This window comes from Piliocolobus tephrosceles, chromosome 7 (assembly GCF_002776525.5).
Source record: "Piliocolobus tephrosceles isolate RC106 chromosome 7, ASM277652v3, whole genome shotgun sequence".
Classification (NCBI taxonomy): Eukaryota; Metazoa; Chordata; class Mammalia; order Primates; family Cercopithecidae; genus Piliocolobus; species Piliocolobus tephrosceles.
The window spans coordinates 10,900,844-11,045,022 of record NC_045440.1 but is presented as its reverse complement, the minus strand read 5'-3'; the positions used below and the strand labels follow the sequence as shown (position 1 = coordinate 11,045,022).

At 44.9% G+C, this 144,179-nt stretch overlaps 2 protein-coding genes and 1 long non-coding RNA gene across 18 annotated transcripts in view; 1 reads left to right on the top strand and 2 right to left on the bottom strand.

Annotated features, from left to right (window-relative positions):
- The first annotated feature begins 50,740 nt into the window (after positions 1-50,740).
- FBXO25 (F-box protein 25) lies at positions 50,741-115,472 on the top strand. Of its 15 annotated transcripts, none has more exons than XM_023219122.2 (12): positions 50,773-50,909; positions 52,286-52,410; positions 55,490-55,582; positions 57,038-57,178; positions 77,303-77,406; positions 78,835-78,884; positions 81,826-81,918; positions 95,980-96,073; positions 97,543-97,727; positions 104,546-104,728; positions 109,062-109,205; positions 115,138-115,472. In XM_023219122.2, exons 4-12 carry the CDS (start codon positions 57,045-57,047, stop codon positions 115,225-115,227), a joined length of 1,077 nt encoding a protein of 358 aa, XP_023074890.1. In that variant the 5' UTR covers positions 50,773-50,909; positions 52,286-52,410; positions 55,490-55,582; positions 57,038-57,044; the 3' UTR covers positions 115,228-115,472. The 15 variants fall into 15 exon arrangements, with proteins under 15 accessions (XP_026309704.1, XP_023074890.1, XP_023074889.1 ...); XM_023219126.2 differs by lacking the exon at positions 50,773-50,909 and adding an exon at positions 51,708-51,764; XM_023219121.2 differs by lacking the exon at positions 55,490-55,582.
- LOC116418857 lies at positions 97,018-103,295 on the bottom strand. Its single transcript, XR_004229026.1, has 2 exons — positions 101,695-103,295; positions 97,018-98,725 (listed from the first exon to the last, which is right to left on the bottom strand). It is a non-coding gene; the product is annotated as an uncharacterized LOC116418857 (long non-coding RNA).
- Positions 115,473-135,656: 20,184 nt separating the features above from the next.
- Positions 135,657-144,179, bottom strand: part of TDRP (testis development related protein) — a 56,741-nt gene continuing 48,218 nt past the window's right edge. Inside the window, exons 3-4 of one of the 2 annotated variants that reach the window (XM_023219118.2) lie at positions 140,651-140,754; positions 135,657-138,604 (exon numbers count right to left, since the gene is read on the bottom strand). In XM_023219118.2, the coding sequence (XP_023074886.2) occupies positions 138,259-138,604; positions 140,651-140,754 (450 nt within the window). In that variant the 3' untranslated portion in view covers positions 135,657-138,258. The remainder of the gene's footprint in view (positions 138,605-140,650; positions 140,755-144,179) is intronic. The other variant, XM_023219117.2, reaches the window with a different exon arrangement.

Here is a 144,179-nt window from a genome sequence, read left to right as displayed (position 1 = left end):
GTAGGGGTAAGGGGGGTGTGGGATATGGGGCTGGGGACTGTAGGGTGGGGTGGGAGTAGAGGGTAGGGTTGGGGTGAAGATTGTGGGATGGGGTGGAGGTGGGGGTAGGAGATGTGGGGTGTGGGGTGCAAGATGGGAGGTATGGGTTGGGTCGGGGATGTCAGGTGGGAGGTCTGCCCTCCCCTTGGCTCCCACAGGACCAGCTGGAAAACACATTTCCAGTGCCCTCCCAGGAACCGATGTGATTCAAAGAAGTGAAACAGACTCTCAGAAAGGCTTAGCGGGTTTAGCATGCAGTCTCGGCGAGCGCTGGGATTAATCCAGCTGCTGTGAAGTGTGCATGCTTGGGTTTGGTTCCTTTTCAAAGTCAGGTGTTTCTTATCTATCAACTGGGGGGTCCCAAGAGGCAAGCTTACCTGGTTAAATAGGGATTAAATGCGCTTTCTATGCAGACTTGAGGCTTTTCCCAGCATGTAGTCTGTCAAGGGCCTGAGATAACAAGGGGGTGGAGCCCTGCAGGAAGGCGGCTCTGGGAAGATACTCTGGGCACCGGCAGCTGCCAGCAGAATGGCCGGTCTGCTGCTTGTTTACACAGCAAATTACATTTTCCAATAACATATCATAACAGATTAAGCCTGAAAAACACATTCTTTCCAGGCCAGCAAGTGCTTCAGAGGATTACTCAGCCCACAGGGCTCCTGACCTCCGTGATCTCAAGGTCAGGCGAGCGCAGGTTCCCATCTGCTGCCTCCAGAGCCCAGTCTGAACCTGGAACGCAGCTGACGTCAGCATGGAGCTGCCCTGCCGTCACTACACCTGAGAGCTGGAACTCACAGAGGCCACTGAGAGTTACTTTCTCCTAGGAGATGGAGCCAGCTCTTATTTTAAAGCACATAGCATCCACTTAAATGAATGAGCACTTTAAAAAAATTAGTTTGGAATGACTACAGGGGCTAATTAAAGGCCACTTCTTGGGGCTCGGTTTTTCCGTGGAAGGAATACTTGATCGCTTCAGCGGCTGATCCTGGGGAACTACTATATTCCTGCTGAAAAAAAATAAATCCATTCCCCAGGGAGGTACCCCTGGGGTCCAGTTGCCCCAGGATCCAGGAGAGCTGGTCTTTCATGGAGAGGTCAGGAGAAGCAGGGATAACGTGCTATTCCATGGGTCATGAATCTTGGTGGCAGAGGCTGCCCATGAGTGGCCCATGAAAATGTGGGGTGTTTGTTCCTCAAAGTGATAGTGTGCCTCACTCTACAGCTCTGACTTAACACAACTACTGGACCCCGCAGCTCGAACCCAGTTCTGCCCCCTCACTACTGGGGCTCTTGTTCTGTCATTGACTGGGTGCCCCTGTGGGGCAGAGGCTTGCGGACAGGCCTGCCCGCTTCCCAGTGCCTGTTCTCGTGGCCTGCGCATGCGTAAAACCCACACCGCGGGAGTCATTCCTCTGTCCAGGAAGGCACTGCAGCCTCTTCCTCCCTTCACAAAGGCTGCCAAACTCTCATGTAAGAGACGAACTCACGAAGCCTGCTCCACTGAGACGCCGGTGGCAGAATCGGGCCATGTCAGATTTGGGATCATTCAGCAAACGCTTAGGGAACACTAACCCTGGCCACAGGGCCCAGGGCTCTAGGAGTGTGGCAAAACAGGGCAGGCGAGGGTCTGGCTTTCAGGAAATGTATATGAGTGGCAAGAAAGAGCACATGTGGTGACTTGGTGACTACATAGACCAGAAAAGCTCACGGAACGACGAGCCTGTGCCGCACGGTGCATCGTGCGGGGGCTTCCTCCTCCCAGCCCATTAGAGTCACCGGGAGCCTGGGAAAGTGGGAAGGTCGGGGTGAGGCAGAGCAAAAAGCAAGGAGACGCAACGGGGAGGGTGCTCGCCCCCGTCGAAGTTCAGAAACCCTGAGAGGCTGCCCTGAGAGCCAGGGGCCAGCGGGACCCAAAGCTGCAGGGAAGGGTTTGGCTTCTTTTCATCTTTCAGTGTGGATGTGACTGGCCTCGATCTCCCTCCTTAGGGCTCATTTCCTCTGTGCCGCGGAGAGGGAGAGGCCAGTCGGAAGCTGTTGGTTCCGCTGAGAGATGACTTTGGCAAAAGAATCAACAGGACTGCTTTGAGACTGGATACTGGGGATAGGGGAAGGACGAAGGGAAGTGGAGGAGGCAGACTCCACTGGCCTGGATTTCATGCCTGTTTTTAGTTTTATTTTTTTGGTTGAACTAGTCGTTTCATATTGCATGATTCAAATTCAGGAATACAGTGTTTTGAGTTAACCTCATCCGTTGCACAACGATTGCCTTTCAATCATATCACACATTTTGATTCTCAATGATGCGAAAGTAATACTCACTTAAATTACCCAGCATATAAATGCTCACCTTGCCTCCAGGGGTCTAACTTAATGTTTTTATTTTAACTTGTTTGCTTTCATCATTGTTGTTATAGTTGTTAACATAGTGATTTATGTTTAATATTCAGGAAAATCTGTATTTTCCTGACTTGCTTTTATGGTGGGTGGGATTTGACAACGCCTGTGTGGATTTTCCTGTGGTGGTTTTGTGCTATCCTGAGGGAGCGAGACAGGGCAGGAGACTGGGACAGCTTTCCGAGCGCCGCGGCTCCAGGATTTCTATTGTTTCCACAGCGACAACTTGGCCTTGAGCGTTCAGAAACCAGCCTTCCCCTGCTCCCCAGTCTGGTGTGAAGTTTCCTCCCTTTGCTGTGTTGCACTTGTCCTGCTCCTGCTCGACTTGGATCTGAGTCTGCTTCTGGCAGCTTTCCTGCAGGGCAGGGATGTGCTCCATACAGGAGTTTGTAGCAAGCAGATGGCTCCATGACTGTGGGATCCTGTTCCATTCATGCTCCCTGTGGCTCAGCTGCAAATTGAAGAGCTCCTGGGCCAGGCTCCCTGCTCATACCTCACTTCCCCATGAATTCCTTTTGGCACCCTGAGGTGCTTCTGCTTGTGGGGCCTTCGGAAGCATACTTCCCTTCCCAACTTTCTTCAACACAGAGATTTGAGCCGTGGTGTTTGTCTCTGCCCTGCCATACGTGGGGTCCTTTGTTTCGCTGTAAAATCTAGTACGTGTATGTTTCTGGGAGAATTTGGGGACGTACAAAAGCGACAGAACATTGCTGCCACCTTCGCAGAATTCCTCTTGAATGTGCTTTTAATTCTCTGAGGAAACTTAGGACAGGGTTAATTGTAGAAAAGATCAGGTGCATGTAATGTTTAGCTCTACAAAACTCTACGATGTACAGATTCCCATGCATTCAATGGAAATGAATACATCATTGTAAATCGTGTCCAATATAGGCATTCCTCCGACTCAAATTCAGTGTGACTTTCTGGTACCCAGAATTCTCTAGAAATCTCATCTTCTCCAAAAGTTCTTGACTGTACAGTACTTTTGATATTATTTTGCCACTAAAATTATGAAATAACTCTTCTAACCACAAAGCAAATACGTTCACTATATGCCTCCTCCCTCACAGGAGTACTGTGCATGGTATCGGCCATGGAGCCCTGAGAGCAGAGATGCTGGAGAGCAGCTCGGAAGAGGAAAGACAGGGGTTCTGGGTTAGTTCCTGCAGCTGCTGTAAAAAGTTGCCACACACTTAGTGGCTTAAACAATTTAATTTTCTTACAGTTCTGGAGGCCCAAAGTCCTGAAATCAAGGTGTGAGCAGGGCTGTGTTCCTCTGGAGCCTCTGGGGGAAAATCTGTTCCCAGCCTTTTCCAGCTTTCAGAGGGGCCCGTCTTTCTGGGCTTGTGCCCATCCTCCATCCTCAAGGCCAGCAGGGCAGCACCTTCAGTTGCCAACGGTGACCTCTGCTTGCATCCTCACACCTTTCTCCTGCCTCCCCCTGTATGGACCTGTGACAAACCCAGATAACCAGATCATCTCCATCTGAAGATCCTTAACCTAGTCACATCTGCAAAGCCCCTGTTCCAGGTGAGATAGAGTATCCACAGACTCTGGGGACTAGGATGTAGGGGCATTTGGGACCTTCGGGGCCGTTATTCTGTGCACTGGCATTCTAGGAAAAACGACCAAGATTCGGGCACTATTCTGACAGGTGAAGCCAAGACGAAACGTTTCGGAACATCATGATGAACAGCATAAGAAGGAGGCACAAGGCTGCTCCTGAGGCCCCTTCACCAGTGCACTCACCCCCATTCCCCAGCCTTGCATCTTCAGGGTGCACCCAGGCTCCTCAGTGAACTGCAGGGTGAGAAGAGTGGCCCTGGCCAGAGGATTCCTCAGCCGAGGAAAACAGATGAATAAGTGACTCATTGTAATTTTAGATTGAAAATCGATCATAGGTACACACAATGTGGCCAGGGAGTGCCAGAGAGGAAAAGGCAAACCCTGCCTGGGGAAGTGGGGAATGCTGAAATAAGTTCTGATGCCTGCTCAGTGTAGAAAAGAAAATAAGAATTCTAGGCTAAAAAATCCCGGTAAACGCACAAGGACAAATGAGAGAACATGATTTTTGAGAGATCTATGAGTGGTGGGTGTGGCTAAAACCTAAAGGGTCCTGACTGTAGGTGAGGAGAAAACAGAGGACGGAGAAGGAAAATGGATTCTGATGGCGAATGTCTCTGTAGGAAGTTGTACGGGGTTAGGTCTTCTCCTGCAGACAATGCGGAGACCTTGGACATTCACAATCAGAGCTACTTTGGAAAGACCCCCCCTCAGAATACCCTGACAAACATTGTCCGCATCATGGACTTCTGTGCACAAGTATTTCTTCCTCTACTAATTTGTAAACTCGTTGCAAGTCAAGGCTGCATTTGTCTTAGTTTTCCTTCCCTGTAACTTAAGTTTTCAAAACAATTTTTATAGTTAAATTAAGTTGGACTGAATTGAGACCACCAAATACTATGAAATGATGGAACTTTTATATCATAGGTATATTTATATTAAAGACATATTTAAGACAAATACAATAAAATGTTACTTTACATATTCTATTATGGAATTTAAATAAGCATGTATTCATTCTAATACCTCATATGCACATGTTTTTTAGAACACCATACGCAGGCACTCAAAAACAACCTGAATTTGAAGGTGTGTTCTCATGTGATGGTTAATTTTATGTGTCAACTTAACTGGGCCATGAGATGCCCAGACAGCTGTTAAAACATGGTTTCTGGGTGTGTCTGCGAGGATGGTTCTGGAAGAGATGAGCATTTGAATCAGTGGACTGAGTGAAGATCATGGGCTGGGCTCTTCCAATCCTCTGCAGGCCTGAATAGAGCAAAAGGCGGAGGAAGGTTGAATTTCCTCTCTGCCTGATGGTGGGGCTGGAACACCAGTCTTCTCTTGCCCTTGACTTTCTGGCTCTCAGGCCTTTGCACAAAGCCACCGGCTTTCCCTGATCTCTGCCTTGCAGATGACGGACTGTGGACTTTGCAGCTTCCATGATCACGTGAACCAGTACCTCACAGGAAAGCGCACTGTAGCTCTTTCTCGTCTTCAGACAGAAGGTTCTCTGTTAGGCACAAGAACAAGCTGTCCCAGCCGTGCTGTCTGTGCTGGAAAGGGCCTCATTGGAGACGCTCTGTGTTGGAGTCTACACTCCACGTTCAAGCGCAGGCCATGTGTCCTCTTCCCTGTTGCCCCAACACCTCCCCTCAACCCCCAGTCCAACTCTGAGGCTATGGGGGTCTGGGTGAGGTCACACTGGTGTTGAGTGGGGTGTGAGGCCACTAGCCAGGGCCCCTGCAGCTGTGGGGGAAGCACCTTGCCTGAGGAGCCGTGCTTTTCAGTTTCCGGTTTCTAGGGATCTCCAAATTCTGTACCTTCCAAACAGGCTGCGCATCAGGCATTTTCCAATTTTCTTTGTCCTGTAATCTTCCTTTCATCTCAGACTTCACAGTGGAAAGTGGTCTGCAGAGATTGCCCTGGGAATCTCAATTCCTGGGTCAAACTGAACGTAAGACCAAATTTCTAATCAGTTTGGCAACTGACCACTGTCTCCCAGGACTAACCTGCCTCCTGCATCCCTCTGTTCTCAACTCTCTACCACCAGGGACCTTGGTCATGTCTCCTGCAGAACCACAGAGCAAGAAAGTGCTGAAAGCTGGATCTGCAGCAGCAATTGAAAGGCAGTGCGGTCACAGCTTTCTTTATACAGGTGGCATGGGGTCGGGGCATGCATTTATACAGTGAGGCAGTGGATTTTGTGAAACTTTTCCATCTGAGAAGACAGTGGCCTTGAGAAGTAGCAACGGGACTAACCAGTACAACTTTTTATATGTCAATCATGTCTCAATAAAGTGGTCTTATTAAAGACTGAGGCTTATGACAAAAATAAAGCAAGAAAGCAAAAAAGAAAGAAAAGAAAAAAAGAACGCAGGCCTGAGGTGGATTCCAGGCAGCAGCAACCGTGGTGGATGGGCTCAGACCAACCCTCGGCACGGGGGACTGGGGAAGGCCCCGCAGCTGCCCCGCTAGGGAATGACTGTGGGAAGCTGGCCTCATCCCAGAGTTCCCACGATTGTTAACACAGGACATCCCTAACACACCAGTCTCATAAAAAGAGGCGGGTCCCTGAAGAGCACCCAGATCCCTCCAGGCCACCCAGGCCCGGGGTCAGTCTGGACCTCCCGTCTCCTGCTTGTCCCCCTCAGGACCTGCCTCTGACACCAGCTGAGTGTGGCCTTTGACATTCAGGGCCTCCATGTCATCAGCTGTGAGGTCATCTCTTGTCTTTCTTTCCCTCAGTGTTGGACACTTTCAAATAACGTCGCACACAGAACTCAACTTGCAACACTCCCATAGGGACACCTTCGGTGACGCCGGCCGGCAGCTGTACCCCTCATCCTGTCTGGGCTGCTTCTAGTCCTTTCTTGGGATCTGAATTTTACCCCTAACCTCTGTGCCAGGGCCCGAGGCCATGGTGCATGCTGGACGACGTCCCAAAGCTGCACTCAAGAACAGCTCAAGATGGCGAGGCACAGACCAAGTGCTGCCTCAGGCGGAAGGAGCCACTCAGACTTTAGACAAACCCGGAGAGAACCCCAGAGGTGAGGATGCCTGGTGCTGGCTGGGACCTGTGCCCTTCCCCACCCCGACACAGCAGGGCCTCAGATACAGGGCAGACACGCCCGGCCCTGCAGGGAGCAGCCAACAGGCTTCTGGGGGGAGGTGGAACCCGCTGCAGAGTTGTCTGTGTCCCGGGGCATTGTGCTCACTAAATGGTTCCCTGAAGCGCTGTCCTGGAGAGATTTTTCAGCTTCAGCATATTTCTCAGTTGCCTTTTAGGAGAAATATCTGGTAGTGATCAAGAAAGCACAGTTGTCATAAATCAATAACTTTTTTAATGGATTTTTTTCTTTTAAATAGACTTCAGTTTTTAGAATAGTAACATTAAGTGGAAAGTACAGAAAGTTCCCATCACTGCTCCCCTCACGTGGCCTCCGCACCCTCAATGTCCCCCACAGAGAGCTGCATTTGTGACAGTCAATGGGGCCGAGTGGATCCTTGTCACCCAGAGTCCATGGTTTACATCAGGGTTCACTCTGGGTGTTGTTATTCTATGGGTTCAAACAAGTACAGTGATGTATATCCCCCATTACAATGTATATCCCCCATCACAGCATCATGCAGGGTGGTTTCACTGCCCTGAAAATCCTCTGCGTTCCCACTGTTCATCCCCCCTCCCCTCTAACCCCTGACAACCGCAGGTGCTTTACTCCCCTCTAACCCCTGACCACCGCGGGTGCTTTACCGTTTCCATAATTTTGCCTGTTCCAGAACGTCGTATAGTTGGAATCATACAGGTATGTACCCTTTCCAGGTTGACTTCTTTCACTTGAGACCATGCATTTAAGCTTCTTTCATGTCTTTTCATGACCTGACAGCTCACTTCTGCTTAGCCGTGAGTCATACTCCGTTGTCTGATGTAGCACAGTTTATCCATTCCACTAGAGGGCATCTTGGTTGCTTGCAAGTGTTGGCAGTTATGAATAAAGCTGCTGTAAACCTCTGTGTGCAGGTTTTTGCGTGGACATATGTTTTCAGTTTATTTGGGTAAATACCAGGGAGCATGATTGCTGGATTTCGTGGTAAAATGTTTCATTTTATAAGAAACTGCCAAACAGTCTTCCAAAGTGGGCTGCGCTGTTTTGCATTTGCACTTTGGAATGGATGAGAGTTCCTGTTGCCCCACCTCCTCGTCAGCATTTGGTGCTGTCAGGGTCTGGATTTTGGCCCCTCTCACAGGGGTGTGGCGGTATCTTGCTGACATTTTAATTGCATTTCCCTGGTAACATACCATGTGGAGCATCTTTTTCATATGCTCCTTTGTCATCTTTATGAATTTTACTTCAGTTTCCAACATTCTTAGAGGAAAAAAGAAGATTTTCAGGTAAAGTTTTCTGGTAAATTGAAGATGTAACACGTGTCTATTCATACAGAAAGTGATGTCACCTCTGAAACATTGATAATTCTCAAGGAGAAGTTTCCACAGAGGACACAGCACAGCAAGCTCTAAGTATTCTAGCTTTGGCCAATTGTGAGAGGCTCTTTAGGTTAAAGACAGAATAAGGTTATTAAAACCACAGGGAAAAGGGGGCATTCTCCAGTCTCTTTATAAAGAAATTGGAGTCTGGAATAAAATGTGCCCCTTTGTTAACAAAATATTATTGCTCAAGAAGTAGAAATATATAAAATGCATATATCATATATATAAGACACACACACACAGAGAGAGCAAAGAAAAGATGGTTCCAAATTCACTCAAACTGGTTCCGTACTGTGCGCGCTTACATCCTCACGTCAGATGCCGGGTTGGAAGGATTTTGGGTGTCGCGTAATCTGAAGCCTAATGATCCAAACAGATTGAATGTGAAGTCAGTAAGAATTTCTTATTGCTTTTTATAGGATGTTTACTGATTTGAAAACAGAATGTTTTTTAAGAGAAAGACGTTAAGTGCCACACATTTCAATTTAAAATGTGAGATGAAGTACATTTCCTTGCCAATAGACACAAAAACATGTAGCTTTTTTCTTTTTCCACAGACTTTATAGAGCAGATCCATTATTTCTGTGGAAACCCCGGTGTGCCTGTTGATGGAATAAACAGTGAGCTTGGGGCACCTCGCGGCTCCCCGGCCACAGGCCTTCCACAGCTTCCCCTGGCTCTGGGGTGTGTCTGGGTCCCGTAGACCCTGACGGACGCCTTCCACTCCTCAGGCCCCACGCTCGGCACACTGTGTTCCAACGCTGGAACACATGAAAAGCTCGTCTCCTCTTAATTCCACTGACCATGTTTGTCTCTTTCCTCTTCACATTTGTTGCTGGTTCCCTGCACATGAATGCCAGCCCCTTTTTCTCCAACAGTTAACAGATGCCCAGGCTTCCCAGCCACCGCAAAGGAGCCCTGCATGAGGCGGGCAGTGTGTCTATGCTGCCTTGGAATCAGATGACCTGGGCTCAAATTCAGCCACTCAGGAGAACGGTGGAAGCACTTACATTACTTCAGCTCTTCAAGCTTCAATCTACCCTGACAGTGGAGTGGACATAATTTAAGAGACGACACGTGCCTGGTGCCTGCTCCATGCTGGACACGGTCTCAGCTGCGAGGGATGGCAGAGAGGAAGGTGGAGCTCACCCAGGAGGCCAGGCCATGCAGGGCTGTGAGCCACGGTGAGGGGTAGGGGCTTTATTCTGAGGGTGACAGGACTTCACTGCTGGGTTTTGAGCAAGGGAATGCTGGGATGGTATTTACCTTTCACAAAGGGCTCCGGCTGCAGTGTGGAGAGTGGAGGAAGGAGGCAGCGGGAGGCCAGGTCGCACGGGGCTGCCAAGCGCCCGTGGAAGGGACAGTGGTGCTTGGACCCAGTGTAGAATGAAGCGGCCGACAACCTGTCCAGTTTGGAATGTGTGTTGAGTGTAGAGGCATCAAGGCTCACTGGATGGCAGGAAGTGTGGGTTTAAAGACAGTTCCTAAGTCTGGGCCGCAAGCAGCCCGGGAAATGGGGTGTCACTTTCTACAGCGAGGGACAGAGCAGGGAGAGAAGTCAAAAGTTCTGTTTTGAACCAGACTTCCAGGTGGAGATGTCCCACAAGAAGCTGGATATGTGAGCCTAGAGAACAGGGCTGAGGATATAAATCTGTGAATCCACCAGCATCATGACTCCTGGGACGGTGGGACATGGCCTGGGGAGGAGCAGAGGAAAGGCAGGACCGTAAACTGGAGCTTTACAAAATGGACGGGCTGGGAGAGAAGGGTCCAACTGTGTAGCAAGGAGACAGAAGGAAAGTCAGAAAGGTGGTGCCTTGGAAGCCAAGTAAAAAAACTGTTCACAGAAAAATATTTCAAATGTTGGTTTCTAAAAGGTTAGCGAAAGTGTCCAAGTGGTGAGACCTCATCTCTAAAAAAAAAAAAAAAAAAAGCTGGGCGTTGGGGCACATGCCTGTAGTCCCAACTGCTCAGAAAGCTGAGATGGGAGGATCGCTTGAGACTGGGAGGGAGAGGCTGCAGTGAGCTATGATCGCACCACTGCACTGCAGCCTGGGTGTTAGAGCAAGACTCTGTCTCAAAATGATAATAATAAAAAAGTGTCCAAACACTGTTGAGAGGACAAAGAAGGTGAAGAGTGAGGTTTTTTATTGGATTTTGCAAAATGGACATTAATGGAAACTTGGTTGAGAGCAGTTCCTTTTGAACCCTAGAGTTGGAGGCAACAGAGAGAGTGAGAAGTGGCTAAATGGAGAAAGGAGGACGGGCGGCTCTTTTGGGGGTTTACAGTGACAGAGGAGGACGGGCTGGTGTCTGGAGGTGGCGGCATGAGCACCAGAGAGGGAAGTCAGGGTTTCTGCTGCTTTTTGTTTGCTTTAGTTTTGGATGGAGAGTAGCGTATTTGCATACTGATGGGTTGATAACTCTGGGTTATGAAAAGATCTCATTAATGAATATGGAATACCTAGTCATGCAAGACATTTAGTAAATGCTGGCTGTTATTTTCATCACTGTCACCTTTTTCTAAGCCTCTCTTCACACGTTCTGGCTGATCCCGGTTTGAGTTAGAGCACTGAGTATGAGCCACACTTCTGGTTTTATCAAACACTACCTCATTCTACGTATTTCTCACATGGGCCTTTGCTTCTCGGGTTTGGTACAAACTCATGGATGGCAAATTCTGTGCCTTGTCCATGGCCCACCCTGCACTGTGCCGGCTCACAGAGCTGCAAAACTGCATCCAAGACTCATCTGGAGGAACATGTTTCTTCTCTTGGGGCGTGCACACCCAATCTGAGGGAGCAGATGCTCTGTCTTCACCTCCCTCTGTCCCGAGGCCGGGCAGGAGGAGGAGTGGCACAGGCAGCTGCTGTACCTCCCTGTGAACAGGAACCCCAGTGGTGGAGTTCAGATTTCTGTAGCTGGACACGTTCTTGGCCTCAAACTGCACACAAATCACAGTCGTTTGGCTCCAAGTTCTGAAAGGGTGGCTTGTGAAAAAAGAACTCTGGAGAGAAATTAAAGCTCATCTTCCAAGGAATTTCTAGTCTGTGTAGTTGTGTTTTGTCCCCAGTTGATGACACCTAGAAGCCCAAAAGGAAGGCAGCTTCACGTCTGAGAGTAAGCACCAACTTGGAATTCTAAAAGGCACCATGCATGAGCCCCGTCTCCCGTCCTCAAACGCTTGAGGCTGGTACCCGACGTGGTACCCGACAGCGTCCCCTTCTCAGGAGGAGAAACCATCACATGATGTGCAGACATGGAACACACTTCCCCAAGTGCGTGCAACGGAGGTCAGAGCACTAAAGCCCTAACATTAGAGCCAGGGGTGTTAACAAGACAGCGCAAGGCCAAAGCCTTCATGGTCTGCTTTTCCATGTAGTGCTAAATAAAGGAGAATAGAGTTCAGTGCAAGAGAAACTTTGAAGCCAATAAAATAGCAGGAAAAATGGAAAATAAGAGGGCAGCCAGGTGATTCAGAGTATATTTTAAGTTTTACATCAGAAACAGACACAAAAACCTGAGAAAGACAAGTACAAATTTAAATGACAAAATGAAAAGCACATTGTTTGTTTTCAGGATACCTAAGACAATGACACAAGCATGAAAATGAGTTCATTTCACAATGAGAACACCTGGACACAGGAAGGGGAACATCACACACCAGGGCCTGCTGTGGGGTAGGAGGCGGGGAGGGACAGCATTAGAGACACACCTAATGTAAATGACGAGTTGATGGGTGCAGCACACCAACATGGCACATGTATATATATGTAACAAACCTGTGTGTTGTGCACAGGTACCCTAGAACTTAAAGTATAATAAACAAAAAAAAAAAAAAGAAAAAGAGGAAAATGAGTTCATTTCTACAATTACATGAATCAACCAAACGGGCATTAATGTCTGCATATTACACATCTTGTCTCTTCTGCAGTTCTGTCCTCATTTCTCCACCCTCCTTCAGAGTCTCCATTATTTTCCTCTGGAGATTGGCCTTCAAGGCCCACGGCTCTGAATCAGACGTTGCCATCATCAGGGTGTATCCATGGAGTGTGTATCCACGGTAACGACGATGATGCTAATCCTAATCCCTCCTTCTTCCCTCTTCCTTTCCTTTTCTGACTCTTGTCCCCCAGGCCCCCATCCCACTCATGTGCGTGCGCACGCACACACACACACACACACAGGTGCACACAAGCACTCTTAGGACATCCACAAGAGGATGGGCACCCTGCAGAGTGGCCTTGCCACCCCCAGAGCAGATGACCAGCCACACGTCAATACCAGAAAGGCTCGTATCCTTCTGAAAGGGAGGACTCCCTGTTGTGAACCTAATAGAATATCGACATATGGACACCACAGTTCAGCTAGATTCTCTCAAAAGTGTCTCTGCTGATAGAGGTCCACAATGCCACATTCATCTTTAGAATCCTGAGATATTTGGACTGTGCAATCAGCTGAATTGTGTCTTGCCAAAGTCCTATGTTGAAGCCCTAACCCTTAATGTGGCTGTCTTTGGAAATGGGGTCTTCAAACAGGTGATGAAGGTTAGGTGAAACCACAAGGAAGGGTCCTGATCCAATGGGAGTGATGTCCCCAGGAGAAGGCGAAGGGACGTCAGGGATGCTTGTGCAGAGGGCGGACCACGTGAGGGCATGGGAGGACGTCAGGGATATGAGTGCAGAGGGAGGACCGCGTGAGGGCACGGGAGGACGTCAGGGGTGTGCATGTAGAGGGAGGACCGTGTGAGGGCACGGGAGGACGTCAGGGGTGTGCGTGTAGAGGGAGGACCGCGTGAGGGCACGGGAGGACATCAGGGGTGTGCGTGTAGAGGGAGGACTGCGTGAGGGCACGGGAGGATGTCTGGGATTCGAGTGCAGAGAGAGGACCATGTGAGGACAGGGGAGGATGTCAGATATGCAGGTGCAGAGGTAGGATCACATGAGAACACGGGAGAAGAGGTCATCTGCAAGCCAGGGAGAGGCCTCAGGAGGACCAGCCCTGCCACACCTTGCTCTGGGACTGCCACCCTCCAGACCCCAGGAGAACACATTCCTGTTGGTGAAGCTGCCAAGGCCGCGGTGCAGCATCAGGGGTCTCTGGCTGACAGACTGCGGAGCCGCGAGGCTAATGGCAGCTCCACGTCAACTCTCTGAAGGGAGTTTGTTTCCATCCTCATTTTTCCTGCCTTATCTTTCAAGAGGCTTCCTTTACCTTCCCTTCTGTGGTTTGTTTCTAAATACGGAGGAGGAATGCAGGCAAGGGAGTACCAAGCCGTCTTTTTAAAAGACAAAAAGGGCACATTCTTCTTCCTTCCTGAGCAACCCATATACCAAATATGTACAGAACACCTGTAAATGGTAGAGGATTCAGATATTTTTAAAGCACAAAACCTACTCTTGAAGAACATACAACTGCTGAGTGGTAAGAAAGTTTTGGCCGCTATAGCTGCTAAAAATAAAGTTGTTATATCCTAAAATTAAAAATAAAGAAATACATCAATGATCAAGCACACTCGATGGCCTTCATTTGCATACGCTCATGACAAGCCTGGTGGGAGGTGTGAGAATGCCTGGGTGTTAGCCCTGCCCCCGGGGAACTCACGATAACGGTGTTCACAGCATGCTGCGTGTTGCTCACGTTGTCGTTCATAACACGTTTTCTCTCATGCACCTAAACTCTTCTGCAGCGCAGCTGGGGAAGGCACCGCCTTTCTATTTCTCAGGTGTCAAAACTGAGGGTCTCAAAGAGGCAAGCACTTGCCAAACTCATGCAGCAAGCAAGGACAAATGAGAGGGAGGCGTCTCCAACCAGGTGCAGGGTGGCAGACGTGGGCCCGTGAGCACCACCTACCTTCAGATCGCCACAGGGGTCAGAGGAGTGAGAGCCACGTGAGAGGCCGTCCTCTTGGGGTTGAGGAGAGAGGCCACTGTCCTCTGGGGGGGTCTGGAAGGATGTCTCTGTACAGGGTGGGCAGAGAGGAGAGGGAGACGTTCTCAGAGCAGGGAGGTGCACGCCGTCACCAGGAGCCGGCCAGGAGGCCCACCAGAGCTGTGGTGGAGGCCGTGCAGACTGTGCGGCAGGGCTGGAACCTGCTTTCATACAAACAACAGGGAAAACACAGAGTTCTGAGCTGGAGAGGTGCATGGCCGGATGAGCCGCACAGGTGGGTGATGGAACAAAGGCCACAGTGGTCAGGAAACGCTGTGAGGGGACAGTGAGGAAAGGGGATGTCCCAGGGCCTTCATGCCTGTGACCACAAAGAGGAGATGGCTGGGCCAGGCTCCCCCTTAGCAGACCTCGTAGCAGTTACGCAGGTGTGATCATCAGTTAATTGAAGAGCTCTCAGGTGAAAAGACACAGAATACTTCCCATGTCAGTGCCAGGGTGGGTTTTTATCTCAAAGAAGGCCCATGCCCTGCAGCTGGGAAATGCCACTCCCTTCACCGCTGCTTCTGCATTTAAAAGTCCTATCAGTGCTAATGGAACTCACGAATGCCTCATGCAGGGGAAAACACACTGCATGAATAGGGATAGCAATTTACAGGACTGATTGAACTCAAAGGCACTGAGATTACATCCTGCAGAAAGAGGCTGGCATACAATCCAAACACTGGCCAAGTCAGGTGGCATTCAGAATGAACGTCAGAAATCGCCTCTATTTTTGCCTCAATCAGCCTCTGCATGTTCTTTTTCTTAAAAGCTTAAAGCAAACAGAAGGACACACTCAGTCCTAAAGGTTCTTTGTGGCCCAAGGTATTCTGGCATGAGACCTGCCCTATGCCAGGAGGGAAATGTTCCAGGAAAGGAGGTGTGGATGGTTTTCAGCCACAGGAACGAGATTCTTGTGACACCCAATCCTGGGGAATTAACTCTGTGACACCAGAGTAAGTATCCAAGGACCGAATGTCATTTGGGTAAGGCAAACCAGTTCTCCAACTTTCGAACACACCTTCCCTTTTCCAGCCTCAGCCAAAGGAGGCTGGAGCTCCAGTCAGGCTCTAGCATGTGCATGGCCTGTCGTGGATGCCCACATGTGCCTGGGCAACAGACAAGGAGGGTGTGCCTTGCTGGCTCCTTCTGTGGTGCCCTGAGTAGCCCAACACCCATTGCAGGAGGAGGGTGCTGAGGCCTGTGGAAGTTGCTGCAAGGTCACCAGCGCTTGCCTCTGGGGAAATCCATGTTGTCCCTGCTCTCAATCTGCACACGTCATATCTCCTCCTTCGGGGAGGCTTCCCATCCCCTCTGAACACAGTGCAAAGTGAGTGTGGTTGAAAGCACTGGCCTCAGTCCATGCTCCCTGATAGACACAGCCGAGTCTGTTCAATGTTTTTTTCCTGTCAATCTAATCTTTGGGCACAGCACCTGCAGGAAACCAAGGCCCAGGCTGCAAAGAAAGGATGCGACGGAGCCTGCACACCACGGCCTTCACGGGAGCCTGCGTGAGGAGGTGATACAGATGTGGCTCCTCACGTCCTGTGGGTGAAGCTGGAACTCTGAGGCTTCTCCATCACTGGTTCCCCACTTCCCCAGTTTCAACGCTCTCCTCTCTCCCCACCCCTGCAAACACATCCTATCATCTAATTTAGCATTTTTCAGTGTATTCACAAGAGTCATTTATTGCTCACGAAGGGATCAAGGTCCATTCTCACAAGCATTATTCCAGTTGACACAGCATCTTCTCGCTTCTGTGACAGACTCACTTAGGCTTGTGCACCTTCTCAGATCATGTTTCCTTCAGCACACAACGTCCAAACACCACTTCTCTATCTGGTGAGCTCCTAGTCATACGTCAAAGGCCAATCCAAATGCTACCAACTCTGAAACTTTCACTACCCACCCCTGCAAGCAGAGCTGCTGATTCTGCAGCCATTTGCTGTATAACTGATTATATTTGTATTTTTGTATTATATTTGTATCTTCCAGATGTCTGCTCACCTCTTTCTCCCACAGTAGGTAGTGTTGCCGCAGCACCAGCACCAAGTGTGGCTGGTAATGTGCTTGCTCTTTATCCAAGGAAAGAGACATGAGAGAGGCACAACACTAATGAGAGAAGCATTTTCGGTGGACTGTGTAGTAAAACCTAACTACAGCTGTCCTAGGGAACAAGTCAAGGGAATCTGCCCTCCCCTCCCTCAATTCCAAACAGAACTGGCAACGGTAGGTGCACCTCTTCCTCTTCTTCATAAGGGCCCTTGGTTTTTCTTTCGAAGTCATTCCTCCCTGACAGTCTGAGCATTAATTTGGATGGGGAGGCTCCGACCTTGTGTTCTCAGGGGAGGCACAGAATCTGGGTCTACCCTAGGAGAGTTCTCCATCCCCTGGCCTCTGAGATTGGTGAAAGATGGGCCCCTGACCCCAGCAAGACCAGCATATTACACCCAAATTTTGCCAGAAGTCTTGAGGGAAAGTCCTCTCTGGTGCACTGGCTGCAAAGCATCATGCAGGCCCTGAGCTTTGTTACAGCTGTGCAGAGAAAACCACGTTAGAAATGAAGCCCACACAGAGACAGCAGAGTCAGAGAGGGAGAGAGATTTCCAGATGGTGCTGAGCACCTGGATCCAGCCATACCTGACGCTCATACTGGGACTTTTTGTTACTTATAAGCCATTTTGAATGGGGCTTCAGCCCCCATTGCCACATAAAATGTCCTGGTCATTCCCCATGAATCTCCATATCAGAGGGGAGCCAGCACCACAGTCAGGCAGCATGGAAGATGGCGTTCAGGGAAGAGAGAGAGGAGTTTCTGCTGCAGGGTCCTTGTTATCCTGCAGACCCAGACACCCAGCACGGTCAGGGCATTCTGGGCGAGGAACCGATCATTAGCCCCTCAGCCACCACAGAGGGAACGAGTAACAGTCACCAAACAGGAGAAGCAAGAAAGCATCACGTGCCTTTGCCTTCACAAGGCCCAGCCTCCACCCACTGTGACAACGATAACACCGACCTAGAGGAGATGTGGAGAGGACTCCGGCTCCCCTTCTGCTGCTCTGTGCCCATGCTGAGAGGTGCAGCTTCTGGAAGAGCTGCTATTTCCATGCCCCCTTGTTTATCTTTTGTTGTCAGATTACAGTATTTCTGATCGCTGGCAGAAATTCGATGTTTCAGTCTGCTGACTTTTGAATCCAACTGGTAGCTTTCAGTGAAGTTATGATGCTCAGTCTATCATCCTTCTCTTTCTCTCCATCTCTCTGTCAATCATCCATCTATCATCTATCTATCATCTAGCTACTATCTACCATCTATCAACTATCTATCATCCATCCATCTATCATCCATCTATTTATCTACCCTCTCTACCTACTATCTACCTATCTACCATCTATCAATCATCTATCATCCATCCATCTATCATCCTCTCTATCTACTATCTACCTATCACATTATCTACTATCTACCTGTCAATCAATTATCCATCATCATCTATCATCCATCTATCATCTCTATCTACTATCTACCTATCTACCATCTATCAATCATCTATCATCCATCTATCTATTTATAATCTACTATCTACCTATCAATTATCCATCATCATCTATCATCCATCTATCATCATCTCTATCTACTATCTACCTATCTACCATCTATCAATCATTTATCATCCACCTATCTATTTATAATCTACTATCTACCTATCATCTATCAATCAAGTATCTATCATCCATCTATTTATCTATCTACTGTCTACCTATCATCTATCAATGATCTATCATCCATCTATGAATCATCTATATACTATCAACCTATCTATTAGCTATCAATTAATTACCAATATCTGTCATTTAACTATCCATAAATCACCTATGTATCTATCATCTATCCGTCTTCACATGCACATGTGTGCACATACACACACCTGTGTACATGATATATGTGTGTATATTCACACACACGTATATAAGGGCAATTCTTATTTCTTATTTTCAGTATCTCCTCCCCGATCAGTGCTCAAGCTGTCCAGGAGATGCATGGCTGCTCAATAGGTCTCAGAGCCAGTTTGACTGCCCCTACACCCCGTTCTCTCCACACTGTAATGTGACATGACAGGAGAAAATAGGCATTTACTTTAATGAATTCTCCTCAGCAAAATGAAAGATTACTTCAAAATCGAAGCAGCCAGGGCCAACACCCTGGGTGAAAATAATTACACCAATTGCTATGGGGATGTTAGAAACTCTTACAGAGGGCTGAGAAGAAAGTCAGCTTAGAATGTCCACATTCAAAAGTGAAGTTAGTGCTTACAAAGGTCAGAGAACGGTCTAAGGCCGTGAACCCAAGCCCAGGGGACCTCTGGGCATCAGCGCCAGGCGAGGGAGTAGAGAAGTCCAGCTCGGAGAGTACAAAACAGGCGAGATGTCTGAAGTGCATCGTGCCACTGAGGAGAGAGGCCATTTCTCTTACTGTCTCCTGTCTGAAGAGAAGGAGGAAGTGAAAGTTGAAAAACAGCAAGAATGAAGTCAGTGGTAAGACCAGCTGGTGCCACTGATGATCAGGCCTGAGGTTAAAAGATTAACCCCCACTCTAACCACATATGCTCTCCATCTATCACGACCCTTCCACATGGAACCCCTTAATCACGACCCTTCCACATGGAACCCCTTAGAGTTGTAAACCCTTAAAAAGGCCAGGAACTCTGTCTTCGGAGAGTGCTGTTCTTGAAATGTGAGTCTGCTGAAGCTCCCGGCCAAATAAAACCAAATCATTCCTTAACCCGGCGTCTGAGGGGTTTTGTCCGCGGCTCGTCCTGCTACACCACCAAGAAGTGCCAAGAGGGAAAAAGGCCTCTGGCCCATGGGTGTTGGGGGGAGTCAGAGAAGGTGGGCAGGAGAACCAAAGAGGGCCCGTGGCACTGACGTTAGCAGGCACAGGGATGGTGTCTCACTCCTGGAGCCTAGAATAGGAAGGATGATGGTGGGAGCTGGGAGGGATGGAGGGAGGGCATTTGATGTGGACAGGACTTCTGCCTTCAAAGAAGGGCATGTCTTTAGGTTCCCTGGTAAGTTCAACTTCTCCTGGGCTCAGCCTCCAGCAAAAAGAAGGTGGGGCCAGGTGCAGTGGCTCCTGCCTGGAATCCCAGCATTTTGGGAGGCCAAGGCAGGAGGATTGTCTGAGCCTAGGAGTCCAAGACCAGCCTGGGCAACATAGGGAGACCTTGTCTCTACAAAAACATTTAAAAATTAGCTGGGCACAGTGACGTGTGCCTGTGGTCCCAGTTACTCAGGAGGCTGAGGTGGGAGGATCGCTTAAGCCCCTGGAGGTGGAGGTTGTAGTGAGCCAAGGTTGTACCACTGCATTCCAGCCTGGGTGAAGAGCAAGACCCTGTCTTCAAAAAAAAAAAAAAAAAAAGATGGTACTGATGATTCTAGCACCTTCCTCAGGTTTCTTTAGATTCCTGGTTCTACCTGCATGAAGCATTTCGTATGGCAGGAATTTTTTCTTCTTGTAATAAACAGTACGCAGGAAATTGTGCAATGAAATGAAGCCCAAGTCATTCTATTGACAAAGGCAGCGTTTTAGTTAATTTTCAGATACGATTTCTCAGCACTCTGCTGTGAATTTGCCTTTCTGATTGTTGCAGATAATGAAAGAGGTCATAAAACCTTCTTTATGGGTATTATTTGTCTTCAATGTCATGCTATTCTAGAAATCAAAGCTGAAAAGAAACTAAGACAATTTGTAGGTAATTTCACGGGTGTAGTAGAGGTGTGTTTAAAAACTCAGGGCTGCAATTCTGAAGTGCAGCTAAGATGCCTCCAATAAGAGCCCACACTGCTGGAGGTGTGCGGCAAGGGGTACTTGCAAACACTATTTGTGGGTTAATTGACAAAAGCTTCATGGAAATCAGTATGTCAATCAAGAACTGTGATACACACTGACCTTTAGATGTAGGAATTTTAGTTTTTAGGAAACTAGACTAAGGAAATAATTAGAAATATAAATATTCTTGTACAAAGATATGCACGACAGTATTATTATAATGGAAATTATTGAAAATATGTGAATCCAAAATGATGAAGTAGTTAAATAACAAATGATATATAAATGCAATGAAATGCTATATCGTCATTGAAATCACTGTTTTGACAAATTTTTATCTGCTGGAAAAATGTTTATAAAGAAATATTAAGTGAAATGTTGAGAAATGTATAGAACTTTATGTAAAATATATTAGCCATGCAAATACATGAGTGTATGCTTTTTGTGGATAGATATAAATATTGCATAGAGGAAAAAATAGAAAAGAATCCATCAAGGCATTAACTACACATTTTTCTTTTTCTTTTTCTTTTTTCTTTTTTTTTTTTTAAGACGGAGTCTCGCTCTGTCGCCCAGGCTGGAGTGCAGTGGCCCGATCTCAGCTCACTGCAAGCTCCGCCTCCCGGGTTTACGCCATTCTCCAGCCTCAGCCTCCCGAGTAACTACACATTTTTCTAAGTTACATGTGTCTTAGTGTTATAGGTGCAGGTTATTAAAATTTCCTTCTCTGTACCTTCTAAAATTTTAATAAAAAGAATGTACTTTTATTTTATTTTATTTTATTTATTTTTTTTGAGATGGAGTCTCGCTCTGTCGCCCAGGCTGGAGTGTAGTGGCCGGTTCTCAGCTCACTGCAAGCTCCACCTCCCAGGTTTATGCCATTCTCCTGCCTCAGCCTCCCGAAAGAATGTGCTTTTTAAATAATTTTTTTTAACTTGAATAAAAAAATTATTCAAATTATTCACATGATCACCTGAAGTCTCCATTTTCTCAGCTTAATAGAGAACTTAACCGACCTCTTCTTATTCCTTTTTTTCTATCCTGGTTCACGCAGTGGATAGAAGATGGCACTGAAGGAGCTTTCAAATCCTCTCCAAGCCTCACTGTTTATGACGTGATCATGGCAGCGAAGGTACCCGTCTCGTGCTGGGCTCCATTTGCTCTGTAGTCAGCCACCAGTCTGGATAGGATTTGGAACGCTGCCTCGGGCCTGCCTTCTCTCCCACAGGAAGGACCTTTGGCCCCAAACCAGGAGCTGAAGGGTTTGGCAGAAGCACCCTACGTCTGGCCTACAGCACAGCACGGTGCCCTGGGCGGCTCCCCACTCACCTGGCTCACCACCACCCTCTTCCTTCCTTCCCGCTGGGCTGCCCTCTCGCCTGCATTTCTTGTTGTCTATGGAACTGAAACTACATAGCAGCATTTTAAGGCATCTCCCTTAAAACCCACTCCTCTGTTCTCATCCACATGGCTTGTTACTACTTTCCAATGTCATCTCCTGCGGTCCTCCACATGACCACCTTCCAGGCCAGCGGCCTTGTGTAGTGGCATCCCCAGCCCCACCATTCCCATCCCCAATCTGGAGCACCCTTCCCCTGGCCACACAGTGAAAGGCAGGGCTGTGAGAGCTTCGATGGAAACCAGGTCTTCACCACTTCGTCTCCCTTTACGCCACACACAGCTTTTGCAAGTTCTGGATACCTGTAATTTTTTAAAAAATAAATTGCTATTTGAGTCAATATCTGAACAATGTATGAAAACAATTAGTTTTTAGGCCCACTTATTTTTAAGCCCAAATGACATCACTCACCCTCGACCACTCTCCTTATTCAGGATACTCAGATTGGAACCGTTCAGCTCCTCAGAAAATAAAACACACTCTTCAACGATCAAGTTTTGCTACCAGAGAGTAGATCTTACACCATTGATTATGGAGGCTGTTTCAAAACAGAGTTCAAAGAAAGCTTGAACAGCGGTAAGATCACTGCCACCAGTAGGTGGCCTCCAAGAAGCTCCATTTTCAGTTCTCATTTAAAGGCAGATATTTCTATATTTAAAAAAACCAACCTGTGCTGTATAGTCATATCTTATGCACCTGTCTCCCAATTCTAAAACTGACCCCTTAAGAAAAAAAAAAAAAAAAAAGAAAGAAAGAAAAAGGAATTGAATCAGCACAAATCACCGGCAAGACAAAGCTCAACTAACATCGTATATGGACATTGTCTCTTTGATATTTAAGTTTCAGAAAACCACTAGGGTTTTAAAATTAAACTGACGTTAGTTTTTATATACTGCTTGTCACAAGCCATGTACTCAGGAATAGTCACAACTAAAATTTTGGGATGGTGAGGGGGAGAGAAAAAAATCAAACAGTGCTTCAAAAACCTTCACTGGGAAGCTGCTCAGGCCTCTCATTTCCCCCCATGTACCTTTCCTGATCCCCGTGAGTCCTGCCCACTCCGTCACTGCTCCTCATAATTCCTCCTCTTCTTTGGTGATTAGGCCTTTCCAAACGAGTGAACAGTCAGCTTGTTCTCTGTTCATCTTTGCTTCTTGGGCTTTCTCCTGGTAATTCTCCTCAGCCCATAAATAATTCTATTTGTTATCTCCCTATTCTTGACCATTTGTTCTGCATTTTCTCCATCGTCCTTATGATTAGAAACCTCACAAAGAATGTTTGTCATTGGACTCCTGGCATTTCCTTTGCCTCTAAAATAAGCAGAGCTCCACTCCTGTAGGTCCTAATTGTAATCAAATCAGTCATTTTTTTCCCAGCCTCATCAGCTTTGGGCTTCCACTAACGGAGTTTTAGGTTGCATGTCTCTCGTGGACTATTGTTGCTGCTGGACAGAGCTGATCGGGAAGGAAACTTATTTTATAAGAATGGGAAGAAATTATCAAGTTAACTGATGTGTAAGGGAGGTGTACCTGGAAGAGACTCTTTAACAGGCAATGCATGTGTGGGGATATTTTAAAGTTTTATTGGTAGAAATAAAATACATTGAACACAAATCGAGCAAATATGACTTGGTGGTTAACAACCTCCCTCTGATGAAGCAGGAGTGCTGCTGTGAGAAAGGGTTGTGAAATTCTGCAAGCACACGAGGGTCGCTGGGTTTTAGGGTAGTCTCTGTGGAGAATGGTGACTGGACCACGTGGGAGAGGGTCTTGAGGCAGGAAGGGGAGCAGACTCCAGAGTTCAAGAGGTGTTTGCACACAGTACCCTCTCGTTCCCCTTACGGTATGGCTGTGGCCAGCATTGAGAACCAAGTGTTCAGCAACCCACGCTGGCCTGCCGGTCCCACCTGACCTGAGAGTGGAGGGCACTCCGCGTTTCAGCAAGCTGCTTCCTTGACGGTGCCTTTGGTCTCTTATTGTTGCCGGGGAGGCTGGAGTCCACCCAAATCGAGTGGGAAGTGCTGTCAGCTGCTACCTCACTTACCTAGGAGCTTTAGAGGCTCAAGGGCATGACCGGAACAGACTGGAACCCAATGGAAGAGTTTGGATGCAGAGTCTGTCCTGCTCCACCGAGCCCCAGGGAGGAAGCCTCGGCCACTGGCTGCACTGAAGAAGGTCCAATCTGAGTGCGAGGCAGAGGAGCAGAGGCGTCCTCGAAGAGAAGGCCAGGGCCGCAAACCACAGGAGCAGGGCATCCTGAGAAGCAATGGGAGCAAAATCAAGATGCCCAGAGTCTTGGGGCTGTTTCAGAAACCCCAAAAGCAAGAACACGGGGTGTCCGGTAGGTGGAGTCAGCAGTCCCAGCGCCACTTGGAGTTCAGTCACAGGAAGAACTGGGCGCATCCTGCACTCACTCTGACTTCCTACCTTGCGCCGGGTCCTGTCATCACCCCAGACAGCCATGGTAAGATTCACCATTTCCTTGGAAAGTCTTGTGGGCTGTCTTCCTGTCCTCTCACCTCAGCCTCTGGCCTCCCAGATTCAGCCCGTGTGCCAGGACTTCTCAGCCCGCTCTGTGGGTAGCGGAGAAACACGTGCCCTTCTCCACCTCACTATCTCGGGAACACAGTCCTTTCTCCTGGCCTCCTTCACTCTGGGGCCAGAATCCAAATAGTCTGTGAATCTCTATCACTCCCTCAGTGTATTTCAAGGAGCACCAATCTTACAACATGTTCCCAGAAGAAACTGTTTCTGGGGCCAACTGGTTATGGGAAACATGACTCTCTGTATCATCCTCTTAGAGATTTAAAGTGTGTATTGACTATGAGAAATCTTGCAGTAAGGAAGCTTGTTGATATTTGCCTAACCCAGCATTTCCCAAACTCGCTTGTCCATGGAAGCCTCCTGCAAGTGACAGCCATGCACAATCAACAGGGCCAGGGCTCCACTGGGCATGTTCTGGGAAATGTGCCTGTATGTATCGTTGTTCCGTTTCCACTTTTGTTAGCTTTGATGGCAGCAAGATTGAAGGCGCCTTGAGAGAAGTGACCTTGTTTTGAATTGTTTAGTAACAATAATAGCTAATAGGAAATTTTAAGCAACAGACGGGCATATAGTAGGTTCTCAATAAGTGTCCCTCGACAGCTCGGCCTCCCTGGAGTGATCATTTTTCAGGACTCAGATTTACCTGACTCATACAAATATCACTGGCTTTGGCTCTATGCATGCCTGGCCTCATTGCTTTGGTGTATTTTTAAATAAACTATTTTTAGAGCAGTTTTTAGATTCAGAGCAAAACCGAGCAGCAAGTACGGAGATTTCCCACGTACCCACCTCCCCACACGCATAGCCTCCCCCATTATAAACATCCCGCACCTCCGCAGGGCCTCATCTCCTCCTCAGCTCTCCGCTGCTCTGATAAGAGAACCACCCCTTAGACCCGGCACTCCAGCTGCCAGGAGACTGAAACACGGGCATTCCCAGTGTTGGTTCCTACGGCCTCAGCATTTCTTCCTCAATGAGCAACGTATGCACATTGAGAGCTGTCTTCACCTCGAATTTCAGATTTGCCCATTTTACTTCCTCCTCACTCTGCCCCAGCTCTGCTCTCCTGCCTCAGTTTCCCAGAGAGTGTGGAATCCTCTGAGAACACAGTCGCCTCCCCGGCCTCTGGACACCATCACAGTCTCTTCTTCCTGACGCCCCATAGGGCTGCCTCTTCTGCCACCACTTTCTCAAAACATAGCAGGAGAAGGAGACAGGCAGCTTCAGACAGTGAGAAAGAGAGACAGACGTGAACCGCAAACACCTCTCCATGCCCAACGTGGGACGCTGTTCTTTCCTCTTTTAAGTGGGAGCAGCTCCCCACTATCTCTCCTGCAGGTCTTCTGGGGGCCCCTGGCCCTGCTCCCTGAGAAACCTGCAGTGGGGAGGGAGAGAGTCCCAGAGAGGTAGAGACAGAGACAGGGACAGAGAGAAACACAGAGACAGACAGGGACAGAGAGAGGGAGAGACAGGGACAGAGAGAGACAGAGGTGAGGACATAGAGAGAGACAGAGACAGGGTCAGAGACAAGAACAGAGAGAGGGGGGAGGCAGAGACAGGGACAGAGAGAGACAGAAAGAGAGACAGAGGGGACAGCGAGCTTTGAGCTCACACCACCCACTGGCACATATGGAAGGTCAGAAGGACACTGCCAGCCTGAGGGGTGGCTGCGTTTACCAACTAGAAGGCGAATCTACTAGTGAATATGGAGGAAAGCATGAATGTTCAGGCTTGCACACACATTATGACTCAGAAATTCCCATTCCTAGATATTTCCCCTAGAAAACCTCTTGTGAGTGTTCACTGAGAGGCAAGTGCAGACATGTCCCTGTCAGCACTGGTTGAATGAAACACAGCAACATGGTGGGATCTTAGAAAGGTAAAAAGAAGAACAAAGCAAGCCACAGAGAACACAAGAATAACGTCGTAATAGAGCTCAGAAATGCTAAAATATGTATTGTACAGATATTGACACTATATTTTAAATGAGGGAATACTTTGTTTAATGCCGGAGAGTGGCCACATCTCCCAGGGAAGCAGGAACGCGGGGCCAGGAAGGAGCCGCAGCAGCTTCAGAGGTCTGGGGGGTTTCCATAGATTGAGAGGGACGGCCTCTCCACAGCGGTTCATTTCATCAGTAAATTTCAAAGCTTCCACATACTATTATGTATGTTCTATATTTACCACATTTTCTTAATAAAAAATAAAGAGTATTTTCCCATCTTAATATCACCAATACCTTAAATTGAGGTAACATTCTCCCGAGCCCAGTGCAGCTTTCCAGTCACTGAGTGAGGACAGGAGGCAGCTTTCCGCAGCAGCCACGGAGGCCCCAGTGGGCGCGGGCAGGAGGGTACGTCCAGGTCCCTGAGAACCAAGTCAGTGCTCTTCTGATCAGAAGCCTGAGCGATCTCTGTGGTCTTCCAGCAGCTGCTACTGCACAGACGCTATCCAAGGGCCACCCCAGGTCTCACCAGCCTCCTGTGGGAGGCGTAGGTCTCCAGAAAATTTAGACTTGGAGTCTGATCTTCATCAGCAACCAGACCACCGATGCTGGGACCCCACATGGGACTGGGACTTTGCACCCAGAAAGTCACTAAGTTCCAAGGAAATTGACTGGTTTACTTTGCAAAATTGAACCTGGATCCATCCAAAGGTGGCTTATAGAGCACAGATTCCCTGGATTAATCCAGTTGGCCATGGCCACTTGAACCCCAATATCTCAGTGGCTGAGCAAAGCAAGGCCTTATCTGTTGCCCACACGGCACATGGATGACTACAGTCACCACACACCTTCTTGTGCCAGGGCCTGGGCTCCAGGAGCAGCTCCCATCTGGAAGGCACCATTCTTACGCAGAACAAGCAAGAGTCAGTCACAAAATGGATTTTAATTGGTTTGCTTAGCTTTGGCACATGCTTGTCTGTGCATGTCAGTGTCTGTGCATGTCATATGTGAGAGCAAGTCCGTGGCCCACTGACCATCACAGGTGCAGAACATGATGGTCCCCGCAAGGGACACACGGCGGGGCAGGCCCTTCCCCGATGGAAGCCAAGTAGTTGGATTTAATAACACAACTATCGCATCCTCACACCCTAACTCTCTTCTCTTAGTGTTTGGACTAACTTTAAATTTTTCAAAAAATGTTTAATTAAAAACAATTATTTGAGATAGGGTCTCACTGTGCTGTCCAGGCTGGTTTGGAACTCTTGAGTTGACACAGTTCTCCCACCTCCACTGGGACTGTGGGTGCATGCCCCTGTGCCCCCATGCCCCCGTGCCCAGCTGATTTTAACTTTGATCATGCATGAGACCAACTGGTGCTGGGAATCTTCCGTAGCATGGACACCTGTGGGATTGCATGGACTACACACCTGGCAGCAGGGCTCTAACCACCTGGGCTCCAATCCCAGCACCAGCACTGGCCAATTGAGACTGATTTTCACAACGAAGACCAACTGTACTCAGGAACTGGGCGAAACAGGCCGTTGTGATTGTACTAAGGGACCAGTGGGTTTCCTTACATGTGAACTTCAGCTTTTCCACTTCCAGCTTTTCCTGTCTTTGTCTGCAGAGCTCCTGGGGCTCTTGCTGGCACTGTCCTCCCTTTAGACCGTACCGTCTTCATTGCCTGCTCCCAAGGAGGTGTTAAGACACACAGAGGGCTTTCCTCTGAAAGACCTTTTAAAACAAACACCTTTCTCCCCTACACTGCAGCCCTGGGAGGTTTCGTCAGGCTGTTCAGCTAATTGGCAGGTTCTGCTTCCGCAGGGGGAGATGCACCATTTAAGAGGATTAAACGAGGTTTGTTTAAGTCTCTGGTATATACGGCTCAAATAAGCCATTGTGTTTGCTTTAGACTTCACAAGATCCTTCTTGCATGTTTAAACAGATAGTCCAACAGGTAGTTTCAGCTGCCAGCTGCTTCCTGCATTTAAATCCCAGCCTCACGGAGTTTATTTATAGAGGATGTTTTCTGAACCAATGAAGCACATCCCTGAACGCACAAGAGAAAAGTGATGCTTGCTGTTAGTCTGCAGCTTTGTGCAGCCAGTGTCCTCTCCATGAGCTGTGCCACAGGACACATTTCCCGGCCAACACCACACCCTGCGACATGGTGGGATTCGTGCTGACTAATGGAAAAAACACCAGATGCTGGAAAGAGATAAAGGAGAGCGTTACTGCAACACTGTGTAGAAGAAAGGCCACAGATGAGAAAATACAAACCAGCCTTGTCACCCACGAAGACACTGGAGCCCCGGACACAGAGCTCGAAAAGCCTCCTTGGGGTCCCCTGGACGATCCTCAACTCCGGTCGTGGCGTCCAGGAGAGAAAAGAGGTGAGAGAAAGGTCCTTGGAGACCAGCCCAGCAACGAGGGCACAAAGGAATGGCCCCACATCGATACGTGACACACGCACATCGCTGACACACAACACGTGCATGCGTATTACATGTATGACACATGTATGCGACATGCACACATCACACCTGGACGCCTGTGGTACATGCATTAGGTGACACACACAGGTATGGGACACGTGTAAAATGTAGCCTACATTAGATTGTAATATATAACAACCATAAACAAAGTTTCTGAAATAAACGAAATGTTTGATCTTTCCACACAGAGCGGACGCGGCGTCCCAATAAGCCTGCATTGAGCCCCTCTGGCCGCTAAGCGGCGCTGGAGCCGTCCGTGAGGCGGTGGGTCCCCGCCCCGGACTGTCCTTAGCGCAGAAGAGGCGGAGCGGCCATGCGGTCCCTCAGCGCCGGGATGCGGGTGTGACCCAAGGACTGTCTCCCTCAGCGCCCGGATGCGGGTGTGACCCGCAGGACTGTGTGCAGGGCAGGGTGAGCGGCTCCGAAGCACGTGCCACCTGGTTGTGAAGCAGCCTGAGCTGCCCCCAGGGGCAGGAGACCCTCTCTGGCCCCCAGGCTGCCTCCCTGGTGCTGGCCTCGGAGAGGACGTTCTCCCACCCGTCCGTGCCGCAGCCCTCACTTCAGACCTGGCCTTGAACCTCTGCCCGGGGTCCAGGTGCCTCAGACCCTTCGTTCATGGGCGCCCCCCAGGCTTGGTCCCCGCCAATTCTCTGGCCTGAGGACACTAACACGGGCGCCGTCTACGTGGAGGCCAGAAAGTGGAAGTCAAACACATGTGCCTGCTAATTATTTACATTTATTTCTTATTCTTCCTATTTATTTATTCAGAGAGAGGATCTCACTCTGTCACCCAGGGCAGAGTGCATTGGCGATCATGGCTCACTGCACACTTGACCTCCCAGGCTCAAGCAATTCTCCCACCTCAGCCTCCTAAGTAGCTGGGACCACAAACATGCACCACCACACCTGGCTATTTTTTAAATTTTGTAGCGATGGGGTCTCATCGTGTTGCCAAGGCTGGTCTCAAACCTCTGGGCTCAAGCAATCCTCCCACCTAGACCTCCCAAAGTTCTGGGCTTGCAGGAATGAGCAACTGTGCCTGACCACAGTTTTCTTTGTTAGCAGTCAAAATGAAAAAGAAGAGGCAGAAAGATGTTCAGCTGTAATTCCTAGGAAAAAAAATATGTTTGGGCCAGGCACAGTGGCTCACGCCTGTAGTCCCAGCACTTTGGGAGGCTGAGGCAAGCAGATCACGAGGTCAGGAGATTGAGACCATCCTGGCTAATATGGTGAAACCCCGTCTCTACTAAAAATACAAAAAATTAGCCAGGTGTGGTGGCGGGCACCTGTAGTCCTGGCTACTCGGGAGGCTGAGGCAGGGGAATCGCTTGAACCCAGGAGACGGAGGTTGCGGTGAGCCGAGATTGTACTACTGCGTTCCAGCCTGGGCGACAGAGTGAGACTTCATCTCAGAAAAAAAAAAAAAAAAAAAAAAAAAAGAGAGAGAGAAAAGAAAAAATACGTTTGCTTTCATTATGATCTTGAACAAAGATGAACTGAAAAAAAAGAAAAGGAAAAGTCACCCAAAGTAAACTAGAAGAACAAAACAACGACTCCGGAGGCTGGGAGAAAAAGCCGTGTTTGGAAAACACAGGAAACTGTGAGGCTTTTCTGCCGCATCTGTGTGATCCTACCCAAGCTCTGGTGTGGGAAGCCTCCACGCAGAGGCCCTTCTAAGTGGCTGAGTTTGGAGACATTGGAAGACCCAGATGTACAGAACATGCCTGAACATAAACACAGATTCTTGCACTTGAAACCAAACACTGAAAATGAAACAGCAGAAAACCAAACGTATCAACGTCCTTTGAGAACGAATAAGCATGGGGTGTGGAGGAGAGCCGGGCCAGCCTCAGACTCAGCCTCCCTGGAGCCTGAGACGTCCACTTCTGTGTGGTCCCAAGGGAAGGGGTGTGGTCCTCTTCTAGCCAGCCACGTTTTCCTTTAAGTAAAAAGGCAACTGACAATCTTTCTCAAGCCATCAAAAACCCAATGAAAATCCATCCAAACAACGACAAAAATCAACCAAAGAAATAGGCCAAGAACAAGGATGGCAAAGTTAAAATTCACTTCAACAGGCCGGGCACAGTGGCTCACGACTGTAATCCCAGCACTTTGGGAGGCCGAGGCAGGCAGATCACCTGAGGTCGGGAGTTTGAGACCAGCCTGACCAACATGGAGAAACCCTGTCTCTACTAAAAATACAAAATTAGCCAGGCATGGTGGCCCATGCCTGTAATCCCAGCTACTCCGGAGGCTGAGGCAGGAGAATCGCTTGAACCCGGAAGGCAGAGGTTGTAGAGAGCCGAGATCAGGCCACAGCACTGCAGCCTGGGCAACAAGAGCGAAACTCTGTCTCAAAAAAAAAAAATTCACTTTGACAGAGAAACTAAGACTCAACTAATGTGAGCATTATAAATAAAGAGAATGTAAATGTTATGAAGTTGAAACATTAAGTTGGAGTTTACTGAAGAGAAAGCTTTTTCAGGGCCCATACCTCTCCTGCCTTTACAGATTTTCTTTTCCTCGAGTTACCAAAAGATGCCTTTGTCCTTGAGGTCTGGTTACAAATCAAGGTACTTTACGACATTCATCTTTATCACTTGGAACAGACGATAAACAGGTACAAATATTTCATTTTTTTAAAGATTCTTTGTGTTCTCAGATCTTTGATTTTTTTCATTTCTTCGGTCTTCTTTAAGAGCACCAACTGCGCACATGCTATTTCCCGTCGTCTCCAAAGCTACTGTCTTCTCGGAGGTCACTGAAATCGCATTGCTGTTTTTCGTGTCACCCTGTGTGACTTCCTTAGATCTGTTCCACGCATCAAGGGCTGTTTCCTGTCAATTTATTCTACTTCTTCGGGCTTCTTTGTCAGCTTACATCTGTTTACATCTGGAAGGTTTTCCTCTCGTGTTTATTTCCTGATTCTTTCCTCACTCCACAACCTCCCCCGGCCCTTATACCCTTCAGTTCTTTTCCCCAGAAGGGTTTAACTGGACTCTTATTTTTGAGCTATTTTGTTGTTTCTTTGGATGATTTCTTCCTTCTTTGCCCTTTTCAGTTTTGCTTTTTTTTTTTTTTTTAAGATCCCAAAGTGCTAGGATTACAGCCTGTCACCAGGCTGGAGCGTAGTGGTGAGATCTTGGCTCACTGCAACCACTGCCTCCCGGGTTCAAGCAATTCTTCTGCCGCTGCCTCTTGAGTAGCTGGGGCTACAGGCGTGCGCCACCACGTCCGGCTAATTTTTTGCATTTTTAGTAGAGACAGGGTTTCACCATGTTAGCCAGGATGGTCTCAATCTCCTGACCTTGTGATCCGCCGGTCTCAGCCTCCCAGAGTGCTGGAATTACAGGCATGAGCCACTGCACCCAGCCTTGAAACATTTTAAAGACAAAAAAAGAACAAATAATTTTATAAAACAGTCATATTCCCACAACCAGAATTAACAAAATATTTTGTCACGTTGGTTTCTAGTCCTTTGGAAAGGGCTCCGGCGAGGTGGAGGGATCCTTAAAATAAAACAGGTGCAGACTCTCCCACCCCGGGCGGCCAGTTTGAGGTGTTTGGTTTGTATTTTTATATTATTGTCTTTTAAGTTTCACATATCTATATATTTGCATTTATCCATTACATAAGCCTGTCTTTTGAGCATGTTACTGACATAAAGGGCACTGCATGGCGTTGATGACTCCGCTTCTTCCTCTTCTCAGGTGCTAGTTATCACAAAACCCATTTGGTCTATTTCATTCACTAGGTTTTGGCTGTTCACACCTAGGCTTTAGGTTATTTATCTAAAGTAGCCTTTTGAGGGTAGAATGAGGCAGGGGCCCTGTTCCGCAGATGGAAGCCCAGTCCCCGGGCTGTGTGCTGGGTGCCTTGTTCCCCGACTTGGGAAGCTGCCTCTTGGAGTCACAGACTCCCCTGCTCTGCACTTTTCTGCTGACCTGTTAACGCCACACTGTTTTCATTACCATACCTTTGCATATATTTGCTTTCTCTTCCAATTTGGCTTTTTTTTTCCAAAAAAATGTTTTAACCGTTTTTTCTCCTCAAACCTTTTAAATGTTATATTATTTTTAAAAATGTTAAAAAACAAAAGTAGATGGGATAGGAGAGTCAGCTCCTATGTGTCTGTCCTCAGCATCAAAATATCACCGAATCAGGCCCAATTTCATTGCCTCTGCTCCCCCACCAGCCTCTCCTCCTCCAGACTCTTTTAAAGCCAATTACAGTACTACACCATGTCATCTGGGAGCATTTCTGAAGGTATTTATTCACGTATATTCTTCTATATGTGCTCTAGAATCAGTTTGTTAAAGTCCCCCTATATTTTCATGAATCTTGACGGAATGTTCACTGAATGCTAAGATGTTGGAGAATTTACTGTTATCCAAAGTCTAATATTCCTGTCCGAAACACTGGTGCTTCTCCTCCTCAAATTCTTCCTTTGTGCCTTTCAATAACATGTTTATAGTTCTCTCAAGGAAGGTCTTGCACATATTTTTGGATTTTGCTGCAACCCTGACTATCACAGATTTTACTGTAGCCATGAGTGGCCCACGTTTAGGGTTCTATTCCCCGTCTGGTGACTGCAGAGTAAATAAATGCTAAGAAATCCCGCTATGGCTCTTGTTCTCTGCAATCCTGCTGAACCCTTGTATTGATGTCAGTAATTTAATCATAGATTCACTTTAATTCTATCTGTATAGAATCATAGCATCTGCAAGAAAATCAATCTTTTGCTTTACTTTTTTAGTTATAGTTATTCTTTTCTTTTTGTGTGTGTGCTTTTAAATTGTATGGCGATGGCTTGGAATTTCAATGTGTTGCTGAATAAGAGCAGTGATAACTGGCAGCATTTTTGTGTTCCTGATATTTACGGGCAGTGTATGCTTTCCATCTGCCTAATGTCTTTTTCCTGCCTACGTGTTTGATTTTTCCTGGTGTCTCTGTGTAGCCCTGTGCCATTCCTGGCTGCTGCCGTTCTTCTGGGGAAGAAGGCAGCTCTGCTGAACCAGCTACATCCCCCGGCCCGGCAGGAGGCAGGACGAGGGAGCGAGCTGCTGAAAGAACACGTCCACCTGGGCTTGCTCCTCTGAACACCTTCGACACTCGCACCCTCTCTTCCACTCCGTTCTCCTCCTCTGAGCTTTCCCAAATCACCAGTGGGTGGAGGCGGCCTCTCGCTCCTGTCCACCGCATCACAGGCCGACACCCTAATCACGGACAATGGAAACGGCTCCTGGACTCAGGTGCATTCTCACCCCCCACATCTCCATTCCTCCTTCCCAGTGGCCCCTCAGCTGTGGTGCCCGTCTGCAGCCAACACTGGGGCAGAACCTGGCTTTGGGGCAACGAGTCCTCCACAGAGTGAGTGGGTCGATGGGGTGGGGCATTCAGGCAGAGTGACATGCGGGTTTGCCCAAACTTCACCTCTGGTAGGGGGTTCCTAGGTGTCCCACAAAGGCTGGGCCTGGTAGGGATCAGAGGGCAGGACTCTGCCCTGGCGGGGCCTGTTTCTGTCTGCCTGCTCTTTCCCTCCCCTGCCCTGCTCCTTGCCAAGTGTGTGGACATGAGATGCAGCAGGGGCAGAGAGCTTGGACGTGGTGGGGCCTGTAACCCTGGGGACTTAAGGAGCCTGCTTGGGTCACACCGTACCTCCTCTCTGCCCTGCGCCTGGCACTGAGCTGCCTTTCAAGGCTGATAATGGGGGCTCTATTTTCCATCTGTCTGCATCATTTTTGTTGAGAAGCTCGCAGTCGTCTGGTTTGCCATGTTATCACCTCAGGACAGTTAAACAATTAACGGTTTAGCAGCAGGAAGGTAACTGCCACCTACACAGTAAGTGTCCTGGTTAGAAAACAAGCAATCAGAGAAAATACACTCTGAAAAGAATGAGTGGGCGGCTGAGTTTCCTATCTTTCACCTGGTAGATTAATGGCTGTATGTCGACACAGCGACAGGCTAACATTTTCAAGTAGAAAGACATATGATTAAATCTCTCTCTTGATGTTTTCTGCAAATTGCTTCTCTAAGCTCTGCTTCCAAAGGGCAGCTCTCCAATTAGAGTCAGAGATTATTATTACGGGGTTAGCAATCACTCCGCTCCCGTAGCTGACTCATTCTTTAACGTGCTAATTAGCAAATATATCCAGTGCCTTGTATCATATTTGACCTTCAGGTTGTGTTCTTTTCGAACTGGAACCATTTCATGCCATTCCAATGAAATGGAGACATTGCTCTGAGGTTTCTGACCCTCCCTCCAAAGGGCCCCATGATCGGCCGCAAAGCCACGCACACACCCCTCTCTGGATCGTTCTTTTCCAGAGGGTGATGACTTAATAAGTTCACTTTCATTCTGCAAGTTTACCATCGCTCTTCTTAAAGCGATAGTTTGTGTGTTCGTGACAATTTGGAATTGTTACTGAAGTGGACCTCACACTGGGGTGTGGAATTCTAAATTGCTACCTAACGGTCACTGTGAAGAGAGGGTGCTGTACCGACCGCGTCTGCACCCCACGGGGTCCAGAGAGGACCAGAGGCCTGGGCCCCACCAGCTCACGGAGTTGGTCACGAATTCCCCTTCTCCTTTCTCTCCTTACTTCACATAGGCACATTCTTTCTAAAAAGATTAAATGGCGTCGTATAAAATTGATACACCCGCTTTTCGCTCTTTCAGCTTCCAGAGGCTCCAAGGCCCTCGGTCCTGGCCAGGCCCCTCCGTGGTCACAGCAGTGATGGCCTCGTCCTTCCCACATGAGGGCCCCGAAGGTGACCCGGATAACTCAGCGTGATCTCCCACCCACGGGCCCTGCCTGGAGCCCGAGTCCGCCTCAGCTGGGTGTCCTTTCCCCCAAGCCCAACACGCTCAGTCTCTGGGGATCAGGGTCTGTGCGTCTCTGGTGACGGCTCCACCTGCCCCAGCAGGGCGCCGCAGCTGCGTGGGTCCTGTGCCGGCATCTGCCTGGCTGTCACCATGGGCGTCTGCCTGAAGGCAGCAGTTCTCCACCTTCCCGCCTGCTGGGAACTTGGTTTCTGCTCCCTGGTTTCTGCCTGGCTCCCACGGAAAAGATCGCCACATTCTCTGCTTCTCTCCACTCTCTGCCCTGCTCCGACAAGCACGGCCGTTTCTGTCCAATGCCTCTCAACCTCAGAGTTCCTGCAACGCTTGAGGTGAACAGAAAGCCCAGGTCTCTCCATTCAGGCCGGGTTCGCAGACTCTCACAGCCCCCACACTTGTCGCTCTCAGCAGCAATCTCAGAACCTGTTATTTATTAACCAAGTGATGTGATTGGTCTCTCTTCTTATTAGACCATGACCTCTATGGGGACGCGAACCTGTTTGTTCCCACACTGAGGCTTCAACCTAGGGCCTACACTTAGGAAATACTTGACATTTGTTGAGTTTGTGAACAGAGGAGCATGTCCCCCATTAAATGAAGCTGAGGGAAGTGGAGGCTTAGAGGAGAGGGTGACAGCAGGAGATGCAGCCGTGGGGGCAGATTCTCCCTCTCAGTGATGTTATCACCAATGCAGCAGCTGACCGGCAGCTGACTGTGTGTTGGGGTCAGTTGGGCAGCTTCGGTCTGTCCCTCTGAAGAGATGGCTCATGGTGCAGATATGCAGCGAGCAGGCCTGGCTCTCCTGCAGGCCAGTCCTCACCCACCTGTGCCTCAGTTTCCTCTTTCATAAAACAGTGACAAGGCAGTCCTCCCCTTGTAGCAATGTGGGAGTGGCTGAGGGAGCTGTGAGCCCTTGTCCCTGGACTTAGGGCAGGGTCTGGTGCCCTTTGAGGCTGGGCCACCCTTTAAGCTCCAGCACTCCAGTGACTCCAGCAGCATCAGCTGTGCTCCGCTCCCACGAAGATGCTCTAGAATGTAGACACACCATTGCTTTCGTGGAACCAAGAGAGGAAAAACCCTTCCAATTAAATTATGACAAGCCATGTAACTAAGATACATTCTGATTCCTGAAATGTGAGGCTGTGATCACCATGTGTGCCCCAGCATCCCGAAGACACCAGGGTCCCGAGGGAAGAGACTGAGGACCATGCTGGGGCGGTGCCCAGTGGGGCACGATGGCTGAGCAGGCTGGTGGGGGCCAGCTGCCAAACCGGGTGGGCTAGAGCCCAGGTCCCATATCACCTCCCGGCCCAGGAGCTGGCAGAATGTGCCTTCACATGGTTTTTGCTGTGGCTCCTGACTCTGCCAGCATGAAACACATTTATCTCAAAATTTCTCGCGAACACAAACTTGATATTTTTGTTCTCGGAATATTTACTGGGAAAGGGCATAAGGACAAAAGGCACTTTGTTTAGTAACATTTTACTGAATTCGTATTTAATTCATCACAAAAGCATCTAAGCACCTTGGTGGACCCAAAACCACACCTGGAGACATGTCAGTCTCAGACCACAGTTGCTAGAAGGGCCCTTGTGACATCTCAACATGTTCCCAGGGGTCCCAAGACCTCAGCCTGGGACTCTGCACCCCAAAATGAGGTTTCAGCCCTTAGTCGGGTCTGCAAGTTCTTAGCTTCTACAGCAGCCTCCAAGATGGGCGCTCATTTAGCACGGCCCTGTACACCCTTGAGCACCCCAACTCTGAGCCTCCCCAGCAGCCAGGTGTTGTCCCGCTGTGCAGAAGCACCTGACTGTTTTTAAGCTGGTGTCGACACACTTCCCTGTCATTTACCCTCGTTGCACTTGTAAACTGTGCCTGCGCGATTCAGGTCTGTGATGCTGTGGGGCTTGTGAACACCCTGCTGCAAGGTGGGCTGTTACCCCTGAGGCATCTTCTTCAAAGCCTGGATTTCTATTAGTTCGTTTTCAGGGGTGGAATGGCTGCATGCATTTCCCACCCGTGCACCCTGCCCATGGTAGACCAGAAGGAAGATTAGGAGGAAGGAGTTTGCAGCAAAAGAAATGTTTTTCTTAATCTCTAAGCAGGCTATACAGACTGTCCTAGCCTTATCTCACAGCCAGTAGTGAATTAATCAAAACCCGGAAAGCTGCTTCTGCAGGAGGGATGAGCACTGCTAAGAAGCTGCTGCTAATGTCCTTCGGGTGATCCTCTTGTTTTTTTAAAACATAGACTTTTGTCTCCATTGGATTATTTCCCTTCTCTCAGGGCCCCTGCAGTGGCTCATGCTCAGATCAGCATGAGCCCAGATGCTCCAGGGTCCAGCACAATGACCACACCCAGCCCCTCTGTTACAGCACAATGACCACACCCAGCCCCTCCGTTACCTGAGGTGAGGACGGGTGAAGGGGAATGAGGAAGGCCCTGCTGCAGGGCGGGCAGCGCGGAGGGAGGGCTCGAAGAGGCTGGGGGTCTGCTTTCTCAGGGAGGGGCCATGGGTGCAGGCGACAGGCACACCTGAGCACTTGGGGAATCATCTTCCTGACTTCTCGGCTCTGGGCTCCAGGGTCCAGTCCGGCTCACACCCACACAGAAGGAAAAGGATGAACATACTGAAAATCAACAACTCTTCTTCACCCGTCAGAGAACTGAGTCACCGGGCAAAGCACGGCCCCCAAATCTGGAGGCACAGACAAGCGGGTTCCGAGGACCTCAGCTGACAGGAGCAGAACCTCTGCGGGGCCAGCGCCAGGGCCCTGAGCTGCCCCTGATCAATCTCTGGAGACGCCACCTGGACAAGTGAGAGAGAAAAAAATCCAAGGGGACCCAGTCATGGGGGACCTGCACTTGGTGAATTTTACCTCTGAGAGCTCGACCACGTTCCCACAGTAAAGAGAGGAAAAATCGGCCGGGTGCGATGGCTGCACCTGTAATCCCAGCACTTTGAGAGGCTGAGGCGGGCCAATTGCCTCAGCTCAGGAGTTCGAGTCCACCCTGGGCAACGTGATGAAACCTCGTCTCTACTAAAATAGAAAAAATTAGCCAGGCGTGGTGGCGGGCGCCTATAGTCCCAGCTACTCGGAAGGCTGAGGCAGGAGAATCGCTTGAACCCAAAGGCCGAGGTTGCAGTGAGCCAAGATCGTGCCACTGCACTCCAGCCCGGTGACAGAGGAGACCCTGTCTCAAAAAAAAAAAAAAAAAAAAAAAAAGGGAGAGGGGAAAAATCCTCTCTTACTTACAGCCAGGGGAAGGGGATTATTTTGAAATACACCCTGTTCTCGTGAGGGCTGCTTCAGGGGGAATTATTTCACCAGAGTCTAACAGACCCGAGTTCGTCATCAGTCTACCCTACCTGGGGAAAAGTAAACCCCAACTCCAGCCCCCTCTGGCCTTCCCGTCCCACCCAAGGGGGAAGGGGAGATACAAACTCAGCAGCACTTTGTGAGGTCATGGCACAGGGCACAGGCTCTGGAAACTCCGGTCCTGAATCCTAGGGCCGTGCACACACCTTCCAACCACCACAGTTCCCCGTCTACAGGCCCCTCTGCAATAACGGGTGTTTCCCAGGAAGAATGCTCGCATAACGGGTGTTCCCAGGAAGAATGCTCGTTTCAGGCCAGACTCTAGGAGAACTGCCTTTCTGATGTTAAGGTGTCAGAGGGCTCGCTTCCAAACCCTGGGTTAAATCATTTAGTGGCACATTTAGCCATCACCCTGTGAGAGTTCAGAGAGAACGAACGTTCACATGCAAAGAAACAGTAAACAGGCCGGCACCGTGGCTCATGCCTGTCATCCCAGCACTTTGGGAGGCCGAGGCAGGCCGATTGCTTGAGCCTAGGAGTTCGAGACCCGCCTAGGCAATGTGGCAAGACCCCTCCTACACAAAAACTACAAAAATTCGCTGGGCGCGATGCTGCATCCCTGTAGCCCTGACTACTTGGGAGGCTGAGGCAGAAGAATCACTGAGCCTGGGAGGTGAAGCTGAGATTGCCCCAATCCACTCCAATGTGCGCTGCGGGAGTGAAACCCTGTTTAAAAAAAAAAAAAAAAAGGTAAAAAGAAGAACAGTAAGCAAGTTTGCTTCTCTACTCCTCCTCGAGGAGAAGCAGCCATTGTCCCCTAATATTCATAAACCTGCTGTTGAGGGTTCTCAGGGAGTCTTCCCTTTCTCTCCTGTGTATGTGTAACGGCCTCTCCTGTGCCCTGCTGACATCTCCCTGGCATTGTTTCTGCTCCAAGTGCCAACTTGGGGTTCAGGTCTCACCGTTACCAGCCTGGTGTCTGCACCATCCCTTGTGGTTTTCTTAAACTCTCCTCACAATTTTGTCCACAGTCCTTTTATTAAACCCTCCTTAAATGATCCTAACTTGAATGTTTTTGTTTCTTCTCTAGTGGGACTCTGACTGACACCCCTGAGAAGGCAGAGGAGGATCAACAGTGTAACATAGACCTCTTTCCACCCCCTTTGGCAAATTACACACGTCACGTGGTTGCTGTTCTCTGTCTTATTTTGGATGGTGGAAGTACTTTGCCACTTCACTGATCTCTCCCTCACCTCCTCTTGGGAGAAGGGCAGAGAAATGTCAATGCCACAGCAAACCACAATGAGTACCCAAGCGCCTGCAGGACCACGGGCACCTGGTCTGGGCACCGCTCTGCCAAGAATCCTTCCTACCCGCTATTTTCTCAACCAAAATGCTGTCTACTTTCCTCACTTCCCTGTACCCACATGAAAAGTGCTCAGACACTGACATTGGGTCAAGCATACAGAAATAGTATTTAGTTTTACCTCAGAAGTTGTGGTCGTTCTGTTATTTATAGTGTGTCTGCGGAAAATGCTCATTTGCTCTTGGAATCCAACGTTCTTCATAGGATGTCAAGCCATGTTTTCCAGGCACCCAGGGTTTATATAGTAGAGCCAGGAGCGTTTCATTTGTCCTTCTTGCTGGCACCCACCTGGGCCGCTCAGCACAGGAGGAGCAAAGCGTGAACTGAATATTGGCATCCAGCTGGGCCACGTCCGGAGGTTGGCAGACAACCCAGTATGTCATGCTTTGCTCCTCCTGTGCTGCGTTTGTTCCACGAACGTTGATGGCACAATGACCACACCTAGACCCTCTGTTACATCCCCTGTGGGAGGTCAAAGAAATGAAAACGACTTGGTGCTGTCTTCAGAGAGGCTGCAGTTCAGCCCAGCTACGTGAGGTCACCATCAAGACCACCTTTTACCCAGAGCCCCTCAGGACTAGTGTGGAGATTTGGGGAGCCTGAGTCTGCCCAGATTCTCTGATTTGAATAGAGCAGTAACACTTTCATTTGCTTTACATGTTAAGTGAAAGCCCAGTCAGTCCTTGGAACAAAGAGTTTGAGGGTTTAAAAGTCAGGTAGGAACACACGGATCTGTAGCAGGGTTCCAAGCCTGTCTACCCAGGATCAGCTGGAAAGATGTTTGATAATGGAGGGTGCAGGTTTTACCACCATTAAAATGAACAACACCTGGTGGAGGTATGTTCCAGAGCTTTAGCAAGCTCTGCAGGCGAGCCTGGGTGCACAGCCTGGCAGACTTGGGCACCATGTGTTTAGACCCGGGGTGAAGGTAGTGCTGTGCATTAGGGCGACAAGCCGCTTGTTTATGCCCAGACCCCATCCCAGAAAATCTGTGTGGGCATGACAGGGCTTGAGCATCCATATTTGAAATAAACAGTGCAGTATTGCCGGTGACTCTAGTGCAAGCAGCCTGGGGACCACAGGCGGAGAAGCATGGTGCAGAGGACCCCGAAACACAGGAGCACAGCGCCAGCACATGTGCCGTGGCTGGGGTTCTGCACATGATGGCTTCAGTTCCACAGATGGCGATTTCCCTTAGAACCATTTGCGGCTTCACTTAAAAAGAACAGTGGCTATTTCTGAGCGGTGGAATGATGGGTGGTTTGTAAATGTGTCTTCCTATGTTCGTCTGAACTTTCTGGGGTTTTTTTTCTATCTTTATCCATTTATTGATGCAATAAATATTAAGCATATAGTATATGCCACCCACTATATTGTGTCAGCAAAGTGAGAGTGATTAAGAATGTAACAATATACTAATTAATATAGGAGCACAACTAAGAAATCTGTCTGCTTTCTAAGCAATAATTTTGGAGAGGCATTTTTATCCTCCATAGTTTGGTTCTTGGCCTCCTCATTCATAGGAATCATATTATATACACTACCCAGGGCCTTGTCAAAGCCTATTTAATCAATAGCAAGCTGACATATTTTATTTGCTCCCTTTGAGTTGACTCATCTACTTTATAAACGTACGGGGTGAGGCTTCCTCCTCTTCTTCGGGTTCCTTTCCCTTATCTTTTTATTTTCTGCAACCTCTTATTGTTCACAACCACACTTCTCTTATTTGTCATCTTCTCTGCTTTGAATCTCTAGTTAATATAGGAAAAGCGTCATACAAAGTACTGACAATGGTAGCAAATCAGTATCCTAATGTTCTACAGCTGTATTAAACAAGCAAGGAGACTGTCAAACTTTAGTAAGTAAAACAGCATCAGAATCTGCAAATATCTCCCTTTACCAACCTTCTTCATGCATTCTTTCAGCTACACTGTGTAATAAATAGACTCTTCTGGCCCAGAACAATAACATCCACAGATAAGACTGCTTATACGAGAAATGTGTTCTGTAATTTGTCCATTCATTCATTTATTAACCAAGTATTTGTTTAGTGTCTGCTATGTGCCTGGACCTCGGATGCAGTAGACAAAAGAGACAAAAATTTCCGCCCTGGTGAAGCTTATGTCTTGCGGGTAGAGACAGACAGAATAAATAGGTAGAAGACACAGTATGTTAAAAGTTGGAGAAATAAGCACGTGTGAGGCGTCCCTGAGTGTGTGGAGTGGCAGTTCTAACTGAAATAGTCAGGGGAGTGCTAATAAGTAGTGGCTTTTAAGCAAACCCTTGATGAGGTTAGGAACTACTCATGCCGTAAAAGACACCTGCAGGTTAGGGTGTCCTCAGGCTGAGAAGTGGCTCATCTCACGCCACCTTTTCAACTTGAAAGATACAGTTTTTGGATGATACTGCACAGATACTGTCTTACTGGGCAACTTTCCTCCCATCCTAGGATAATAAAAGGTAAAACCAGAGGGCACTTTACACATCACAGCAAGAATCACAATGAACCTGTGTTTCCTTCTTATAAGTGCTCTTTTAAAGTTTGATAGCTCAACAAGTATTGTAGGCTATACATCTGTCCTTCAGTGGAAGGAGAAACATCTACACAAAGTATGTCATTTATTTTTTTCTCAAGCTCTTTCTTTAAAATACCTGCCATTTGCCATGGACCTCTAAGGCTGTCTGGCTCATAATGTTAGCAGGATCTTTTCCACTTGTGTAATTTGCTCCCGGTAGGGCAAAAAAATTTCAAAATAATAATATTCTTGCATTTCTTTCCTCTGCTTCCTTCTACATGACTCTGCACTCACTAGTTGATTACAGCATCCACATTGCCTTGAAAAGAAGTAGGATTTTTTTTTTTTTTTTTGAGCTGAAATGAAAAGTGGAAGAAAGAGTAAATGTTCCTTTTTTTTTTTTTTTTTGCTTCCCAAACAGGAACAGTACAACATGAGGAAGTGGAATCAATGCACAGAAATTAAGCTAATATCTTCAGTCTTTGTAACATCACTTGAGCAGCTTAACAAAGTCACTCATGCCTAGTGGCCCTATTAGTTGCTCTTCTCCCATCAATGTGCTTTGGAATTTCCATCAGTAGCTGGCTATGCACTACTCATGGATCAGAGAGCAGAAAGACTCAGACCTTGCCAAGTCACCTAGGTAGCTACACAGGGAGCCCACTACTGACCATGGCCCAGAACATGTGCAAGCTACTTCCCATATGAGAGGGAGGGGCACTGGGTTAAGAACCTGGTGACTGAGAAGGAAATATCCCCACCAGTGCTTTGGTGGGACTAGAAAATGGAGCCCACTCCTGACACCAGGAAGTGCCCATCTGAAGTTTAATTGAAGACAAAAACCCCAATTTTGGTGCCCAAATGTCTCTGCCTTTTGAAATTACCATGTAAATTCACTGATAATTCTCTTAGATTCATGTGGAGACATTAGTATTTTAACTGTTATTCATGCCTTTTAAGGTGATCTTTAGAAGACCCTACATTGTGTTCTACTTGCTTGGCAGGGCTGCCTCCTGGAAGTTGAGAGAATAAACTTATGCACATGTGGACTGCAACATCAGAGCCCTGGTTATATTGAATAAAAGTATAGAGAATTTTTCAGAAAACAGGCAGAAGTGTGGGTATTTTTGCTATTCTTTGCTTCACTTATCTACAGAGATGGATCAAGACACCTGGGAAGTGGAAAATGTGGGTTAGCAAATAGAGAAGAGGCTGCTACTAGGCTAGGAAGTGCCTCCCTCATTTACAACTAGCCAGAGACACTGAACTTGGCTGTCCAGGCAAGCCTGGGTTCTGGGATATACGAAATAAACCTTGGCCTTTATACCGACTTATTCCTTAAGCCAAGTTGTTTCACCAACTTGGTTCTGAAGATCCAGACCCCAGTTGGCATGAATCCATCCCCCTTGCCATCTTCACCCCTCCCGGTGGAGCAGAGGTTCTCACCTAAATAGAGAAGCTAAATTTCTACGTCCCGATTTTACCTTTTCCATGTGTGCATCAGGCATTTTTCTCCAAAAGATAGGAATCATTTGTGTTGACATCTTCACTTATTCAATTCAACTTTCTCTTCTAACTTAGTAAGGATCTCTGCTAGTTGAATTGGCTTTAATTCCTTTTTCTCCCAGAAGTTATTGGAAGAATGCCCATTAACCATTTCATCATATTATTTCTATAAGCCAAATTAATTTTCCAGAACGTGCGGCATATCACCATAATGATTTGCTAAGACCAGTTGCATTAGAAAATATTGCCTTTCTATTTTTTCTGTATTTTTAAATTCAATCAAAAAGGAATAAACTTCTGCTGACAAAACTGCTTGGAAAAACCCATGCTGTTTAACACGCAGTTTTCCTATCTTCAGTTTACTAGCTTCTTTGCCGAAACCCTGGTGACGCGGCATCTGTGGCAAGTTGTCATTTGTACAACTAGTGGCCCTAACTGGAAACTTGGAAAATTCCCACTCCTGGACAGTCTGGCACATGGAAACATTCTTCTCAAGATGTGTTAGAATGAAGACTCATTAATGAACAGAAAACACCAACAGCCCTCATAGTTTACAACAGGCACAGGCCCAGTGCGGGGCTGGCGGTGGCTGGAATCGGCTTGGGGGAGTGGACCAAGTGCACCCCTTCCCGGCTTCTCATTCAGTGTTGTCTCATGGGCAGTGTGAAATTAGCCGTGGTTGGAATCTATACATAACAGAAATTAGCAAACGCTACAATAAGGGCTACCTCACACACCTGCCCCTCTTCAGAAGAGCTCACCCTGGACATAATGCAATTGGCTACCTGGGCCATGGCCAGGGTCTGAATGTTTGGTTCCCCTCTAAGATTCCTATGTTGAAATCCTAATCCCCATGTGACAGTGTTAGGAGGCAGGGTCTTGAGAGGTGATGAGGTCACGGAGAGGAGCTCTTGTAAATGGGATTCGTGCCCTTAGAAGGAGACCCCAGAGAGCTGCCTCTCCCCTCCAGTCACGGTGGGCAGGAGATCTGGGTGAGTGAAGTCAGAGGCTGTCTGAGGGCCAGCTGAGAGGTCCTGCTGCCAGGACACCCCGCCACCAGTGGCCTCATATTTGGTGGACATAGGGAGAGAGCTGTAGGAATTCCAGGCTCAAATGACAACAGAGACAGACACCATCTGTTGTATGAGCAAATTGCAGCCAGGAGTTTGGTCTGGGTCTGAGTTCTGTCATCCCTGCCTGGGCTGTGATCTCATTGCTCGGATCTCATGTAAGGCAACAGAGAAACAAAAAAGCCATGCCACCATGGAAATAAGCATTAACATGATGAGCAAACACTGATATCACATCTGACATGACTTTATGGCCTTGGCCCCTCCCGGCGTTTCAGCAAAAATTGTGCTCTTTGGATTGTGCATTTCCAGCTAGATCTGCAGACTATCTGTTGCACCTCTCTTTCCATTCCTTCTCCACCATTAGAGGTAGATATTCAAGTCTCCAAAAAGTATAAGACTTTCATCTCAGCCTTCAGAGGGCTTTCAGTCTCCATGGGGAAGTGAGTTTTTCTTTTTCTTTTTCTTTTTTTTTAGTAGAGAGCAGGGCTGGGCTAAGATTTAAATAACTGAAACAAATCATAAGATGCTGAGTTTCCTGGAAGACAACCTAGGCCATACCATCCTGGACACAGGAAAGGGCAAAGATTTCATGACGAACACACCGAAAGCAATAGCAACAAAAGCAAAAATTGACAAATGGGATCCAATTAAACTTAAGAGCTTCTGGACAGCAAAAGAAACTATCAGCTGAGAAAACAGATCATCTATGGAATGGGAGAAAATATTTGCAAACTATGTATCTGACAAAGGTCTAATATCCAGCATCTATAGGGAACTTAAATTTACAAGAAAAAAAAAAAAAAAAACCAAACCACCCCATTAAAAAGTGGGCAAAGGACATGAACATACACTTTTCAAAAGAAGACATACATGTGGCTAACAAGCACATTTTTGAAAGCTCAGTATCACTGATCATTAGAGAAATGCAAATTGAAACCATGATGAGACACCATCTCACACCAGTCAGAATAGCTATTACTAAAAAGTCAAATAATAACAGATGCTGGCAAGGTTGCAGAGAAAAGGGACACTTATACGCTGATGACAGGAGTGTAAATTACTTCAACCATTGTGGAAGGCAGTGTGGTGATTTCTCAAAGAGCTAAAGGCAGAATTGCCATTCGACTCAGCAATCCCATTACTGGGTACATACCCAGAGGAATATAAATTGTTCGACCATAAAGACGCATGCATGTGTATGTGCATTGCAATCTACAGCTCACTGCAAGCTCCGCCTCATGGGCTCAAGCAACCGCCCCACCTCAGCCTCCTGAGTAGCTGGGACCATAAGCCCACACCACCCTGTTCACAATGGCAAAGGGAAGAAATCAACCTATTGCCCATCAATGATAGACTAGATAAAAAAGAAAAGTGCTACATATACACTGTGGAATACTATGCAGCCATAAAAAAGAACAAGATCCTGTTTTCTGCAGGAACATAGAGGGAACTGGAGGCCATTATCCTCATATCCTAAATTATGAGAACACATGGATACATAGAGGGGAACAATACACACTGGGGCCTACTTGAGGTGGGAGGGTGGGAGAAGAGAGAGGATCAGAAAGAATATCTGTTGGGTACTAGGCCAGTACCTGGATGATGAAATAATCTGTACAACAAACCCCCAAGACATGAGTTTACCTATGTAACAAACCTGTACATGCAGCCCTGAACCTAAAATAGCAGATGTTTTTTGAAGATCCTGGGTTTCTGAAGTCCCCAGGAGGTCAGGAGGAAGAGAGAACATATGAGACAGGCGTGGTCAGTGAGGAACTTGCAGGGGTGGCAGAGGGGCAGGGAGCAGCAGAGTTTGAGGAGAGGAACCAGAAGCCCAGCTCTGGGCCCACCTCTGCCTTCCCGTGTGTGCGCCTAACTCAGCTGTCAGGTGAGAGCTGGAGCTCAGGAGGTTATGTGCTCACTTGGAGTTGCACGTCTAGGAATCCAGATGATGGTCCCACATCTGCTGTGCGCCTGCCCTAGTATATTGCTAGGACAGTCAACCTCCACTCAGGGGCTGCAGCCGGCCAGCTGGCATCTACCAGGCTCAGTGGAGAGGGGTTCAGAGCCTAAAGGAGCTGTGGCGCGCCAGGTCTAGGCTGCCTGCTGGCTGCTGTCAGGATGAATCCTGTTGTAGATTGATTTCTTTTTAGCAACCGGAGACTTTCAAACGTCAATGGCCATACAGTCTCCATGTTATCCTTCCCATCCTGGCACCACACACTCCTTGTGCTACAGCCACCATGGGTGCCTGAATGAACAGCCCCCAAATTCTATTCTAACTCTTTATTTAAAAGATAAGGAGACCTAAGACTGAGGAATTTGAAATAAATAAGCAAACCAGCTTGCCTGAGTTCACTATAGCTGCCTGCTGGCCTGTGACTCTCACAGCTAGTACAACCTTCCATGACTGGTTTCTGTAAGAGGGGATTGTTTTTCTCCCAGTCCCCCTAAACATTCTGTAGGTAATTACAGCACTCATGGCCCCATTTTCTCACTGTGTTATTTGCCACCCTGGGTCTGTTCAGATGGCAATCTCCTGAAAACCAGGCACCTCCTCCTTGTACCCATGGCACCGTTGTGGTGCCTGGCTGCTGCATTAGCTCTGAGAGTTGCCCTCCCAGTTCCACGTCAGGTGGTAGTGTTTTGTTTTGGTGGCTTGGTTCATTTTTTCTTATTACAGTATTATCACTGCATGGAAAGCAGACGTGGTCTTCCCAAGTTGTGTAAAGACCCCATTAAACAGACGCCACATGCTTCAGAGAGGCAGGAATAGGAAGAAGGAAGGGATTCCCTGTGCCAGAAGGAAACCAAGTCTACATTGTCCTGAGAGTCAGGGACTACACCTGTCTGTGCAGCATTTGGGAATGTCAGAGGAGACAACTGTGCGGTGTGCACTGGAGAAGCGTGGGGCCCCTGTGCTCACCACCACCCTAAGCCCCTGTGAGGCAGGGGGCACCTGGTACACTGTGACCAGCACTCTCCCAGCTTCCTGCCAGGAGGAGCTCTAACTCTGGACAGTGGCCGTAACGATGGGCTTACATTTCCCCAACTCCTTAGATACTGTAAGGTTTGACTTAAAGAAAATTTTAAAACATGATTTTTCAACAAATTGATTGCCAAAAAATCTCTGTGGTTAAGGAGGCACCTCCCTACTGGTCACTGCTTCCCCATGCCAAGCCTTCTGCCTGGGCAACTGCTCCACAATCTCCAGCTGCACCACGTGTTTACAAATGCGTTTCTCCCTGCCCCTCTGGGGTTCTCCTCCTCCTCCAGCGGTGAAATTCCAGAGGGCATTGAGTGGGTTACTCTTCACAAGCACAGAGTTAAGCCCAGGCCTGGTAGAAAGCACACAAAGAAGACCCAAGACCATGCATATGCTGACCCACGTTGGACGGAGCTGTGGCATGGCCTCCTGCTGTTACTCTGTGGGTTCCTGATCCTGTTCTGTAGGTTTCTGCTGTTACTCTTTGAGTTCCTGCTATTACTCTGTGGAATCCTGCTGTTACTCTGTGGGTTCCTGCTGTTACTCTGTTGGCTCTGCTATTACATTATGGGTTCTGATGTTACTCTGTGAATTCCTACTGTTACCCTGTGGATCTCTCTGAATTCCTGCTCTTATTCTGTGGACTTCTTTTGTTGCTTTGTGAGTTTCTGCAGTTACTTTACCTCTTTACCATTCAGACAGGAATTCTTTCACTAGGAATTGTGTGGATGCTGGCCGATTAGGCTAAGTTTAATATTACTATGTCCCCTATTGTGGTGGTGGGGTCTTGGCTTGGCAATTTCTACTAATACTCCATATGCAGTTAATCTTGACCCATTAGTGAAAGAAAAATGAAATCTCAGGCCTCCAAACTTACTACGCCAAAAGGAAAAGCACACACACACACAGCCTTTTGTTCCCTAAAGCTTACTTTATCTTATGTGAAATGTAGATCTACGGAGTATTAGATAGATCCATAACCCTCCCCCATACCTGTCTTTCCACCTGTGAAATTTAGATTTGCTGTACTCTAATCAGAGCCTCAGAAGAATGTGACCGCTTGCCTCATAGCCTACTCTCCCCTCTTTCTCCTCCTGCTGGCGCTTTTCCCTTTAAATATTTGGAAAAATGTACAGGCCATAAATCCTACTGTAACCTGTGTTTCTTTTTCCCCAGGCACGTCCACAATTTTGGCAAAATAAACCTCTAAATCAATTGAGATCTGCCTCAGACACTTTTTGGTTTACACAACAATCCAATCATAGATTTATTTATAAATACACCTTCACAAGTTAAATTACAGAGCTACTGAGCATTATTTATAATGGCAAACTATTGCAAACATTCTAAAGCCCATTGTAGACGTCATAGAGACTATTCGAATAAATTCATACATTTATATAATGGAATAATCTGCAACCTTGAAAGGAATGAAGGAAGGAATAAAGAGAGAGGGAAAGGAAGAAAAGAGAGAGCGAGGGAGGGACACACAGGTGTTTAAATTGGGGATGTGCAAGCAATATTGCCTACTTCATTGCCTTCACATTATTTAAAAACAGGTGGTCAAGAAACACTATTATAATAAGCACATCAGAAATAACTTCTAAAATTACTTTTCCAAAATATGAATCCATCCTATACACTTCCTGTAATGTGCACCAAATGTAGATGCACACATTTTTAACAAGGAAAAGACTAATACTCATATTTGCTTGCTACACACCAGATGTTGTTTTAAATGTTTTGCACACGCTAACTCATTTGTTCTTATAGAAATCCTGTAGACCTCACCGCCACCTCCATGTTTCTGGGAGGAAACTGAGGCACGGGGGCTGCGGCTCCCGGAATCACCTGGCCTTCTCAGCCCCGCCTGCCTCTCCCCCTCCAGCCGCCCCACATTCTTTTTTCCTAATTGGAAAAAACTATTCACGCTGCTCCTCCAGGGCATTTCAACCTTCTAGAAAGATCTGACAAGATTCGAAACTGTTCTTATAAAGAGAAGGTGCTTGTGCCTGAATGCTGAGTGTGAGCGCGCAGTGATGCCCGAGAGTGCAGGCACTCCAGGCTTGGCGCCCAGCCGGGTGAAAACACGGCCGCAGGATGGAAACGCGCCGCGGGGCCGCCCAGGCTCCTGTGGGACCCGCTCGGCGCGGGCACGCCCATGCTCTCACGGGCACGCACATCCTCGGGGACGCGCGTCTTCAAGACACGCGAACGCCTGAAGGCCCTGGCCGGCGTCCTCCCGTGAAAACCTGGACCGGCATCGTCCCCCGCCACGCAGGCCTAAATCTCAGGTCTTCACCGTCATCTCCCGGCGATCGCAGGGATCGCGGGCACCGACCCCGTCCGTCCCTGCCCACCCAAGCCCCACCCTGCGCCTCCACGCCTCTACGCCCTGCACTCGGGACACGCGCGGACAGAGGGGCGGTGCCTACTACGCAGGCTCACGCTGCTGGCGTCAGGACCCGGCAGCAACACTGCCACGCGCATCCGCGCCGGCCAATCAGCGCGGCCAGGGGCGGGGCTTCCCTGCGGCGCGCCGGGAGTCCGCGGCCCACTTCCGGCAATAATCGCCTCGACGTCGTCAGGTGCGGGCCCAGGTCGCCGGCGCGCCAGGTGGGCACGGGGGGCCGCGGGCGTGTCAGGTGAAGACTGGGGGCCGCAGGCGCGCTAGGTAGGTACAGGGGTGCCGCGGGCGCGTCAGGTGAAGACTGGGGACCAGCGGGCGCGTCAGGTGGGGACGGCTGGCCATGGGCGAGTCAGGTGAAGACCGGGGACGCCGGGCGCGTCAGGTGAAGACGTGGGGGTCGCGGGGGCGTCAGGTGGGGACGGGGCACGTGGGAGGGTTAGGTGGGGACCGGGGACCGCGGGCTTGTCTGGTGGGGACGGGGTTGCCGCGGGCGCGGCAGGTGGGGTCCGGGTTGCCGCGGGCGCTGCAGCTGCGGACGTTGGACCGCGGGCGCGGCAGGTGGGGTCGGGGTTGCCGCGGGCGCGTCAGGTGCGGACGTTGGACCGCGGGCGCGGCAGGTGCGGACGTTGGACCGCGGGCGCGGCAGGTGGGATCGGGGTTGCCGCGGGCGCGTCAGGTGGGGTCTCGGGGGCGGCCGGCGGGTGTGGAGGGTTCGAGGAGCCGCGGGCGAGTCAGGTGGGCACGAGGGCCTCCTACAGGTGCACCGCGTGTCTTCAGCCTCTTCCCCTGCCCACCTTCTGTCACCCCTTCCCGCCCCCACCCTCCTAGGCCCTTTTGCGGGCCCGAGCTTGTGTCCGCCTCGCTGGGCAAGGTGTTTCGGGGACTCCTCCTGCCGCGTTTGCCCTCCGGGCCCGGCCCTTGCCTCTTCGCCGGTGGACACCTGCCTGGGTGTGACCCTGCGTTTCTCCAGGCCACTCTGCCCCGTCTGCTGCTTACCTTAACTTACTCTTCTTTTTCCCTACTCCTGGTCTGTGGCTCTGGCTCTGTCCCCTCCCTTTAATTCTTTTCCATGCTTGTTTTTCTTGCAGCAGACACTAAGTTTGCATCCTTCCCCCCACAGTTAGCTCAATTTGACCTTTTTCTCAATTAGATTCCACCTCTATCCTTGGGGCTATTCAAACTCATTTTGAAAACTAAAGAATCTAGAGAACAATTTCTTCCCTTATGAAGCTGTCTCTTGCTGCCTCCAAATCCTTACCATCCGGCCCTAATCAGAAAAGACGTTTACTCTTTCGTATTGTATTTTCTCCTCGTCTTTACATGTTTTCCTTTCCCATGAGGAATCTGTGATTATCTCTGCGTCCTTCTTAGAGTAAATCTTATTTTTGACTCTCGGCCCTCAGTTTGCCATTTTTTTGATGTCCTTTCTGGATCAAATTTGTGCACACTTATAAGCAAAACAAATAGGGAAACACATGTGGTCTTTTGAAATGGACTGGAGTTTTCTTTCCTATCTTGTTTTCCTTGTTTTAGTGTCTTTATATTTAGATTCATCATTACTTGAGATCATATTAGTGATACGTAATAGACGATTAAAAAATGTTAGAAAGCTTATAATTTAATGGCATCTGTTTTTATAGGGTTTTCAGGAGCTGCTATTATAAACGTACAGTGGTTAGGAGCGTGGATCCTGGAGTGAGACTCCATCAGTTTGAATCCCAGCTCCACTAAACTCTTTGCCTCCGTGTCTTCGTCTATAAAAGAGGTAATTAAACTTGTAAAACAAGAATAATGTTTTCTACCTTGGAAGACAGTGTGAGGATTAAATGAGACAACATATGTAGATTGTTTAATGCCTAGCCTACAGTAGGCTCTAATAAATGTTTGCCATTATTATTATTCAGAAAAAATCTGCTTGTTGAAGGAAATACCTTTTTTTGTTCTGAGTCTCTCATGACAAGAGTTTCCACCAGCAAATGAACCTCATGAAGTCCTTTTCTACTGAAGTACCTCACCCACATGTCCTACCACATGAAATAGAAATTAAGGGAAGATTTAAAATAGTTCATCATTGCAGGCTCTCTGAAATAACTTGGCATAAAATGTGCTTAAAATTTGCAAATTATACAAGCTACACCCTTTGAGTGCTTGCTCTTAAAAATTTAATAATTTTCAGAAGTAATTTCTAGTTTTTTTGTATTTGCAGATTCCCAAAACAAAGGTAATTTTAATTAAGCGTATAAAACTTTAGCAATTCACATTTTTTTTAGCTGAACAAATACATTCCCATTAAAAGCAGTGGGTCATGATCATTCTATAAAACTCTAGTAACATAGTTTTCTGATTTATAAACTCAGATGCCTCAGATTGGGAGTATTTTTGAAAATTTGAGATCCAGACCCCAGACCTTTTAAATTGCAGCTTGTCTTTTTTTGTTGTTATTGTTTTTTTTTTTTTAAATCTGCATCCAGAGTTTGTGCTTTAGTTCATGAGCTGTATAGGTTATGCTTTAAGATAAAACTTCATTGTGATCCAAAGAGCATACCATGACAAATCTGTGAAGTACACGTATCTTCAGAGACACAAATCTTTTCCTCTGTGTTGAAAATAAAGAATTTGGGCATGGACTGTTTTTTTATTTCCATGGCTGCATTTCACTCCTTTCAACCCTTACAAAATCAAACTTAGCAGCTGAGAAATTCAGACCAAACTATTCATTTCTCACTGAGTTGCTAAAATGAATTACCTGTAGCGTTTAGGTAGTTGTAAAAGAATTAGTTATAGTAATGGAAACACTAGGCAGGCTCTTTATGTAAATATTATAGAGACTGTTTGTGAAACTAGAAGATAAGCGTATTAAATGATAAGTGGGCATAGTGTCCCAACAGATAAGTACGATGTTTGTCATCAAGTTTTAAAATATTTTGTTAGCTGAGGATACCAGGATGTACATAGGACAGTCATCTAGATAAGGTTCTCTTGGCAAGATGTGTGTTGCCTAGTTGTTTTTTCTGTCTTCGTGTTTTTCATCTGATCTATCCTACAAGCCCTAGAACATTTTTATTCTCAGAACAACACTGCTCACACTCATCTGTTGCTGAAAAACTTTTACTTACTTACAGAGTAAAGTCTAAACACCTGTGATATTCTCTGATATTCTTCTATGATCTGGCTTCTAGTCATTTTTGCAGCTTATGTACCAGTCCTCCCATAAACTTTCTCCATTTTATCCAATCTTTTCTGCTTATTTTTCTCAAATCGTGGCACACATTTTGACATTTATACTTATTCACCCACCATTCCCATGATTGATATTTTTTGCCTTGCCTCTCCATTCATTTAAGATCTAACCATACTTTAGGGCCAAGATCAAGTCCTAGTTTTTCGTCAGAGCTTTCCCAACTGATTTGCTTTCTGCTCAAATTTAGTTATTCTCTCTTTACCACAAGTTACAAGATTGTGGACATAATGTGTATGTATGTATACATGCACACGCACATATCTACACATAAACATACTTTATTATATTACATTTGTATGGAATTTGTGTGTGTTTTGCTATTGTTCTTTGTTAGTTCCTTAGCTAAATTGCACACTTTTGAGGGCAGGGATACCTAGCATAGTAACATTTAGTTGGTGCTCAAATGTTTGTCATTGAAGTAATCCTGTATTTGGTCTGTTAGCAGTATTTTTCAGGATTATCCACTTGATTTTTTTTTAAACATAGATTTCTGAATCCATAGTTTCAAGCTGATATTGAGAGATAATTTGATAATTATCAGAGATGTTCTGGCAGCCATTTTCTGTTATATGTGTTTTATGAGACTCAAGGTGCTACTTCAAACAGTTATCTGCTACTTCATGGTCTTTGCTGCCTTTGGTGGGAATGTTCTTGAAAATCATAAAATCAGCTGTATGCTATTAGAGACGGTTTTAGATAACTCTAGGTTGACTGAACCTGGGCATTGAGTTTTGCATTTTAGGATGTTCAGTAGTTGTGAAACAGATCTGTGAGACAGTTAATCAAAATTGTGCTGAAATTTAAGGAATATTTAAAGTATTTTCTAAAGCAAGAATTTAAATCATTATGTGACTGAAAAAGATATGTTCTGACTATAAGTCAGTTTAGCAAGGTTTGAGATTTTCTTCGTGTAAAGAATAATTACTTCATCATACATTTCCTACACCAGTCAAGAATTAAGCATTTGTAGTTGATCCAGGAATACTGTTGAAGTCTATGTAATTTCCTTCTTCTTTTTTTTTTTTTTTTTGTATCTTCTAGGATTGTATAAGTGCCCTTTTAATAGTTTGTTTTTTGTTTATTACAGTAAATATAGTTGGGAGGTGGTGTTTGGAGATGTTCATCTCTCATTTATTCTCCATGACGTAAATATTGTACATTATTCTCTAGGATATAAATATTCTACATTATGAAATACTCTTAAGTCTGTTCGGGACATGAAATTAAAGTAACACATTACAGAAACCACTTTTGCTTGAGTAATTCAGCTACCTTTCTGTAGCTAAATTCAACATATATTTTGAAGTCTTGCCATGCTTGGCTTTTTTACAACATTTTCATTTCTGTTGATCATTTCTTTCTTGAAATACATTTTTCTCCTGACTTCCTACTTCTCCCTCTACCTTTTTGTCTCTTCCTTTTCAGTTTTCCTACTTGGCTTTTATCTGCTGGTCCCTTAAATGGTGATATTTCTTAGGGTTTTTTAGGGTGATATTTCTTTTCTCTCTTGATTTCCCTCTGTACATACTCCGTGATATTGTTTGTGTGGTTTTGATTAGTATCTAAATGCTCATGATTTTCCTCTCTCTCTCTCTCTCTCCAGTCTAACTCTCTTCTGAACCATGGATCTATATATTTATTCATTCAGGAAATAAATACTTATTGAACTCCTGTTGTATTCCTGGCGTTGTTCAAGGTAATGAAATACAGAGCTGAATGAGACATTGCATTTTCTTGGAGGAAAACAGATGATAAACACACTAATCTTTTCAGACAGCCCTTACAACTATGCAGGCAGTAGATAATGGCTTAGGCTGGTAGGGGTGGGGTTGAGGCAGCAGAAGGGTGCTGTTTGGACAGGGAGTCAGGGAGCCTTTCTGGGATGTGACATTTTCAATCAGCAGTGTGAACATCTGAGGTGGTTTTTAGCCTCATGCACAGTCTCACTGCGTATGAGAATCATCTGTGGACCTTTAAAAACTACATAAACTTAGCCTTCACCCCCAAATATTCATATTTAACTGGAACAGGATGAGACTAAGCACTTGAATGTTTAAAAAGCTTCCTGTGATGTTCATGCACAGCAGTAGTTGTAAACCACTGACTAAGAGGAGCAGAAATCAAGTCAATGGGAAGAACTAGCATTCGAGGTCTTGCTCTTATCAAATCGTGAACTTCATGAAGTCAATCATGAAGTTGCATCATTTTTTAAGTCATAATTTTTCTACCTGGAGTCTAGTATTTCAGACTGAACAGGCATGTCCAAAGCTGAAATTAATATCCCTTATCTCTCCTCCCCTAATAAAACCTTGCTGTTCCTTCTGTAGGTCTTATCCCAGGACCAGAAGCTACAAAAGAAAATCTAGATAACTTCCTTGATTTCCTCCTCATGTTTCTAGCCAGTCGTCGAGTGCTGTTTGACTCTGTCTCCTAAATGTTTCTGCAGTCTCTGCTCTTCTGTTTCTTCTACCACTGTACACTCTCATCTTTTAAAGGCCAACATTCAGAAGTTTCCAGTCCTAACTCCTTTCCTCCAGGTGACCCTCGCCCCATACATTCTCAGTGTGATACTGAGTTCTTTGTAAGCCACAAATCTAATTGAATCACTTACCTGCTTACATCCCTTTTTTGGACCCTCAATGCCCTCAGAATAGCGTCCAGCTCCTCTGACTTGATCAGGCTTTAAATGACTTCTCCATCCTTAATTCTGGCCCGCTCGTTGTCATCTATTGTAAGCTTCAACCAAACTGAACTACTTGGAGTTGCTGAACATGAATACATTTCATTTTCCGTTGCTCCTAACTTCTGGCAGAGAGAGAATACTTGTTTGGGATTGTATTCCTTATTCCACACTCACTGACCCCTGCTTGTTTTTCAGGTATGAGCTTGGATGTCACCTCTAGTAAACCTTTCATGGCATATGCAGTATTAGGCCAGTAAAACCACCTTTACTTACCCCATTTTATCACTTTAGTACAATCAGAGTACTATGTCATTGTCACTATCACTGCTGTCCAGCCAACATTTAATTAATGAGCAGATATTTAAATGTTAAGAACTCTAGTCTTTAAAATTAATGAATAAATGTTCTAAGTGAAAAGAAACTTGTGCATTATATGTACTTTTTAACATAAATTAACTTTTTTTATAGGAGAACTATGCCATTTTTGGGTCAGGACTGGAGATCTCCTGGATGGAGTTGGATTAAGACAGAAGATGGCTGGAAGAGATGTGAATCCTGTAGTCAGAAACTTGAAAGAGAGAATAACCATTGTAACATCAGTCACAGCATGTAAGTTACAGCTGAGCAGAACCAGTCATTTGACAGTTTAGCATGTATGACCTTACCTATTTTTCAAGTCCCTGCAAAGCTCCATAACTTTTGAGACTTGCCCACCCAGAAGGCTGGTGTGAAGAAACAAGTTATTTAGCTAAAAAATGAGGCTAGTAGATTGCCTACTATTCATACATAGTGCTTTTTTCTTTTTTTTAATGTAAAACATTTAATTCTTATGGTAATCTGGGAGAGAGGTATTGTTAACCCCACATTATAGCTGAGGAACCTGAGGAAATTAAAATACACAGTTTTGGTGGCATATATCGGAGATGTAATAATAGTGGCTTACACAAGACAAATCAGTTTTTCTCCCTTGAAAACCTGAGTTGGCATGATGACTTTGCTCGTAACATTGTCAAGGGGGCCAAGCACAGTCTGTCTTGTTGCTCTGCCATCCCAAGAGTGCGGTCTTACCTGCATGATCCAAAACGGTGTGTTTATTACCTGCCACATTTGTGCCCAGGCCGAAGGGTAGACATGCAACCTGTGCTTCAGTGGCACAATCCAAAAGTTACCTGCATCGCGTTCTTGCCCATACCTTATTGGCTAGAGCACTAGTGCAAGGGAGGCTGGGGGTTGTGGCCCAGCCATGTGTCCAGGTAAAAACCAGAGACTGCATGAGCACAGAACCAGGGTAGGTGGGTATGGTATGATGACTGCAGTGTCTACCACAGTAGTGTGTGAGAATTTGGAGGGCCAAGAAGATGTTGAGATAGCCTCCCTGGAATGTCATGGGTCTAGTCATTTATTGTATATTATTTTACATTTGGGTAATTATCAACTGTGTGCTTGGTGGGCCATTTGTTTTTCTAACAGAAGTTTAGTAACTTTAGACCAGAGACTGGCTTTTGCAGTATTTGAAGCAGAAATTAATTTTCTATGTTAGTTATTGTGAGGATAACACATAATATTTGTTAAATTTATATTGTAGCAGTTCTCTGCCATGCTAAGATTTATTTAATGTTGATAGCTGTAAAACTTATTTAAGACTTGTAATTATGCTCTTGGTATTGCATAATGTTATACAGTTACGAATTTTCTAGGTCATTTTTACTCATAATTTTTATGGCAATTTTTTTAAAATTTAAAGATGGTTGGCTATATCTAGAAATGTTAGGTGTCTTACATTTACTCCCAATAGCCACTATTAAATGTGGATTTTAGGATGGGGAGATATATTACAGAATATCAGTTTAAAAAAAAGCTGTAATGCTTGAAGTACGGTGTTACTGCTGCATCTACAGTAAGGAATTTGTGGAAATTTGGTTTTTTCCCTCATGTGTTCTGTTTCCCATCATCTCAAACACATTTTAAATGTCTGAGAATTGTTTTTTTTCCCTCTGCACACGTAGAACTGGAGAATACAGTCAAGATATGTTTTCTTTGCGTAACTTGCTACCCCTCTGTCTCCCTTTCCCCTTCCCCCAAACTTACCTTCAGATCCACCCCTTTGAACCAATGGCTGCTGTTAACACAAGCATCCCTGTGCAAAAAGGCTTTATGACAGCAACCCTGGCTACCCGCTGTGGGGCACAGTGAGCGAGAACTAGTCAGCACCACTCTTTACCCCACCTAGTTGCTTTGCGGTACTGGGACCCCCCCCCCCCTTCCTACTCTGCTTGTTCATCTTCCTCTGACTTCTGTTCGTTCCTACCAAAATGCAAATCCAAACCTGTGGGTAGAGGCTATTAGTGACCTGAAACTGCAGTAGATATAATCCTTTCTCTGGAAGGAAAAAACATTTAACTTTGAACCTAAAATTGATTTTAAAAAGATAAGACCATATGTAACCACCATTTAAAATCACTATGTAAACGGCCTTCTCTTTCCCCCGCATGTCTTTGAAAAACATAGTGCTCCCAGTTCTTTGATTTAAGGTGGGCTTTCTAAACGTAGAAAAGGAACTACAGTAAAAATAATTTAGGTAATCAAGATTCTACCTAACTTTGTTAATTTTCTTTTTTGTGAATGTGCATGAAAATAGAAGGCCTTTAGTATCCTTCTGCTTACTTTCAACTCATTTTAGTATTAAAAGTGTAGATAACATTGGTAAGAAATTAAGCAATTCAACATGGTTGATCTGGGGGCAGCCAGCCAGTTCATACTCTGAATCCTTGATTAAGCTGCTCTTTCAAACAACATTCATGATATTACTGAGGTTTAAACATAGTTTGATGGACAGAGGATTCATCTTGAACCTGACCTAAGGAAGCCTTTTATTAGGCTGTTGATTCAGAATAGAAGGTAGGTCGGCTGGGATCCAGATTGAAGAGAGGACAGCCAGTGAAGGGTTTCAGTAGACAGGTGAGAAATGTTGAGTGCTGCCTTTGGTGATGTTGGCACAGCTGGACAGAGGGTCAGGATCAGTAAAAGAGTGAGTCACAGATTGAGTGGACAAGCCAAAAGGGTGGCCCTGAGAAGGACTCTGAGGGTTCAGCTGGGGAAATGTAAGTAAATAATCTGGCTGACTCTTCTCTCCAGCATGGTGTTGCTGCCACTCAGTTTTATGTTTGACGACAGAAATTGTTTGATTCCTATAAAGGAAAGATATTGAAGAAGAGTGTCTAAATACTATATATCTTTAAGAATTTCTAACTTTTCCGTCAGCTTTCAGTGTTGTTATGGGCACTGTAATTGCCTATTGTTATTTCAGTATAACTAGAGGCATTGTTGCGGATATATAAGAAAGTTGTTCCTTGTCTTTTGTGAAGTTGACATTTGACAAGGGAGTGTGTAGTCAGATGTAACACATTCAGCTCAGTTTCGGCAGAGGTGCTTCTGGGGTCTTTGCATTGAATTTACTAAATCTTTTTATTGCATTATTTTTATTTATACCTCATAAAACATTATATTTTATCTTCAAATTTGAATGTCTTAACATTTATTTTGGTAATTTGGTTCTCAGTGGGCTTGGCAATGGGAGCCATCATAAATTTAAGGTTCTACCAAAATTATCTTCAACTCTAGTAGTTCCCAGGATATCCCAAGATAATGGAATTCTGTAAAAAGCATTTTTAAATTGTGCATCCCCCAAGGAAACAAGGTAGAAGAAGCTACATTTTTGGTTCCCTTATGAGAATGTGAACATAGTCTCTGGTTACCATGAGGGATAGAGAATTTAGGAGATCCTTCTAGCCCTTGAAGTATGTACTGGGCTCAGAAGCCACTGTACCTTGGAGAGGAGACATCCTGTATCCATTTAAGTAAATATCCTTGTTAGCACATTGACATTTTCCCCTTAGGATGTTTAGAGTATTGTTACAGGTTTCAGCAAAAATCCAGATGACCTTTCCTTACAGCCTTTCTTTAGTGACAAGAAAGAAAAAGAAAATTAATTTCAGTGTTGGACTCAGCACTAACTGTTTCAAGCAGTATTTGTTGTTAGTGCTTCTTAAATTAATGATTTTTTCTGGATCGTAAACTCTTGCCTCTGACTTTAATATTATCTCTTCCCCAAATCTGTGGGTTTTGTCAATTATAAAGCAACATGTGCTCATTGTAAATGAAAAACAACAAAAAATTCATATGCCCTAAAGCATAGAACGTGAAGGGTGAAGTTCCCTTTTTCTAGCTCAGATCCTGTTCTGCACAGTCACCCCCTGCATGGTCATGCTCACCAGATGTCAGAGTCTGCAAAGAATTACGGTCATTTTCTCCACCCCAGTCCCTGCTGTTGCCTGGTGGTTTCAGTGTCCACCTGTGGGACTCACAGCCTCTGGCCTTGGTACTGTCCTCTTTGTTCCTAGCATCTCCTTCTCTCCTCTCCTCCCATAGTCCAAACCCATGAATTTGGGCATCCCAGTCCTTAAGCATAATCTTCTCACCTTCCAGATTTTCTGACTACCACCTCAACTGCTGACTTATTTTTTCTATCCTATCCATCTTTTTTTCATGTCTCCTTTTGTCCAGCTTATATTCCATGATCCGTTGTTTCAGTAACACTCTTGCCAATACCCTAAACTCCATCCCAGTCTTTTTTTAAAAAACACACTCAAATGGCATATTCCCAACCCTAAATGAACCAACACATGAGCAGCTAATAAATTTAAGACAGAAGATTCCAACCAGAGAACACAGTGGGGACATCATCCATTCACTCACTTGCTTTCTCCTGAATTTATTCTTCCATTGCTTGCTCCTCCTTGTTCACCCACTCGTTGATTTGCTCTTTTCACTTGCTCACTCATTTGTTCTTCCACTCACTCTGTGAACTGATGTTTCTTGGTCATCTGCTATGTGCCTGCAGGGCCTCCATGCGGCCCACAGCCCCACTGTGTTTGCTTGGTTGGCCTGCTCTACTCCTCTCCGTGTCATCAGTATTTCAAACCTCCTTCACTCTCCTCTGATGTTTGGCTCCCTACACACCTCCTTCCCCATCTTTCGAAAACAACCAGATCTCTTGTGTCACCAGGAAATCCAGAGCCGTCAGACTTTTTCTCAGAACCTTAAGTTGATTTAAAATTTTCATCTTCATTAACTTTATCCTGAACCTTTATTTTTCATGCAGAACAGCTGAACAGAGGCTCATTTTCGTTAATTATCTCACAGGGAACAGTGAGTGTGTTGCCCTTTGCCTGTTGGTTACCCCCAGGGGTAGAGTCCTAGGGATTTTTCCTACGTGAGGGGTAGTGGCTTTTCTCTGCTCTTGATGGGAAGGATACAGCTTTCCCCACCCCTCGAGGAAGGGTTTCCTTAGAAATGGAATGGGCCAGAGTCCTACCTCTACTCCTTTGTTGGCAGATAAAATCTACCCAGGAGCCAGACATAGAGATGTCTCTGGTCATGTTATCACACATACTGTTACACCTGTTTAGTCCAAATGTATTAAGGATTTACTATGTGCTATGGTGTCAGGATACAGCGATAAATGAAACATGAAAACCCATGTCTGATGGAGCTTGCATTCTGGTGAAACCGATAGGCAGTGGACAAGATGAGTTCTGTAGTGTAGCGAGTGTGGTAATATGTGGGAGATAAGAAATGTTCAGGACGGGTGGTGTTGGAGGAAAATCTACAGAGAGTGGCCTCTAAGAAGGCATCTGTGGAAGGAAACTTAGGCAATGAGAGCAGGATGAATGGATGTCTGAGGGCAGGGCCTCCCCAGCAGGGAAAGAAAAAGTACAAAGGCCTCAAGACAGGAGTACATCATCTGTCATATTCAGGGAGAGCAGGGTTCCAGCATTGGGGAGGGGAGCCCGGAAGCAGGGCCAGTAGGAGACAAGATCCCAGCCTTACTGGGTCCCAGCTGTGAAGTAGCTGTTGTCATGGTAGGGACTAGGGCTTTTTTGAGTGAAGTGGGGAATCAGGGTTTTGAGCAGAGGAGTGATTTGTTCAGGCCTATGCTTTAACAGGATTATTCTGGCTACTGTGTTAAAAACAGACTTCCAAGAGGCGGGACAGAAGCATGTGGACCAGTTCTTCAGAGGCTTGGGTTAACCCCCATGGGAAATGATCATGGCTTGGAGAGAAAGGTGGTGGTGGGTGAAGAAGGGCTCAAACCCTTGGTGTATTCTGCAGGTGGAACTGACACATGGAATGTGTACGGTGCACTAAGAGGGTTGAGGGTGAGACTAACTCTTTGGTCTGAGCAGCAGTTCCATTAACTGAAATAACATGTAAATCCGCATTGTCTTGTACAGGGTTCCTGGGTCTGTGCCTAGAAGCAGAACTGCAGGGTCACAGGTCATGCACCTCTTTCCCTTTCCAGTGAGGTGGTGTCACCATGTTCTCCTAATGCATTGCATGTTCATCCTTTTCTGCCACTTGTATTTCCTGAAGTTGTTCCATGTCAGTGCATGTTGAGTTCCTCATTCATTATAATGATGGCATTTCATTGTTTAGGTGTACCATAAATTATTTGTCCAAGCTTCCAGTGACATCATTTTGGCTATTTCCCACTTATCATTATTTCTTTTTTTTTTTTTGAGACGGAATCTCGCTCGTCGCCCAGGCTGGAGTGCAGTGGCGCTATCTCGGCTCACTGCAAGCTCCGCCTCCCAGGTTCATGCCATTCTCCTGCCTCAGCCTCTTGAGTAGCTGGGGCTACAGGCGCCCACCACCACACCCGGCTAATTTTTTGTATTTTTAGCAGAGATGGAGTTTCACTGTGTTAGCCAGGATGGTCTCGATCTCCTGACCTCGTGATCGCCCGCCTCGGCCTCCCAAAGTGATGGGATTACAGGCGTGAGCCATCGCGCCCGGCCACTTTTCATTATTTCTAATGGTATAGCATGGGTCATCTGTGAATATCTTTTTGCATACTTGTGTGAGTATTTATGAAATCTAAGTTCCTAATAGAATTGTATATTTAAAATTCTGGTATTGCCACATTACTTTCTGTAATTTTGCACGAGTTTGTACTCTGAATAGTAGTGTACACAAATTCCCATTACTTCACACTTCACCCAAGATGTGTGTGTGTCAGTGCAGGTTACACACTGCACAAGGGGAGGGTTTCATCATGAGGGAATAATGGCTGAAATGCATCTGTGTGCCTTGTGTGGCTGCATGTATGTCTTCATCTAAAGATGCTGTCTGCTCCATGCCATCTGCTTTTTGGGGACAGTGCACAAGATGTTTACAGCAGCCTTGTCTTTGGAATTACTTTAGCTAGTTTGGTGGGCGAAAAACATTAGACATTTTATTCCTTTTCTTTTCTGTCTTTCGTTTGTTGGTTCTTTTTTTTTTTTTGGAGGCGGATGGACTCTTGCTCTGTCACCCAGGCTGGAGTGCAGTGGCGTGATCTCTGCTCACTGCAACCTCCGCCTCCCGGGTTCAAGCAATTCTCCTGCCTCAGCCTCCTGAGTAGCTGGGACTACAGGCACTCACCACCACACCCGGCTAATTTTTGTATTTTTAGTAGATACAGGGTTTCACCATGTTGGCCAGGATGGTCTTGATCTCCTGACCTCAGGTGATCCATCGGCCTTGGCCTCCCAAAGTGCTGGGATTATAGGCGTGAGCCACTGTGCCCAGCCTATTTCTTTATTAAGTAAGAGAACCCTTTTAAAAGAAATTATATTTTCTCTGTTTACACTTACAAAAAATTGAGAAGATAAGAATAGTTTACAAAACACTAGGATGCACAGTGCAACAACCGGAGAAAGCAGAGCTTTTTCAACCAACATAGTTCAATTGGGAAGGGAAGGATTTTTCAACTGGATAAACATGAGGTAAAATGAACCTCTACTACTAACTCTTATTGTGGATATAGCATTAATTTTAGATGGATTGTAGAATGAACTGTAAAAGCTAAAACTGTAAAGTTTTAAGAAGAAAACAGGATATTTTCACAATGTAGAGTAGGCAGATTGCTTACACACAAAAACCACAAACTGTGAAAGAAAAAAAAAGATGAACTTCTACATATTAAAAACTCCGTATCTAAAGTCATCATTAGAAAGGCAGAGCAACGGCCAGGTGCCGTGGCTCAGGCCTGTAATCCCAACACTTTGGGAGGCCAAGGCAGCGGATTACCTGAAGTCAGGAGTTCAAGACCAGCCCGGCCAACATGGTGAAACCCTGTCTCTACTAAAATTACAAAAAAAAAAAAAAAAAAAAAATTAAGCCGGGCATAGTGACAGGTGCCTGTAATCCTAGCTTCTCAGGAAACCGAGTCAGGAGAATCACTTGAACCTGGTAGGCGGAGGTTGCAGTGAGCAGAGATCCTGTCGTTGCACTGCAGCCTAAGCAACAAGAGCAAAACTCCATCTCAAAAAAAGAGAAAAAGAAAAAAAGAGCAAGATTTACTATAAAATATAAAATCACCACAATCAAGAGAGTGGTATGTGGTATTGGTGAAAAGATAGATACACAGGTCAGTGGAACAGAATAGAGGACCCCAGATAAGTCCATACAAAAGTGGTTGGTTTATTTTTGACAGAGGTGTAAAGGCACCTCTTAATATATTCCATGGAGAAAATGTAATCTTGTCAACAAATGGTGCTAGAAGACTAGATGTGTATATGCAAAAAAAAAAAAAAAAAAAAATTGACCTATACAGCTCACATTTTATACAAAAATGAACTCAACATGAATCATGTATCTAAATGTAGAATGCAAAAACTGTAGAGCTTGGGGAAGAAACCCAAAAGAAAGTCTGCATGATCTTGGGCAGAGTTTTTTGGATACGATACCAAAAGCACAATCCATAAAAGAAAAAAAATCTATATTTGCTTTTTATTAAAATTTTGAAATTCTGCTCTCAGAGAAAACATTTGTAAGTCACATATCTGACAAAGAGTTAGTATCCAGAACACATAAAAAACACTTAAAACTCAACAATAAGAAAACAATCCAGTAAAAAATTGGGCAGTAGGTTTGGTGAACCTGTACTTCACCAGATGACTTGCCTGGATTGCAAAGAAGCCCATGCAAATAAGCAGAGAAAAATAAGCATGTGATGCCCAACAAAATTTATTGTTAGGGAAACAAATGCAAGCAGTCCGGAAGATAAACACTGCAGCTAGCCTGAGGCCACAGTACCATTTGGGGCAAGCAGCTGACCAGCTAGAAATGTAACAGTATGTGCTGGGAAATGAGACTGCCCAGTGGGCCTAGTTATTTGGAAGGCTGTGCACCTTCCTCATAAGGTACCAGCACAGGCCTACCTCAGTAGCTAAGATGAAAGAACAACCACAAAGCATCCGAGTGCTGGCAAGGACAGTGCCAAGTGCTGGCAGGAATCTGCTCTCCAGCCCTGCTACTGGGAATGCAGAGTGGCACAGCCGCTCTGGAAAACAGTGTGGCAGCTTCTTACTATGTTATGCTGTCTTAGAACCCAGCAGTCTCACTCCTAGGTGTTTACCCAAGGTAAGTGAAAATTCATGCTCACACAAAACCTGCATGTGACTGTTAATAGAATTTTATTCAGTAATTGCCAACACTCAAAACCAGATGTCCTTCAACAGGTGAATGAATAAACAAATTGTGGTAACATCTCTACAACAGAATACCAGTCAAAGGTCAAAAGGAACAAACTGTTGATTCGCACAACATGGATGAATTTTAAATTCATTTTACTTAGTGAAAGAAACCAAACCTAAAAGGCTTCCATACTGTATGATTCTATTGAAAGGATGCTCTAGAAAAAGCACAACCGTAAGGAAGTAGAACAAATCAGTGGTTGCCAGGGGTTAAGAGTTGGGGAAAAGGAGTTGATTACAAAGAGAGTGAGAGGCAGTTTGGGGAGTGATGGGACTGTGTTAGATTTGACTGTGTACCTGTCAAAACCCATGGAACTGTGCACCACAAAATTTCACTAAAATCAACAAGGATGTTTGTGTGTGTGTGTGTGTGTTATTGGGGGGAGTGCCCAAATGATAACAAACTGTAACAGATTAATCAAATGGTATTACAAACTTACCCCATAATCCAGGGGTCCCCAACCCCCAGGCCACAGATCGGCGCCAGTCCGTAGCCTGTTAGGAACTGGGCCACGGAGCAGGGGGTGAGCAGAGGGCAGGCAAGCATTACTGCCTGAGCTCTGCCTCCTGTCAGGTCAGCAGCAGCATTAGATTCTCATAGGAGCGTGAACCCTGTTGTGAACTGTGCATGTGAGTGATCCAGGTTGCGCACTCACTCCTTATGAGACTCTAACTAATGCCTGATGATCTGAGGTGGCACAGTTTCATCCCAAAACCATCCCCCGCACCCCGCCCCAGTCTGTAGAGAAGCTATCTTTTAAGAAACTGGTCCTTGGTGCCAAAAAGGTTAGGGACTGCTGTGATAACCATAGTGAAGTGGATGTGGAATTAGCTAACCTATCAGTAACTTTGGAAAACAGTGTTTTGACAGGATGCTGTAAGGCTGAAGACAAAACCTCTAGTTGGTGCACTTGTTTCTCATAGGGGCGTGGGTTAGCAATCTCAAAACTGTATATTCTAGGAAGACGTTACAAATAAGGAAGGATGGTGCTAGAGTTATCCTGTGGTTCTGGATCAGGGTTGGAAGTGTCAGCATGAACTAGGGCTGTTGGTTTTTTCAGAGAGAGAGAAATGGGGATCTATGCATGTATAAAACGTCTGTTTCCTAAGTCTGTCCACAGAGGGCCTTAGAGCATTGGCACCTGCATCAGTGACCAGAGCCAGGCTGAGATACTGGATCCTAAGGGCTCCTCAGGGAAGGGGTTGGTTCCAGGGCTGGGGTAGGGCAAGTGAAAGGTGAGTGACGGGAGCCTGTCAGATGTCAGAAGGGCAGATGCCCGCCAAAAAGTGCTCCATTGGCCAAAGCTGGAGCAGTTCGAGCCACAGGATAAACAACAGTAGTAATGGATTATAACCTAAAAAAGAAAAGAAATAGCCATCCATTTAGGCTGATATCAGTACATAAATGAATGCATAAGTGAGGGATAAGGAACAGCTCTTCCTTGCAGGATAATTCCAGTTAATAAATGTAGAAGGAATAAGGGAAATAGAAAGCCACCATGATAATTGTTATAAGCACAGTCCCTTGACAGATGCAGCAAGGTGAAATCTTTCTAATAGATGAAAGAATTAGGAGAAATAGAATATCTGCCAAGTCTCCCCCCAAATAGCTATTCATTACAAAGGGAACAATACTTTACAGTGGAGAAACCTGGCAGACACTGCCCCAACCAAGAGCTCAAAGGTGACATCATATTGGCAGCAAGTATCTGTGGTGCTGTGTGAATGGCACATCACCTGTGGTGGTTTTCCCTAAGTTGAATCAGGAGAAAACAGACAAACCCAGTTTGAAGGACATTCTACCAAATAATTGACCAGTACTCTTCAAGGTGATGAGAGGAGACTGCAAACTCTTCTGGCATGGGGGGCCATGGAAGTGTGTCAGCTAAGCACAATGTGGATGCTGGACCGGGCCCAGGAGCAGACGGGCTCTGGTGGGCGGCCTGGCGAAACAACAAAGCCTATGGTTGAGCTGGGAGTACCATGCCAGAGTTCCTCTTATGGTGTTGATCCTTGTTCTGTGGCTGCACGAAGGTGGGTAGAAACTTGGGGACACCGTGTGCCCTGCCTCTGAAACTTGTGCAAGTCTAAAATCATCTTTAAAAGTCTTTTTTTTTTTTGAGACGGAATCTTGCTCTGTTGCCCAGGCTGGAGTGCAGTGGCAGGATCTCAGCTCACTGCAAGCTCCGCGTCCCAGGTTCTGCCATTCTCCTGCCTCAGGGTCCCGAGTAGCTGGGACTACAGGCGCCCGCCACCTCGCCCGGCTAGTTTTTTGTATTTTTTTTTTTTAGTAGAGACGGGGTTTCACCGTGTTAGCCAGGATGGTCTCGATCTCCTAACCTCGTGATCCGCCCGTCTCGGCGTCCCAAAGTGCTGGGATTACAGGCTTGAGCCACCGCGCCCGGCCAAAAAGTCTTTTTAAGTTATCACTAAGAAAATTAAAAGGCAAGCCAGACATCACGTAGTCTGACTGTGCTGTCAGTCGTGTCTGGGGCCTGTATCAGCATAGGGCTCGCAATGGTGGCTTACCTCTTAGCTCCCAAGGAGAGGCAGAGTTGAGAGCCTCCCTGGTGATTGACCTAACAGCTATATGGAGCTTTCTGTGGTGTCTTGATTGGGTATGTGTTACAGGAGGTACACAGGTCAGGACTCCCTGAACTGTATTTAAAAGTCTGTTCTGCTGTGTATGCCTCAGGGGAGAGAGAAGAGAACTTATGCTCCATTTGGAATTTATCTTGGAGCATGCTGTGAGGAACAAATCTGTTTGTGTCTTTGTGCAGTAGCTGTCCAGTTACTGCAGCAGTACCACTAACGGAAAGGCCCCTTCCCTGCTGTGTTGAGATACCTCTTTTTCCCACACTAAATTTCCATGGGCAGTTGGGACTATGGGGTTTTCTCTCTGTCTTCCTGGACTTCCCTCATCACACTGATGTAAACAGAGAGGCTTTATACTGTGTTTTCATGTCAGCTGGGGCTAGAGTCTTCACCACTGCGGTTCTTACTCAGAGTTGTCTGGTTATTTGTGCTTACTGGTTCTTCTTCACCTTTTATTTTAGATACAGAGAGTCTATTTACAAGTTTGTTACATGAAAATATTGCATGAGACTGGGGTTTGGAGTACAGATCCTGTCACCTAGTTAGCGTAGTACTCAATAGGTAGTTTTTTTAACCCACCCCCACTCCCTCTACCTTCTAGTAGTCCCCAGTGTCTGTTGTTCCCATATTTGTGTCCATGTGTGCTCAATGTTTAGCTCACATTTATAAGTGAGAACATGTGGCATTTGGTTTTCTGTTCCTGCATTAATTTGCTTAGGATTAAGTCAAGCTCCATCCATGTTGCTGCAAAAGATGTGATTTTATTCCTTTTTTATGGCTGTGTAGTATTTCACGGTATATGGGTACCACATTTTCTTTATCCAGTCTACCGTTGATGGGCACCTGGGTTGATTCTGTGTCTTTACTATTGTTAATAGTGCAGCGATGAACATATGAGTGCATGTGTCTTTTTGGTTGAATGATTTATTTTCTTTTGGATATATACCCAGTAATGGGGTTGCTGGATAGAATGGTAGTTCTATTTAAGTTCTTTGAGAAATCTCCAGACCACTTCCCACAGTGGCTGGACTAATTTACATTCCCGTCAACAGTATATAAAGCATTCTCTTTTCTCCTCAGCCTTGCCAGCATCTGTTGTCTTTAGTCTTTTTAGTAATGGCCATTCTGGCTGGTGTCAGATGGCATCTCATTGTGGTTTTGATGCATTTCTCTAGTGCTGTGTGGTACTGAGCCTTTTTCATGTTTGTTGGCCACTTGTATATCTTCTTTGAGAAGTGCCTGTTCCTGTCCTTTGCCCATTTTTTAATGGGGTCATTTGTTTTTTTGCATAAGTTCCCTGTAGATTCTGGATATTAGGCCTTTGTCAGATGCATAGTTTGCAAATAATTTCTGTCATTCTGTAGGTTGTCTGTATTCTCTGTCCATAGTTTCTCTTGCTGTGCAGAAGCTCTTTCATTTAATTAAATTCTACTTGCCAATTTTTGTTTTTTGTTGCAATTGTTTTTGGGAACTTAGCCAAAAATTCTTTGCCAAGGCCAATGTCAAGAAGAGTGTTTCCTAGGTTATCTTCCAGGATCTTATAGTTTGAGGTCTTACGTTGAAATCTTTAACATATTTTGAGTTAATTTTTGTATATGGTGAAAGATAGGGGTCTGCCTTCAATCTTCTGTATATGGCTAGCCAGTTATTCCAGCACCGTGTATTGAATAGGATGGTCTTTTTCCACCGCGGTTTTTGCTGGCCTTGTCGAAGATTGGATGGTTGTAGGTGTGTGGCTTTATTTCTGAGTTTTCTGTTCTGTTCATTGGTCTATGAGTCTGTTTTTGTACCAGTACAGAAGCTGTTTTGGTTACTGGGGCTTTAAAGTATAGTTTGAAGTTGAGTGTGATGCCAGTGTGATGCCTCTGGCTTTGTTCTTTTTGCTTAGGATTGCTTTGGCTATTTGGGCTCTTTTTTTATTCCATATGAATTTTAGAATAGTTTCTTGTTCTTCTTAAATGCATTTTACAATTAATTTGTTCAGCTCTAAGAAAAAAATATGATTTTATATTGCAATAGCATTAAATTTAATGTTTTTTAAAAAAATATGTTTCATCTACTTCTAACTTATTGCAAAGAGTTTTATAAAGTTGCCTGTAATGATTTTTTAATGTTTTTCTTCATTTTTATAAATCAAACATCCTTGTAACCACACCCAGGTCAAGGAATAGAACTTTATCATAATCATCCCAGAAGCACCCCCCACATGTCCCATTTCTATTATAATCCACTTCCTCTCCCAAAAAATAACCACTTCCCAAACTCTTATGGTAATCATTTCCCTAATCTTTATAGTTTTATCACCAAGTGTATATCCCTAGACACTATAGTTTAGTGTTGTTTTATTCTTAAAATTTGATATGTTTTTAAAGTCTCTTTTAATCTACACATTTTTCTCTCTATCCCTTTTTCTTATCTTTTACAATTTTTAAATTTTCTTCTGTTAGCACTTGTAACTTTCTTTTTTTTTTTTTCTAATCAGACAGATACTTAGTGGTTTGTTTTGATTGATTATTTTCTCTTGAGAGCCAGCTTTTGGATTTGCTTCTTAGTTCTATTCTTTTTCTACTTAATAATATCTGCTTTTATTTGTAATAATTCCCCCCTTTCTTTTGGTTCACTTATTCTTTTTCTGGCTTTTTCAGTTATATATTTAAATAATTTATTTTTATTATTTAAATTTGTATTGATATAGGTATTTAAGCTATAAAGTTTCTTGTGACATTTTCTAAGTCCTATACATTCTCTATATAGTTTCCCAGCCTTTTATAGCTGTATATCTTATATGCAGTATGGTGCTTGATTTTGCTTTGTGAACCAATCCAAGACTGTTTTAAGAGGTGAGCCAAGTCCGTTTTTTACATGACAGGTAACAGGGAACCACCTTGTTCTATTTTATTTGCTTTTACGCTTTTGGTATTTAAGAGGGCTTTCTTGTTTTCTTTTTTTCTTTCTTTCTTTTTTTTTTTTTTTTTTTCACTTTTACCCTAATGCCTTTATAGCAAACCCTTAGATTCTTTTGTTGGCTCCCACAGCACCCGATGCTGCAGTTAGCTGATGGAAACCCCACTCCCGGTTGGCCCTGCACATCTTCTCCCCATCCCTACCACTTCTCCGGTGGTGGTTCTTTGTCTGCATTGTCTGAGCTGGTAACCATGGCATGCTGCACCTTTATCACCATCATGTGCCAGCAGCTCCACAAATAAATACAGACCACCCGGCAGCCACACCTTTGCCTCTGCCTCTAGTCATTTTGGTTTCCGGAGCTTATTCTTTAGTGGGTCGTCCCTCAGCTGCTGCTGGTCATCGTACGTCCTGTGTTTGTGTGTTCTCATAAAAACTATGTGTGACTTTTATCCTTGATGGTCACTATTTAGATGTTAAATCTTTGGCTTGTACTTTTTTCCTTTGAATATCTTAAATATGTGACTGAACCTGTTCTATTCTGGACCTGTAATCCCTACTGCAAAGCCACTCACAAGTCCAGTTTTCATCATTTCTGATTTTACAGCCATGCATTCTTAAGGGGGAGGAATTTATAGAACTGAAAACCATGTGAATACCCTAGTCATGAGGTGGCTGATTTTGTCTGTCCAGGTAAGATGGTGCAGGTAGGGGCTGTGGTGGTCCAAGTGGCACACGCAGGAAGTCACAGGATGTGGGAGGCGTTGTTCTGTGTGCCCTGTGCACAGAGTGTGATGGCCTTTGACGGGTTTGCAGCCTCATCTGGTGGACTTCCTGGCACAACCCTTCTTGCAGAAGGTTGCTGCATCTGAAGCTCTTTAAGATGGCATTTCCCTTCAGCCAGACTGCACTCTGTGCACTGTGCAGATGCTTCTCCCTGTGGAGTGAGAGGGGCCCACATTGTCTGTGGCTCCACCTGACCTTGGTGCTTATTGCTCTTTGCTCTGCTGCTCCCTTCATGTAACGCGGGTGTGTTAAGAGTCTGTAAGTGTGTTGTGTTAGATATTTAGGAAGGAAATGTTAATCCTAAAAATAGGTTTCACATCTTTTTTTTAACTTACATAAAATTGACTGGACTTTTTCTTCTGGATTATCTTTTTGTAATCAGAGACTAATAATACACTGATATGAAGTAGCTTTGTATCAGGAAAATGGATAAATGTAAACATTCGCCTACCAGGAGAAAATAATACTACCTGATTGGAAATGTATGGATAAAAAGCTAGGTTTAGTAGGTAGCCATTGATGAACAGAGTAACTTAAGACAACCATTGGGGATTGTTAGAGCAGAGATTGTAGCTCCCTTCTGAGGAGGAGCTGACCAAAATGTAGTCCAACTCCTGCTTGACAGAAGAGGTACAGCCAAACTGATCCGAAGGAAATGTCAGAGGAGGCCAGGTGGGAATTATCAACAACTGTGTTTGAGGGTTTGTTCCACTTTGTTTTGGTTTTGGTGAAATTATCACATTTTGCATGTTATATTACCTTGGCACTTGGAATCATGGCATTTATGCTGAGATTTTTTCTCCCTAAAGTCTCTTCTGTTTGATAGCATGTATGTACCTTTCATAATCAATATCAAACTGAAGTAACTTAAAAAGATAGATGATTGTATTCATTTTCTAGGGTTCCATAACCACAAACTCAGTGGCTTAAAACCACAGAAATGTCTGTCCTCACAGTTCTGGAGGCCAGAAATCCAAAATCAAGGGCTTGGCAGGGTTGCTTCCTAATGGCAGCTCAGGGAAGTTGAGTTTATGAGTATGTATTACTTTTTACTACGTGTAGTGTAGTACTTTAATAATTATTAAAACTTAAATCATTCACAAATATCATTTTTCATACTGGTAACAAAAGTTTTCTGATATATCTTACAGCAATATAGTTCAGAACTGATGCCCTTGATTAGCAATTTTAAAAACCGGAGGCTTACCCTAGCCTGTCTTACTTTCCTAGACTTGTGTGGAAATGATTTGAAGATAATGGCCCATAACAGCACATTCCTGTAAAGCCTGTGCTTAGAACCCTAGAGTGGTCTGGGAGATGAAGATTAAGACCTTGTTGTCCATCTCTTAAGGAAAATACCATCAGAGGAAAATGCAAATCTTATTACAGGTCGTCACGAGAATGAGGATTATAATGTATAGAAATTGGGACTTAATTATGGGAAACAGTTCTGTTCTTGGCTCTAGTTTACTTCTATTTGGAGTTGTTTTGTTGATTCTTCTCTATTCTCTTCTCTTCCTTTTCTTGAGTGGAAAGGAACTTGGAAAAGTCATGCGCTGGCCTTGGGTTATCAGAGGAAACTTGGAATGTCATTGCCTTTTGGGCACATTTGCAAGCAAGGGGGTGATGTATGCTGCGGTGCGGCCTGGGTGTGGGGAGTTGAGGGCTGTTAGCTCCATCATTCAGACATGTTTTAAGTTTATGGAAACTCTGTGTTTCTTACAAGTGCGTTTGTGCCCTGTATTTTCAGCTTGTGTTGTATGAGGTTCTATTCTTTGTTTTTAATGCTTCCCGCCCCCACCCCATCCCTCCGACATGTACCTCAGACAGCATGAACAAGACAAGCTGCTACTTCCTCTCCTCTCTTGCACACTGTCTCTTTATCTTTAATTACAACAAAATACACATAGCATAAAATTGCCATCCTAACCGTTTTTAAATGTTCAAGTTCAGTGGTGTTAAGTACATTCACATTATTGTGCAACCATTACTACCATCCATCTCTGGAAATTTTTCATCTTCCCAAACTGAAACTCTGTCCCCATTAAGTGCTAACTTTGCTAACTTTTCATTCTCCAGCACCCCCAGACCTGGTAACTGGCTTTCTACTTTCTGTGTCTGTATGATTTGACTTTTCTGAGTACCTCATATAAGTCAAATCAGACACTGTCCTTTTGTAACTGTCTTATCTCACAGCATAATGTCCTCAGGTTTCAGCCCTGTTGTAGCATGTGTCAGCATTTCCGTTTTCAGACTGAATAATAGTCCATATTGTGTATAGTGCACACCACAGTTTGTCTGTTCGGCCACTGATGGACGTGTGGGTTGTTTCCATGTTTAGCTGTTGCAAGTAATACTGCTGTGAACGTGGGTATACAGGTATCTGTCATTCTCCGCTGGATATACAGGTATCTGTCATTCTCCGCTTTCAGTTCTTTTGAAAATATACCCAGAAGTGAAATTGCTGGATCATATGGTAATTGTATGTTTAATTTTTTGAAGAACCTCCATGCTGTTTCCTATAGCAGCTATACCATCCTCCATTTCCACCAACACTGCACGAGGGATCCAGTTTCTCCACATCCCTGTCAACACTTGTTACTTTCTTTCTTTTTTTCTTTTAATTTGCCAGTAGCCTCATAATGAGTGTGAGGTAGTATCTCATTGTAGTGTTAATTTGCATTTACCTAAGAATTTGTGATATGGAGCATCTTTTCATGGGCTTGTTGGCTGTTGTATCTCTTCTTTGGAGACATGTCTATTGAAGGCGTTTGACATTTTTAAATCAAATTGTTGGGCAGTTTCCCTTGTTTTTAAGTCAGAGTAGGTGATGTTTGTCTTGCTCATGAAACAAAGGTTATAAAAAAAGAACATGTTTGCTATGAGATGTAGTTGATACATGCAGAATGGAAAGATTTATAAATTAAATACTCCTTTATTAACATTTTAGTGTGTTGAATTTAAATTTCAGAAGCATTCATCTTTCTTCTGTACTTGTACATTTTTGTTTACCTGACAGTGTAAAACCCACAACCCCAAAATAATGGCTTTTTCCTCGTTTAAAATACTTTGTAAAAATAGTAGCCTATTTTCCCTTGGTTGTCATTTGTGAGCCCAGGCTTGGTCCTCAAGTCTAACATAGACTCCCCAAGGCCCTAACACTGAAGTTCTCTGAGCCCTACCACTGCCCACGTGGGCCCACGAAGTGTCCCAGCAGTGCCCAAGAAGGTCACCTCCACCTGTGGAATCCACAGTGTGGGTAGCCCCCAGGGAGCCACGGCCATCTAGGCCCAGATTCACAGGAGGACGCGGTTACTGCAAGTATCTGAACCTGGCCCCACCACCTATGGGCAGAGTTGATTCCAGCTCAGTGGTCCATGGGATGTCTTTCAGTTCAGCTTGCTGTTTTATCCACACTCACGTGTTGGAGCTCAGCTGCATGGAGTGTCCTTCTCCCTGGACGTGTGAGATTAGTCAGCAGTCCTCTCTCCTTCCATATTCTGTCTTTATTTCTGCGACACTATTTCTGGAGAACATCGTATCTGTGCTTTTCCTTTGATAAGTTTGTAATTTTCATTAGAAAAGCCCTTTTAGATTCTAAAGCTTCTGGCTGGGCGCGGTGGCTCAAGCCTGTAATCCCAGCACTTTGGGAGGCCGAGACGGGCGGATCACGAGGTCAGGAGATCAAGACCATCCTGGCTAACGCGGTGAAACCCCCGTCTCTACTAAAAATACCACTAAAACTAGCTGGGCGAGGTGGCGGGAGCCTGTAGTCCCAGCTACTCGGGAGGCTGAGGCAGGAGAATGGCATAAACCCGGGAGGTGGAGCTTGTAGTGAGCTGAGATCCGGCCACTGCATTCCAGCCTGGGTGACAGAGCGAGACTCCGTCTCAAAAAAAAGTGCTGTTTAAGTCTGTTCTGACAGTGAGAAATTGACTCATTTGGCAAAGTCAGCTGTTTTTACTAAAAGTGAATACTGGTGAGTGGAAAGGGACTTGTATACAATTTTCTTGTCAAAGAACAGTGAGCGGGAAATAAGCAATCTTAGTTCCTGGGATTTGAGCATCACTCTCGCATGCCTCCACCAACTAGCTTGTCTCCACAGAGCTTCCTTCCTCACTTTAGACTGAAAATCTGTTATCAGTGTGTGGAAAATAAAAATTTTACACATCTTTAGTTTTGAAGATGTGGATTACTATTTACAGGGTTTTTTTTTTCCCTATAAGGAAGAAATTTTTTTAAAAAGTAAAAGGTGTTCACATTGTCTAGTTATTGCCTTATGATTTGATTTTCTTGTTTCACGAAGAAGAAAAACTTTTAATTAAATGTGTTTAAATAGTAAAAATATACCTGTCACTTCTGCTTCCAGTTAAGTGTGTTAACATGTATTTGGTTGGTGCTTAATAAAAAAATGTTCAGTGAATAATTAAGTTCAGTTAAACCCTTAAAAATATAGAGAGTAAACAGAAATACTGAGTGGTTGCTCAGCATAGGGTAAGGGATACAGCAAGTCATTGGTCAGTATTGGGTATCATCATATTCTTACCATCTTTTTTTCTGGAGTTTTAATAGTTGTTTTTAAAAAATCTCTATATTTTAATAAAGCATTTTGATGTTTGAAACTCCCTTGGATAAGCATATCAAGACCCTTGAGAGATTCTAAGACATGTTCAGCACTTTCTGGTATAATATTCTCAAAGAACCAGGACACATCTTATTTCTCAAAATGAAAAAAAAAGTGTTAGACATTACCCTTGTAATTTCAAGCCCACAATCTGTCACTTTGAAGTGTTTGTATCGTTTTACAAAAGAAAAGCCAAATGAAGATCTCCCTGAAAAAATATTTTAATAGAATATGTCTTTATTTCAGTATCTTAAATAGTGAAGATGGAGAAATATTCAATAATGAAGAGCATGAATATGCATCCAAAAAAAGGAAAAAGGACCATTTTAGAAATGACACAAATACTCAAAGTAAGATCATTCTCATTAATTTTATTTTGTCGATTATGTTGAAATACTAAATTACTCTGACAATGCTATCTTATGAAATAAAAGGTGATACAAATATGTAAATAACAGCCCAGTATCCAGCATCGCCCACTTATTTAGTGGTCAGACTTTTGGCAGCTCAACCGTTTCAGTGGGTAAGATGTGCAAAAACAAAATAAGAGATGGCACAACCCACAAAACAGCCCATGCATATGATCTTGAATTCAACTCATTCTTGAGCAGTGAGGCCAAACTGAGGGGTGTCCTGACTTGAGTTTCGAAGTCACTGAAGATTCAGAGCAGGAGACAGACATTCAGAGCTGTAGTTTAGGATGTTAGATGGCAGCAGGGGAAGGCTGGAGGTGGGACCTGTCTGTGAGAGGGCGTAGGGCACTATCATGGCACTGCCTTGCAGTTTATCTGTGAGTTACCAAGACACATGTTCGTCTATAGTAGGCTCCCTTACCTCAGGGGATAGACCTCCAGTGGATGCCTGAAACTGCATAGTACTGAACCTTATGGATACTATGGGTTTTTTTCTGTATATACACACTTATAATAAAGTTTAATTCATAAATTAGGCACAGTAAGAGATTAACAACAATAATAAAATGAAACAGTTATAGCAAGATGGCCGCCATCGCTCCTCTTGCACTTTGGGGCCATTATGAAGTATGATAAGGGTTCTCTAAACACAAGCACTGCGATATCTCAACAGTTGATCCGATAACCAAGACGGCTACTGAGTGATCAAGGGGCAGGTAGTGTAGGACTCGCTTGACAAAGGGAGGATTCCCATCCCAGGCAGGACAAAGCAGGACAGTGTGAGATTTCATGACACCACCCAGAACGGCACAGAATTTAAAACTTAGGAATGGTTTATTTCTGGAATTTTCTATTTAATGTTTTCAAGCCAAAACTGACTGTGGGTAATTGAAACTGTAGAAGGTGAAACTGTGAATATGGGGGAGACTACTTTATGAAGAAGATATGGTCACATGGAGAATACAGTTAGTGTGATTCTTGAAACTTTAAGATTTATCTGAAAAATGTGTTTCTATGGAGTACCATACAGAGCAATAGAAGAATAGAACTTTTTATTAGGATACATGGGAATTTAGTAATGTACTTGCATTTTATAATCATTTATGTCTTCATATGGCTTCAGTCATTAATAATACTAATTTTCTTCTAAGTTACTAGGACTTGGTACTGTCTGAAATCATTGTTCATATCTTAAACTGATTTAAGAAACAAGGCAATTCTGTTTCCATTGAACCAAGTAAAAGCATTTCTTGTGAATATAGTAAGATAACTTTGTTAACGTGTCCAATTATTTAAATTCCTTTAAAATCTTCATTTTTGAAATGATTTGCCAGATTTAAAAAACAAAGTTAATTTTTATTCTAGGTTTTTATCGTGAAAAATGGATCTATGTTCATAAAGAAAGCACAAAAGAAGTAAGTATTCTATTATAAATAAGAGATTATCTTGGATTGTTTCTGTTCAATATGGAGTCACATTAAATACATTTATTAATAAAGTTGCATGAAACACATTTCTTTTGCAGTATCAGATCTATGGTTCAAATTCTGATAGATAATAGCATATGAGGAGCTTTTGAGGTAGTGATTCTCCATTGTGTGTGCTTGCATTTGCGTGTGGTATGTGACTGTGTATTTGTGCATACATTGGTATGTGTTGTATATATGGTGTGTATGTATGGTTGTGCATGTATTTGTGTACACATTGGTGTGTGGGATGTATGGTGTGTGGTGGCATGTGGTATATGTGTGCAGTGTGTGGTTCCTGCCTACCTGTACATATCTGAGTCAGCAGCAGGTCTATTTAAACCAAGCATGGACTCCTGCAGTCACACGCATTTTCTCTGTGTTAGCATGAACCTCTGGTGCTGATGGGCATGTGTCCTCCCTGTGGCGTGTTTTGGAGTGTAGGCCATCTGTGAGCCCCCTCATTCCACGTAAAGAGTGGCTAACATGAAATTAGTAATTGGGTTGGGTTTGCGCAGAGCTGTGTGAACTCTTTCCCTGCCTTTCTTTTGTCAAGTTAGGCTAAAGCTTTTTCATGAGCCATAAGACAAACCAGAGAGCTTCAAGCTGTTTCCTGTTTCTTTACTAGGATCAGGGAAGTTGAGTTCCTTTTATAGTCCTAGAAACTCTGCATTTGCATAATTTTGCAACAATTGGGGAAAATAATTTAGGGAACTGTTGTCTATCATGTTTTTTTAGGGTAAGTTAAATATTCCAGAAATGTTTGTAGATGCTCTGAAGCTAGTCCAGCTTCTGAGAAAGAAAACTTAAATCTATTTGGTTATGGTTAGTGGGTATAGAATGAATCAGATCTTTAATATACACTCTAATACACCATTAGAAGATTGTTTGACAGAATCTAACCTGGTTTGTAAAAAACGAAATTTAGTGCTCATGAAAGACCATTAAATATTTCATCTGCTCCGTTGCCGTACTGATTACAGAACAGAGGATCCCATCCAAGCTAGCATATGCAGGAAAAGAGAATCTTATTGTGAGGCTGTGGGGATGTTCCCTGGAATCCTAGGAACCACGACTTAACCAGGCTGAGAGGGACCAGAACTAGGACTGAGTGCTGGTGTCCCTGCACCACATCATGTCTCCACACCGTCACCTGGTATAGAGCAAGTGCCTGCTGCTTATCCATGCTGGCTGGTATCTCACTGCTCTGAGGTTACATGCTGTGGTTCTAGGTCCAGACATGCTCTTTGTGGTCTGCTCTGTGAATCAGATTTAATTTTCGGTTGTGAGATGGGTGGTGACCTTGGAAAGTGCCTGCTGCACCATCATGTAGAATTAAGAGAGAGAAATAAAATAGGAATATCAACTGTGAGGGATTTCAGATAATTATCTGTATCAAAATTAGCATTTCCTTTCCCCTAGAGTTCCCAGGAAAATGTTTTCTGCATAGCAGGCACTCAGTCAACATATTTGGATGTTTTAAATGAATTTCGTTGAGTTGTGCACACAGTAGGGCGATTGGGGTTGACGCACAGAAGCACATGAGCCTCTGAGTGTATCAGCTATCAGAGATAAAGATGCTATGACTCCAGCTGCTTTCTCTAGGACATCTCAAGTCACCTGTTTGGAATTTGAGATCGATTATCTCATGTTTTTTATTATTGTTCTCCAGCTTATTTATCTCTACAACTTTGAAATGAAAATCTGTAGATTTTAGATATTTCAAATATGGAAGATGGAAATGGAGTTTAAAATGACTTCTGAAACCTAATGTGCTAATCTATACAAACCAGTATAGGATAAGGGTGTATCATGGAAGAAAAACATCTAAGAGAATAGCAGCAGTGTTTACAGTACTGAAAATAAATTGTTTCATTTTCTTCCTTTGGTTCTTGGACCTGTGGGTCTAATCACCAGTTTTTTTGGTATTTTGGGTTCTTGGCATCCGTGCTTCCAGCCTGAAAGCTGCCCATGGTCACAACTAGCACTTGCCTTCAGCCCTCTCCATCCCAATGCTGGTTTTCAGAGGCACCTTTTTGCTGCCAAAGCGCCTCTCCCAGCTGTGATCCTTGTGGTTGAGTATACTTCCAACCTGGGCAGTGCATGCCTCCCCCGCAGAGAAATCCCACGTTATACTTCAAACTCGGGCAGTGCATGCCTCCCCCGCAGAGAAATCCTGTGTTTCAACTGTATATTTATAACACCTACATCCTTACAATGCAGCTAAGCACATGATTTATGTATTTTTAGTTGCGTAGCCTAGAATAATCCAGTTTTTTAATGATCTTAGCCTTAACATCATCCACACCCCAGTTTGTCCCCAGCAAAACAAACCAGCAAGATTTTTTTTAAAATTTTCTATTATACTTTAAGTTCTAGGTTACATGTGCACAGCGTGCAGGTTTGTTACATATGTATATATGTGCCATGTTGGTGTGCTGCACCCATTAACTCATCATTTACATTAGGTATATCTCCTAATGCTATCCCTTCCCCCTCCCCGCACCCCACGACAGGCCCCGGTATGTGATGTTCCCTTTCCTGTGTCCAAGTGTTCTCGTTGTTCGATTCCCACCTATGAGTGAGAACATGCGGTATTTGGTTTTCTGTTCTGCAAACCAGCAAGATATTTAATATACATTTTTCTTTGTCATTACTTCAGCAGGTGGTAAAAAATGTCAGTTAACGGTGTCTCAGTTATACATAAACAGCTTAAATTATTAGCATTGCTGTAATTTTACTATTCTCTCATCTAAATCTAAAATCAGTCTTCAGGATAAAAACACATGTCCTTTGCCAAATTTTTTTTTTAATTGCACAATTAATTGACATTAACTGCCAGTTCTTTTTGGCTGATTGACTAATTTTAACTTCTGTGTTGCTTTTCCAGAGGCATGGCTATTGCACCTTGGGAGAGGCCTTTAATCGGTTAGACTTCTCAAGTGCAATTCAAGATATCCGAAGGTTCAATTATGTGGTCAAAGTAAGTGTTCTGTATCAAAAACTACTTTGATGACTCTTTTGAACAATTATATTTTGAAGATTGTAAGTGTCCAACGTTTAAGATGCTTTTGGCAGCTTGAAGGTGTGCCTGTTTGCTGCATATAATCGAAAAATAGAAGGGAACAAGTTCAGGAGAAAACAGTGAGATTGGAGGATTTCTCCAGTGTTGGTGGCAGAGGTTGCAGAACCTTAGTGGGAGCAAACACTCATCTCCCTGTGGCTCTGTGGTTGCTGAGGATGCCACAAAGTCGTCCCCTGGGGGTTGCACCATGCATCTACGTACCGTGTCAGTGATAGATCGGTCATGGGATCTTTACCTGATTATTTCGCAAATGTTTTCTGCTTCACGTTTTTCACAAAGAATGAGCCTTACATCACAGAGGAAGAAGTAGCTAATAGAAAACAGGAATTTCATACAAAATAGATCTCCACAAAAACCTTATTGCATTAATGATATCCTTTTGGAAGAAACTTTTATCTTGGGCCGCACTCAGAAAGAAAGGATCATAGCCATATATTCCATTTATTGTTTGCTTTTGTCTAAAGATTAATTACTATGTGATTTATGCACCTTCATTCTATGGATAAAATAGAAGCTATAGTTTATGAAGCTATTAATTTTGTGTTTCTAATGGTTCTGTGAGATATTGGAAAATGTTTCTTTTAATTGCTTTTAGGCATTTAAAAGTGCTACTGGGAGGACGAAAAATTTAGGGAATTAAATAACTAAGTCTTAGATAATTTTATTTGTTATATTTGGTTCTGAGCAGAATTTCCAGGGCTTCTTATGTAACTACTACTTACAACTCCTGTTGTGCTCCATTCTTCACTGAAGCCCAGCCAACACATGCAGGCTGGACTTCCCCAGTGTTTTCTGAGTCCTTCTTTAGATATTTACACGCTGGCCAGCAGGGTGTTCTGGATAGGTACCTTTCTTGTAGACGATGAAACGCAGATTTGACTCAGCCTTGTGGAAATTTTCAAGACTTAAGTAGGCAGGAAAAACATCAGCAGAGAGGTCTGTTTAGCAGTAACTAGTTCTCCATGTAGCTCTCTGATAGTTGAGACCATACTGAGTTGCTTTATAGTAGCAATTCTTGACCATCTGTCTACATAAAAGGATTTAATTCTTGATGAGAGTGAGAGAGTAGGATGGGGCACAGGAGGAAGTCATTGGCTCCTGGTGATTTCTGTGCTGGGTGCCCTGCTCTGTCATCTTTGGTCACTGACTCTGGAGAAGGTACGAGTGTTCTGTGCTTTGTCAGAGCAGGAGTCCATAGACCAGGGCCAGTATTTTATCAGTTTCAGTCATTTGAACGACTGCATGATTTTTTTTTTGTCTGTGTACCACATACTACTATAATTTGCTGGGTAGCTTTTCTTCAAATTTACTTTTTTAAACAGAAATACCTACTTTAGCCTCATCCTAAACACTAATACCTGTGAAATGGTAAATTTTCTGTCTGTCGTTTGTCTAATACATATAAAATAAATGCATAACTATAAAAATTAAAATGTGCTATGCACTCATGTACCAACTAAACTTACCTTGCAACCGTCTTGAGAAGGTCTGTGTTTCTCCAAACCACCTCTCAGAGGTGGAGCGAGGGAACTGGTGAGCCTAGGAAGCAAAAGGGCTGCATTGTTGCATGACTGTCCCAGCAGCCTCACAGGTCTGTGCATCTCTGTTGATTGCTGCCTTCAAAGCAGAGCCTTGCTTGGCTCATCTGTGCTCCTGCTCTGTGGGAATCCCACCTTCCCTCTCCTGCAGTTGTTCCAGACTTTTCACAAGTCCAGCAAAGTTACCTCTAAGTTATCTTTGTGACTGTGGGAAAGCCTGAGCCTGTGTCTTGCCTTGGATTGAGCTCCTCCATGTCCCCATCCTAATTTTTGCCCTCCCTGGCCCATGCCAGTACCCTCTTCCGCTGGCTTTCTTTCAGTGTGTACTATTTTTTCACTTTATCATGTGCATTTATCATGCATGCTGTGCAGGTATTTGGTATTTGTTTGCTGTTTTAAATGTTTATAGCAACACTTACTACAACAACTGAGAGGATTCTCTTGCAGTTCTTCTAAATAATATGATTTTCCATAATTTAGGCTAAGTTGTCCATAATGTCACTCAGTATTATTAGAATACCTATAAACTAGAAATGTAGAAGCATTTTTTTGAAATGCTTGATAAAAGGTTTCCTTTTTTTCTAACGGCATTTAGTAATATCTGCCCTAAGAATTTGTGTGCAAAACTTAATATGTATCTTTTTTTTTTTTTTTTTTTTTTTTTTTTAGGTGGAGTCTCACTCTGTTGCTCAGGGTGGAGTGCAGTGGCATGATCTCTGCTTCCTGGGTTCAAGTGATTCTCCTGCCTCAGCCTCCTGAGTAGCTGGGATTACAGGCATGCACCATGATGCCTGGCTAATTCTTTTTTGTATTTTTAGTACAGATGGGGTTTCACCATGTGGGCCAGGCTGGTCTGAAACTCTTGACCTTAAGTGATCCACCTGCCTCAGCCTCCCAAAGTGCTGGGATTACAGGTGTGAGCCACCATGCCCAGCCTGTATCTTTCAACTAACATTTTGTTTTATGTAAAATCATTTTGTCCATCTAAACTTACGAATTTTAGACTGAGACTAATCAATGATTACTACATAGTCTTAGGATAAAAGCTAGTATAGAATATAGTGTTCAATTACAGATTGTTTCAGTTGTCAAAATAAAGATAAGTAGTTTGGAATGGAAATTTCGTTTTTACTCTAATCTTTGAAGTTGAGTTTGAGCCAGGTGTGTTGTTGGAGGCATAAAATGGCCCCAGCTTTTGTTCACTGTCCAGGGGCAGATGCTCTTCACTCAAGGCAGGAGGAGCCCGTCAGTGTTGGCATCGCTGAGCACCTCCTGTGTGCAGATCAACATACCTTGTCTTTTCTAACTAATCCTTTCAAGAAACTTTGAAATCCAGTTCTGTTCACAGTCCCACCATGAAATCTTGTGTGCCACCGATCACAGGGTTGTGGCAATACCAGTGCAAGCCTACCTGGCTGGGACCTTGGCCTCACCACCCCCATGATATCAGCAGCACTTCCCTGGCCCTCAGGTGTGCCAGTGGTCACGTGTTTAAGTTGTCTGCATCCCCATCCCAGTTGAGCCCCAGGAGCAGGGGCTTGGTTTGTTCACTGCTGTTCACCCACTGCTGAAAATAACACCCCCTTTGTCAAAGTGGAATAAGTGTGTCCCAGCTGCAGTGAGGAGCTGCACTTCCGTGAACTCGGAGGTGCCCAGCAAACCCAGGACGGCTGTAACACAGAGAGGGAGACCAGTACCCAAAAGCTGTCTGGAGGAAGTAGAACTGGGTCCTGAGCCTGTAGGTTAATATGACTGTGGGTTTTACACATTTGTTGTCATTCCCTTGGAGTCCTGGGCTTGCTTATAGCACTGAGAAGAACAGCCTGCTCCCTCATCCCCCTGGCAGTCAGGAGGTGGCTTCTGACAGCCAGGCGTGAATAGCCCCAGGCTTGGTAGGTGCATGCAGGGCAGTGCACAGCATGAAAGCTTCCTGAAAGCTGCACGGTGTGCAACTGAAATTTATAAAAATGTTAAATATGCTGTGTTTGCTAAAGTACACACATCTGTAGGAAAAATGTTTTCAGAATCGTAAAGTTTATATATCTAATTTTAGTTATTTGGTAAATTATCTGAAGTATTTCATTCTCTGCCTATGGCTGGACCAATCAGATAGTACATCCAGTGTCACATACTTTCAGGGGTAGAGTATTTTTAGTTTAGTATCTTGCCACCATTTATTTTTATGTTTTCATTTGCTTTAGATGTAGGCAAATAGTCAGTCACTCTTGTCTTTATTCAAAAATTTCTGTGTCCCTGGGCATTGCTCTGCCCCTCTAAGACTCCCCAGTCCTGTTTCCTTTAGCCCACCTGCTCCTCATGTCTGGAGATGGACTTCTGCTTCCCAGTATCCCAGGGATCTATTAAATGGGGGAAAAGTGGCCAGGTGCAGTGACTCACACCTGCAATCCCAGCACTTTGGAAGGCCGAGGCAGGAGGCCAGCCTGGGCAACATAGGGAGACCCTGTTTTTACAAATAATAATAAGCAAGTAAGGAAAGACATCTCAGGCTAGAATCTCTGGCTATATGAAGATTTTTTTTCAATTTTTTTCATAATTTCTACTAATGACTACTCCATAGCAGCAAGTTAATAGCAGCAGCCTCACAGCAGCACATGGGAAAGATGCTCAGTGAGTGACCCTCAGCCCTCCCCGGTGTGGACTTGAGGGTGAGGCAGGGAGGGAGAGAGGCTCTGCAGCCACATGGCTGCTGTTGGAGTTCTGTCTCTTTCTTATTTATTTACTCAGGGATCTCAAGCATATGACTTCATTATCTCATCCATAGTATCTGGTAGATTTTAGCATCTACCTCAGAGCACTGTTATGAAGATTAGATTATTCCATCATAGGAAGCTCTTAGAACAGTCTGTACTCTGTGTTAGCCACTATTTTTATTTTCTTTTGAGGAGGATGTAGGCAGAGCGATGACAGCTGCATGGAGATCCATTTATGACCCAAGAGGTAAAGATGAGAAAATGGGGCCCAGAGAGATGGGCTGAAGGTCACAATGGAATCAAGGACAGAGACCAAAAGTGCAGTCATCCTGACAGCCGTGAAGAGCTTTTTCATTAAGATGTCGTTTTCTAAGTCTGTAAACTTTGATTTTCCTCTCATGTAAATTAAGTGACTCTCTTAAATGCGTCATGACTTTTTTTTTTCCAATTTTTTTTTTTTTAAATTATACTTTAAGTTCTGGGATACATGTACAGAATGTGCAGGTTTGTTACAGGTATACACATGCCATGGTGGTTTGCTGCACCCATCAACCCGTCATCTCCATTAGGTATTTCTCTTAATGCTATCCCTCCTCTAGCCCCCGAACCCCTGACAGGCCCTGGTGTGTGATGTTCCCCTCCCTGTGTCCATGTGTTGTCATTGTTCAACTCCCACTTATGAATAAGAACATGTGGTGTTTGGTTTTCTGTTCTTGTGTTAGTTTGCTGAGAATGATGGTTTCCAGCTTAATCCATGTCCTTGCAAAGGACATGAACTCATCTGTTTTTATGACTGCATAGTATTCCATGGTGTATATGTGCCACATTTTCTTTATCCAGTCTATCACCAATGGGCATTTGGGTTGGTTCCAAGTCTTTGCTATTGTGAACAGTGTCACAGTAAACATATGTGTGTGTCTTTATAGTAGAATGATTTATAATCTTTTCATCATGCTACCTGACTTCAGACTATATTACAAGGCTACAGTAACCAAAACAGCATGATGCTGGTACCAAAAACAGATATATAGACCAATTGAACAGAACAGAGGCCTCAGAAATAACACCACACATCTACAACCATCTAATCTTTCACAAACCTGACAAAAACAAGCAGTGGGGAAAGGATTCGCTATTTAATAAATGGTGTTGGGAAAACTGGCTAGCCATATGCAGAAAACTGAAACTGGACCACTTACTTACACCTTTTACAAAAATTAACTCAAGATGGATTAAAGACTTAAACATAAGACCTAAAACCATAAAAACCCTACAAGAAAACCTAGGCAATACCATTCAGGACATAGGCATGGGCAAAGACTTCATGACTAAAATACCAAAAGCAATGGCAACAAAAGCCAGAATTGACAAATGGGATCTAGTTAAACTAAAGAGCTTCTACATAGCTAAAGAAACTATCATCAGAGTGAAGAGGCAACGTACAGAAAGGGAGACAGTTTTTGCAATCAATCCATCTGACAAAGGGCTAATATCCAGAATCTACAAAGAACTTAAACAAATTTACAAGAAAAAAACAATCCCATCCAAAAGTGGGTAAAGGATATGAACGGACACTTCTCAAAAGAAGAAATTTATGCAGCCAACAAGCATATGAAAAAATGCTCATCACTGGTCATTACAGAAATGCAAATCAAAACCACAGTGAGATACCATCTCACACGAGTTAGAATGGCAATCATTAAAAAGTCAGGAAACAACAGATGCTGGAGAGGCCGTGGAGAAATAGGAACACTTTTACACGGTGGGAGTGTAAGTTCAACCGTTGTGGAGGACAGTGTGGTGATGATTCCTCAAGGATCTAGAACCAGAAATACCATTTGACCCAGAAATCCCATATGACATTTTAAAATAATGACCTGGTGAATTAGATGGAACTGTTGAAAAGGGCTGTCTTTAAAATTTCAGATCGTGTTGCCAATCAGGCTTTTGTTTGCTCTGGTGAGTGTTGTTTTAAGCGACACAATCCAATGCTGATTTATTGTTGTATAATAATTTATTCAGTAGGCCCTGCTATATCCCAAGCACCTGGCTAGTAGTAGGCACTTGTTATTCCTAAAATGAATGAGTGACTGAGCATACAAACCAACTGTTGTATACATAAATGTTTTCTAAGTTACTCCAATTATTTTTTTACCACAGTTAAACTCCTCCGTAAATTCTACTTGAAGAACTATTAAGATACTCTAAGATAATTACATTTTTGCTGATTGTTGTACTGAACCTACAGGTTGTTTTTCTGTTTTCTTCCTTCAAACAAACTGCATAGTCAGAAACAGAGGAAGTTATTTCCACTTTCTTTTTTTTACATTTTGTATTTTTTTGAGACAGAGTTGCTTTGTCGCCCAGGCTGGAGTGCAGTGGCGTAATCTTGGCTTACTGCAACCTCCGACCCCCCGGTTCAAGAGATTTCCCTGCCTCAGCTTCCCGAGTAGCTGGGATTTCAGGCACTTGCCACCACGCCCAGTTAATTTTTGTATTTTTAGTAGAGAGGGGGTTTTGCCATATGGGTCAGGCTGGTCTCGAACTCCTGACCTCAGGTGATCTGGCTGCCTCAGCCTCCCAATGTGCTGGGATTACAGGCGTGAGCCACTGTGCCCGGCCTATTTCCACTTTATAAAAAGATTCTACACAAAGATGTCCTCTAATTTCCTAAGTTAGCAGGACTTGACTTACACAGAAAAAGATATATTTACATATATATTTTTCAAGTTTCCTAATTGTTGATTCAAGAATTGGTTGTAGGCTATTTAATTCCAGGTACTTCCTATAATTGCCCCCTTAAAAATGCCAGATTAAAGTGTATTAACAAAGTATGTTAATGCTCCTAAGAACAGATTTGTTAAAGAAAGTCCAAGAAATGTCGGTGTTGTCACCATTCAGAAATGTCTATTTCTATTGAAGGAAGTGCTGCTCGGCTCGTCCGAGAGTCTGACCTCAGTTGAATTAAATTTGACCTTGTAGCGCTGATGTTTTTAAGAAAAATTGAACATAGATTGCTGACGATGGTGGATAGGTGGTGTCAGGCAGTTTGAGCACACTGGGAATATAAGGCTCCTCATTAGATGGCATGCCAAAAAGAGCTTGTTCTCCAGGCAAATATCCAAATTATACTGGAAGTTTGAAATGCCGGTATTAATAGTACTCTGCAAGTATCCACTGCCATCTTCATTTTTCTTTAATTCTCACCATATTTATCCTATCAACAAGATAATTTGTAGAGTATGACTAAACGCAGCAACTAAGAATGCTTTTACCAAAATAAAATTATATGTTGTGTAATAGTTCAGTTTCAGATGAAAAAGCAGTCTTTCTTTCTGCCAGTGCTAGAAGTCAGTGGACATTTGACAGAGAGTCAAAATGGTTCCCAAGAAAAGCAGAGAAAAGGGACAACCCCCAAAATAGAATCACTTCTCACAGACCTCTGCTTGAGCAACTTGTGAGTTGTAGGAGGGGCGCTGGTTCCTAAGCCTGAAGTGGAGGACATGTTTCAATCCAGCCTGCATGAGGTTGTAGTGCGGTGCTTCCTTACCTCCGGGCAGGGGCCGGCAGGCAGTCCACACATTGCTAAAGGACCGGAGGAAAGTGGCTGGAGCTTCCAGAGAGTTGATGAAAACTACAAAGTCTGCATGGTTCTGCATTGGCTCACTAGATTACGTCCCTTTTTTGTAAAAGACAATAAACTTAAGAAATCTTTTTAAAATTAGATAATCAAAGTTGAGATCACTGAGGGCTGTTCCAGGTTATTAATTCTGTCTGGCACACACACTAGATGGGAAGCAGCAGAGCAGGAAGGCGCAAGCACGGATTGTGGGATCCCCCTGCTCTCCAGGTCTGGCCTCTCCCTCCTCAGTGATGTGGCCTTGGGGCCAGCTTCTTCTCTCCCTGCCTCAGTTTTCTCATCTGTAGAGTGGGGATAATAGTAAGACCTACCTCACAGGGGCATTACCGGCATTAGAAGGGCATCAGCTACTTCAGATGGTGCCTTTATAATAATCACTCAGTAAATGCTTATAGTTAATTATAAATCTAAAGGAACCCAAAGGTGAAGACTGAGCAAAGTTGATTTGGTCTGCCCAGTGAAGAATACTTTCTGTGTTCTGTAGTAAGGCTGACTTTAAAAATAGAGGTCGCGGACATTGTTTCTCTTCCCTTCCCCATATACGTGAGGCCCTTCAGGATCACAGGCACACACATGCAGTGCCAGTTTGCTCCCAGATCCAAGAGTGTTCAGGAATGGACCTCAAATTTCAAATAGCTGTAATTTTATTTAACTTTATCAAATTCTAGTTTTATTATATTATCACCAGAGAGCTTGGCCTTTAAGATCTCTAATTATTTGAAATGATTAAGTTTTCCGTTGTGGACTTCTTTATAATTGATTTTTATAAAGATTCTATTGATGTGTGAGAAAAATACAGATTCTCTATTTGAAGGATGTACTTTCTTTCTGTTTATCTAATTCTTCCACATCTTTACTTGTTTAGAATTGTCAGATTTGAGGAGATATGCAGTCATGCACCACATAACGGGGTTTTGGTCAGTGATCGACCACGTGTAGTGTGGTGGCCACATAAGATTATTTCCTATTCTTACTGTACCTTTCCTGTGTTTAGATAGGTTTAGATACACAGATACTTGCCATTATGTTACAGTTGCGGTTCTGTGCATGAACATGTTGTATAAGGTCTGTGGTCTAGCTGTGTAGGTGTTGTGTAATACACTCTGTGATGTTCACACAGTGACGAAATTACCAACAATGCGTTTCTCAGATTGTAACCCCCTTGTTAAGCGACCCATGACTGTATAAAAAACTTCCTACGGTATTTGTATTTTTAACAAATATTCATTAAATTCCCAACAGACTTTGCTTTATAGCTAATTAGAGGCTTGTGAATGATGATGGTTTCTTTGTTAAATGTCTTTTGCCGTGTTATCTTAATTACTATTTTAACCGGAAATGCAATCTTTTCAGCTATGAACATGGCCCTTCTCACCTCTATGCTTACATATGCCTGGTGGTGTCCATTTTGTAGTCCTGTGTGTGTAACTAGTCTAAACTGACCGTGCTTCTGAAGGATCAGAAGGCTAATCCCATGCCTTCTGCTGATGAGTTCAGTCTTTTTAAAAGGAATTTTAAAACATGATATTAGAGAAATGTAGAAAACTTACTTCGATGATGGGAACGGGGTGGTCGGGAAGGCTTACCTCCCAGGGGACACGTGTTCTCTGTTCCTGGTATTTCCTCCCCTAGTGGAGCAGCAGGTCCAAAACCAAATGTCTCCAGGGTCCTTTTCACTTTTTAAAATTACTGAGGACCCCAAAGAGATTTGGGTCATGTGAGTTATATCTATTAATGTTTGCCACATTAGAAATTAAAACAATTTTTAAAATATTTCTGCATTTATGTAAAAGTAAGAATTGGGCTGGGTGCAGTGGCTCACGCCTGTAATCCCAGCCTTTGGGAGGCCGAGGTGGGCGGATCATCTGAGATCAGGAGTTTGAGACCATCCCGGCCAACATGGTGAAACCTGTCTCTACTGAAAATACAGAACTTAGCCAGGCATACAGAAAATTACCCAGGCATGGTGGCACGCACCTGTAATTCCAGCTACTTGGGAAGCTGAGGCTGGAGAATCGCTTGAACCCAGGAAGCAGTGGTTCAGTAAGCCGAGATCACGCCATTGCACTCCAGCCTAGGGGACAAGAATGAAACTCCGTCTTAAAAAAAAAACCAAAAACCAGAGGACTATCTCACACCTTGGCACACCCTCCTGGTGTCTGATGTGATGGAGGGGATCATTCCTCATCTCTGCTCCTGAGTTCAGTCTTCTGTAATGTAGCATCTTGGGGCCTCTGGAGCACTTCACTGCACACTAACAAATGTGAGGGTAGAAAAGGAAAATCCTATCTTAGTGAAACTGTGGAAATAGTTTAGATCTTGGGCTCCCTTAAGAGGCCCCTAGACGATGCTTTGGGAACTGTGGTGGTAGAACTGTCTCTCCCAGATTCCCTCTGCCCTGACCCCTCTTATTGGTGAGAAACAGACATGTGTAACTCTTCTTTTTTCCTTTGAGGAATAAAAGATACTTGTACATTTTGGTCTGTTTCTTTCATGTCTTCAGTGTTGTAGGGCAAGAAGCCTATCTGGGGAGGCTTTGGTTATTAAGCAATGCTTAGGGCTTGCTGGCATCATCTCAGTCTAGGATTCAGATTAGGAAATCCATTGCTGTGTGAATCTGAATCGCATCTGCCAGTCCAGCTATTATTAGCAATAATGCTGATAACCTCAGTTGGCCTGAATCCTTTCTCTAAATTGATTCTAAAGTGAGGTAGGGAAAAGGGGTGCTATTCAACATTAAAACAAAGAAGAAGTTCAATAACAATATTCAGTTAATTTGAAAAGATAAAGGAACAGGATTGAAATTTTAACAATGGTCTTCTCAGCTTTGCTTGGCGTAACCTGATCTTATCTCTGGCCAATGCCCTCAACTGGTGTATTTTAGTGTAAGATATTTTTATGTAAATATGTTAGAAATCACAGAATGTTTTTCCCCCAAAGATTATCATGTAATTGTCACATTTATAATGTTATTTGGGACTGAGTATACGACTTAGTGATTGCTCATTCTGGAAATCAAGAAAGTCTGGAAGAGTAGGAAGGAAGGGATGAAAAACTCCGTTTTCAGAGAAACAAGAGGCAGATGCAATTCACCGACTCTAAAATGTGCATGAAGCTTACCAAAAGTAGCTAAGCTTGGGCAGCGATAGTATAGGCAGAACTGAGCAGAAGGGCTCAGGCTAACAAAAGCACTTGTCAGGGTCCGGTCTAGAAGATGAACCCCACATGCCCTGTGCACTGAGAGCCTGAGTTGCAGATGTTCAACTCCAGCTTACAGAGTGCAGAAGTTCCAGGCAGGACCACTGACAGCAAAGGGCTTCCCGGATCCAGTTTTACTCAGAGACATGGGCTGGGGGGTCACCCAGGGATTCACATACATGCAGGTAGCAGCTGGGGGAAGAGCACTGGAACTGGGAAGGCTGAAAGCTGCCGTTCCCCCTACCCTGAGGGCCTCTGCAAAACAGGCACCTTGGAAGTTCCACCTCACTCTGAAATGCCTGTTAGAGAAGAAGGTGATGTCACTGCATGGATATTCTCTAAGGAAACTGTGGGAAATGTGTCTGTGAAGCAGGATGGAATCATGACCAGACAGTTCATCATGAATGAAAAAAACCAGGAAACTCACGAAGCAGTTCTGTAGCAGAAGATCCCAGTGCAGGAATGCCACAAAACAGAAAAGAGATTTTAATGAGGTTGAGTATCCCTTATCCCAAATGCTTAGAACTGGAAGTGGTTTAGATTTTGGATTTTTTCAGATTTTGGAATATTTACATATACATTATGAGATATCTTGGGGCTGGGATACAAGTCTAAATTTGGAATTCATGTATGTTTCACATACACCTTATATACATAACCTGAAGGTAATTTTATACAGTATTTTTAATATTGTGCAGCCCTCACCTGAGGTCAAGTATGGAATTTTCCACTTGTCAGTGCTCCAAAAGTTCCAGAGTTTGGAGGATTCTGGATTTTGGAATTAGGGATGCTCAACCTATATAAACAAGTGAGACAGCAGGAGACAAAGCCAAGTTGGCAGAAGGAAGGATGGCATCTGCCGGGAGAACCACCACAGAGGCAAAGGTGGGATTGGAATGGCCCAGGAGAAAACAGATGTTTTGGGAAACACAAAAAAAGGTGATGGAAATAGTACGAATGAGAAAATTAATAAGAATGAAACCATAATCATGAGTTTAAAAGGAACTAGAAAGAAAATTACAGCTGTAGAGAACAGGGAGAGGGGTTCCAGCATATTTATCATTGGAATCTTCAAACAGGAAAACAAAACAAAAGGACAGAACAAATATTTAAGGATAATGTTCAGGAAAATTCTGCTCAGGTAAAAATAGATGGAAGCGTACATTGTGAGAGGGCAAATTTTATGCTGGGGAAGGTAGACTGAGAACAGGTCATGAGTGTGCCACATCCTACAGGAATTATTAAACTCTGAAGATGAGGCAAGAACCTCCCAATGGGTAAACAACGTGTCATCTCTTACGAAGGGAAAAGATCAGGGTGGCTTCAAATTTCTCCAAATTCTTCAGATAGTGGAGTCATCCTTGCTTATGGGATCCTGCAGGAAGAAAGGATGGCCCATGAATTTTATGTCCAGTCAAACTGTCTTTTGTAGCCAGGCTGCAAACAAACAGTATTGATCATGTGAGAACTCAGGGAATACTTATTGTTCTCATGAGCATTTTTGGCTGGAGAAACAATGTCCATCAGACTGGATGTCAGTGAATCTCCACAGCATCAGCTGTGTGGCTGAGGGTGGTGGAGCAGAGTGTGAGTGGAGGGCAGAGGAGAAAAGGTCAGTGGTTAGAGATTTGTTGACTGTCTCACCTGTAATCACAGGGAGGCACTAAGATGTCATTCACGAAAATCAAGTTGTACAGGAGAGGGGTGGAAGGAAGGAGCAAGATGAATGGCAGTTTTATCACAATGTGGAACAGGAAACTAACAACGCTAAGATGTGTTGTATGAGGATTCCACAGGAGAGGGAATTACGTAGAGTTAAAATTCCAAAAGTAACCCCTAGGACAAAATAGTGCAAACATTTCTAAGTTTCAGAAGAACTACAGAGAGAACGAACACTTTTTCAAAAAAAGCTACAAAAACATGTCATAAAATTAAGACCAAACATGTTGTATCTATACATGTAAACACATAACCTTATACACATAACCTGAAGGCTGGTAAAAGATTTCAGATTGGATCAAAAAGTGAAACCCAACTCCAAGTTGTATGTAAGAAGCACACCTAAAACAGTGATTTACCAAAGCTGAAAATAAAAGAATGAAAAGATGTATTAGGCAAAAATAAAAAATAAAGTGGGACAAAAAGCATTAAAGGAAAGCGGCAGCCCACTTTCTCCTGCCGTGATGCACATCAGAGCGTCCCAGCAGGGCAGGCAGAGCGTCCCGGGAGGGCCTTGGTCGTCATTCCCACAGGAGACCTGTGCTTCACAGGTTCTGTCACAGGGATTTGTTACTGTGGCTTCCTAGAACACATATTCTACAGTATTTTATATTAATGCAATTTATTTGCTATTTAATAATGAGTTTTTAAATACAAAATGCTATTTAATGAGTTTGGTGGTGTTTTTCCTTTTTAATTTCTACATGGAAGGGCTGTTTGATTTTCCGATTTTCTGTTCAGCAAACAACTGCGAGTATGGGCTTAGGTTGTGAAATATTTATTAGTGCCCAACCATTCATTCTAGCCTCTTTCTGGTATGCCCTTGTGCTACAGAGACTGGAAAGCTAAAAGCTCCATTTCAGACTCTTGCAGCCTGGGCTCTGGGAGGAGATACGCTTCCACTAAGTAAATGAATGCCTGCAAGACTAGAAGACAGAGTTGCAGGCCGCGGCTGCCTCAGCTCCCTTGTATGAAGGTCTCTTCAGGTTTGCACGGGTAGTGACTGTTTCCTTTACCCGGACTCTGATACAGTGGCTTAATTTAGGATGGCATGTTAGAAATCTTCATGCACGTGTGTTATATCGCTGTGGTTTGTAATTCCATATTAAATAGATTTATATATTGCTCAGCTTTTTTTTGTCTTTCCTTTAAGCTATTGCAGCTAATTGCAAAATCCCAGTTAACTTCATTGAGTGGTGTGGCACAAAAGAATTACTTCAACATTTTGGATAAAATCGTTCAAAAGGGTAAGATGATCACTGTATTTTTAATACTCTAAATCTTAATTAGAAATTTGGTGCAGGCCGGGCACGGTGGCTCAAGCCTGTAATCCCAGCACTTTGGGAGGCCGAGGCGGGCGGATCACGAGGTCAGGAGATCGAGACCATCCTGGCTAACACGGTGAAACCCTGTCTCTACTAAAAATACAAGAAAATTAGCCGGGCGTGGTGGCAGGCGCCTGTAGTCCCAGCTACTCAGGAGGCTGAGGCAGGAGAATGGCGTGAACCCCGGGGGGTGGAGCTTGCAGTGAGCCGAGATCGCGCCACTCACTCCAGCCTGGGGCACAGAGCAAGACTCTGTCTCAAAAAAAAAAAAAAGAAATTTGGTGCAACGAGATGGGATTTTTCTTTTATCTTTACCTAGTACACATGCTGTCAAAAACAGTTGTGTAAATAATGTGATAACATCAGAAATACAGGTCATCCCTCTAGTTCCCAGTGTCCTGTTACTGCTGTTTACTTTTTTAAAGTTGCTTTTGCATACAAAGCGATATACTAGGAAAAATAACTAATCCCAGAACTTAAAAAAGCTATTTTACCTTTTCATGATTTTAGCTAATCACAGTTCATTTTAGATGTATGCTTCCAAAATTAGCAGGATTGTGACTTACTCACTTAGGCATCAGATAAGCCAGTAATTTTCTTTTTAATTAGCTTGCCTTGGTAAGTTACTGGCTGTTAGTAAGTGGAACTTTAAATTTTACACCATGACTTTATACATACATAGGAATATATGACTCTATATTTAAGCCACTTTAAAGCAGCCACTTTATGATAAGTACAAAAGAAAGTATAAACTGACCATTTTAAAAGCAAAATTGTAGACCCAACTGAAAATTTATCAGATAAAATTTTAAAGTTTTAAAAAATCTCGTTATATTTGTGATATCTCAAAAATGATGTCAGTTTTCGGATGCAGTGAAATTACATCTTTTTTATTGTGCTAAAATATACATAACATAAAATTTACCATTTTAGCAGTTTTTAAGCATCCAGTTCAGTGGCGTTAAGTACATGTATATTACTGTGCACCCATCACCACCATTCATCTCCAGAACCTCTTCATTGTCCCAAACTGAAACTCTTGTCTCCTTAAACACTGAGTCCCATTCCTCCTCCCTGCCAGCCCCTGGTAATTATCATTCTACTTTCTGTCTCTATGAATTTGACTACTCTAGGTGCCTCATATAAGTGGAGTTATATATTTGTCCTTTTGTAACTAGCTTATTTCACTTTGTGTAATGTCTTCAGGGTTCATCCATGCTGACTATGTGTTAGAATTTCCCTCCCGTTTTAGACTGAATAGTATTCTATTCATGTATAGATCACACGCTGTTTGTTCATCTATCAGTGGACATTTGGGTTGTGAAACCAGATTGTTTTTTAAAGTGTTGCTTAACTGTGTCAATCCATAGTTTTATTTTTATGTATTCCAGTTCTTGATGACCACCACAATCCTCGCTTAATCAAAGATCTTCTGCAAGACCTAAGCTCTACCCTCTGCATTCTGATTAGAGGAGTAGGGAAGTCTGTATTAGTGGGAAACATCAATATTTGGATTTGCCGATTAGAAACTATTCTCGCCTGGCAGCAGCAGCTACAGGATCTTCAGATGAATAAGGTATGAATATCTCGGCATAAGAGTTGTTACACTCTGTTTTTGTATTACAAAAGTTGTTATCTTTTCTAAGCATACATGAAAGACTGCTATAGCTTTCTGAAAGATTTTCTAATGCTTTCATAAGTATTCATTAAATTGTTTTAAAATAGAAAGGGACCAAAGACCCCTAATGGCTTATAATTGCTATTGGAAAGGCAGTGGGAATAGCAGTCATTAAACCAGGCTGATCCTGTGGGTGATTAGATATAAACAAATTTACCTTCATGGGAAATTGAATATTTCAGTTATTAGAATAACATTCAGTAAATTAAGACTAAATTGTATTGCCAGTAATTCTCTATTTATTTAGTTGTTGCTTCTCCCGAGTTAGTAATTTTTTGTCTTCTTCCTTACTGTCTTTTTTGGGGATGTGTTTATAGTTCTTGGCAACAATGAACAAGGCCAAAAGAAGGTGCAAATCACGTCAGTTGTGTTTGATATTTTTTCTTAATTCTGGTAACTAGTTTCAGCAAGAAAAATGTTCACACCATTGCCCCAGGTATTTACATAGTGTTTTATTTAACTCTAGTACTAATAAGAAAAAGAATAAACTGAAGATATATCTTAGTGGTGTGACTTATATAGCCTTAGTGGTATAAATGATTCTGCAGATTGTACTGGGAGGGTCATAGTTAACCTTTTATCATAGCACCCCAGGTTCCACATAAAGGAATGGTTTTCAAGTGCCCTTCAAATGCCTTAACTTTTGGCTGTTTATTTGCCATCTAAATACGGGACTTACAAAAAGAGTGATGATTGCCTAGTTTTGAGTCTGAAATTATAATTAATAATGTAACATTCAGCGTGAGTAAGAGTTAAGAAAGTTTGTTATAAACGTTGGACTCTGTTCGGTTGTCTTGGTGTGACCCTGTAGTCGTTCAGAGCTTTGCACAGGCTGGCTCTTCACTGCCTCTTTTACTGCATTCCCCATGCATAGGTGAGTTGTACTAAAAGTCCATCTGTAAGACACGCGTGGCACGGGCTTGCTGTAGAAGTCCTGACATGAGTGGCCAGGCCACATGGCCAAAGTCCCCTTTCTCCTGATGAGATGGGTCCCTGGTAGTGATGTCCAGCGGGTGACCTTCTCGGGGAGAGAATAGGGTGTGTCCTTGTCCATGGTGGGTTTTCATGGTCAGGATCCCAAGGAAGGGGGTGTTTGGGAAAGGCCAGGAAGCAGCCTTTCTGGTCTGGCTGGGAAGTTCCAGGTGGGATTAGTGGCTCTCCATTCTTTGGAGAGAGATGTGGAGCCAGTGGGGAGACGTGGACCAGTGGAGACAACAACAAAGCTCCAAGGATTGGGCCACACCTCACCAAGAGGAGAGAAAGGAGAAAGCAAGGGAGAAGCTTGCATCTTTGACTGGGTGGGCCGAGACAGAGCAGGAAGGCACAGCTGTATGCTGAGCTTCCTTCGGGATCTTCTTTCCGTTCATACTACCTGGGAAGAGGCATGGGCTGAGGGATAACAGAAGTGCATGTGGCGCCAGCTTGGCCCACTCAGGGCTGCCCATAGCCAGTGAAGGAAGACACTTGTGCTTTTGGCCTGGGATGGTTCCCACAGCCATGGTAGGCAAAGCACACTCACATGGCAATACCTCTCTGCCTCAGCACAGAAGGATAGGTGTTACCATAGTGCCATTTTGATCAAGTGGGAAAAATAAGGCACAAGAATGAAATTAATGATTAATCTTTGAGGAACAAGAAAGCAATGATAACACAAAGGTGCCAGTTTTCGTCATGTCCACTCAAGTCTTACCATCAAAGACCTTGAACTGGTTTCTTTTGTCTCATTAGTGGTTGCATGCTGCCTGGCATCTCTTCACCTCAGACCCTGAGTGCTCTCTGAAGCAGGAAGCTTGGCATGTGCCTCTGTGAGGATCTTGGCTTCTGGACCCTTTGCCCTGCTTCCAGCCTCGAGGAGGGTCAGGTTCCTTTGTAGGAGTTGGCCAGAGGAGTTTTACCTCTCTGGGAATGTTACTTGAAACCAGTAGAAAGAGCACTTTACCAACTCAGTTAACTGAGCTGCATTTGTGGATGCCGGACTCAGTTAGCCAAATTGGTCTGAGGCTGCTTAAGGTAAAGATCTGGTCTCCTGACCTGCTGGCTGATGCTGAATTGCTACCTCACACTTACTCATGTGAATTTTGAGGTGACTCGAGCAGATGGGGTTAGAACAGAGCAGCTGAGAGCCTTCCCGGATCCCTGACAGTGGAAGTTCAAGCACACCGCCTGAAGTTCCGCCATGTCAGCCTCACAGGATACAGGGACCAGCTTTCTCCAGTGAGCTGACAGTCGTCTTTGTCTTCTAGATTATCCCAACAAGAAATACCTTGACACCTCTGGCCAGGCGCAGTGGCTCACACCTGTAATCCCAGCCACTCTGGGAGGCCAAGGCGGGTGGATCGCCTGAGGTCAGGAGTTGGAGACCAGCCTGGCCAACGTGGTGAAACCCTGTCTTTACTAAAAATACAAAAAGTAGCCGGGTGTGGTGGCAGGCACCTGTAGTCCCAGCTACTCGGGAGGCTGAGGCAGGAGAATTGCTGGAACCTGGGAGGTGGAGGTTGCAGTGAGCCGAGATCGTGCCATTGCATTCCAGCGTGGGCAACGAGAGTGAAACTCCGTCTCAAAAAAGAAATACCTCGACACCCCTTAAATCTAAATTCTCATAGTCCCAAAAGTAAGCAGAAATTTAGTATATATTATGTTGAAAAGTTCCTAAGAACATCAGAAATTTTTTTCTTGAAAAACAAATATACTTTGCGTTTAGGCTGCATTTGAAGATATGGCAGTGCTGATGAATTGGAAGTGCTTTCATGTGCACATCTCTGTGACTCAGTCAGAGTGGACACACAGGTATGTGTTCACATGCTTCCTCACCCAGTCAGCACTTCCTGGATGCCGCCATGTGCTTGCTAGGCCCATCGGAGGTGGGACACATGGATCAGCAGGTGTGGCCTTTAGCGTGGGGCGTCCGAGGGCCCAGGGAGATGAGCCCACGATGAGTCACAGAACTCAGTGGGTTATAACAGATATGCACACAGGGCTGTTGACATTACATTGGTTCACTAGTGATGTGATGTTTTAGGTGGAGCTTGAAGAATGGGCCGGGTGCGGTGGCTCACACCAGTAGTCCCAGAACTTTGGGAGGTCAAGGCAGGCGGATCACAAGGTCAGGAGATAAGAGACCATCCTGGCTAACACAGTGAAACCCCGTCTCTACTAAAAATACAAAAAATTAGCCAGGCGTAGTGGCGGGCACCTGTAGTCCGAGCTACTTGGGAGGCTGAGGCAGGAGAATCGCTTGAACCCAGAAGGTGGAGGTTGCAGTGAATGGAGATCACACCACTGCACTCCAGCCTGGGCGACAGAGTGAGACTCCATCTCAAAAAAAAAAAAAAAAAAAAAAGGGGAAAGTGTCCAGGTGGTGGCCTGTTGGTCAGTGCTTAACAACTGGCTCTCCAGGGGCAAGAGGTTTGATTTGTAGCATTTGTCACTTTCCCACTATGACTGACTTCAAGCCACCAACGAAAAGTAAACTGGCTAACAAAATTCCCAGAAGTTTCAGAGTTGACTCCTGTGAGAAGGTATGGGAACTTCTGCATCTAGGCGCTGATAGAGTGTGGTATGCCAAATGTGTGTACTACTTGGAAGAAGGTGCAGGGTATTAGGATCAGATTCAGGGCTTTATGGGCATTGCAGAGTGTTTGCTGCTCTCTGCCAAGGGTCATTGAAAGGTCCATGTTTAGAGGTACCCCTTCAGTGCCAGGCAGGGACCAGCCAGGTTGGAGGGAAGCAAACCCTCATTGCATTCATGAGGAGTGACAGTTAAATGGGAAGGATGAACTTGGGGATACTTTAGCAAAAGACTAGACTGGTGACTTTGAAGTGGGTGCGAGGGAAAGAAGAATTGAGGGAGACTTCAGTTACTCACCACGTAGTGAGGGGATGGGTCTCCCATGGGGAAGAGCAGAGCAGTTGGGAACACGGACTTGGGACCAGGCAGACTGGGCTCGAGGCTGGACCCTGATCGAAGCTGGACCCCAATCTTGGGCAAGCCAGTCAACTCATCTGTATCTCTTGTTTTTTTTCTGTGTAAAATAGAATGATAATAGCAACGCAAGTTCCCGTTAGCAGAAGTGCTTCCACAGAGAAATGGGAATCATTAACAGTCCCATGCAATAGCTGAGACTATCCTAAAGCAAGAGAAGCAGACAGCAGCATCGTTTCTTCCTTCCATTGCGGTGTAGGTGTGAGAGATTTCATAATGGCAGAGAGCATGTAGCTAATCAGTGGAGGAGGTGTGGCAAAAAACGCAGCAGGATTTCTGACATGTTCAGCAAGACTTTTGTGCCTTGTCACATTTCGAGATTTCTTTTGGATGAGAAGTGCTGGCATTTCTGCTACACCCTCTTGTTATAGCCATTAACAGGGCTGTAAAACCGGACTCTGCCAGAAATCCCAAATGCCGAGTTGTCACACCAGACTCTATAACTCTACTAATCCAGGATTTTTTTTCTTTGTACTACCTTCATACTCCCTTTAAACTTTGTAATTTTAGCAGCAGAATATTTGTAAACTCCTGTCTGCTACAGAAATTTTTCTCAATAGGAATTAGAATGAAGCACCTGGAAGACATAATTCTTGTGAGAGTGTTAGACTTTTAGTTGGGGGTTAATTTACATGCACGTTATCGTTTTGTTTTGTTTTGTTTTTGTTTTTGAGATAGGGTCTTGCTCTGTCGCCCAGGCTGGAGGGCAGTGGTTCAGTCATAGCTCACTGCAGGCTTTAACTCCTGGGCTCAGGTGATCCTCCCACCTCAGCCTCCTGGGTTGCTGGGATTATAGGTGTGAGCCACCCAGCCTGGCCATTTTCTCTTTTCTATGTGCTCTCTGCCATATGCTAGACAATAAAGATGGAAGGATGGGCTAAGACTTGAATCAAATGTGTCAGACTCATCAGTAATGAACAAAGAAGTTTGCTGAGAGCCTGCGGGCACCATGCTGGCTCCTGGGGAAGTGATGTCTCTTGCACTGTGCAGCTCCGTAGCCTACAACAGGGTGCAGTGGTGCAGTCCATGAAAGCTTCATGATTATGTCCAGAATGTTAGAGCACTTCACAAACTGTCAAGCAGTGTTGAGGCCCCACTCGTGTCTGGAAGATGCATAGTGTGCTTGAGGAGGTGAAGGCGGCTTGGAGTGCATCACTGGCGGTCCATCCTCGTGCTGCCCACTGGGATGCACGAGAAGCGCCCTGCAGCAGTTTCCATTCTGAAGTCCTAGGAAGTTGCTTCCATCGCGAGGGCATTATAGGGGAGCAGGAGAAGAAAATGGGGTGTCAAGGCACGGGTGCCCCAGTCACCTCTCCCTACACTCCACTGTCCACAGAGGTCAGGCAATTTCAAGAACCAAACTCATGGAATTAGCTCATTCTAGCCAAAAATAGATGGTCACTGTGCTTTGTGTGCAGCAGGATTATAGAAGGGCACGACACATCAGAAGGAGGCCAGCTCTCCCTGTGGCCAAGTACATATATCAACCTATTGGGAACAAAAGAAAAATACAAATCAGAAGCTTGCGGGTGAGCAGACTGAGGTCAGGAACCGAGGCGGGACCAGGTAGCCTCTGTCCCGCCCAAACAAACAGCCAGAACCCCACTGTCAGGAGGAGGTGCTTCTAGTGAGAATGAAGGGAATCATTTAGATACAACTGAGGCCTGAAAAGTCTGAAACAGTATGAGCTCAATCCACGGCTTTCTCAGGTCAACCTCAGAGCAGAGTTTAATTTTTGAACTGATTGAGCCCACTTCTCGGGGCCAGGGACAGCCACCCTTCCTCACCTGGCGTGTGCACACACGTGTGTCTTCTGAGGGCAGATGCGTTGCATTTACTCTGGTGTGTGTGGGGGAGAAATGGTTTGTAAACTTGAAGTCATAGAAACGTAAAGCTGGAAGGTTGGGGGATGTTGGACGGAGGGTGAAAAGTTTCTGTGGTGCAGGAGGAGTCCGCTCTGGAGGTTGTCTACACAGCATGATGACTGCAGTTAATAATTATACATCCTTCACTTCAGATTTGCTAAGAGTAGATCTTAAATGTTCTCACCACAAAAATAAAAGGATTATGACTTGAGGTGACGGACAGCGAGCTGGGCTATGGCCACTGGTTCATAACGCATACAAGCACAGAACACCACGTGCTGCCAGTATAGACAGATTCCATTTATCACTTACACCTCAATAAAGAAAAAAACCCCACAAAGCTAGAAGGGGCTTTGCAGATGATGTGGTCAGCCTCCCTCATCACTGGGGTGACCAGCTGTGACCCATCAAGGCCTAGGGGCTGTCCAGGCCACCCAGACAGTGGTGGGGTGCAGGCCCTGCCCCCTGCTGGTGATGGGTGTCATGTTGCCCTCGTGGTGCATTGGACTCATCTGGGCAGCAGTGCCACATCTGTAGACCCTGCTCTTCTCCAGGTGTGTCTCGATGCCATAGAGGAGTACTGACCTCCTGATGCTGATAGACACCTGGCGCATGGGGAGGTGCAGCAGTAGGGCCTCACCCAGGAACAGCCTGGTTCTGTCCTGCTGTGCAGCCCTCCCTTGCCCTCCTCCTCCAGCCCTCCCCAGGGTGGTGGATGCAGGCCCCTTGATGCCTTGCAATGCATGACCTGGAGAGCTCCTTTTGTGTTGCCATGTTTTGAAGCATTCATTCCAGCTTGACTCTTCAGTTACTGTGTGAACAAACACTGGCCATCTTCTCAGTGAGATGCTGTTGTGTTTTCCTTTCAGCAAGTGAACAATGGCCTCACCCTCAGTGACCTTCCTCTGCACATGCTGAACAACATCCTCTACCGGTTCTCAGACGGATGGGACATCATCACCTTAGGCCAGGTGACCCCCACACTGTATATGCTCAGTGAAGACAGACAGCTGTGGAAGAAGCTGTGTCAGTACCATTTTGCTGAAAAGCAGGTGAGTGGGATGCAGCAGTGTCCCCTCAGGCTGGGAGTTTAGTAGACTCTGCCTAGGGGCCATACCGTATAAACTCACCTGAAGAGAAAGAATGGCTGAGTGTTTTCCACTTTGAAAGAACCAGGAACAATCAGAATTTATTGAGATTGCTGTGGTTTCTCTCCTATAGAATGTAAGGTTTATTTTTCCTGTTGAAAAAGAACCATGATTCTAAAATAACCCAAAACTGAACAGCAAAGCATGAGCTGAGTTCTTTTCTCTCCTGTTGATAACGAGGTGCATAGAGTCCCTGGCTCGCTGCCTTTTCTCCTGATGTGATGAATCAGATTCCAGTTTTGCTTTTGACCAAGCTGCACATCCTTGAAAAGTCAGGCACCCTCTGTGTGCCTCAGTGCTCTCAGCACTTGGTAGATGGCACTCCTGAGTGTCCACAGCATGCCCCGCCACTGCCTTTTGCCTGCTGCACTTGGGATTGCCTGTGGGGCAACATAAGGTGTGTTCTGCTGTCAGTGCTTGAGGCCTTTCCAGGGTGGTCTGCTCATTCCTCATCCACGATGAGACCGTGTGGTCCCTGCGCAGCCAGGGAAGGCAGGTGGCTGGAGGGAGGCGCGTTGTGCTCCTCATGGGGTGGGATTGGAACTGTGGTCAGCACTGTGAAGACCTAGGATGGGACTGGGTGCCTTTCATGAGGAGCACAATCTACCCTTGGAGTGTAGGGCAGCGGACAGGGCCTAGGCAGAGAGCACGACCCTACCATGGGGAGGGTGCTGTGTGTGTGAGTGGTGGATGGTGAGGAAGCACAGCAGAGGCCAAGCCACATGAAGAATCTTTGTGTCCTGTGAGCTCAGGGGAGCCAGCAAAGCACATGGAATTGCAGCTTTCAGAAGAGCTTCTGTTCTTGTTTGAGGACTAGGCTGGAGTGGATATAAGAGGATCCATCAGGATCCTGCCTCAGGAAAATAAGTTATGGGCAAGGAAGTGCACGAGGGCAACAGGGAAGACATCAGAAGATGACCCTGAGGGATGGGATGGGGGCTCCCACAGGAAGGGGCTGGCCTGGACGCGGGCCTCATGGAGTGTGTCTGAGAGGTATGTGGAGCAAGGGCCTGGACAGATGCATATGGAGAGGACGGGAAGCAATGGGATCAGCCTGAGCAGGGCCTGAGGGCACCAACCCCAATGCTGAGTGATAGATGAGGTGCCTCAGAACCTGGGGGGAGCTGGACCCTCAAAGCCGTGGACAGAGAGATTAATAGGACAAAGAAAAGCCTGTGAGATTTAGCTGAGCAGAGGTTATGGATACCTTGGGGAGAACTGTCTCAAGTGGAGTTGTTCGAGAGAAGCAAAAGAATTCCAATATTAATTTGAGTAGGAGAACAGTGGATTGAATTTTAAGTCAGCACTGGGCATGGGGGAGGGGTTGGATAGACTTTTGTGGGGAGGACTTAGATCCTAGGAAAAGAGGTAAATGAAGGTCATCTGGGATGAGCCCTCTGCCTCCCAGTTTGCCCTGGGACACTCCCTATCACGTGCAGGCCCGAGCTGTTCCCAAAAGGCGTTAATGAGAGTGCCTGGCAGGTGTTTATACATCTAGACCCTAAACATGCTTGAGGATGTATTTTGGCCATTTCTGTGGTCATTGCCATTCTTAAAAGAGTTGCTTTAAATAAGTTAAATGTCTGTTCTGCACCGATATCCTAGAATAGTTAAGTTGCAATTAGCACCTGCAGGTGCATCTCATTTGTACAGATTTTCTTATCTGAATCATAAAAACACAGCATCGGAAAATAATGATCTGTTCTTCAGGCATCAGTAACTAACATTAAGGCCCTGAAAAAAACAAAGCATATTAGAAAGACCTTTTAGGAGAAAGCATAGATAAGGAGGCATCCTCAAAGTAAAACTAGATACCTGAGAAAGCTGGACTGGTTCAAGAGAGTATGGAAGGAAAGTCAGCTGAATGCTCTTGACTGAAGCATCTGGTGGGATGTTGCATTTGAGTTCAGAAAAATCACAGATCATTATTTAGGAGAAAAACTATGGGGGGGATTCTCCCCATGAACACTGGTATAGCACAGAATTCGGAAGAAGTAGAAATGAGACAACAAATGGTTGTTTTCAGTCTCTGGGAACTAATGTTTTAACAGTGCCTGCCTAGAGGACACAGAAATTGATACTAAATACAAACAGGCTGATAACTACTACTTTTTATTTTGCAAGTAGTCTTCGTTTCAAATTTTATTAGAAACAGGATTTCCTCATTGACTCCATGATAATTTCCAGAGTCCTCAAAAGCCATGACTGAAGTATGAGTATGTTATACAAGTGATTGTTTTTAGCTATGAAAAGTAAAACATGCTCATTGCAGCAACAGCCTTAAAGACTAGTACAGTGTTGTGCAAACAAGTTAAAGGCCCCCACCCCAAGGCATCCCTGTTTCTCCTTTAGCCCATGCATTTTGTTTTGTTTCAGGCTTTTATGTGCATTCAAACATACACATTAATTTATCTAGCTGTGCACTGGTCATTTTCAAAACTGTAATTGAAAGTCACTCTGTAACACTGATGTTTTTGGTAACACTTTTATTAAGATACCCTCCACTTTATCAGCCATCACTACAGTCAGTGTTAGGATATTGACATCTGTATTAGTCCATTCTCCGCTGCCAATAAAAGACATACCCGAGACTGGGTAATTTTTAAAGACTCACAGTTTGACATGGCTGGGGAGGCCTCACAATGCTGGTGGAAGGCAAAGGAGGAGCAAAGCCACATCTTACAGGGCGGCAGGCAAGAAAGCGTGTGCAGGGGAACTGCCCTTTATAAAACCATCAGATCTGGTGAGACTTATTCACTATCACAAGAACAGCATGGAAAAGACCTGCCCCCATGGTTCAGTTACCTCCCACGACACATGGGAATTATGGGAACTACAGTTCAAGATTTGGCGGGGGACACAGCCAAAACATCAGCATCACCTCAGGAAACAAAACCAAACCAAAAAAACCCGTACCCTTCAGCTACCATTCCCAGCCCTAAGCAACCCCTGATGGACTTCCTGTCTCTGTGTTTCCCTGTTCTGGACGTGTCATATAAGAAGAATCTGTGGCATCTGCTGTCTTGTGACTGGCTTCTTACCCTTTGCATGATGTCCTTATGACTCCATGTTGTAGAATGAATCAGAGCTCCATTCACGATTGAATAATATCCCACTCTCTATATCCACATTTTGTTTATCCATTCATCAGTTGATTGACTGTTTGATAAAAGTTTGTGGCTTTTACAAATAATGCTGCCATGAACATGTTCGAGTTTGTGTGTAGATGCCTGTTTTCATTTCTCTTGGTTGTAAACCTAGGAGTAGAATGACTGAGTCATATGGTGGATTCTGTTTAACTTTTTGAGGAATTGCCAGATTGTTTTGCCAAGTGGCTGCACCATTTCACATTCCCCCAGCAGTGTGTGAGGTCTCTCGATTCTCCACCCCTCCCCAATGCTTCTCATTATTTCACTTTTTGATTAAAGCCATTCTAGTGGGAATGAAGTGGGTTTCATTCCATTTCCCTGATGCCTGGATTCTGAGCATCTTTTCATGAGGTTATCATCCATTTCTGTGACTTCTTTAGATAAATGTCTTTGCAAGTCCTTTGCCCATTTTTAAAAATTGGGTTATTTGTCTTTTTATTATTGAGTTTTAAGTGTTCTTTATGTATTCTTGATATAAGTCTGTTATCAAATATGTGTATAGCTTATTTTAATAACATATTATGGACATTATTCTGGATTGGAATATTTAAGTCTGTTTAACAGCTGCTTGGTATTCCATTGTACAGGCATAGCATAATTTATTTGATTTGTCACTTATTGATTTAAGCCAAGTGAGTTTAATTTCAAATAATTGTTTTATGTACTACACTGCCTTTGAAAAATAATTTCAGATAGAACTGGAGGCCATTATTCTAGGTAAAATAACTTAGGAACGGAAAACCAAATACCTTATGTTCTCACTTGTAAGTAGGAGCTAAGCCATGGGTACACAAAGGCATTCAGAGCGGTATACTCCACAGTAGAGACTCAGAAGAGGGAAGGGTAGGAGGGGGAGCGATGAAACACTACATGGTGGATCAGTGCTTACTTCTGCAGTGATGGGAGCACGAAAATCCCACACTTCAGCACCATACAGTTCATCCATGTGACCAAAACCCACCTGTACCGCTAAAGCTATTGAAGTTAAAAAATATTAAAAACTAAAATAAAATGAAAAAGTTTTACACCTAATATTATGCTTTGAAAGTCATCTTATGCTGATTCTGAATGGGGTTTTGTTTGTTTAGTTTTGTAGACATTTGATCCTTTCAGAAAAAGGTCATATTGAATGGAAGTTGATGTACTTTGCACTTAAGAAACATTACCCGGCGAAGGAGCAGTACGGAGACACGCTGCATTTCTGTCGGCACTGCAGCATTCTCTTTTGGAAGGTACTGATTTAAATACGCTCTTGGAATTTCAAGATTAAAATTTGGTGAAACTAATCACTTATATTCTAAGTGTAAGACTAAAAAGTGGAAAGTACTGTTATAAGTAAGTTAAGGAGATATATTTTACCAAATATTGGGGTAGGGGAATAGATGTTCATTCAACTTGGGCTTAAACCAGAAATGCTGAAAACCAAAACGCTTCTCCTTTTTGCAGAAGTTAGCATGTAGGAGGCCATTGCAGGTGGCTTGCGGCCACTGGCTTTTCCTGGCAGCAGCTCCAGGTTCCCTTCTGACCCCCAGCCTGAGGCTGAAGGCTGGAGTGTGACTCCTCTGCCCATCTGAGGACAAGTGCACCTTCCTCGTTTCCCCAGACTTAGCCCTTGGCCCTTTATGTCCCCACCATCTGTGTAGGGCCAGGACCAGCTTAGGCTTCATTTCTCAAAGCCACATTCTTAGAGAAAAAGCGTCCATAGAGAAGTCCCAGATTTTAAAATCTGCATTTTTCTCATTCATACAATCAGAACTTAACAAGACTATTGTTACTTATCTGCAAGTTTCTTCCCTTCATCCAGTTACTTCCTGTTCTCACCATCCAGACTGTGTGTCTGAAAACAATGTTTTTCACAGTCAGAGGTAACTGCTTATTTCTTTTTTTTTTTTTTTTTCTTATTTTTTGAGATAGGGTCTCGCTCTGTCACCCGGGCTGGAGTGCAGTGGCATCACCATGGCCTACTGCAGCCTCTACCTCCTGCCTCTCGAGTAACTGGGACTACAGGCAGGTACTACCATTCCCAACTAATTCACTTCTTTTTTTTGTTTTTTTGAAGCAGTGTCTTGCTCCGACACCCACGCGGTTCTGGGTGCAGTGACGCAGTTATGGCTCACTTCAGCCCCGACTTCTGGGCTCAAGTGATCCTCCCACCTCAGCCTCCTGAGTAGCTGGGACCACAGGGGCGAGCCACCGTGCCCAGCTGATTTTTTTGTTGTTGTTAACTGTTTTTTGTTAATTTTTTGTTAGAGATGGGGTTTCACCGTGTTACCCATGGCTGGTCTCAAAACTCCCAAGCTCAAGCAATCTGTCTGCCCCAGCTTTCCAAAGTGCTGGGATTACAGGCATGAGCCATGGCACCCGGCTATTATCCACTTCTTTTTTAACATGTTAATATTATTTCACCCTGGAGTATGTTTCCGTGGTCTGCCTTGCGTTTGAACATGTTTGATGTTGTGAGATTTCACCATGGGGGAATAAAAGTATTGAAACTAGGCAGAAGCTGGTCCTGGAGTGACCCTCCTGAGCTGCTGGCTGCTCTGTGGAGGGAACCCCCTGACTGTCCCTGGTCTAGATGAGGCCCTGCCTCTTGCAGGAGTGGGCTGTCTCTGCCTCTTGCCTTCTCTAGGTCTAGGGAGATGAGGCTTTTGCCTGATAGACACCGTAACCTGTTGTGTGATTTTACCTTTGCTTTACGTTTATCTAACTTTGTTATCAGATAGGTCATAAGGCAAGCTCTAGGCTGTTGGAAAGAGACAACTGCTTTTCATTTCAAATTACATTTATTCTAAGTGTGGCTTTAAAAATTAATCCATGATTGAGCAAAGAATGTAAAGATGTGTTTTTCTTGTATTATTTTAATAGTTTTATTTGGTATCTCAAAGGTAAACAGCATCATACATGAATATGAGATTTTATTTCTGATTTATTATTTTATATTTTGGTATGACTTCTCTCATGAAATTAAAAAGATGCAAGTTGTGTTACGTGTTTCTGCAGTAGTACAACTGTCTTGTAGAATATTATCCCTCAAGAGCAGGGGAACATCTTGATTCCAGTTTATTCTCAACTTGGTGAGGTCAACGAATCAGTTCATCAGTAAGATTAGGTTATACAGGAGAGAGCCCTCATTCTATTCTTTTCTCCCCAGTTATACGGCACAAAAAGCGCAATATGGAGGTGAGTTGTCTGCAGTAGAAGCCACAGGCAGATGCTTGTGGACTGAAGGAAAGCGGTCAACTGAGTGAAGTCCAGGTTCTCACCCAGCTTTGACACCTGACCCTGGAGGGAACAGGGCCCCCTTCTGTGTAGTTCCTTCTAGGACTGACACTTGTTCTTCTCTGAAATATTAACACTGAAAACATGTGGCTGTGTCTTCAGTCACAGAGTAAGAGTGGACACAATCCTGTAATTTGTAAGTTAAGTGAGTGCTTCTCCTAAGAGTTACTTTTCTTTTTTCTCCTGAGCAGATTGTTTTGTACTATAGAACTATTAAAAGCAACGATACTTTTATGGGGGAAAATACCATTCACAAAAGGGGCAGAAGGCTTTCAGTTTTGTATGTGATAGTGTTTTTCTTAGAACAACATTTATGAATATTGGAGCTCTCCCCGTCTGCTAAGCAACTAACAAAGAAAAACACTCCTTCGCTTCTACATTGTTGGGCCGTACAGACCAACCTCCCTTATCTGAAATGCCTGGGACTTGAAGTGTTTCAGATTTCAGATTTTTTTTCATTTGTTTCATTTACACAGAGCTTGAAGATAATTTCATACAATGTTTTAGTAACTTTATGTACTTGTTAATGTGGAGTTTTCCACTGTGGCATCATGTCAGTGCTCAAAAGTTTTGGATTTTGGAGCATCTCAGATTTTTGGATTACAGGTGTTCCATGTATATAAGGATATGTTGCCTTAGTTTCCTGAAATATGTAAGTTCTGATTTTTTAAAATTGAGAGATGGTGTAGCCTTCCAAAAGAATTTGCTTTGCCATTCTTGTCTTTAGTGAACCTTATCATACTTTATCAAGTCATGGAAATTGAGAACAAGTCTCTCCTAGCAAAGACAGCTGCCCATCTCTTAGTTCTGGGAGGTTCATGTCTTGCCCCTGGAGGCTGTGATGTCCACTTCACTGCAGCTACAGTGAGTGGCCCCATCACAGCTTCTCCCACTGAGTATCATTCCAGAAGGCAGTCCATGGTTTTAGTTCTGAATCCATGCATGGAAGTATTCAAAAAGAGCCATCCCTCCTAATTTAACCCCTGAAGGTGTCAGGTACTTCTTGCCCTGTCTCCCGTCTGCTCCATCAATGTGGCTAAGCGGAGGTGAGTGGCCTGGTGGGCCAAACCCAGATTGGAGTCAGGCAGACCTGGACCTGCCTCCAGGGTCTCCTGAGCTTGCTGCCCTCCCAGGGTCTTGGTTTGATGCCATGACCTGTCACACAGAGGAGCTGTGACTGTCCAACAGTCCTGCACCTGGAAACCTGGCACATAGCTGGTACTCAGAAAATGGCACTTAGGGTTAGGGTTACTGCTTGTTTTTTGTTTGTTTAGCATCCCAGGAGTTTGTGTTAACTGAGAAACTCAAGGAATATCAAAGCTAGTGAGAAAATGAGACTGGGTGTTGGTGACTGTAAATTCTTACCTGGCCCTGGGACTTGGTCATGAGCCGACACCATGGTGCATCTGTCTCAGGTCGGCATCTGGTGTTTTATCATTTCCCACAGTACATAAGCTTGGAGCTCGGCAGTCAGCAGTGCTGTGGAGCTGCTTCATCTGCTCCCAAGCTGGTTTCCCATCTGTTCTGGCTCTGCTATTATTGGAGTTCTTTTTTAACTTTTCTACCTGCCTTAGTCAGCCTTTCACACAGTCTGTAAGTAACTGGGCTGAGTTCAGCTCTGGAGCCAAAGACTGACTTCGATGGGAGGGTACACTGGTGCACCCTGCACTCAGGATCACTGAGAGGGGTGGCGTTATCTCCTGGCTGTACAAAACCTCAGTTAAAAACTGTAGACTTCGCCACTGCACTCCAGCCTGGGCGACAGAACAAGAATCTGTCTCAAAAAAAAAAAAAAAAACTGTAGACTTGGCCCGGCGCGGTGGCTCAAGCCTGTAATCCCAGCACTTTGGGAGGCCGAGACGGGTGGATCACGAGGTCAGGAGATCGAGACCATCCTGGCTAACACGGTGAAACCCCGTCTCTACTAAAAAATACAAAAAACTAGCCAGGTGAGGTGGCGGGCGCCTATAGTCCCAGCTACTCAGGAGGCTGAGGCCGGAGAATGGTGTGAACCCAGGAGGCGGAGCTTGCAGTGAGCTGAGACCCGGCCACTGCACTCCAGCCTGGGCGACAGAGTGTGACTCCATCTCCAAAAAAAAAAAAAAAAAAAAAAAACTGTAGACTTGTCGGCTGGGTCAGGGAAGCCAGGATGAGCATTTGGCATTTTTACATCCTGTTTTTTCTTGGTGTATCAGTTGCCAGAATAGAGGTCTGGACACCTGACATTCACCCGACAGGCCTGTGTGGACATCAGGAGCAAAGTTGGAGCCAGAATCTAAAATGAGGTCTCCATGGTCTGGTGGTCCTGGTCTTGCGGGGGAACCACTTCGCTGGTGCGGCCTGAACCAGCGGGGGAGGACAGCACAGGAGGGCAGCAGCTGAGGCTTGGGTTTGTGTTGGAAAGTGGCATCCACTGGTCTGAAGAAACAAGTGTCAGAGGTGGGGGCTGGCTTAAAGTGTGGAATTGACTTAATGTGCATTATTTAGCACAGAGCAGACCCTTTGGACATTAAATAACAGAACTTTCCCCCAAAAAACTTATAAAATTTTAATATAAACTGCACATGGAAGTAGCATCTCTTTTTCAGTGAATAATTTTGAAGGTTATTTAGCACGGCAGCCTCATTACTTGCCAATTTGAAAGACTTAAAGGTAAAGATATGTTGTCTTAAGACTGTCTTCAAGTAGTTTGGGAATTTGGGTTATCTGATGATGTCTTGTTTGCTTGCTTTAAATAACCTTGTACTGTCCAAATTCAGTTACCTGATGTTTTTAGTTATTTTTGTTAATAACATGAATCCAACCTGAATTCCTACAGTCTGGCTCTTTCTAATCTTTTTCTTTTTTTCCCTGCCTTCACTGCATTCCTTCCTGATTCTTTCTTCACGATCTCAAAGGACTACCACCTTGCTTTACTATTCAAGGTACTTCCCTGTCTTGCCACACATCCCGTGTTCGGGATGAAAATGTTGCATTGTGCTGTATCTCATGCACGTCATCCTGGTCACTGTCCAGCTCAATTCCAGCTCTCGCTGACTTGAGCTTTCTCAGGACCCTGAGCAGGGCTGAGTGGCCACTTTGGTCACCTCAGCAAAGACGAGAGTGTTTATGAAATATTTCGCAGAACAACACCTGAGTGCTGAGGGAGGGAGGGTGCTAGACGTGCCCATAAACACTTCACCACACAGCACCTGGGTTGGCAGCACTGCCAGGGCATGCCATGGAGAGACCCAGCACTGACCCCAAGGCCTCTGGTCCCGTCTACATACGTTCCTCCTAAGATTCTGCCAGCCTTCATTCACAAAATTAATTTTTCTTTCGTCGCTTCTCATATTAAATAAAATTCTGGATCCTTAGGTATGTGAGCATGGCCAGCTCCCTTGGAGCAAGCAGGAGCCTCGGGCTGAGGCCGTGTGTCCCCACGCTCATGTCCTGTGCAGGGAGCCCAGGCTGATTGAGGGATGAATGGTGGGTGGAGGGAACCCTGTGCACCAAAGTGCACCAGGAACAGGACAGGACAAAGGAATGGCTGGGATCAGAGGACAGAAAGCCCCCAGTGGTTTCTTCTGTGGCCTTGTAGATTCCCGGGCAATGCAGGGTGGTGTCAGCAGCTGGCTCCTCTGACTCAGTACCAGATTCAGCACTGGAAGGCTGACCTGGGGCCACTGTCTCCTGCCCTACCTGAGCAGGAGTTCCATGGAAAACCTGCGTAGAATCGGCTGCGGCTGCCCTTGTGTTGATCATTCTCATCCAAGTTCTCTCTCATGTACCTCTGAGGTGGGGCCCAGGGTCCATGTCAATAAGCAGCTGACGACCCCCCAACCACCATCACTAGAGTGTGGCTGGTGGTGGGCCCCCTCCTAACCATCTCCCACCTCCCCACAGGACTCAGGACACCCCTGCACAGCGGCCGACCCCGACAGCTGCTTCACGCCTGTGTCTCCGCAGCACTTCATCGACCTCTTCAAGTTTTAAAGAGTTGCCCCTGCCATCCCTGTTGGAGATTGTGCATCATGCTGTCTGTGCAGGGCTCGTAGTGAGTGTTCTGTGAGGTGGGTGGAGGCTCCTGGGAGGCCCCTGCTTCCAGAAAGCCTGGGAAGAACTGCCTTTCTGCACAGGGGGTGCATGGTTGCATTTTCATCATTGAGGGTCAGAGGCCAAGGAAATCATTTCTACTTTAAAAACTCTTCTAAGCATATTAAAATGTGAAATTTTTCTTATTATATATAGTTCAAAAATGTTTCAGGTGGTCAGCTCCATATTCTTTGTTAACCTGACACTAACGGCCAATAATATGCTTCTTAACTGTCAAATTACAGTTTCCCAATTTTATACTAATTGGGGGTGGGAGACAAAACAGTTGATCCTTGTAAATACGTTGTACAGAATATTTATTTTTTCTCAAAATGCATTTTAACTACTACATTGGCTGTGCCCAGATGAGTCCTCTTTGAATAGAAAGTGAACCCAGGGCAATGATAGCCATTCTTGTCTTAGGGCTTATGGATCGGGGTATGAATTGTGCACACAGAGCCCAAAAACGGGCAGTGGTCTCTGTGCTCCTAAGGCATCCAGCACAGGTTCTGGCAAGGGTATGCCTGCTGGGGGTGTGGGCTGGTCTGTGCACAATCCCAGACTGTGATGGCAACAGCCCAGTGCAGTCTGAACTTCAGTTGTGTTGAAACTACTTTAATAAAGTAATAAATCATGTTTATCTATTGATATAAACTTCATCAGTTTTGCATCCTACTGAGAAATGTTAGTGATTTTGATATTTAAATCCTTAAAAGATTGCTTTGTTTTTAAAATAACGCATGTCCATTTTAGAAAATTAGAAAATCAGTCCCACCACCCAAAGATTATTGTGCATGCTGAAAAGAATATGAAAAATCCCCTCAGCAGGCATAGGATAGAAATGCATTGTTGTATATTTCCATTTTCGAATAGGGTCAAGGAACCCAAGCAAATCATTTCTACTTTTTTTTCCTCTAAGCATAATAAAATTATGCTTTTATAGCTTTATAAATAGGACTAAAAAAAGATTCTGGATTTTTCAGCCCCACTTCTGTGAACTGACACAAATGGCCAAGAATGCATTTATTTGTCAAATTATAGTTTCTCCTGAGGCGATGCAAATACCTGGGGCCTCCATGAATATATGTTAGTTTTTCATAAAACCATAAATGTCCTGTATCCGGATCACTGTTATTTCACAACCCCTCCACCGCACCACCCCACCTTTTTTAAAAACATAGAACCATATCCTAAATGTTATTTGGAAACTTGGTTTTTATTAGCTCCGTAGAATCACCCAGATGGAACAGGCTTTATCATCACAGCATCCTGGGGTTCCCAAATGCCTCGCTGTTAGCATCAATAACTGATTAGCATCATCACACATAACAATGTGGCCGTCTCCTTACAGTAAAATAGTAGTCAACATCATGAGTCAAACATATTTTAAGGCTTTTAAATGTATTTCTAGATTGTTTATGAAAAAAAAAATTTTTGGAGTTTTTGAGACAGGATGTTGCTCTGTCATCCAGGCTGGAGTGCAGTGGTATGATCTCGGCTCACTGCAACCTCTGTCCCCCAGGCTCAAGTGATCCTCCCACCTCAGCCTCCCAAGTAGTCAGGACCACAGACATATACCACCATGCTCAGCTGTTTTTTTGTATTTTTAGTAGAGATGGGGTTTCACCATGTTGCCCAGGCTGGTCTCAAACTCCTGAGCTCAAGCAATCCACCTGCCTCAGCTTCCCAAAGTGCTGGGATTACAGGCATGAACCACCACGTCCAGCTGAAAAAAGAAATTGTTTTAATCTAGGAAAGGGAGTAAGTACATGGAGTTTCCATTATCCCTGAAGCACAGGTATTTCTTTTTCTGTTGGTGCTGTTTTAATAAGTGAAGAATTTGATGTATGATAAATTGTGAGCTTGAGTATTTCCATATATTTATTGTCCATTTGCTTTTCTTGTTTTTGGTAAATTACTTAATGTGTTATTTGCCTGTTTTTTGTGGGGGGGGGATGTTAGTCTTTTTTCATATTAGTTTCTTCTTAAAAGGAAACTATCCTTTTGAAGTTGTGGTTCTTTCTCCTAATTTGTCATATACTGTTATTGTCATTTAATTGTTAGACATTATAACAGTTCTCAGCTGTGCTATCGAATCACAGATACGTGCATTTAACTTGTATAAATTGCGCAGTACTTGCCTGGAAAACATAACCATATTAATAGTGTAGGATTCCAGCTGTTCTGCTGGGCTGGCATATTTCCACAGGCTATGGATAGATACAGCTAGCCGCACTGCCAGTGCATGAGTCACAGCCTTCTGCAGGTGCGTTCAAGGAACAAGTTGTGGGAGCTGGGCAGGTAAACAGAGATGGTTTTACATTGCTGGGGAGAGATTGAAAGGTTAATGGAGGGTATAAAGACAGAATAAAGACAATTTTGAGGCACTTACAGAAGATCAGACAACACCAAACAGAGATGAGAAGAGGAATCATAAATCTCCACATTGGAATGGTATTTTTGAATACAGTTTCTCTCACAGGGCCTTCCAAAAGTAGATATGCCACTCCTGTGAGATTAAATTACATTCTGATGCCTTCATTGCAATGAAGTAGATAATTTAGGACACCAAGAGCCTAAAGCCAGGCAATAAGTTTCACTCACCCATCGTTCCTGCAAAAGGCAATGCCAGACACTCTCAAGATAGAATCTCCAGTCATTCTCGGACCTGTACCCAGTCTGAGCTGCTCACTCAGGGCTGGTGTCTGTTGACACCCAGTTACAACTTCCTTTTGCCTATTTTGAGAGTCAGAAAGTCACATTCCTCACGTAATTTATGAATACACACAAATTGGAAAGGCATGTAGTAGCCACTCAGGAGCAGACCGAGTTGTAGCTGTCATGGTTTACTGCGTGATGTACAAGATCTCTGTATGCACTGTGTGTGTGTCCTGTACAGGGCTGTACACAGCAAACTGTGTCTACTTCATGGAAAAAATTTAATGATCTGTGAACAATATTTGCCTTAAATGCTGCTTTTAGAACCAAACTGTCATATAAGATTTATCAGTTCTTTAACACCTTTGTAGATTCCTGATGCTGTGTACAAAATCATGTCATCTGTGAATAGACAGTTTCACTTCTTTCTTTCAGCCTAGATGTCCTTTATTCTTCTTTCTTGCCCCACTTCGCTGGGTAGAATCTCTAGTACAATACTGAATAGCAGTGTGTCTTGTTCCTCATCTTAGGGGAAAGCTTTCAGTCTCACCATTAACTATGATGTTAACCTTGGGTTTTCCATAGATACCCTCTATCAGGTTGGGGAAGTTCCCTTCTATTCCTAGTTTGTTTTTATCATGAAATGGTGTGATGGATTTTGTCAAATGCTTTTTCTGCATCTCTTGAGAAGATAATGTGGTTTTTAGCCTTCATAAGATCAATGTGCTGTTATTACATTGACTGATTTCTGTATATTGAACCAACCTTGCATTCTGGGGCCAAAGCCCACTAAGTCATGGTTTATGATACCGTTTATACATAGCTGTTGGATTTGGTGTGTTGGAACAGCCAGCCCTCTGTATCCACAGGGGATGGGTTCCAAGACCTCCCACCCCGCCTGCCACACACCACCTTGTGATCTCTTGGGTTTTGGTGTCCATCTCATAGGATAAGCTTAGAAGTATTCCCTCTTCTGTGTTTTGGAAGTGTTTATGGTGGTTTCTTGTTGATTCTTTCAATGTTGGAGAGAACTCCACATAAGATTTGAAGTCACTGAGAAGCTTCAATTATCTCCCCTTTTGGAAATGCATTTGTCTTATTATCCTTTAAGAGGATAAGACCATTTTTTTCTAGCAATGCCTTGTAATGGTTTTTCTTTTCATTGCGAAGGCCTAACCTAGTAGATAAATGGACTATGAAACCTAGTCTGTTCTGCTTAGCTTCAGAATTATCAAAAGGAAAGGGTGCTGCCCTCTGAAAAAAGTCAGAAGCGAGCTTGGCTTATGAAACTTGACTTTTTAATCTCCCTCTCTTCATTATAATGTGTGCATGTGGTGGACACCACTCACCTCCCTCTAGTCCCTATCTAGTGCAATATCAAATGCTACCCAATGACAAAGCCAAGGGATTAGCAACAGTTAGGAGGAAAAAGAAGGACCTGCATACATGACTAACCAGCAGCAGCCATTGGGGCCTTCTGATGGCTGACACCAGCATCCACCCTGCTCTCAACCTCCCTGCACCCATGTCTATCTCAACAGAATTGCTGCTTTTGTCTTCACTCAAGCCCCACTCCTTGTCCCTTCCTGTTGTTTCTGCATAGAGGAAGCAGACCCTCAACTTTGGAAAACAGTGTCCCCCCACATCCCGTGGGCTAAATGCCACTGAGCTGGTAGGAGCTGCTCAGGTGTAGCCTCTGCCGCCAGAATTCTAGCAGGAACTGCATCACTCTGTGCCTAAAAAGCCCTGGCTCACAGCGTGAGACAGTGTGTTCTAGGTGGTAACGTGGCACCTACACACGCACCCCCAGCAGTCCACTCTAAACTCAGGCAGTGCATGGCTGCTGCCATTCCCACCCTCAGCATCTGTGAGATGAAGGAGTTGCTCCCCAGGGCATCTGCCCCAATACAGGCCACGTGGATCTGCCATTGCTTTTCACGCAAACGCCTAGGAGAGGCTATTAACCCTCCTAGTTGTCCTTTTTGTACTTGGTCCTCTCCCTTCCAATCCTCACGGTCCACAGAGTGACAAAGAAAAGAGAGAGATGCCAGAGCACCAGCTGGAGGGACAAGCGGGAGGAGGCACTGCTGGTGCCACAGGGGTCTTGGACCATAACCAGGGTTCACTGAGGACAGGGTTTCTTTGAAATGCTCGTTCTTCCTGTTTAAGGGAGAGCAAAAAACTGAGGGCATCTGTGTCAAATAGGAGAGACACCTCAACTGTCTCGTTTTTGCGTGGAAATTTCATTTTTATTTGATAATCATTTGAGAAAGTTGCACAGATGAAGGCAAGTTGGCTTTTATTATCTACCTATGTAGTCAATTCTAATGTCATTTAAAAGAATTTGATGTGTTAAAATACACAGGAAAGTTACCGTCTTATCCATTTTAAGTGTGCAATTTAGTGGCATTAAATACATTCATACTGTGCAGCCTTCTCTACCATGTATCCACAAGTTCAAGTTTACAAGATGAACTTCTGTCATCTTGTAAAACTGAAGCTCTGTACCCATTAAGCACCAACTCCCTATTCCCCATCCACCAGCCCCTGGCAGCCTCTGTTCTACTTTGTCTCTCTGAATTTGACTGCTGTAGGGACCTCGTATGAGTGGAATCAGAAGGGATTTGTCCTTTTGTGACTGTCTTATTTCACTTAGCATAATGTCCTCAAGGTTCATCCAAGTTATAGCATGTGTCATGATTTCTTGTTAAGGCTGATACTCTGTTCTGTGGGTAGACCACATTTTGTTTGTGCACTCATCTGTTGATGGACACTTAAGTTGCTTCCACCTTTTAGCTGTTGTGAATACTGCTGCTGTAAACATGGGTGTGCAAATATCTGAGCCTCTGCTTTCAATTATATGGCAATTCTATGTTTAATTTCTTAAACTGCCATAACTGATTTCCATGGTGGCTGCACCATTTTACATTCCCACTGAAGGTTCCAATTTCGCCACATCCTTGCCAACACCTATGCTTAATCATTGTCATTCTAATGAGTGTGAAGTTGTATCCTGCTGTGATTTTGATTTGCATTTCCCTAATGACTAGTGATGCTGAGTATCTTTTTGTTTGTTGGCCTGTGTCTTCTTTGCAGAAATGTCTATTTGGGCTCTTTGTCCTTTTTCAATCAGGTGTGCGTTTTTCTTAAGTTGTAAAAAGTCTTTATATGTTCTGGGTATTCACCCTTTTCAGATATATCATTTGCAAATACTTTATCCCATTCCGTGGATTGCCTTTCACTCTGTTTTCTTCTTTGATGCATGGAAGTTGTGTCTTTTAGTTACCTGTGCCTCTGGTGTCATATCTAAGAAATCACTGCCAAATCCGATGTTAAAATTTTCCCTTATGTTTCTCCTAAATGTTTTCGTTTTAGCTCTTAGTTTAGGCCTTTTGTCCATTTTAATTTTTATATATGGTGTGAGGTAGATCTAGCTTCATGTGAATGTCCACTTGTTTAGCACCATTTGTTGAAAAGACTGTCCCTTCTCCCTTGAATGGTCTTGGCACCATCAAAAATCATTTGACCCATATGTGCAAGGGTTTATTTGGGGATTTGCTATTCTATTCCATTGGTCTATATGACTCTTTGTTTCAATACAACACCATTTTGATTATCGTAGCTTTGTCATAAGTTATGAAATAAGGAAGTGAGAGACCTCCTACTTTGTTCCCTTTCAAGATGATTTTGGCTGTGTGGAGGTCTCTTGAAATTCCATATGAATTTCAGGATGGAAAAAAGAAAGCCACTGGGATATTTTGATAGAGATTACATGAAATCTGTAGATTGCTTTGGACTGTGGACATCTTAATATTAAGGCTTCCAATCCATAAACATGGAATTACTTTCTATTTATTTATGTTGACCTTTCCTTCAGCAATGTTTTACGGTTTTCAGTGTACAAGTCTTTTATCTCAAGTTTATTCCTAAATATTTCAGTTTTTTGTTACAATTATAAATGGAATTTTCTTAAATTTCCTTTTGAGGTTGCTTGTTATTGTATAGAAATATCATAGATTTGTTGTGTTGATTTCGTAAACTGCAATGTTACTGAAATTGGTTTTTTTGTGTATGTATGGACACTAGGATTTTCTACATATAAGATCATGTCATCTGCAAACAGAGATAATTTTGCTGCTGCTTTTCCAGTCTGGATGCCTTTTCTTTCTTTTTCTTGCCTAATTGCTCTAAGACTCCAGTACTGTGTTAAATAGAAGTGGTGAGACAGGGTATTTCTGTCTTGTTCTTGATCTTCAAGTAAATGCTTTCAGTCTTATTGAATATGATGTTTACAGTGGGATTTTCATATGGCCTCTATTTGAGGTGGTTTCCTTCTATTCCCAGTTATTGAGAGTTTTTATCATGAAAGGGCATGACATTGTCTCTAATGCTTTTTCTGCATCAGTTGATATCGCATTTTTTCCCTTCATTCTGTTAATGTAATATGTATTACATTTATTGACTTGAGCATGTTGAAACATCTTTGCATGCCAGCTACAAATCTCACTGGGCCATGATGTGTAATCCTTTCAATGTCCCCCTGAATCATGTTGGCCATATTTTGTTGAATACTGATAAAAAAAAACAATCTTGATCAGGAATACTGATGTGTGGTGTTCTTTTCTTGTAGTGTCTTTGTCTGGTTTTGGTGTCAGAATAATGCTGCCCTCCTAGAATGCATTTGGAATGTCCTTTCCTCTTCAGTTTTTTGGAAGAGTCTGAGAATTGATTTAATTCTTCAGATGTTTGGTAGAATTCTCATATGGCCCTGGGCTTTTCTTTGTTGGGAGGCTTTTCATTACTAATTCATTCTCTTGACTAGCATAGGTCTGTTTAGATTTTCCATTTCTTCATGATTCAGTCTTGATACGCTGCTGTGTGTTTCCAAGAATTTGTCCAGTTCATCTAGGTTATGCAATTCGTTGATACATAATTGCTCTTAGCACTCTCAGTTGTAATGTCCCCTCCTCCTTCTGGTTTTTAGTTGTTTTTCTTAGTCACTCTTGGCCAGAAGTCAGTTTTGGTTATCAGCAAACTCTTGGTTTCATTTATTTTCCTCGATTACTTTTCTGTTCTCTATTTTTGTCTCTGCTCTAATCTTTATTATTTCCTCCATCCTGCTGGCTTTGGGTTGATTGCTCTTTTTTTTCTAGTTCTTTCAGATGTAAATTTAGGGTTGACTTGAGATCTTATTTTTTTAATGTTTGTATTTACAGTGATAAATTTCCCTCCGACCACTGCTTTCACTGTGCCTGTTTTTTGTATGTTATGTTTAATTTCCCTTGTGATTTCCCCATTAATCCGTTGGTTTAGAGTGTTGTTTAATTTTCACATAATTGTGTACTTTACAGGTTTTCATCTAGTTACTGATTTCTAGTTTCATCCCACTGTGGCCAGAAAAGGTATTTTATTTCTTCAGTCTTTTGAAATTTCTTGACTTGTTTTGTGGTCTAACATACTGTCTATCCTAGAGAAAGGTCCATTTGCACTTGAGAACAATGTGTGTACTGCTGTTGTGTCTGTTAGGTCCAGCTGCTATGATGCTGTTCAAGTTCTGTCTTGCGACTGATCCTCTGTCTGGTTGTCCTATCCATTACTGAAAGTGGGCTATTACTGAAAGAAGTCGCCTACTCTTACCATGGAACTATCCAATTCTTCCTTTGATTCTGTCAATGTTTGTTTCATATACTTTGGGGCTCTGATGTTTGGTGCATATATATTACATCTTGGTGAATTTTCAAACTTTTTAAATTTCAACAACATGAAGATGAAATTACAGGATGTCTCGGATTTCCTTTGAATCCATGGGACTGGGAGTAACTACAGACGAAACAAGGCTGGCTGGTAATTTGAGGCTGCAAGGATAGGTACACATTGGGGTGTAAAGCAGGGCTCAACACTTTTTCGGTAACGGGGCAGATGGTAAATATTGTTAGCTTTTCTAGCCATGTGGCTCTCTTGCCACTTTGCAGTAGCGGCATGAGGCAGCCACGCCACACACCAGTACATGTGGCTATGTTCCAGTCAAACTTTTTGGACAATAAAATCTGAATTTTACATACTTTTCTTATGTCATTAGATATTACCCTTTCACCTCTTTTCACTGTTTAAAAATGTAAAAATCATTCTTAACATTTGGGCTGTGCAAAACAGATGGTGGACCCAATTTTGGCCTGTATTTTGCTTGCCAACCCGATTTATACTTTTGTATCTATTTGACATTTTCCATTAAAAGTTATATGACATTACTTTTTTATACCTGTTACTTTTTATTGTCAAAATAATGTATTTTCATTTTAGAAAGTTTTTTTAAAAAGCCAAAATACACACATAAAAATGTTACCCACGAATTATGAGAATTACTTCAAGGTAATTATTCTTATTTTGAAATAGCTTTCCAATATTCTATATCGCTTTTTGAAGATGCATAACATGATCCCAAATAAACAGTTAACTAAACACCACCCTCCTCACCCCTCCTGCCCAGAAACCCGCCCATCTGGAGCTGCATCTCCCAGGAAAGGAGCCTCTAGAGGGAACTGCCTTCTTGCAGTTCTCTAACCTGGATTCCCAAGGGAAAGATGTGCATCTTCATGCTGAGCTTTGAAGATTCTTACAGAATAAAAATTCTCACCGTATCCTCCTGTCTTAAATAGCACCAGGGAGAAGAGATTTCTAAAACTCTAGTTTCCAAAGATGAAAAAAAAACACTTCTCAAAACTCAAATGGTATTTCCCATCACCCCCACGCCATCCAGATTTGTTCAGCTTTCTTGAAAATAAATTATCTAAATTTTTAAAAATATTTTCCTAAAACTCTATAATACCAAAGGATCAATATCATCACTTGTTGTGAAAGCTAAAACTCTACCCCTTTATCAGTAAGTGAAAATATCTGCAACTCTGAAAAACCATGCTGAGACATTAATTTCTAAATACTTAAATGGGGCCCAGTTGCAGTCCCTCACACTTGTAATCCCAGCACTTGGGGAGGCCGAGGCCAGAGATTGCTTGAGCCCAGGAGTTCAAGACCAGCCTAGGCAATATAGCAAGACCTCATCTCTCAAAAAAAAAAAAGCCAGGCATGGTGGCACAACATAGTCCCAGCTCCTCAGGAGGCAGATGTGGAGGCTGCAGTGAGCTGTGATTGTGCCCCTGCACTCCTGCCTGGGCAGCAATGTGAGACCCTGTCTCAAAAAATACATAAATATTTAAGTGTATCCACCCAAACTGATAGCCACTGAGGGGGTGGGGGGTGGTCACTGTTTATTACTGATAGACACACTTGAAACAGATGAAACCACTCACTGCTCACTTTTGTTGGTCACCAAAAGACAAAGATGCCAGCATGTTGATAATAACCTTCAAACATAATCAGAAACCTAGTGGATGGAGATTTGCTAAGAAACAGCAGGTCTTGGAGATACAGTAACCAAACCCCAGAGAATGGAATACCTCATAAAGGTGACAAGCCCTTCAGTGGGGATGAAGCCAGTCTCTGAGTCAGAGAAAGGCGCAAAGGAAAGCATCATGTTCCCAAGGCACACATGCCAGGAGAAAACAAGCCCGCCAGCAGGAGGCCTGCCTTTAACACTCACCTGCTGGTGTGAGAGGAGACAAGGCTGCAGCCGCATCAACCCTGGCTCTCCTACGTAATATTCACTCGGGACTGCCCATGCCCCTCCAACGGGCTCAGCACCATTCATGCTCCTTATGTGTTAACCCCCCTCCCCAAACCCTGACGGCACACACTGCCACACATAGCTGAAAGGATAGCCACGTGTGGGGAAAGCTGGAGGTGCAGTCACTCCCCAGTGACTATGTTTTCCCTCTAAGAAGTTAAGTGTCACATTTCAAAACACCAGCTTATTTAGTAAACCGGTTTTTCTGTACATAACCCAGACAGGCACCTCTTTGGGGCCCCCATGTCTACACAGAGTTGGGCACTGCCCTGGACTCTGATCTACCTGATGGACAGCTGGTGCAACTTTATCAGCTGTCAGCCTTAAATGAACAGGCTCAGAAAATACGGGATGTGTCGAGTGCATTCGATCACACAGCTTGAGGACAGCCACCTGGGGGATGGGCCCCACACCAGCAGGGTCAGCCTCCACAGTGGGAAAGTTAAGGCTTCACTCATACAGGCAGGAGCTGAGATGTCAGAGTCATGCTGTCTTCCACAGACCAGTGCGCGCTATAGCAATTTGCACCATTACAGATGGCTGCACTCTGCCAAGTGAGGAGCAGTGATCTCAGAGGCCTCGTCTCTGGTGCATCTGGTCGTTTATAGGGAAAGAAAGGCAGAGGTTGCAGCTGCATGCGTCATGGTTCCAGCTGCATAGCTGCATTCCTTCCAACACTCAAAATAGTTTTTTAAGTGCTTTTTTAAATTTTAGTTTCAGGGGGCACATGTGCCACTTTGCTGCATGGATATGTTGCATGGTGTGGGGTTTGGGTTACTTTTGAACTCATCACCCAGACAGCAAAGGTAGTGCTCAGCTTTTCAACCCTTGTCCCCCTTCTTCCTTCCCTCTTCCCTTTTGGAGACTCCAGAGTAAAGTTCCAATGGCTTTAAGTTTGACTTACTCAGTTTCACACAGCTTTTTAACCAAAGGCCACACAAGCATGTTACCTCTCAGGAAAGCAAGGGGCTCTGTAGCGTCTTGGCTGTTGTGTGAGCGACGTCCACTAATGCAGCCTTCATTTCAAGTTCTCCTCTCCTTCCTCCTCAATTCAGGATCTATCAAGGGGAAGGCGATGGGCTGTGACATGAGTCACACTCACAGGCTCCCTATAGCGTGGAAACAGAACAGTGTCTTCTGATCTCAAGGTGGTTAGCATGTTTCTAATTCCCATGGAAATCTGTTTGCTAGTGCCTACCACAAAGCTGCTTACATTCGCGGGCGGGGGGCGGGGGGATCAAATGATCTCACCTGCATTTTCATTGCTGTGACCTCTTTTCTGGATCTGAGAGGGAGGACAGCAGGTACCTGTCCCACGTCGTGGGCCACATCCCTGGCTCTCTGCTTGCAGAAGAGGTACCAGGACACAGCCCTCGAGAAGCATAGAGAGGGCACAACTGAGAGACGCTTAAGGAATAAAGGGAGTCCGGTTGAAGATCCAGTTGTTACCACCTGAGCCAATGTTACCACTAATGGTGGATGTCAGACACCATGTGACCCGCTGGGCACAGGGCCCAGGAGCTACCCGGAAAGAAAGCAGCAGCTTGGATTAACCCAGCCTTTAGATCCAACTTCTGGTTTGTAGGAAGTGCTAAGGATGGAGGAGTGAGTTAAACACCTCAAACAACAGTGTGTTCAGGAAAAGCTGGGAGGGAAGGGACACAGGGCGCTCCTGTTTCCAACATGAAAAGATTTCAGAGACAGAACCACCATATATGATGCATGATCATGGTTTTGGGGGAAAAACAGCTAAAAGGTATTTTCCAATTTTCCAGACAACTGGGAACACACACACACACACACACACACTAGATGATATAGGAAATTAATTTTGTTAGGTGTGCCAATGATATTGTATTTATGCAGACAGCATCTTTTTTTTTTTTTTTTTTTTTAAGAAATACATGTTGAAGTACTTGGGGATGATATGGTGTCTGTAATTTACTTTTAAATGGTTAAATATATGTATGCACACACAAAGCAAATATGACAAATACAACCATTATTGAATTTCAGTAGCTGAGTTTACGGGTGTCTATTGTACTATATACTTTTGCATAGATTTTTTCATCATAAAAAGTTTAAAAACTGAAATTGTCAACCTCCCCCCACTCAGAAAAAGCCAAATTAAAATACACACGGTTAATTACGAGAACTAACCACTATTTGAGGATTAAGTGTGATTTGTTTCTCTTCCTTCACCCCACTGGCCTCAGGAATGAAAAACACTTTAAAGGGAGAAAACAGTAAAACTCTGACCACGATCCTCCAACCCATCCTGTCCTGTCTGCTTCTTGTGTCAGAGCCACTGAGGGAAAAATCACTATTTAAATTGTCACAATGGCTGGGCGCAGTGGCCTACACCCAGCACTTCGAGAGACTGAGGCAGGAGGATCACTTGAGCCCAGGAGTTGGAGGTTATACTGAGCCCTGATCCTGCCACTGCATTCCAGCCTGGGTGACAGAGCAAGACCCTGCCTCTAAAAAAAATTTTTTTAATAAAAAATAATTGTCACACATTCCCAAGATGCATTAGGCTTTGCTGGGAGACGGCCTTTCTAGTTCACCATTGAGCTTAGCATTTCCTGCTGTTAAAATTAGAATAACTTTTATTCAGGATGTGCTCCTCCGAGATGAAACGGATGTCCGATCCTGGGAGCCGGAGGAACACGCTGCAGTGCACTTCCAGACTCTGGGAGGAAGAGTGGGCAGGCACACAGAATGTCAGGAAGACGGTCCCAGGCAGCGGGGACATTCATTGTGTGTTTACCGTCAGTTCTGACAGCCCGGCTTGAAGCTTCCTTCTAAGGATAGAGACTGAGCAGAGACTCCATGTGTCCTGGGCCCCAACAGACAAAATTAGAATGTGCAGGAGCCTGGGCAGCTGGCAGACTTTAAAAGCAAATTCCAGGTTCAAGCCTGTCTTTTTAAATATCTGCCCAAGGCTGCCATGGACCAAATTCCTAAAGATACCTTGTTGCCCTAGAAATGTCTCCAAAACGCAGTCATCCACTAGTTTTCCCACTTTGTCCAGAGACTTGGCTCCCACCTCCCCCAACTACATGACCTTCCATCAAATCCATACTCCACACAAAGAAAATAGCACCTAATTCTGATGAAAACGTCTGCCCATAGGACAAAGCCGTGCAGGGCCCAGCCCTGGCCTCCAGGGAAGGCGGGATTGGGGGTATGACACTAGCCCCCCCGCAAGAGCTGTGCCTCACCTCACACAACCTCCCTGGTCCTCACTGGGTGAGGCAGAAATGCCACTGGCTCTACTTCCCATTGATGTGGGGACATTGATCCTCTCTAGGATTGAGAACCAGCATTTAGACCCAGAAATGGACTTCATGGCGTCAAGGGAGAAACAAGCAAGAGAAGAGTAGAAAATGAACAAAACAAACAAAATGAACCGGAGGGGACCGCAATGGACAGTGGTTCACAGAAGAGGGCCTGTTTTAGAAGAAAGCAGCAGCCTCTCGCGGGTGGCACACAGGTGAGAGGAGCCATGGGTCAGGGCACCAAGGAGCCAGCCAGGTGAGCTGGACCCTTGGTGGCACAGGGACCTCAGGATCTGCAAGAGGATTCTGTGAAAGCGCATGATTAAGAGGCCGCAGGTGAGCCTGCCCGAGAACACCTCTCACACGAGTTGCCCCACGCTCTCCAGGCTTGGCCCCTCCACTGGCTGTTCGGCAGTTCCAGCCCTGAAGCCCCTCCTCACGGGGCCTCCCACCATCCCCAACCCTGTCCTCACCCACCAGCTTCCTCAGCAAGCAATTCTTTAAAATGAATCAATTTTGAAGAGTATTAAGTATGTTACAGAATAGATGGCACTCGTGTGACAAAAATGAGAAATCCAAGAACTGAAGTTCAGAAGGCGCAGCCCCAACCACACCCCTGACTTTTCGCATGTGAATGGAAGGGCGTTGCAGAAGCCCAGTGGTACATGCTACCCGGCAGGTCTCCCTTCTGCTTCCAGTGCCTTCTGCTCCCTGGGCCCAGGGCTCCGCCATGGGAGGAGCTAGTGCAGCTGTCACGCGGGCGTCTCCTGTGGGTGTCGTGTGAGGGTGGTTGTCATGCGGTGGGTGCACAGGAAGAGCCATGGTATCTGGGGCTGGGAGGCAGCAGGCACGGGACCCAAATCTGGGCCCTACAAACCCTGGGGACCATGTCCCAGTGGAAGCACCATCCTGGGCCAAGACCCTGAAACTAGAGCAGCTTTGGGAAGGTGCTTTCACGTAGAATGGAGAGAGACAAAAGTGGCTTCCTGGCATTTGGGCGGGAGGTGGCAGGGGCTGCGTGCAGAGCTGGGATGCAGGCCTGAAAGCTGCATCTGCTCCCCTGAGAGCACCCCAGACCCCGACCTCAGCAGCAGGCCAGGGTTGGGAAGGGTGCGCCTTCAAGCTGATCATGTTTTGAGTACTTCATAGAACGTGCTGCAGTCGGGCCAGGCTGAGGCTGGGCCCACAAGTGGACCCTACAGAGCACAGCTCAGATCAGTAGAGAGAGGACCGGAGTAGGGAGTTGCCCAGGCTGCACTCATGTTGCTGGCATAGGCCACGGCCTCCTGAGACAGTACTCGGGCCACCGCACACCTTACAAAGGATGCCACCCACCTGGCCAGGGGAGGCCCAGACTTGACACAGAGGCCCCAGAACCACACAGCACCAAACCCCATCAGGGCCCAGCGGCTTCAAAACAAACTCAAGGCCAAACAGCTGTCTGCCTTGGTGCAAAGATCCCAACTTCAGCATCTGACCCCAAAACCCACACCAGAGGGGGACCCTCCCTGGGGAAACACCAGAGGTCATGGTAGCGGGAGGCGCCTTCCAGAAGGGAGCCCCGACACTCTCACAGTGGCTCAGACCTGGCACAGGCTCAGCCCTTTCCTGCTCAGACTTGGGACGTGGCCTTGGCCTCGAGCCTGCCCATCCTGAGCAGGCTGTCCCTGGTGGTCTGTGTGAGCTTCTCTGCACCTGTGATACTTTGCCTCATTCCTGGGAAATGCTGCATAAATACCCACAACTGAATGAAGGTTGCCCTTCCTTCCCACCTCAGCCTGCAGTCTCCCATCATCAGGTGTCATCCCACCTGCAACAGAACAAACTCATTCCAGGCGTTCAAGAGCGGGACTCTCAGACCTCACTCAGCATCTATAAAATGGGCACAGCAAGGCCAGCCTTGCAGGACCGTGCTAAGGCCCCAGAGGGTGGCAAGGGCAAAGCACAGGTGTGTGACGGGTGTGGTGCACACAGGTGTCAGTGCCTGCTGGGGCCCAGCAGGGCAAGGCCACAGGCTGGTGTTGCTGCTCTAAGCCCTTCCACCTGTCCCCTCCCTAAAAAGCAACAGGAGCTCAGATAGATGTCGCCCGAGCCTGTCCCAGCCGACTGCAGCAGCAGAGGCAGCCGAGCCTCCTTCCAAAGCCCACAGGAACAGGCAGGCAGCATAGTCAGGCAGCCCTGCCACTTGTCACTGTTTAAAAATCAGATTATTTTTTAATAACCTAAGAACAAGTACATAAACAACCTAAATAATAAGTAAAGTTTTCATTTTGCTCACTTCTAATTTTATTTCTCAGCTGAGGTTTTTTGGCAGAAAGTTTAGTTGAATCCTCAAACACAGCCGTATGAGCTGGAGTTTTCCACTTCAGGGAACTGAAATATATTCATTCAATCAAAAATAGTTTACTTCCTCAGGGGAAGTAAACTGATTTTGTTTTGTTTACCTCCCTCCCAGCTCAGCCTTTCACTGTACCAAGTCACTGCCTAAATTTAATAGCTTGACATTCTGGGAGGCCAGTGGCCTTCACCTGGGGAGGGAGCGGGAGGTCAGCAAGGGGTGCATTTTCAGCTCACCGTGCTCAAGTTGAGACGGAAAAACGCCCCCTAAGGCTTTCAACCCAGTGGAGTAGAAAGCCCCAGACACTGCAACATTCCTGCCTGGCAAGCGGTCTCCTCTATGCCTGGGCTGCTCTGAGCTGACTGCACCCCAAGCTGTGCCTGCCTCAGTTTGGTAAATTAAGACTCTTTTCCCATGACGCCCACATGGAAGCCGCACCTCCTCAGGGTGAGCAGGGACATGATGCACGCACGCAGCCAGACAGCAGGACACGCACGTGAGGGGCAGAGGCGCTTCAGAGACGGCACCAGCAGGACCCCAGGCTTCCAGCTGCTGCCTCGCTTCCCCGCGATCCAAGGTGGAGCTGCTGAGACAGCGGATCGCGTATCTAGGAAGCACCACAGGTATACACGCACCGTGTTTCTTTGTGAATAGTCGATATTCTTTTCTAATATTTTTTGACATATTCCAGAAAGATTAAGAACAGAGGTAAAATTCACCCCATAATTCTTTCATTTAAGCATAACTATTAAAATGCATCATTTATCACGTCTTACTGTGCTGCTTCACAGCAGCAAGGGGGACACACTCCAGCTCCAACGGGAATGTGTCCGCATCAGCAGATGACCCGTGTTCCTGAGGCAACGTGGCAGCAAAAGGTGGGTTTGCCTCATCAAAGGCCACCAACACCAGTGCGCTAACATCAGATTGTCTTGTGTTAAAAAATACAGATTGCCAAGAAAAAGTGGCTTTTAAAATAAATGCATTGTTAAATCTGATGTTCTCAGAAGTCAACATAGCAGAGAAGTAAAAGTACAGGGTACTGACGATAGATAAAAGCACCAGGTATTGACAACAAGGAGATAAAACCCACATCCAAGAGCTCAGAGACCCAGGAGGGCAGGTGGAACCGGGGATGGAAGTCCACAGCCGGTCCCTCACCTGCCAGCAGCGTGATCAGCTCTTACCTACCTGCTGATGCCATTTAAAGGTAAAACCTTCTCGGCTGTCGCTGCTGGGGGAGGTGTGAATGAAGCCTGTGGCTTCCCAGGTAGAGTCGGGGCTAGCTAGCTGCAGGGCTGGATCAATAAGGCTGCCAGTACTCAGCATGCTGCCCTTAGAGGGAGTCCCCGCCCCCCTGCAGGTTAAGAACTCCCAGTAACAACAGGTGCTGTGCTCACGACCTCAGAACGTGGCAGGCTCCTGGGCCATCGCAGTGACTCACAGCAGTCCTAAGAGACAGGCCTGCTGCTTCCCTGTCTTGTGCAGGAGGAACAGGGTCTCTGAGGCAGAGTTGCAAACAAACACCCACACGGTGGTGAGTTCAGGACGGGGCCTCCCACGTGGCATCACCACCACCTCAGGATGGGAGAGGGATGCATGGCAGGCAGGCACACTGGATACTAGTTGTGACCTTCCAGTTGTCAGGACCTGTACTGGAAATCCCAGTCAACATCACCTTCCTTCCATAGCAGTTGATCTTGGCTCCGCACTACACAAGGGTCCCTAGCAGTGTGCCCTGGGATGTGGCGTCCCTGCTGTCTCAGGGCTGTCAGCCCAGCAACGAAGAGACGCCCCACAGAAAGAACACCTTGAACACAGCCACGACGAGAAGGACAACCAGGAAGCTCGGTGTGAGCATCTGGGCTTAAGGGAGGGCGGCTCCATGGAACCGTTCCACTGACCTCTAAAGACAGGAGAAAAAGGGTCACAAAGTGGTGGTGATCAGCCCCTGACCTGGAAACTGCCACAGCCAAAGAAGCTACCGGAGAAACGTGTGGTGCCAGTTGCCTCCCACTATGGGCCACTCAGCCCAAATTCTCAGTGGGCTTCAGGATGCTCCCGGGGGGGGGGGGGGCGGTGATATGGCTCTGAGCACGGACCCATCCCCGCCTGCCCGCCTGCTGCCTCGCTCCCAAGGCCCTGCATTCCTGCCCAAACCTCACTGGAAATGTCACTGTCTACACCACCACCACCATAAACACCCAGCGTTGTCTTCCTGGAGGTGGCAGCTTTTATAGCAACTACACCAGTGAGTCCTGAATTCCTAGCAGGGGCTGATGGGCACCAGCTGTATTCCACAAGGCCCCTTACCCGCCCAAACCCCATGCCTCCTGCCCTTAGCTCTTTATAATTAAAGTGTTTAAACAGACAAGAGCCTTTGGTTATAGCTGTTCAAGACTAAGATGCAGAAAACCTAATCTAAGATTAGGAAGTATTCAATACTTCACAGATTCACCAATATCCTTCAAGCTTCACTATCTTCTCCTCAGAGCCCTCTGAGAACACTGACTTTATAAACAGAAAAGAGCCTGAGGTCAGCAGCCGGGACCCTTCTCAGGGCTGGTGCTGCGGGCCAAGGCCTCAGTGAAAGGGTCACACTGAGCAGCCTCAGGCACTGCCGGGCACTGCAGACTGCGTGGTTCCCAAACAACACAGCTCCAATGTTTGAAGTACTGAGCTGTCTTCTTTCAGTAGAATTTTACACTTTTGGACAAGGGCCAAAAGCTAGTTCACTTTTCTGTTATTAGCTAAAAGCTTAAGTTTTCATTTCCACATGATTCTTCCTTCACAGTAGGAATCTCAGAGGTTCTCAGGTAACAGAGTAGTGCTTTTTCTTAAACAGGTGCAGTCAGCTGGCTGGACTTGCAGCTTCCCTAACAGCAGACCAGTCCCGAGCCCAGCAGCCAGTGAGAGGTGGTGGCGGTGGCCTGCCCCTGTCCCCCTCAGGGCTGCCAGCAACAACCAGATGTCAATGCACAATGCCCCAGTGGCAGGGTGAGGGCTGGCGGCCACTGCCAACCACTGACAGAGCCACCACAGCAGCTCTAGTAGGTATGAAGAACTAGAAAACAATAAATCACTGAAATCTGAGGCTGAATTGAGCATAATTTCATCTGATTCAGCCCTCGTTTTGATGTCTCATATCCACCATTACGAACAATTTGGGGACGACAGAACCGCAGGCCAAGAGGGGAACCGCTTGCTGCTACGGTTTAAATCCCCAGGTGTTGGTTCTGGCTGGTGCTGGGTCAGAGAGTTCACGTCGCAAGTCGCAGCCCCAGGCAGAGACACTTCTACTAAGCAACACAGCACCTGGATGAGGAGGGCCAATGCGTTTCCACCGAGGCCGAGGCCGCCCACAGTGCATTCCTACCTCATCAGTGGGCTAAAACTGTTTTTTTACCAGAAGGAAAAAAATAGCAGCAGCAAACTATCTCAGTCATTCAGCACTGTTTAAACAACCTTTGGACTACCCTGAGCATTTTTTTTTTTTTTACAGGGCCTCACTCTGTCACCCAGACTAGAGTGCACTCTGCAGTTGAGGTTCTTTTGTTTTTTTTTTTTTTTTTTTTTAAATGATCAAGTTAATGTTGATCTGGAAAAATCATGCTAGCCAACTGATCTCTTCAGAGCTGACTCAAGTGTGCCCCACTGGCTGGTCTTTTGGTTGATCAAGCAAATATCAACTGAAGAATGACCAAAAAAACTCAAAGTGCATTCATGGCTAAAACTAAACTGGGAGAGTAGGAGAGGGCAGAACGGTTCACCTGTGAGACGGCCGGAGGGCGGCTGGAATTACATGGCAGGTGTGGCTGAGCAGCTCAGGTTTAGGCTCTGAGGGCACCAGGCAAGGCCGGGGGGGGGGGGGGGGGGGGTGGGCACCAATGCCATCCATGCTCCCCAGCGAGGGTGGAGTAGGTGACAGTGCAGTCCACACTCACCCATGAGGCCAGCGAGGAAGGCCGAGGAGGCCACCTGCTCAGGATGCAGTCTGAGAAGAGGGATCCCACATGGCCCTGCACCTCCCTGCCAAGCATCTGCACCCCAAAAACAGCCTCAAAGGCACTGCAGGCTCCAGGGTCCTGTTCCCACGGGAAGTGAACCGCATTCTCTAGAACAGGCCACTGCTTTCTGAAAGACTTATTTTTAACAGATAGTCATTTTTTTAAAGATAAATAGAAATGAATTGTTGCTACTATGTTCATGTTTCTCCACTTGAAGGAGTAAAATCTTAAGGACATAACTCATGAAATAAAGAACCAAAAACAGCAGCCAGGGTGCCCCACCACACTGTTGCCCTCCAGAGTGGAGGGCCCTGCACCGAGGACGCAGTCACACACAGGCCATTCAAATACGCAAAAGACACATCTTGAAAACCAAGGTTGAAGTTGCTCATTTATTCGTGAAAAGTCACATGTGTTTACTGCATTCTAAAATGAGGCTAAATAGGAAAGGTGCCATTAGCTCTGAGTGATTAAAGCCATCGTAAGCAGATGCCAATAATCATGGAAACCAATAATGAAAGAGCTTAGAAACAATATTTTTATTTTTAAAAAGCCTCAGCACTAAGGGGGAACCCTTCTCTGAAGCCCATCACTTTCCTATTAAAAAATTTAAAAAGTACAGTAGAAGGAGCACAGGACAGCTGTCTTCGCACAGGGAAGCTGTGTGTTTACACAATTCAAACACCCAGAATAAAAACCACATTCTCCCATTAACTTGTGAAGATAACAAATTTGCTTTGGTAAGTTCTTTCAAGAAAAGATATTTTTTCTCCCAAAGCACACCAATAAATATTTATATTAAAAACCATAGTTAATTTAATCAGGCACAGAAGAAAAAATCATTTTTACATGAGTCTTTGTAGATAAGAAAAATTTGATTTACATGCACATTCCAATCCCAATCTGGGTTTGTCCTCACATTTTGAGAAATAGCATAAAGAACTATTTTGCCAACTGTGCGTCACAATCCTATGATTGACGTGAGTTGCAGGCACTTAGCGTTCCAACAGAGGCACAGCAACTGCTGCTGCCATCACACCACAGAGCTCCCCACTACGTGGGCAGCGTCCCCATCTCCCCACACACGTGTTATTTCCAGAGTTTCAAACACAGTGTTTACATTCCTGCGCAGCAAGACCATGTTAGCCAAAAACAAGCCTACACTGACTTCCGCTTGAAAGTATTCGCAGAAGTCATGAAATGGTGAATGTTTTTACTACCCCAGCAAGCACTTCTCTAGGGAGAAAGACAGTTACGACTGTTTACCTGAGGAAACTTAGAATTTGTCAACTTAGCTGTTACATTAAAAATTATGAACTTGTCTCTGTATTACGGAACAAAGAAAACCTCCACAACTTCACCATTTCAAGGTTCTAACACGAACTGGAATTTTTGTTTGAACACCACTTGAAGCATGTCCCCCTTTCAAGACTTGGTAAGTAAACTTCTTATTCTATTAAAAAAAGTAGATGACTGACAGAAGGCTAGATGGATGCAGACTGAGAGATGACAGACATAGAGGGTAGGTGAATAGATACAGATGATTGATAGGTATAAGCGATTGATACAGATTATAGATTTAGCTAGATGAATGGATGTACTGGGTTGATGCAAAAGTAATTGCTGTTTTTTCCGTAACAGATAACAGATCAAGTAAACCTGTTCTATTAAAAAACATGCAGACGTTGATAACACTGCAGTGTGTTCTGCCATCAGGCACACTCAGTTATTCCACAGGAACAAGCGGAAGGAAAATCCACACGCATGAAACAGCACAGAAGTGCGTGCCGAGCAACTCAGGAAAGGGTTTTTGTCTTGTTTTTACGTGAGGGGAATGCACAGTGTAACTGGAGGTTTTATTTTGCTTTTAAACAAAAAAGAAAAATATACCTTTTCTTTCAAACCACTTTTACCTAAGATAGATATCTGCAGGACTTGCTGATAAGCGCCAACCTGCCAGGGACACATAACTGGCACCTGATACTGTGCAGGATCACATTGTCAAGGACAGTAAAGCAGACAGAAAAAGAACGCGCGAGATGCTCTCAAACTGGCCATTGGTTCTTGTGGAGAAAACACAGCTTCTTACAGATCTAACACCCATCACAATCGGCATCTCGCTTTGCAAGAACAAACATACGAGCCTAATAAAAAAGAGGCACTTCAGTATTTTATGCACAGTCTTCACTCGGTAATGAGCAAGACAATGTTTCCTAAATAAAATTATCATCATACTTCTTTAATCTGTAAACAAAAGAGAGAGCACATGTTTTAAGAAAATAAAGGAACCGATTTAGAAGTTCAAAAGAGGTAAAAATAAAATTCCAAAAAAGAACCATGGTTACTATCCAGGGCACACACAAGAGGCTATTCCTCCCTCAGGAAAAGATGAACATGCATTTTAAGATACTGACATTTTACGCCCAAATATAACCTTTGCTTTTCCAGTATTTGTTTAAATATTTGTTTAATAAGAACAAAGTTTAATTTGTCAAGTTAAACAAAATTTAACCTAACTTTGGAAGATTCATCTTACCTCCTCACTGTAATTTTCTGGCAAAAGAAAAGAACTGCATGCTGCTGCGTTTGCATGTGCTACATACAAGAAAAAGGTACAGAAGTCCTGAAACAGAACTACGACGGAGAGCAGCATGAAGATAATTTGTGGCAAACTGCACATCATTACTGCTGTATTATGGGACAGCATCAAAAATTCACATCTCCAGTTTCTGCAAAACATGGACTGATGGGTAGTTCTGCAATAAGGCAACCAAACGTACAATCCCTGCACGTGTTCACCAAGGAGTCACAGTGTGTGTGAGAGAGTTCATTAAACAATGAAACAGAGGTCCAAATATGAAATATAGGCAAAAAGTAGACTATTCTTTCTAACAGAAGAGACTCAACAACTACATGGTATACTAATAAAAGGCCACCACATCGGGGCACACTTGCCACGCAGCCCCCTCACTCCACCTCCTCCGGGCTGTCTGTCAGGTGGCCTTTACTCTGCCGTCGGATGCTCACCAGCCTCCCTGCCGAGCGCAGGCTCCACCTGGAGCTGTTTGCAGAGCTGGCCAGGCTGGTATACTTGGTCGAGCCCTTGGCGTCATCCTCCCAGCCTGACCAGGATGGGTGGCCACCCACGGTGTCCTCAGGGTCAGCTGATATGTCTTCAAGAGCAAGTTTTGGAGGCTCCCAACCTTCAATTTCATCTGGTTTTTTAGACTGTATATGCTGTTTTAAAACCAAAGTGTCCCAAAATCCAGATTTCTTCTCTGCCTTCAACTCTTCTTTTAATCGTAAGTTAGTTCTATAGGAGATGAAAGAGTTAGGTGTTGGTGACCCAGTGGTCTTAGGGCCTCAAGCTGTATCCATTTTACAAACAAAAAATTCTTTAAACTTTAAAAAAATTGTTTAGAAAACTAACACAAGTCTATATGAAAAGTTTCAAATATTAAAGTTTAGGAAAAATTAGTCACTACATGTTGTTAATGAAGTGTGTAAAAGCTGTATTTTAGGACACCACTTGGCAATACATAAGCAAATAACTAGTTCTGACAAGAAAGGAGTATTATCATACAAGAGAGATCCAAGGAAATAGGAAGGTAATACTCAAAATTTTGAGCAAATCAGATCTATGAGAATCCAGGGTCTAGATTAAGAAACAAGGAGGGAAATCTATTCAATTTTTCAAATAGGTTTGCAATTGGATTATTAATAGAGCAAGGTTGTGTCAAGCATTTAGTAGGTAATTTACTCAACAAAAATAAGAATTCAGAACACCATCTACTATAAAAAGGAAATGGCAGCGAGCGACAGCTACTGAAGAAAGATTTTCAACTACTCTTCACCCTGACAGTCCATGAGCATCACCTGGGAGCATTTTTAAGAACACCAGTGCCCAGGCCCTCTCCTTCCCGATGCTGATGTATTAGCAGGTCACCTGACCGGTTCATTAGCAGATGAACCAGTTGACCCGTCTTCTACAGATGAGGATTGAAGGTGAAGTCACAGCTCCGCCAGAGCATGCCAGGCCACGTGTCTGTCCTCAGTGCACAAAAGTGCAGAGAAGCAGACCAGGGGGCCCACAGTCCTCAAACAAAAGCAAACTCTGTACTTGTAGACTCACCAGGATTCATCTTCTAATCAAACAACTGTCCATAACACGGAGTAAATATGCCATTGGTAATATCATTGGGTAGTCACTGAACTTATATTTTCAACTTTACACTTTTTAAAATTCTGAAACACTGATGATAAATTAGCAAGGTCAGTTTAAATTTATTAAATTTTCTAAAATCTTTTACAGTTTACCAGTCAATCCTTTGCATTTTTAACAGTCTTTTGTTGTTGTTGTTTTGGTTTGGTTTTTTTCTGAAACTACTAAAAATCTTTTTTTTTTTTTTTGAGACGGAGTCTCGCTCTGTCGCCCACGCTGGAGTGCAGTGGCCGGATCTCAGCTCACTGCAAGCTCCGCCTCCCGGGTTTACGCCATTCTCCTGCCTCAGCCTCCCGAGTAGCTGGGACTACAGGTGCCCGCCACCTCGCCCGGCTAGTTTTTTGTGTTTTTTAGTAGAGACGGGGTTTCACTGTGTTAGCCAGGATGGTCTCGATCTCCTGATCTCGTGATCTGCCCGTCTCGGCCTCCCAAAGTGCTGGGATTACAGGCTTGAGCCAACGCGCCCAGCCCTAAAAATCTTAAGTGTGGCTACAGGCTGCTTTAAGGCTAATAAGTTCAATTTATAATTCTAAGTTATTTTCCACTTTTCCATAACCTTTCAAAATGCCAACAGAGACCCTCATGACCTTTTATCCAAAGTATAGTTTGTTCTTTTTTCATCGAACAACACAACTCATTTCTGGCTTTTTTTTTTTTTTGAGACAGAGTCTTGCTCTGTCGCCTCTGCCTCCCAGAGGTTCAAGCAATTCTCCCACCTCAGCCTCCCAAGTAGCTGGGATTATAGGCATACGCCACCATGCCTGGCTAATTTCTTTTTTTTTGTTTTTTTTTAGTAGAGATGGGGTTTCAGTTGGCCAGGCTGGTCTCGAACTCCTGACCCTGTGATCTGCCTGCCTTGGCCTCCCAAAGTGCTGGGATTACAGGCATGAGCCACCGTGCCCAGCCCATTTCTGTTTATTCACAAGGGGGATGTTAACACCGAAGCACACATCACAAAGTCCATGACCGTCTGCCACTCAACAGGGACAGACGGAGTGGGGAGGGAAACAGGGACTTGCCACGCCCCACAGAGTGTCCAGTTACACTGTATTTATGCCATCAAGTTTTCATTTCCACCTCCTCAGTGACTTCCTCCCTCTCCTGAAATGATCATTTTCTTACACAATTGTGACTTACCCTTTGGACTTGGGAGATTTACATCTTTCCAGGAGATGCTGCTCATCGTCTTTATTAAACAGTGAAGTCACTTCTTTCCAACCTCGGAAACTTGCTCCCTGAACCTAATAAAAGGTTAAGAAAAATGTCAAATCTGATGTCATGAATCAATAGAACTCCGCTTTCTACTCCAATAACCATGGAGTTGAAATTTAGAAAAAAGAATTGGCAGAGCTTACATCTTAAGTTTCCATACCTGCGTGTACAGTTTTCTCCCATTAGTTACTAGTCATCTCAGTTGTTTTGGTAGTATGGTCATAACAGCTTAACAGCTTATCAGTGATGCTGAGTAATCTAAATTTAGTAAAAGACTAGTCAATAATTATATTTTGCCTAAATAGCTTATGAAAATGATGCTTAAAATCAGATGAAGCTTCCCTCACAATTAAGAATTAGGTCTCCTTAAAACTTGGGAGATTGGGCTGGGCATGGTGGCTTATACCTGAAATCCCAGCACTTTAGGAGGCCAAGGCAGGAGGATTACTTGAGCCCAGGAGTTCAAGACCAGCCTGGGGAACAAAGTGAGACCCCCCCCCCCCATGTCTCTATAAAAAATACAAAAACTTAGCCAAGAATGGTGGTGCAAACCTGTAGTTTCAGATACTCAGAAAGTTTAGGTGTGAGGATCACTTGAGCCCCAGGAGGTCAAGGCTGCAGAGAACTGTGATCTCACCACTGCACTCCAGCCTGGGCAACAGAGCAAGACCCCATCTCAAAAAACAAACAACAGCAACAACAACAAAAACACGTAGGAGACTGACCTTTGAGAAGGCTGTTACGAGAGGTCCCCTAGAAGGGGGGCTTCTCCAAGGTCCCCGGAACAACTCTGCCACTACCTTTAAGCGTCAGCACCTCCATGGAGACAATGACCTTTGCCCTAACCTCTGTAAGTGTAGATTTCTAGAAGAAATAATTTTGCTGACTGTAAACAAATGATTTTGTACAATTTTTTCATTTCTGAAATCAAGATATCTTATAATGAATAGCATATTGGATACAATGAAATCCATTACTAAGACGAAAGAATGGAGAAAAACATCTGACAACCTGGCGTGTGTCGAGGGCCCTTCATATTCACTGATCAACATTTCCCAGGGTTTATCATCACATTGCTAGGGCTGGGAAGGGTCTCTCATAGGGTAGAGCTAGCTTTTGAATACTTTGCATGGTTAAAAATATAATACAAAAATAAAGCAATCCTGAAAGCTGAAATGAAGCTGCAGGATGACACTGATCCGAGACAAAGATAATGAATACAACACAACCAACCCTTCGAGGTAACCCAGTGATTGCCAGGTGCAATGCCTGGGGGTCTCCAGGGTGTAACACAGCCTCAAGAAGGGGCAAAGGGCAGAGATTACCCTGAAAACTAACCAGTGGGTCCCACTTTTACTTCCCATAGGCCAGACCCTCAACTCCCTGTCTGGGCAGAGGTCTGCATCTGTAGACAGCGGGACAGGCCCTCCAACAGCTATGACTGGAGAGGTGTTTATGAATTACGTCGTGGGATAGGAGCATGACGGCAGTACCCATGCCAAAGAAACCATCACAACAAAAACACTCGGCATCAGGTATCAGCTTTCCACATCACACCCTGCACAAAAACCTATCACACAACCCATGTCATGCTGACAGCTTTGGCACACTTGCATGTACATCAGGTAAAGGATTACGTCTGATGCTCAGGGCCCATGGCATGACAGAGCATGTGGCAGGATCCTATCAAGAAGTCTCAAGAACGTAATTCTAGAGGCTGACCCATCTGGACTCTGGAGGAAGGACCAGGTGCAGTCACTATGTGCCCAGCACTGTGTGATGCAATCCCCACCCACCACGTCCCTCACTCTGAGCAGTGCCCCATGGAACAGACACAGAGAAGCTTCATGACCTTAGGGAACTTGGCTCACGCAAATGGCCAGGAAGCAAAGCCAGGGCTTGAGCTAATGTCTCACTGCCAAGTTGTTATGTTCACCATTCCCAGGCCTGCCCTGTCCCAACACCACTAGGCACAAGCCTGTGCCTCATCCCTCCATGAACTGCCCACCCCTTCCCTTAATCTATCATCACTACCTTCAGATGCTATTTGCTCCACATACCACCTGCATGTCCTAAAGGTGATATGGTGTGGCTCTGTGTCCCCAACCAAGTCTCATTTCAAACTGTAATCCCCCTGTGTCAGGGGAGGGACCTGCTGGGAGACGACTGGATCATGGGGGCAGATTTTCCTCTTGGTGTTCTCATGATAGTGAGTTCTCATGAGATCTGATCATTTAAAAGTGTGTGGCACCTCCCCTTTCTCTCTGTCCTGCTGCCATGTAAGATATGCCTTGCTTTGCTGCCACATGAGATGTGCCTTGCTTCCATTTCTGCCATGACTGTAAGTTTCCTGAGGCCTCCCCAGCCATACAGAACTGTGAGTCAACTAAACCTCTTTTCTTTATAGCAGTGTGAAAACAGACTAACACAGATAATTGGTACCAGAGAAGTGGGCTACTGCTATAAAGATACCTGAAAATGTGGAAGTGTCTTTGGAACTGGGTAATGGGCAGAGGTTGGAATAGTTTGGAGGGACCAGAAGACGACAGGGAGATGTGGGAATGTTTGGAACTTCCTAGAGACTCGTTGAATGGTTTTGACCAAAATGCTGACTAATGAAGTCCAGGATGAGGTAGTCTCAAATGGAGATGAGGAACTTATTGGAAATTGGAGTAAAGGTCACTCTTGCTTTGCCTTAGCAAACAGACTAGTGGCATTTTGCCCCTGCCCTAGAGATATGTGGAACCTTGAACTTCAGGGAGATGATTTAGGATATCTGGCAGAAGAAATTTCTAAGGAGCAAAGGGTTCAACATGTGGCCTGGGTGCTCCTAACAGCATACAGTCATATGTGTTCACAAAGAGATGATCTGAAATTGGAACTTACGTTTAAAAAGCAAGCAAAGCATACAAGTTTGAAAATTAGAAGTCTGACCCTCCAAATGGTAGAAAAGAAAACCCTTTCTGGGAAGAAATTCAAGCTGCCAGCTGCAGAAATTTGTATAAGTAAAGAAGAGCCAATGTCAATTGCCAAGAAAATGGGGAAAATGTCTCCAGGGCATTTCAGAGAAATTCATGGCAGCCCCTCCCATTACAGGTCCAGAGGCCTAGGAGGGAAAAATGGTTTCCTAAGTCAGGCCCAGCGTCCTGCTTCACTGTGCACCTCTGGACATGGTGCCCTGTGTCCCAGCCACTCCACCTCCAGCAGTGGCTAAATGGGGCCAAGGTATAGCTCCAGCCATGACTTCAGAGGGTGCAAAGCCCAAGTCTTGGTGGCTTCTACATGGCATTGGGCCTGCAGGTACACAGAAGGCAGGAGTTTGGGAGCCTCTGCCTCAATTTCAGAGGAGGTATGGAAATGCCTGGACGTCCAGGCAAAAATCTGCTGCAAGGGTACAGCCCTCAAGAAGAACCTCTGCTAGGGCAGCATGAAGGGGAAATGTGGAGTTGCAGCC

Bases quoted from the DNA above. Each gene is read 5' to 3' on its own strand.
- FBXO25 (XM_023219121.2), top strand. From the start codon at position 57,045: ATGCCATTTTTGGGTCAGGACTGGAGATCTCCTGGATGGAGTTGGATT. The intron at 57,179-77,302 runs GTAAGTTACAGC...TCTTTATTTCAG, and splicing joins TGTAACATCAGTCACAGCAT to TATCTTAAATAGTGAAGATG. The intron at 97,728-104,545 runs GTATGAATATCT...TTTTCCTTTCAG, and splicing joins AGGATCTTCAGATGAATAAG to CAAGTGAACAATGGCCTCAC.